Genomic DNA, 144,179 nt, shown 5'->3' with positions numbered 1-144,179 from the left:
TTGCATGCTAATTGTTCAATCCACTCAGGTAATCAAGAATAATTACTCGAGTGGAATAGAATGTACATCCTCAGCCAAAACAAGCTAATTCATGCACTCTCCATTCACTGTGCCTTTAAAAACATGAATGCATCTGTAAACCATGTCCCTAATTGATCTCTGTTTGATCCATGCAATGTTTATATATGTGCTAGACAAGGATAAACTTTGGTGCACACCATCTATTCCTTCAATCTTCCTCTCACACTTTTGTGTCCCCACTGTTTTTCTCAATGCTTGCTGAGACACATCTTTTAGGTCTTTGAGAAGAATGGCCATCCAGCAGAGCTGATTGTGCAGTGATGGCCATCGGAGCAGATAAACACACAAACCCATGTTGTGTTCTGTATTCACTGTTTTTTGGGGCATCTCTGAGCTTGGAAATCTCTGCACAGCTGGAATGGATATATTCTAGAGAGGAATCTGAAGCATGAATCGATAATTACAGCGGTCTCAGTGTGAGGTAATTACACATGCCTCTAGGAGTGATAACGCTGAGCTGCTTTACAGTAAAGCTGTTTAGAAATTTAAAAAAGGCCTCATGGCGCCTGAGCAGTCACTGCTAGGGGCTTTTCTGAAAGTAGGTTAGTGATTCAATTATGAATATGAGTTTAATTCACATGTTATTAAGAAAGTTTTTTAAACTATTTATTTATTTATTTAATTTTATTTATTCATTTATATTTCGGCAGGAGTGGTTAAAAAGAACTGAAAAATTTCAAGTTGCATCCTTTGATTGTTATTTTCTGCCAGTCCAAAATTCAAGGGAAAAGTAAAGAAGAGGTTTTGGAACATTGACATTACAATGGATTGTAAATGAGACCACCCTTTATTTGATTTACAGTTAAAGCACAATTTAAGTTCAATTTAAGTTCTTCAAGGCTGTCACTATCAGATAAACATTACTTAATGCTTTCGTCTTCCAGAAGCAGAAGAAAATAAAGTTCCACTTTAGTTTTGGATCTAACAAAAATGTCAGGCACTGTGAGAAGACAACCCAACACTCTGGGTCTAAGAAGATGTGGATCTGTCATTCTGCAAAACGGCAGGCAAGAAAAAAATATTGCAAAACAAACAAAAAAGCTCTGGTGTTCTTAGAACAAGGGATTGACCACCACAGAGCCCACAACCCAGATCCCAACATCTTTTTGTTTGGGAGGCTCTTATGGTGCCCTGGTACATTTTCCATTAGCACAGCTCACCCCCAAAATGTAGCCAGTGACATAGCAAAACAGGAACAGTGGGCTTTGAAAACCATGACAGTAGTGATGGTACTGTTAAGCATTGTTTACTCATGCATTCATGTATTCGCATGTTGATGTAGTTTTCTGGGACTCTCTCTCTCTCTTTCTCTCTCTCTCTGTCTCTCTCTCACACACACGTGAAAATTCCGTTGATTTTGAGACTGATGTTTTTTTTCCGAGCAGCATGCGGTGCATGATGGGGTGGGGTGGGGGGTGGGGGCTCGGGAATGCATTAGGGAAAACAAGCACTGATTTTCAACATTGCGCGCTATGTAAACCAAACAAAGCTCATTTGGAAGTGCAGTGTGCTCCTTGGAGTATTAGTCAACACCCTGCATGTGCATTTGACTGTAAGATCTGGTTATTGTTGTAAATGTGATTTCATTTTGAAGCTTTTAGGCTTATACTTTCTGTTAAAACAAATAATAATATGTGACAGTGTGTATTGTCTGGTTGTAAATGTACAGTACTATTTTCTTTTACAAAAAGACAGTGATTGAGTTTGAAATGGAGCAGGTCAGCCCTGGGGTATCGGAGCAGGCTTAATGGACCTGTTTGAAGCCCTCAGGGGCCAGGGATAAGGGGATGGGTCAGGCTGGGGTCGTGTTTTCTCAGTGCGTTCCGGAGCATGCCGAATGCCAATCCATTTTTTCCCCTGACTGAACGTGTGCGGCCTTGCATCTGGATGCCATTGGGGTCTGACAGAGAGGGGAACAGTTCTGGCAGGATTTGGTGGGGGAGGGTTTGTGTTGGGGGGGGGGGGGGGGGGGGGTTAATATAAACAAAAATTTCAGACCTTGATCAAATTATACAAACACAATCTGGATATTTTTGCCTTATTCAGATTCTCAATATGCCACAGGCACAAAATTAGGCTTATTGCTGCACATTGTCAAAAGTGTATGACTTGCTATAATGTGGCATATTTATGTGGATATCAGTTTGGGATTATGGACCCAGGCAGAGCAAAATTTGTGGTTCTAGCAGCACCGTAAGGCCAGTCATATCTCATTAAAACCCAGCCTCGTGGTAGACGTGTGCTCCAGCAGCTAACAAGAAAGAATAAGAAATAGGCTGTTAAAGTGAAGCAGGGCTGTGGGGCAACAGTAACAAGAGCCACACTGAAGTAAAAGACCCACCATTTGACAAAAGGAGGTGAGAAGCCTGGCAGGGGTTTCTAACTAAGCCTCAGCACCAGCCTTCCTTCCAGCCCTGAGCATTTGGCACCATTAGCGACAGCAAAGGTCAGCCTAAAACCACTGGACTGTGACTCTGCAGCCATAATCAATTGTTGGAAGCAGACCTCACCTAGAAACCATAAAATTATGAACCGAGCCATTCACCCAACTGCCTTTTACACTGTCCCCAAGAGCGCAAAACTAGTAAGCTTGCTTTACGACATGTCATTATATTTTTACACTGGGTATGACGAAGCTGCATTGTGGAGTTATGAACTTGGAGGCAACACCAAAGAGATAGGAAGGAATTTGTTTCACCGCAAACATAAACAAATATGTCCTATGGCTTTTTTGCCTGTCATGTTTAATGAGCTGAAAAACTAGATGCAATTCTATACCGGAACAAATCACTGTGTTTAGAAAGGACTAGACTGGGAAATTTTGTGAATGGGGGAGTTTTTAGTTACTAACACAAAGTCCAGTTGCTGCGGGCCTTTTTCAACACAGCACAGATTCAGTGTCTTCAACAGCAAACTTGGAATGTCATGACAACGTGTGAAACTCATTTAAATGGCATACATAACAAATTTCAGCACATGGCATAAGCATGTGTAATCCCTTAAAATTATTTATAATAATAACAATAATGCATACACCTTTAGAAGTTAAAAATAAAATAGTAATAATAATATATGGTATACACTTAAGTTGGTGTAAGTACCAGTGGAGTGGCAATTCTTGAAATGTTATGCAGTCACCAGTAAGCAATACTCCTTCTGAACATATTAAAAGTCTAGGCAGTTATTTTTTGTAAAAATACAACATAATTATGCATTGGCGTTTTTGTCTATGCTGCGTTATTATATAAAGTAATTCTAAATAATCTAATAAATATGTAGTAATATGATATGTAGTAACAAGTAATTCATGGAATTTTTTCCTGAATAATATTTACCAAACTATTTTGCTCTTAGAAATGTATACCCCTGGTAAAAGAAGTAATTTTTCTTGTAGACCTTGAAAGAACCAGTTTATTCTCCATAGACAGGCTGCAATATAGGTTCTGCTATATTTAAAATCTCTGATATATCCAATCCAATGGTGTCATTATATTGGCTGTTTAACAACATGAAGAAGACTTACTGATTGTTTCTCAAAACCTTTTCACAATTTAATGAATTTGAACAAATTCCTTTCCCAGGCCCCACTGAACTCTAGTTGTTGTGTAAGAACTTGTTAGCGGATTATTCAGTGGATTATTAAGATGGCAGGTCACACTCACTTCCCCAAATCTTTGCTTCACAACATATTGCACCTCTCCCCACCTTCAGTCAGTATTAGCTCCATTTACACCAAAGAGTGTGACCTGCAGCCTCCTTCTGACTGTGACCCCAGCACAACCCGGTGGAAGGTTTAGTCTCAGGGGTTGAGGCTGTGATTTACATCAGCTGAATACAGTTAATGTCACCAGGAATGTGCTGAGACGATCTCACACACACACAGACACACACAGAAGCTGTTGATTTGTACCAAGTACAAGAGCAAAGTAATCTAACATTATAGAATTACAACTGAATTATGATATATGTATGAATAAAAGTCTAAAATAAAACTCACTGCAGTAGAAATAACTACAATACAATTAAAAATAACACAATATTATTAAATAACAATATCAAATCATAATAAAAATGAACTACAATAAAAAAATGCAGAAAAATAATGAAAGAACAGATTGTAAAATCTTCATAGTAAAATAATGAGGTTTTAAATTGTATTTGCATATTAAATGCTCCTAAATAATTTGTCCTTTATGAATGGGTTCATTGAGTGCTGCCATTTTCTTTCTCTCTTTCTCTCTCTTTATCTCTATCTCTCTCTCTCTCAGAAAGGTCAGAGGTGACAGTAGGTTCCATCCTGTCAAAGCTTCACAGTTATCAGCTCTGTCAGGTTCATGCATCTGTAGGAGTTAGGACCCACATGCCCTGACCCCTACCCCCTGTCCCTTGAGAATACCCTAATGAGCAGCTATAGAGAACAGATGCCTTGCACCGCCACACATAAAACAACAACCTGCCACAATGGCTTAGCCAACCCAGAAATATGGCTGTATTTACTCCTGTCCTGAGTCCAGCTCAGTTTCACCACAGAATACAAGCACACACTGAGGTTTATTCAGTTTTCATCTACTCCGATTTAGAAAATTATTTTCCTGTATGACCTCCATGCAGTTTCTTTGTTTGTCCAGGCAGTTGTAGTTGTTTTTAATGAGCCTCAGTTCTCTCTGATTTTAATGTAGTGGCAGCGTCTTTGGGCTGGCACAGTGTAGACTGGCACAGCAGCTACTCGTTTCCATTTCTCTGCTGCCAAGCCATTTCCTTTTTCATTACCTCTTCCATAGACCTTCAAGATCTGTGCAAAGTCTTGTGAGTTTGTGCAGCCTCTGGAGACATCTTTATTTGAGCGCGACTTCAAGAGTGGCACATGTGTAATGCGGCTCCATGTGCTCCTTTGCCCTGCCCTCCTGTTTGCTATAGGATTTCATTTTCATTTCTGGAGAGATGCCCTCAGCACAGCGGATGTAATTTCATGACTCTGTGCCTTTGGAATTCTCGATCCATCCTCAGCCGAGATGAAACGGGTTTATTATTACAACGGGGATGTAATATCAACCCATGTGTTTCCACTGGCCAAGAATAATGGCCAGAGCATGGTGTCAAGCACTAATACACCACCACAGAGGGGTGGAAAAACCACAGTGCTTCCGATTTCCCATGAGGCACAAGAATGCCCCAGCCTGTTTCCGCAAGTGCTAAGACTTGTTTGTGTGCACAGTTGGTTGGGTTTGGGACATGCCATAGATCAGCCATCAGTCTGGTCTGGCCAGGGGCAAGGATGGAAATCTGGCACCGCTTTGGACATTTCTGTTCGTCGGAGGCGGTGAAACTCTTCGTAATGACTTGTATTACACTCGCTCTTGTTGGGTCATAGCTCGGGATTGTTTTTCATGGTGACTCAGTCAGGTCAGACAAGAATGGAGTAATCGCCGGTAGGTGAAGTGGGTCAGTCATGGGAACGCGTCACCTACTGGATGGATGTTGATGTCTTATCTGATCCAGATGTGGCACAAAGACCTGGCAGGTATCTTGATCTCACACAGGGGTCCAGTAACTTGCTGCCCTTTTGCTCTGGCTTGAGAGGAAGAGAAGGCAAAGGAGGAGGATTTGTGAGCATTGACAGAGAAAGAGGATCTATGCACTGGGAAGAGAAGAGCAAATGTCCAGCTGTTGCAAAGCATCAGTTCACACTTACCTCACCCAGCAGCAAAGCGGGGCAAAATGCATGAAGCTTAACCTTCAACACGCGTCATCCTTCCTCAGTATATGTGTTTGGAGAAAGCAATTTTTGCAACTATGTGCGTGTGTGTGTGTGTGTGTGTATGTGTGTGCACCCTAATGGATATTCATTTTCTGTCAGTGCAACAATGAGTGACTAATTGAAAGCTGGGCATAGATAAAGCAAATTAATTCATTTTATCCTCTTGCTCTTGGCAGATGAGTGGATGGGGGGTAGCTTGATAAGCTTGATAAAAGGAAGCTTGATAAATGATTTTGTCTTTCCATTTTAATTGTTCCCTCTCCACCCAGTTGTGCTGCATAGCAGAGATTGTGTTCAGCACAAAGCTGAAAGGTAAAAGATAAAAACCTCTCCCTCCATCTCCCTGACACCTCAGCAGCTTTGTCCCAGCGCTATTCCTTACTCCCCTTTCAGTTTTATTTTAAAAAAAAATGCCAAAAGTCATACAAAAACCCATGCCACCCAAGTTCTCTGACCACATGTGTGTTGGATTTTAATTTACGGTGTGGTTATGAACCAACCTCAAACCTCTGCGGAAGCTCAGGCAGAAACAAGTGGCTAGACAATTGCACTTTATTGCAGCCTGATGTTTTGGGATTTGCCTGGTTGGCTTTGGCTGTCCCTTGACGCACATGCCCGCTGGTGGCTAATAAAACCTGCCCAAGCCTTGGCATGACATGCAGATGCTGGCATGGTGCGGTTTGTAGGAGATTGACCTGTGAGACAGCAAGACAGATCTGAAAACTATCGCTTCAGCGGTGGGACGGCCCAGAATAGGCTCTGTGATTGAATAATCGAAGATACTCTTGGAGGAAATTAGAAAATCGCTCTGCAGGAATTGGGTTATCTAAGTAGAAAATTACAGTATTGATTTTCATTAGGCCCGACCGGAGAGAGGGAATTCGTTTTAGATGCATTCTCCTGCCATCCGGATTGAATCGGCAAGTCTTCAGATTGCCTGAAACTCATTGAGCAGGACCCGAAGAACAACTCTCAGCTTGGGAGGAAAAACATATAAAGCTTCATCACAGCTAGCTTCCTAAGGTTTCCAAACTTCAAAAGCAAGCTGGCATTCCTTGGTATTGTCCTGATGTGTTGGCTGAACAGTGTTCCCACCTCGGTGTCCGGTATCATGTTCCTCCCTTTTATGAGGGCTCAGATGAGTCCATGATAAATGACAGTGCTGTATTTATTGTGTCAAGAGCTCTCTGCTGTGGTGAATAAAACCACCTCTGTGCTCAGCTCTCCATGGTGACAGCAATACCGGAGTAAGCCTGGATCTGTCACAAGAGATTACACCAAGGTGGAGAAATGCAGAAGGCAGAGTAAAGTTTAAGAGGATGTTCTTTAACCATCTTATTAAAAGGTATTGGGTTCAGAGGTAAAAAGGAAAGCTCAGAGACCTGGGAATGTGTATGTCAACCTCATGTGTCCAATTAAAGGTAGGAGACTGTCTGATGTGACGTTTACAAATGCAGTAGCTATAGATCACGTATAGATCAACCATGCTGCACTCAGTGACCTTCTGTGTGGAGAGTCTTAGGAAAGTTTAGTGAATTTCAACATAAAATATATGGTCAAAAGTTTGTGAACACCTGCTCATCCAACTATTCTTAAAAAAATGAAGATTATTAATAAGTATTAGTTGTAGATAAGTTTTAAGGGTTTATATATAAAAATCAAACATTCTGCTGCCCTTCACAGTGTGGTAAAACCAGATAAAATGACCATTAGAAATGCTCTAAAATGGAATTATTATGTGGAATATTTTTTTTTACCTTTTATTGACTTCCACTGAATGCTAAACAGGTTTTCCCCCATCTCCTACAAAGTTGCTATTTATAGAGATACATGTTTTTAATTGGACAGCGTTTATGTGCATTCATTTGTGCTGTTCTTGGGGATAATTTTATATCCAAAACTACATGTGACCTTTGATTTTAGATTGTTTAATGGTGAAAAAGGTTATATATATGTTAGTGATTGTGTATTAATACTTTCTTTTTTTTTTAATGTGATATTAGGTTGGATAATTAGTTCTGGATCATAAACAACACACCAACTTCAATATTCCAAAATGTATTAAATCTCCTCTATCTCTAAGGAAATTTCTCTCCACTTGCTGGGTGGCTTCCTATCTCTATATCTCATGCTTATCATTGAGTGTGGTGCTCTTAGGCTCATGTGCAGCTGCTTCAGAGCATTCCATTTCATTTCATGCTTGTAACTGATGAATATATACAAACTGTGCATACTTTACAATGGAGTACAATGTATAAGTACAATGGAGTTTTAGGGCCACAGCATTGAAAAAAAAGATTCTGAAAATAAAGTCAGAATTCTGAGAATGATCTCAGAATTATTCTGAGAAAAAAGTCAGTATAATTCCAAGAATAAAGAATATTTAGAGATTTATTTATATATTATTATTTATTATAATATGTAGACAGAGAGACTAACAGTCTGTGCGCCATAGAGTGAGTTGTGAAAGAAGCAGTCAGTGAAGTGAACAGAATTATTTATTAAATGCATCCACATGACATGACGACTAAACCCGTCAATGCAGCCCCTGACTGTGATGCATACGGCTTTAGTTTATTGCACATGTCCTAGCCGTAACATGATGGAGCTGGAATGCTGGAGTTCTACTCTCTGGATACATAATTTTTGTGATCATTAATTGTATCCTGTGAAACTACATGCCCTCTTCTGAATAAACGGGTTCCTGCACCGATTCAGGGTTTAAATACTAATGACTTTGTTATCGGAATCTTATTATTTATTTTTTTTTCAATGCCTTAAAACTGCAAAAAATGGCCCTAAAACTCTAAGTTTTTAGTGTTTGTCTGTGCTTTATTTTTTAAGATGGCTGAGCACAAAGATTTGTTGGATTGCTAAAATAATTGGCAAATGTATTTTAAAAAAAAAGATGTGTAAGTTTGGAAGAGTGGAGCACAGGAATGAGAAGAATGGGCAGAAAATGAGAAGGAAGGCAAAAGTGAAGTAAGAACGAGAGAAAGCATGGTGGTGGATTGCTCTGAGTTTTGGAGAAAATGGGGAGAATCAGGGAAAGTGGGAATTTGAGAGAGCACAACCATGTTGGAGAGAAGAAAGAGAATGAGAGCTGCATTTTTGTTGTTGTTTGCCTTTTTAAGTGCAAGGTTAGGTTTCAAGATCGATTTCATGGCAGACAGGAGGCCAATGCAATGTAATCAGTGTGGGGAATGAGACAGGGCCATGTTTGCTGAGGCAGCAATAGAGCATGGCCTTCATCTGGTCTCCATATCTGCCTCCTGTCCTCTGGGCCACTCTCACACTCACTCTAAGTCTTGCTTTTTTCCTTTTTTTTTACTTTTACAATGCACAATTTGCACCCTTATGGAATTCACAAGGCGGATTTTAGCAGACCATGATGGATGACACTTTCTGGTTACTGCCGATCCACAAAGAAAATACTGGAGGAATGTTGAGGCAAGGACCACCTTTGTGCCTCTACAGTAATCAGCTGTGTATTTTCTACCATGAAAAACTACACATAGAATGAGATATGCATTTCCTGGAGGAAATACCAGTGCTTGCAAAGCACAAAATGAAAAAAGTGATTGCTAGCAGAAAGTTGTTGTTAGGCAGTTGTTATGGTATCCCAAGTGGTTGTTAAGGTGTTCGTATATGGTTGCTATGGTGTCACAACGCTGTTTTCTAGTGTTTACTGTTTGGCAGTGTATTACTAAGCAGTTGCAAAGGTATCCCAAATAATTGCTGAAGTGTTGCTATGTGATTGCTTGACAGCTGCTGGGTTATCCTATGTGGTTGCTAAGTAGTTGCTATGGTATCTCAGGTGGTTGCTAAGGTTTTGCAAGACTGTTGCTAATATATTCAAGGTGGTTGCTTAGATGCTTTTAAGTGGTTGCTAAGCGGTTGTTGTAGTTTCTAAGCTGTGGCAAGGGAATTGCTATTGTATCACCAGTTGTTGCTGAGGTTTTACTTGTGTGGTTGATAAATGGTTGTTATGTTGTCACTTGGGAGTTGCTAGGGTGTCTCAAGTAGTTGTTAAGGTGTTGATAAGTGGTTGCAATGTGGTTGTTATGGTGTCACCAAGCTGTTACTATGGTATTCCAGGCAGTTGCTATATTAAAACTCATGGTAGCTAAGGCGTTAATAAGTGGTTGCTGTGGTGTTGGTATGTGGTTAAATCCTGTGAATTTGACATTTTCCATTTGCTTTGAGGTAGATTTATAAAATGGATGTTTCTTGTCCTAAAATCAGATTGGCTGATAGTTAAGCCTTGTTTGAAATCATTGAAGGATATTCAAGTAACACACATGGATTTCAGAATAAATTAACTTTTCAAATGCTCTTTAATCTCTATAACTTAAACATACATTCTCTTTTTTATCATACTTCGTGTACAAATTACCACAGATCAAATCATTGGTGTTAAAACAATTGCTTAAGTTTATGGCATGCAATTTTTATTACAATTAATAATAACAATTAAACAATCTACCCATTGAACACTGAACTATTATATTGTTATGTCTTCAGGTTTTATTTTACTTTGTGCCATGTATAAGAACCCCATATTTGAAGATAACGTATGCTTACTACATTTTTCTTGTTCTTTAGTGCTTTATCTAATGTCCTCACTATATCAAGGTGAAGTGGAACATTAGAAGATCTCGTCCCCAGAGATGCTCTTATGGATTTTAGCTCAGAGAGTTGTGAAGAAGGCTGGAGGCATAGAAGTTGACCTACAGCTTTAGGGGCTGCTGCCTGCAGTGTAATCCAAGATTATGCATCAAGAGCTACTTTTGCGAGAACGTGTGCTTATACATATTATTTTGAAAAGTGGTATGATTGTGCACTGTCAAAAAAAAGGGCTCCACATAGGTACATAATTGTTCATCAGGGTATAAAAAAGTGCTAACGGACCATCCAGGTTAGTCCAACTTTTCTAAAGTTACATGTATAAGGAGATCAAGTAGTTATGGCAATTCCAAAGTTTTACCATTTGAAGTATTGCCAATTTTTTTCCTTCAGCATAATTAGCATTTTCTTCTATTTTGTCTTTATGTGTAACAAATTCTCGCTTGGTTTTATTCCTATTTTACTCCAGTTATGCCCTTCTCGGTTTAGGATAATTTGGAATATATATTCAGAATTTCAAAAAAGACTGGGGTATCGTGTTCCCTACATGTAAAAATGTGAGGGACGCTCCAGCAACACTGCTGTGTCTGATCCACTCATACCAGCACAACAAACTCTATCACACACCACCACTGCATCAGTGTCACTGCAGCGCTGTGAATGATCCACCACCCAAATCATTCCTGCTCTGTGGGGGTCCTGCCCATTCAAGAGCAGGGTAAAATGAGGATAAGAAAGTATGCAGAGAAACAGGTGGACTACAGTCTGTAATTGTGAACTGCTAAATTCAATATATATAAATATATATATTTGAAATTAAAATAACCTTTCACATATTCCCAAAGTGAACTCTTTTTTTCCCTGAGTGTATTTTGAAATGCTAAAAGCCCAGGTTCCCAAACATGAAGTCAGATGCAATGACCCTCAACAGGAAGTACTATTGTTCACTGACATTTCTGCTGCCATTCAGCTTTAAAGAGCAAAAGCAAAGTGCAAGCATATCAGAAAAAGGGACCGTTCCGCCAATAACACCCTTACAATGCTAACATTAACCTTTCTACTAGCTTCCTGCTCCTGCGCTTGTGTGTTTGTTTGAGAAATGAAGCACACACACACACACAGGGCTGCCTGGGCTGCTACTGGGTGTCTCTCGGGGACTATGGATCGTGTCATTTCCAGTTAAATAGCCAAATGGTGTTTAATTTCACACATCCTTCTCAATTGGAGCAGTTGTTCCAAAAGCCACTTAGCACCTAACTTCCAACATGGAAAACTGTTGTCGGAAACCATTCACAACTACTTACCAGAGGCTAAAACACTGGATATGTTGGAAAATAAGAGGGATGCAGATACAACTGCGCATTGACTGTCCAAGTGACTTCAGGTCCAAATGGCATTTACATGTGAGCAGAAAGTGGGAGAGGGAATTCTATTAAAATTCTGAATAGTTTTGCCACTTCAACTAAAAGCAATGACCTGTTTAAACTGAGAAGTAACCTACTTTTTTCAACAAAGCACAACACTGCAGATATATGGCCAAGAGCAAGCGTCCTCTAGCCTGACATTTATTCTAAAGTCAAGGGTATGAATAGAGAGTTTGTTTTCTAGTTGGTAAACTACTGAGAACTATTTAAATTTGAACTGAGAGTTTATTTTAATTTGTGTAAATTTTCTAGCCATTACAGTAAAAATGTAGGCATCCAGGAAACTCACAAAATGATAAAAGTAGCAAAGTCAACTGCAAATTCAAGACACAAAAGCATTGTTTTATTTTATAATTTGACTTGAAATGATAAATGAACATTTTATGTATCATATTTGTTCTGATTCCTGTGAAAATTAACAAATATTTTTGAAATATGTTGAACTGCAACTTTAATTGTATTTTGATTTGAGACTCGGTTGTTGTTAGCTACATCATGTGTTGATATACTCCGGTACACACTATACTCCGATGTTCCATCGAGTTGGGCTGTCTTGTGGAAATATGCAGCCATAGTGTACTTTTATAAGTACAGCCGCCTAAATAAAAGGTAGGATATTTGGATAGGAAAAGACCTGTTTTCAAAAATGCTCCAACAGAAGTATAAGCAAGAGATATGGACAGTCTAAATCCCCTTTTGAAGGCAAAGTTAAGGTAATAAATGGTAATTACAGTGATAATACATTGATAATAAATTTATAATTTTTCTGAACATTTGATTCAGCATGTACAGTTTTGAAACACAGAAGCAAATAACAGTAAGCTAAGATTGTATAATACACCCTTTTCCCTTGAAAAACACATGAAAACATAAAAATGTAAGGGTCTGAGCATGCGCAGAGCTGCTGTAGGATAGTTATCAATAGCCTTGGGCACTGCCACTACAGCCAACACTCAGCTGTACATTAATGAAGTAAGTAAACAGTTTAATTTTATGTTATTGGAGGCAATGGGGACATACACAGCTTGGTTTTGCTAAAGTAGCATTTACGCTGGTAGATCTTTGATTGGTTCAGATTTTGGCGACCATTATACTATATCTATAAACAGGAAATGGCGCTGATTATAATGCAACTTAAATATTATGATGTTCTGGATATTGAGAACATTTTCTTTAACTGGACCTTAATTAATTTCAATTAAATACCCCTTTTCTAGGATGATGTTACACTAGTTAGTGGAATATTGCTGTGAGGATTTGATTGTGTTCACATAATAATTAGTGAGGTCAGTTACTGATGTTGGATAATTAGTTCTGGCATCCTAAACGTAGTGGATGTACTCCAGCTCATCCTAAAGATAATAAATGGTGCCCCAACCTTTCAGACAACACGTTTCAGTTCAGTTAAGTTCTACTGTTCCAAAGCCCAATGTTTGGGGGTTTATACCACTCTAGCTCATGTTTGGCATTGATGATGGCAGCCTTAATCTTGTGTAGCTGCTACAGAATGTCCCCTTCTCTTTCTGATGGTTTTCTACCTACTTTTACAGATAAATGCCTGTTAGCCATGGTACAGTTTATAGTGGATGTTACTCATTAAAAAAATATCTAGGAATACTAGGACATAAATCTCAGTAAAGTTCCATCACTTTTTTCACAATAACTTCCTGTTGTGTGTCCATTGTAGGTCATTTCATCACTGCATTGCTCTTATTTCCAGTTCCGCACCAGGGACTGGATGTTGAGTGGGCCAGTTCCAGAGCTTGGACACCATAATGACAATGTTGTTGGCAAAACCCATTTCTCGTAACATCAGGGGTGAAGGACACTTGTGTTTCATTTCCTCTTGCTCAGCAGCCATCAACATAACTTACAAAACCTCCCACTGAGAGGAAATTAAATATGCTTTTTTGCTACATTTATTTTTTATAAAGGAAAATTTTTTTTTTAATGGTTTCAAAAATGACCTTTTTTTTTGCTAATCCCTATATGGCTATACTTGGTACCATTTGAAGCCTGCTTAATAGTCACTACCCCTAGTGTCAAATAAAACTATATTAGTGGGAATGTTTATTTTATTTGAAATTAATAGCATTACAATCTTACACAAAGCAGGCTTGTTGGCCTTGAAACAAAGATCCAAACAGCCTCTTGATGGAAGGGTCTGATTTGGTTTTATGAGTTAAAACAGACCTTTTAACAAGCTGACTCCCCCCAAACTGATTCCCATTTAATGAATTACAGCTCCGTCATGCGAAAGTGAATAAAAGGAGTCTGATCTGAGCTTGTGCCCTGAGGCTAAATGATGCGAACAAGGGAAAGTGATGAAGTCTTCAGAGCCTGATTTGTTGGCTCAGCATTCGCTGTTCAATTGAGCGCCACCGGGTGTAATATGTCGCAAAGCAATCTTGTGGCCAATGGCTTGTTGCAAGCATTGTTTAATGGAGGTCGATACTGCCCGCTACTTACTGTAGGGTCTGTGGGAATCCACTGCCCTTGTGGCTGCTGTTGCCTCGAGATGGGCAATATATTCCAGTAGCCAATACAGTGACGTTTTCATTAATTAAAAGTAGACTGCTAAGCCTGAGGTTGGTGTTGTTGGTATATTTATTAGAGGAATCAGTGTCTGATTTAATTATTTAAACCTGTTCACTGTCACTGTAATACCTCACTCTGATATTTATTTTGCTGTTGAATGCTAATGACTAAATATTAAAATGTACAACTTGTGATTATTGTACAGGATTTACCATATACGGTATATCCATTGATTTGTAAACACTTCTAATTATTTTGATTGCACCCATTCACTACATTCTCAGAAAAACTCTCACTGTGGTGGTATCACTGTAGTAGTACCAGTGCATATTCTGTACTTTTAGTTAGGGAACATAATTGTACCGTATTCTATTATTTGTAGATTTACAAGTTGTACAGTTTTATGTTATGTTCTTTTATTTTATGATGTTCAGTAATAAAAAACTACAAATATTCACCTCTCCTTTTGGAAAAGAGAATGTAATGTACGTTTGGGGAACACAACTGGACCTTAATACCACTGCAGTACTTTTAAAGGTACATGTAAACTGTGTGTATTAGTGACCAATAATGTACCTGCACTGTACCTTTTTTTTCTGAGTGTATACAGGTGTGCACAGTCTGTATGTTCTCCATGGTAAAGCATTACCAGACCGGGACACTCTAGAACCTCTGCATGTGAGTCTAAGGTCACCAGGCTCAGAGCCAGAGGGGTTCAAAAGGAGCAGTGAAACTGTTTTCTGGTACATCATCCAATAGCTTTGGAATGAGTTGGAGATCTTGTTGTTCATGATCTAAAATTAATCCATTATCAATAACTCCAGTTCTTATGATCAAATATCTGAATCAGATCTTTCCTAGCAAATTAGAGGCTTTTAATGCTGTAAAGTAGGGACACTGTGCTTAGTGATAACTTTGAATCCAAGGAGTAATTCCAAGGTAGTGCTTCTATGAGTCCTTACTTCTAGAACTAAAACACACTCTGGAACACAAATTCTATGATATAAAAAACCTCAGTTAAGGTTCTGTAAATGAGATTTATAAAATGCTGAAAGGGTTTCATTATTGTTAAAAGTATTTATTAGAATATAATTGTTTCATTGTGTGAACTTTTCATGATTAACAGACTAATAGCGACAGTCCAAAATTTCTTGAAAATTGCATCCTCCATTAATTAAAAAAAAATAATCATTCTCTTTAAAAGGTTTAAAGAGGTTTGGGGATTCAAGGCTTGGTTCCAACAGCGATGATAGAAAGACTGAAGGCTTTTTTCCTTGTAAAGCACTGAAATCACTAATTTAGCACTTACGTAAATGCCTTGTATTCACTTATACGATCTGCTTTGTGTTTTTCTATTTTTAGGAAGCTTTCTTTGAGTGGACAACAAAGCACTTTTGTCAGTGGCTCTGAATAAGATTCTCTGCTAAATGCCATAAAGGCAAATGAAAAGTATAAAGTCTCTCTAGATTTTCACTCACAAATAGGTATGGAAAATATGATTGGAGTGAAGTCTGATAAAGTTAATGTAGGTTAAGGTTAAAAAAAAAACAAAAAACAACAACAAAAAAAAAACCATTAGAACACAGTGGAATGCCGTTTGCCGCATAAGGACCTACCTGCCCATGGTGACCCCTGTTACTCCTTCACCGATCAATGGGCCTATAGGGTGTCCGTGACACTGCTGTGGGTTCCCTGGTTGTCCCTGCTGGGGCCATTTTTGATTTTGGGCCACTATAATTTCTCCACTTATTTTTGCTTTTATCAGCTATGAATGAGAACAAAAGAAGGCATACACATTATGGGGCATACACATATACATTATATCTGAAATAACTCTTTGTACTATGACAAAAACACATGGCAGTTAGAAAAAACAGAGCTTGTCTAATATTATTAAGGACCAAATGTTGTTACATTAACTCAGAGTTCGTTTTTTTCTGTAGTTTTATTGTTTTTGGAGATATGAGGTTGTGTTCTGACAATGATATATGTTTTTCCCATTGACTCCTACGTAACTACTCCATAACTACTAAATGAATCGGACATTTGGACAGAGTTGAACTTCAGTCTGAGGAAATCTCAGAGTAAAACTCTGTAAGCCTCAGGCCGCAGGCAAAGGCCATTTGGACTTGGTTCTGATTCTGTGTGTACCTGTGATTATTACTGAAACATGTGGTCACCTCCTCTGGGTTTATGAAGCATATGTAAGAGTGATCAGCAGAACAGGCACCTGTCAATAAAACCTGAGAGGCAGTGGGGGAATGGGGGGCAGTGTTTTATGGAGGAGTCTTAAAGGGGTCATAAACCCTACACGCATTTACACCTTCCATTTACAACAGCCAATCAAGCGCTGAGTCCCCATACTGCCACCACCGCCTTTCACAGCTATTCACAGTCATTCACAACCTGCTGGCTACCCAGGAGCCCCATAGGTTCTGGAAATATCACTGTTATTCTTTTTAGTGCAATTACTCTTTATGAAACACAATTATGACTATATATATATATATATATATACTGAGAACTATTTCTCACTTGTGGTTCGTAGAAATAAATTCAGTCAAAATTGCAGTTAAAACTTTCAGTCAACATCACATTTATGTTTGAAAGTAGAAACAGATATTTAATTCATTCATTCATTATCTGTAACCCTTATCCAATTCAGGGTCACGGTGGGTCCAGAGCCTACCTGGAATCATTGGGCGCAAGGCGGGAATACACCCTGGAGGGGGCGCCAGTCCTTCACAGGGCAACACACACACACACACACACACACACATACCTACGGACAATTTTGAGTCGCCAATCCACCTACCAACGTATGTTTTTGGACTGTGGGAGGAAACCGGAGCACCCAGAGGAAACCCTCGCAGACACAGGGAGAACACACCACACTCCTCACAGACAGTCACCCGGAGGAAACCCACGCAGACACAGGGAGAACACACCACACTCCTCACAGACAGTCACCCGGAGGAAACCCACGCAGACACAGGGAGAACACACCGACCGTCACCCGGCGCGGGAATCGAACTTACAACCTCCAGGTCCCTGGAGCTGTGTGACTGCGACACCTACCTGCTGTGCCACCATGCCACCGAAACAGATATTTATCATTATTAAAATTAGATGTGTTATGTCAACAATAAGATTCTTTGCACTCTTTCTTCATTTATATTTTTACATTGACAAGTAAATTATTGTGCAACTTACTGTACAGATTGGCTCAAAATTCTTAATAAATTAAGGGTTTCATTTGAAAATGCTGATTTTTGGATAGAGCATTTTCTGAAATGCAAAATTATTGACATATTTATTTCTACAATAAAGGTGGTATCAATTATTATTTTTTATATGTGAAGACCAGTCTTGATTGTGGTGTATTACACATTTTGGAATAAACTGTTTAAACAGAGGATTAAATAAACTCATGAGCATATAGGAAGCAGAATTTGGAACCATCTGACCCTTACTTGTCAAATTGGATATCTGACTATCAGTTTAGATTTCAGTAAAGTCAGACTATTTCTCAATCTGTCTAAATTCCTAAGACGGGGTTTAATCTGACATATAAATAGAGAAAGTTTTGTTATATGGCCACAATGGAAAGGGGATGTTGGCGCTGGTGAAGGAGGGTGTTATTTTTTTGTTTGTGGAGAGGGGGGATGTTGGCTGTAGAGAAAGGGGAATGTTGTTTGGCTGAGGTGGATGTGGTCTGTCCCCACACCCCCCATCTCTCTCTTTCTCTCTCTCTCTCTATCTCTCTCTCTCTCTCTCTCTCTCTCTCTCTCTCTCTCTCTCTCTCTCTCGTTAAGGTGATGTGAAGTCAGGTTGTCACATTGTGACAGTCAGTATCTGTCCAGTGTTCTGCTGTGTCACAGCTTTGTGGTTATAAATATTCTCCTCCACCAGCCAGTTTCTCTCAGCCCTCCCCCAAAGCTTCCCTCTTTTCTTACAGTTCCCCCTCTCTTTCTTTCTATCTCTCTCTCTCTTTCTCTTTGTCTCGTTCACAACCTCAAAATCTCTTCTGCTTCCCTAATATGCTCATACTTTTCACAACCTATTCATTTAATTTTGTGTGTGTGTGTGTTTTATGTATATATACGAAATGTGTAATCACAAGTCTTTTTAAAGAACAATCTCAATCTGCCACATAAGCAGCATGCATGGAATTTCAATGAAAAATAAAGAAATATGGGTTCTGTAACCTGTGTGTTTGTGTCACATGATTGCCCATCACCTATCTACATATTTCCAGTCATCAGCCTTTTTCTTATTCTAGTTATTCTAGTTTCAACATCAGGCAAATGTAAGCTAAATGTAATATTATCAGATATGCCCATGATTAGTATGTAATATTACTTTTCTAACAAATCGGAAAATCTATTTCTTTGGCTTCTTCAGAGTTGACTTGTTTGAAATTTCTGCTTTGCATGCTCCAAGTATTTGCAAACAAATTCCTTGGCTCTGTGTTTTTTTTTTTAATTACAAATTATTTATTGTTGCTTTTATATCATAAGTACATGCGTATCTTCTTAACAACAGCACATCCATTCAAATCCACAGCACTGGGTTGTGAAAGGATGGACAAAAATTTGGTAGATACTTTCTGAAGCAAGATCATCTTTTATCATTTTCTTAAAAAATACAAACTAATGTAATCTCTCTCTCTCTCTCTCTCTCTCTCTCTCTCTCTCTCTCTCTCTCTCTCTCAAAAGGTGTAACAGTGTAAATGTACATTTAAAGTTAAAGCAGTGGTTTTAGAGTCCAGTTGTGTTCCCTAAAGATGAATTGCATTCTCTTCTCCAGACATAGAGGTGAATATTTGTAATCTTTATATCATTATATCCTTATATCCTTATATCCTTCTGTATTATATTCATTCATTCATTCATTCATTCATTATCTGTAACTGCTTATCCAGTTCAGGGTCGTGGTGGGTCCAGAGCCTACCTGGAGTCATTTGGCGCAAGGCGGGAACACACCCTGGAGGGGGCACCAGTCTTTCACAGGGCAACACACACACACACACACACACACACACACACACACACACACACACAATAATCCTGCTAAACCTCAGAACGTGTTGCTGCCTCCTGTGTTATTGTCCTTTACTGATTTCTTGAATGTGCCACATAGACTTGTTTAAAAAAAAAGCACATGCTGCTTAATAATTACCATCACCTAGTAGCGCTTTTTCTCTCTCTCCCCATCTCTCTCTTTCTCTCTCTCTCTCTCTCTTTCTCTCTCTCTGTTTCTCTCTCTCTCTTTTGCTCTGTTAACACACATCTGTTTTAAATTTCAAGCCACCTTTTTTATTTACCTTCATTTCAGTACACAATGGCCTTCTTTATGTCTGCCATTATTACAAACATAGGACTGCCGTTTGCTCATTAATTGTATTTATTTCATTCTTTTTTTTATTTATTATGGCAGAACATTTATCTGGGAAATGTGTAGACACTGAATAGTGAAGATGAATGCCACAAAATACACAAATATAAAACCTTATATGTCCAAATATTTGTATCGCTCCTTTATATTTAGTGACTTCTGTTACTAAGTCATACCAATGCTGTGCATGTGCAGAAAAGCATAACATGAAAAGGATGCTCTGCAGGAGCACATGAGTGTAAGGTAGCACGCTCAATGCCAAGGGTTGGTTAGAGCAGTATAAAGACCCAGCGTTGGGCTTTGGAGCAGTTGAGCTGCTCTGCAGTGACAGCGCACCAATGGGTACCACCAGAATGAGTGTTTATGTTGTGTGTGATCCAGAACTAATCATGCAACATTAGTACCTGACCACACTAATGTTCTCGTGGTTGATTGCTTTCAACATTTAGACTAAAGTCTTTTCAGAAATTTTGAGATGTTACTGCAGTGAACGGGAGAAAATCTCATTTCTAATTCCTATGATATCAAAAGAATCCTTGGAGTAGCACACTTCCATAAACGTTTAGCGATAGAAGTGAATGTGTTGCTGGAGGTGAGGTGACGAAAGACAGGTTCTCACAGATCTCAGATCTGCCGTTTAGAGTTCCACGCAATTACCATCAATCACTCAAAGCTAAGCGTCAAGGTGGTTGGAAGTTTATGTCTAGTTTCGAGACTGGGGGGAAACACAAGAGGAGATGGATGGCTCCAGTGGCTGGTGGGCAGGGTGTGTATGTTGAAGACCCTCATTGGGGCTAAGTGATGTTTATGATTGGCTGACACGGTGTCCTTGAAAAGCCAATAAATGCAAGAGTGCAGTACTTCATACTGACAGTATGTTTGTCAGAGAGAGAGAGAAAGAGAGAGTGTGTGTCCTTTGGGGCTGTTCAGCTCAAACGGCTGGAGCTGCTTTCCACATCAGGACAGCAGTGTTCCCCTTCACTGAGTCCACACACTCAGATCATTCATTTCTCTGTTTACAGTCAATACTTTCCAGGCTGTTGGTTACCCCCGGAGCCAAAGGCCAGTGACCCCCATTTTGCGAAACCCTGATTTTACCTAAAGGTTGTATTTCATTTTCTGTTTTTCTTTCTTTTTCACACGCAGTAGTCTGAGACCACTAAGGCAATCACAATGGCTATCAACTAAAGCTATGTCTGGGGAGACAGGACAGATATAAGGTAATCCAATTTGAATAATGATGGAGTAAATCAAAGAAGACAAAATCTGAAAAAAAAAAATCCACAGGTCTTCCTCTCCATCCTTCCACTGTGAGAAGATAGCTCAGTGTTCTGAGTCTGAAAGAGAGTGTGGATGTGCCTAGAAGGTATCAATGAGAAAAGAGAAAACTAAACATAAACAAATAAAACTGCAGGTGTTCACAGAAAATGTATCAATTTTATTGATTATTATTAGTAGTATTACCGTGTGATAAAATGTGATTTTTTTCTTTTATATTTCTTTTAGTAAAAAGACCTTAGACCTGAACACCAATTTAGGGTAAAATGCTAAATATGCTAAAGGTGAAAACACTAAATAAAGAACAATATTTGCATTGTATTTAGCTCTATTTCAATATGTTTTGTATTAAATTTATTCAATATCTTTACACTGTATGTATTAAGGTTTATAAGTAAGTTTTAAGTGTTTTTGTATAACAAATAATTACAATGCAAGATTTATTTTTTCCTTTTTTGGTCATTTTATGGTAAATGTTGTGTAGTGTTAAATATGCTTTAAATCTTTTACACCTACTATTTACAACCAATGAACATTGTGTTTTGATAAAATGTTAATTTAATTTCTTTAATATTAAAAAAAACTACACAAAATTTGCCGTTGTATTGAACTGCAATATTTTTTTATTTTTTTTTTTACATTTTCTGTAATTGCATATCCCGTTTCTGTATCTACATATATAATCATTTTGATGCCAAGCAACACTGCACAGTCTGAACACTAGACTGTACTTCCATATATTGTTTTTCAATATATATGTTTTTCAATATATTTATTTGGGAAAAACCTTATTGACAAGAATCCCTTACATTAACAAAATAAAGTAATTCTGATTCTGCTCATGAAGAGCTCTGGATGGAAAATTGAAAATTCAGTCGTTCAAAATTCAAATATATTTAGAGGTGCAGCGAGCAAAACAGATCTAATTAATCAGTTAGCTACACACTGTAGCAGCACGTACATCATAATTACCCTGAACCTTTGTTTCTATTTTAATAAACATGTGAAAAATGATCTGATTTATTCCCACAAGGCTGACACATTGCTTTGCTTCCAAACTTTTGGCTTGCAGTGACACACTCAATTCAGAATGAGTTACTGGAGCAAATTGGCAGCTCTTCCTTCAGGACTCTGGCCCTGGGCTTTAGAACATTCCAGAAGTGCAAGAGGTGTTGAGTAATTAGTCAGCAGCTCCCAGGGTTACAGGTCAAAGGTTCGGCCTACTGTGATGAACCCCAGGGCTATTTCAGTGGGGTATGACTTTGCCTGTTTCTTGGGTTCAACTATTTGTGTCAACTGTATAAAGAGAGAGCGTGGAACCCAAGCTTATCTACCAGTGCCTTTGTGCTATATGTCACAGTTGTTCTTTCCACTTTAAATTTAATGCTAAAAGAACAGGTTTGTGTGACAGTATGACAGTGTGTGTGTCTGCTTATGTTCTTGTCTCTGTGCCTCTGGGTTTTGTCTTTAACGTATACCTCTTAAAATGGTCCATTTAACTTCACATTAACTCTTGTTTTGTTGTTGTTGTTGTTTTGGATGTTGTTTTTTTTAAACTACCAAACAGTTATATTCTTTTACCTTACATTTTTTCAACCTATCCCTAAACATATGTGTTACTATGAATTTAAGACTGATATAAAAGTTTATGCATAAGCTTTAATTGGACTGCTTATTATGCCTCTATTGAAAATAATGTCAAGCTGAAACAATCCTTCAATATGAAAGGGCAGGGTCAAATACAAACTATGTCTAAAAAAAGGCAGCTTTTCCAGCTTCATTTCCACATACTGACATTGTGAATTGTGGTGGTCAGTTAGTCCATTAAAATGTAAGCTAGAATACTCCAATAATCTTTTATTTCACATGAGAATACACAGTCATTGATGCAATGCACTTAATTTGTGGAGCATTTTGTTAAATGTGAGTGAGTGAATTACAAGTCAGACAATTCAGTTTACGACAGGAAATGAATGACCTGGGCATGTTGTTGTATTATTTCAATAGTGAAAAATATTGAAAGAATCACATACTCTCTATAACATACCACACAGGTAGCTCTTTTCTCCTTTAGGCTTATACCTCTCACAAATTCACTTATTTCTTTCTATTTCCTATTCACATTCCTTTCATTCTTTAGGTGCTTAAGGGAGAACGAGTTGCCACTGTTAAAGTCTCTGAACATCAGGCTTTTGGCTGCTTTTGTGCTCTTTTCTGCAGGCATGGAATGAATTGTTTTAGTTGCATTGCCACTGTTGTGACATTGTAATGTGTGTGTGTGTGTGTGTGTGTGTGTGTGTGTGTGTGTGTGTGTGTGTGTCAAAACTACTGCCCTGCTCAGCCACTGTATTTGCTACAATGACATTGACAATATCCACTGACACTGCAGTTCTCTGTGTATGACTTCACATAATCCTATATCTGTATAATAACATGTTATATGCATTTAATGTAGCACTAATTACACACTACATGCACATCATATGTCTTTTACATTTTCAGTGTTTATTATAGGGGTGTTTTATTAAAGCGGCAAGTGATGTTAAATCAATAATAGGTCATGCATTACTATATTTATACAGTATTAAAACTATAGTTGCCAAGCAACATAACAATCAAAAATGATTCCTTACATGTGCAAAACTCAGCTGAAGGAAAGATTTTCCAAAAGGTCTGAAGGACATTATATTACCCTTCTAAGGTCCAAGAAAATACATTGTTGTGAAAATACATTTGAACATAGTAGATGTCTGTCACATTTTGTGAAACGTTCATTATGAATGAACAAATAGAAATGCTCCAAAATTACCTGGAATACATTTTGTTTACATTGATTTCCATTGAAAGTTAAGAAGGTTTTTCCCCCTTCTCCCATAAAGTTACTAATTTGGAGATACATGTTTTTTTTTGGACAGTGAAGACATTGATCAGTTACAGCAGGACAACTGTCACATTGTACTTAAAGCTTTTGCCTTTGAGACATAGGAGAAATGAAAAAGTGAAAGAAGATGAATCTATCCATCCTTCCACTGTGAGAAGACACTTGTATGGGTCCGAAAGGACGTGCTGCTGTCAAGAAGATATTTTTGAGAAACAAAACAATAAATAAAATAAGACTATTTGTACTAGAGCACTAAAACTGAATGTTTCTGAGCTCTGGATTTGCAAGTAATAAGTAGGTTTTTGAGAAGCAGAAACTGTAAAATGTAGAATTTTTCTGATTTGTGAATCTGAAACTGAGAACGGGAACTGTTCTCTAATTCTGTTTAATGGGAACAGTACAGATGAAAAATATTGTCTCTAATTTTGGCACAGCATTCTATGCTTGTACATTAATACAGAATTAAGTCACTTGAATGATTTTGGAACATCACTCACTCAGATTTTAGAATTGCAACATTCCTTATTATACTGCTTATATTTTAGCCAATAGAATTGGTTCATTATACTCCATTGTGAGTGTTTTTAAATGCATGAAGCCTTATTAGTCCCTGAGCATTATTAGGCATTAAATGGAAGGGTTTATGTTTTATGGAAGAGAAGCCCACACACACAGCGGGAGGGCAGGGTTGTGAGTGATTGGTGTACTTCATTAATGTGGATGGGCAGGAGAGGAGAAAAGGCCTCAGGAGACACATACCGCACTCTATGATGGATGGCTGTATCACTCGTAACACACCACTCACTTTTACTGCCACCGACTTCTGCTTTAATAACACTCACTCAAACAGAAGACACAGAGAGAGAGAGAGAGAGAGAGAGAGAGAGAGAGAGAGAGAGAGAGAGAAAGAGAGAGAGGAAAAAAGAGGTGTCAGGGAAAAAGCTCTTACCGAGCGACCTCTAGCCTTTGTGGAGATAAGAGAGAAGTGAAAAACAGAGCACCAGAGCGAAACAAAACAAAAACTCAACAGAGAGAGATTGGAGTATAGGGACTGATAGAGTACAGTGGAGGTTACAGAGGTGTGGAGAGATAGTGGGACACTGTTGTCTGTGCAAGACCACTATTCCTAATGAGCTGGAGGTAGCAACTGGAGAGTACTCTTTTGTGCCCAAAACGCAAAAGTACAGGCAAAAAGCTGAGCTTGTACAACTTGTATTTTAAATCACTCCAGGTTTAACAAGTCCTACAATCTCTGAGAAACTGGTGTAAGCAGTCATTTTTAAATTTTTGCAAGTTAACAATTACCTCCATGCAAATATACTCTCAGAAGAAAGGTACAATGAAGGTACATTATTCGTCACTAAAAGTGCACACAGTTTAAATGTACCTTTAAAGGTACAACAGTAATTATTTAATTATTTAATTAAGTAACTATTAAGTTGTGTTCCCTAAAGGTACATTATATTCTCTTCTCCAGGAGAAGAGGTAATTATGTGTAAACTTTCATTATAAGACTGTGTAAGACTGTTAAGACGGAATCACTGAGCGCAAGGAGGGAACACACCCTGGAGGGGGCACCAGTCCTTCACAGGGTGACATACACATATTCACTCACACACTCAAACCTACGGACAATTTTGAATCGCCAGTCCACCTACCAACGTGTGTTTTTTGGACCATGGGAGGAAACCAGAGCACCCGGAGGAAACCCACACAGACACAGAGAGAACACCATACTCCACACAGACAGTCACCCGGAGGAAACCCACGCAGATGTCACTGAAAGTTTCTGTAGCTTAGGCTTTTGTCCTGTCTCATCCATTCATACTGGGACCATTACAGCATCTACAATGTGAAATGTTAAGGGGAGAGTGGTGCAATGCCTTTATTTAGACACTTGGCTATTATTAGTCCCAAAGTAAACTCTCTTTTAGTGAATCATTTTAAGTGAAACAAGTAAAAAAAAACATTTTAACCAATGTTCCTCAGCCATGTACTTCAAGTTTATACATAAATGTATTTACACTACAGTAGTATTTGAGTTTACTGTAGAACTACTCACAGCAGCAACTAATACCTCACTACTACAGCCGCCAGATTATGATTTTTTTTTTTAGGTTCTTGTTCAGTTTTTCCCTTCCACCTTTAAACTGTACATACATTACATTGAGTTTGTATTAGATGTTAAGTTCCTGATGAGTTTTATACATTTCTGCTTATGTTGTGCATGTGTATGTCCACATAAAAATAAACCTGGCTTCTTATTTGAATGTTCTGTTCTACCTTAAAAGCTGACAAAGTTACATTCAAAGTGCCTAAAAATACATCATTAGCCTGAAACATGTGTGTCACCACTGCAGCATTTAAGTGGAATGGTAAAATTGAACAATCTAACATCTTCATGTGAGTGATTTACTGAAGGCAATAAAGTGTTTTTAAAAACCTAGATAGCTACTTAAACATAATGCTTTCTCTGGCTTGTGCAGGTGGTATCTAATGGTGGTGATACCAAAAATATGTAGAGGCAGGCAGAGGAGAGGTGTAGGGCTGTTTATAATTGTATTTCCAGATTCTTCCAGGCATGGATAACATTAACATTTTAGGTAAGAAGGATATATAAATGTTTCAAACCCATCTCAAACTATTGCTTTTACCCTCTTTTGGGTGGTGGTCCTGGTGGGTGTTCAATAGTCTTAATTAGGGGGGATCAGACCCCTTCAATCCCCCTGTAATTCAAACCCTGCTAATAGCCATACTTGAATGAACTTCACTTTTATGAAAGTTCCCATCTCTAGAATACCGCCCCCCCCCTCCATCTCTAGAATCCCAAATCCAGAGTATTTTAGGAGAGAAAACCCTATAGGTGTCCTGATTAAAACCATATTTGGTTAGGCAAGTGCCAATTATAGTTGTTTACTAAAACACTGCTGGAGTATCGCCAACAGTGGAAGAAATGAAGAATCAGTTACTTGGACACTAAATTATCACATTCTTTTGTTTACGATCCTCTCACTTTTGCCCAGAGGTTTATATGTTTACACACAGTTACTCAAGCGTCCCCATCCTGTTCCCAACACACTTTTGTGGATTCAGTAGAGCAGCTTAAAAATGTGTTTTGAAAGGGACAAGAGTGGAGCAAGAGAGAGAGATAGAGAGAGAGTGGTTGTGCCTGGACTCATTTACGTTTCACATTAACGGCATTTGGCAGATCCTTTTCTCCAGAGAAGTGTACCATTTTTATCATGTTAGGTGAAGTTAGTTTTAAGATTCTTGCCGATGAATATATGAATATTTTGGTTCACACTGGGCTCTTATCCTTGAATTTTCAGGGGTGGATTTCCATTTATATTAACAAAATCCTCTCCAGCTTTTCCACCAACATGGAACTGGTTTGGTTATCATTTGTGAACCTAATTCAGTGCGTTTCTTTTTTGGTGCATTTACACCAACATTAATTCGTTTGCGAACTGGAAAAATTACAATGAGATCCTAACTGAAAGCATCTTATAGGTCTAAGAGGTCTAAAAGACAGTCTCATCCACAATACATTACCAAATTTAACTTATATGCTCATATGTCACATTATTTTTGTTAACACACTGTTGTTTTAACGATGGTCCCAATACTCCCAATGTTTCAGCACTGACCTGCTGCTGTCAGGGTCACTGCAAAACACCCTGCTGTAGAAGGGACTGTGACTCCATTGGATGCAGCAGTAAATGATGGACAGCTAACTCTGGCTCCTGACTGGCTTAATAAAGGTGATGACCAGTGAGAAGTGCTTTCTCTGGTTAGGAGCCGTGGAGTAGCAGTGCTATAAAGAGTTCTTTGAGTGATGCCATAGAAGAACCACTTGGTTCCATAAGGAACCATCTTTGTTTCAGAGATGTGTGAGTGTCAAGTACTATTTAAATGTTTAAAACCTTCACTTGATGTAAAGTTGTGGTTATCAGTTTAAAAGTTATAAGCAAAGATGGTTCTTTATGGAACTATATTGGTTCTTCTATGGCAGCACTCAAAGAAGCGTTAGTAGCACCTTTATTGTTTAGCACTCTTTATTTAAGAGTGGGGCTCTCTATTTTGAAGAACAGTAGTGTTATACACTAGGCTATACTAACTAACCAAACGTTTTACTGCTCTCAAAGGGGAAGGCATATCAAAGTGGGGCTTTAGAGAATCTATAATATCTGCATTTATGTGTGTGTGTGTATATTCCAGGGATCGATAATAGAGCGAGGTCGTGTTACCAGGCCCTGGCAATTTGACAGGAAAAGGGAATTATTTAATCTCAGAAACCTGCTGCTGGCTGCTACATAAAGGAAAGGTCAAAGACTCGATTACTCTGCCTTGCATTCCTTTACAGCAGTGTAGCAACAGCAGCATTAGAAGGTATGTCTCAGCAAGATGGATGGACATGTCGGATCATAGGGGGACATGCTCATTGATTGGGCGGCTGATGAGTGGGTGTGGGGGCTGTGTCTGACTGACCAATATATGTCTGTGTTTGTGGGCTATAGGGCGATTGATCAGCTCGGAGATTCTGTGTTAAAACACGGTCGTATTGATCCAGGCTGGCCGAGATCCCAAATGAGCCATTTGGGAATGGATGGCCAAGTGTGAATGTCAGAGAAGGTCAGGCGAACGCATTTCTCAAAGAGGCACGAAAGTGATGCATTGAATTTGCTTAATGTTTTATGAATAAAACATACTTTATCAACACTGGTGACCTATCATTTCTCCGCCCACAAATGCATTTTTTCATAACATGTGTTGGGTGGTCTTACTAAATTAAAAAATATTTTTGAGATCTCTATTAATTCATTTTATTTCTTTTATGAATACTAAAGGCTTAATAAGATGATTACAATGGCCTCATGATGTCACGTATCATGAGGCGGACTGACGGAGGCGGACGCACTTGCTAAAACACTTACTTTTATTTACAACACAAAGAAACAACACGACTTGAACAGGAAACAAAACAACATGACTTGGAAAGATCACGACACGACATGACTTACGGAGTGAAACGAGAGCGAGAACGACACAAAACGACCTGACTTGGAAAAAGGGAGAAACAACACGACTGGGAAAGAGCAAAACAAAGGTGAAATGTCCGACAAGGGGAAGTGAAAGAAGGGGACTTAAATACCAAACACAGACGAGACGCACCTGAGACAGATAACGAGGGGGCAGGGTAACAAATGAGACTCAGACGAGGAGGCTGAACAAAGGCAGGACATGGGCGGAGACAAGGACAACAACAGACAGCGCCATGTGCAGAGAGAGCACATGGCGAGGAAAGCGGGCATGACAGGACGAGGGCGTGACACATGAATTATTAAATGTTCAGTTCTGATCTTTTTGCAAATTGGCATCTTTTTTAAATAATGCATTCCCTCAGTCAAGCAGAGATGCATTAATATTCATAAATTATATCAAAAATTATTATGGCACATAATACATTAAAATGTGTTATATATTAATGCATTTGTCATAGGCAACAGGCAGTTTATTAACTCCAGTCTCCAGTCTTAAAGCTTAGCAAACTGCTGGACACTTACAAGTTTTTGAAGTAATGATGATGATGATGATGATGATTTTGGTTATGTAATATACAAATAACAGCGCTGTAGAAAGTAGTTAAGCCACCTGGATTCATGTTCTCAAAAACACAACTTGGTAGATTTATGAGAAGCATCAAAAAATCCTTTAATACATTTTATGTTCATTATGTGCAAAGCGGTTTGCAACTCCTTTTGGATGGCAAACATAACCTGCAAAGAAGGACCAGCTGGCTGTGGGTTTTGGCAAGTGTAGAATTGTTTTATACCTGTATGTATATTAAAAGAGGACAGTAATAACTCCTGGCATTTGATGCCTTTGCTGTAATGAGCAGCCATTAAAATAGAAGTTACTGGTTTGATATTTGATATTTAATATTAATTGAAACATTAGAAGGACTTTAAATTGTTGTTAAAATGTTAGTGTTACTGTTGATTTAGTGCATTACTTTTAGTGTTTGTGTATATATTTGTGCTGTGGCGCTTGTTTATGCCCTAGTTGATGACACATCCCACACGATGGAATTTCACCCTCACATTGCTATTGTTGTATATGTAAAAAAGTGAAAGCACAAAAAGCCAACAGACTCATTGTTACTTCCCTCTCATTGGATGTGGTGCTCTTATTATTTGACCCAATCCCACAGTAAATATACTCAATATGGTGGGTTCTATGGATGTGGTCCAGGGGGAAAAGAGCACTGAGACACTCATTCAAACATCCCATTCAGTGTCATTAAAATAGAAGGGTCCACAAACAGCTAAATCCGTCAGAAAGCTGTGTTATTCTCTCCAAAACGTGTATAAACTGTCAAAGATGTGGTGAACCTCACACATTTCAAATAAACATACATTCCTGACATCTCTGCAACAAGACAGTGCACTGCTACAGCTCAGAAACAACAACTACACCAGACAGACCACAGAGAGAGAGAGAGAGAGAGAGAGAGAGGGAGAGAGAGAGAGAGAGAGAGAGAGAGAGAGAGTACAATATAGACACTAAGGTTTGGATCTCATATTATAAAATTGATGCCACTGAGTGCAGCATTTGTGACAAGGTGCTGTTATAGTATTATAACTATTCAAATTAACTATAACTTTTCAAATTAATTTCTTTGAAAATATGATATTCAGTAAAAATGACTTACCTCATTGGAAGATCATTTGGCTTAACCATTAATTCCTTAAATAAACAAATAAATAAATAAACAAGTCAAAGGTTTAAGACCATAATCTGTTAATTAAAATAAGTGTAGAAATTCAAATCAAAATAACATGGGAAAATACAAAAGTATGAATAGCAAATCATGAGGAAATTATAAACAGAGGGACAACAGTATCCAGATTCAGAATGATAAAAACTCTACCAGGGATAACACAATTTACTATGTTCTAATTTTATTGTGTAACATATTAAACTAAATTTTTACTAAAATAAACCTCTATTCAAAAAGATTTTAATAAGCTTAAATAACATTTAATTTGTCACAGATTGCCTGCATTGAGGTCTCCTGTGGTTCTTGTGGCTCAAGTGTAGAAACCACCGGGATATGGTGCAGATAAGCTTTAACTCTAATTAGCTTAATCCTCAACCAGAGCAGATTTATTATCCCCATTCTAACACACAAGACTAACTCTACAAATACAAATTACAATTTGATTATTTGATTTGTTCATTCTCTTAAACATTTATTGAACTTATAAAAGTACAAATCAATTACCTTGACTGTTTTTGCTGACCAACTTGACAGTATTTTGTTATTATAAACCAATTTAGAATTTGATGCCTTCAAAAACACTTATAAGAAGTTGGGACAGAAGCACAATAAGAGTGAAAACGTTATGCATGTATATATTTATATACAAGTTATATATGAGTTGGTAAGAGTTGAGGGTAACATTGGGAATAAAAGCTGCATTCACAAAAGGCTCAGTTTCTTGCAAACAAAGAGGACAGGTTTCAAATGCAGTTCAGAAAGAACATTTCTCAACATAAGATGGCAAAGAATTTGTCTTTAAACATTTAGAGTACAAACTGTTGTGAAAAGATTTAGGAAATCCTGAAAAAAATCAGCTCATATTGGGCTGCTGTTATACACAGAGCCACATGTGATTGAAAGTAATGTGGAAAACTATTTTCACTTATCACACTCTGCTGCTGCATCAAGAAATGCAACCTAAAATATATTGTACAAGGAGAAAACCGTCTTTTTTTGGGAGGTCCCCAGGTCTTTTAGCAAGACAATACTTGGGTTCATTGTACATGTGCTACAACAGCAAGGTTTTATAAACAGTTTGTGTGTGCTTCACTGACCTGCCTGCAGTCTAGATCTGTCTCCTATTGTGTATCATAAAGAGGAGAATCAGATAATGGTGACCACCATCTGTTGTGCAGCTGAAGTCTTGTATTGAGCAGGAAAAGGCATAAATGTCACTTGTAAATGTTAATTATTTATCCTTATTTGCCACACTATTCAAAGGTATAATTAACAGAAAATGTGATTTAACACAGTGATAAATTTGAGGGTAGGATGGAAATTTTGGTGTAATAATAATAACAATATGTTTAATAATAATAATACAAGTAACAAATAAAACAACTGTTCACAAGAAATATATTAATATATTTTAAAAGCTGGGCGGCATAGTGGCGCAGCAGGTAGTGTCACAGTCACACAGCTCCAGGGGCCTTGAGGTTGTGGGTTTGATTCCCGCTCCGGGTGACTGTCTGTGAGGAGTTGGTGTGTTCTCCCCGTGTCCGTATGGGTTTCCTCCAGGTGACTGTCTGTGAGGAGTTGGTGTGTTCTCCCCGTGTCCGTGTGGGTTTCCTCCGGGTGACTGTCTGTGAGGAGTTGGTGTGTTCTCCCCGTGTCCGTGTGGGTTTCCTCCGGGTGACTGTCTGTGAGGAGTTGGTGTGTTCTCCCCGTGTCCGTGTGGGTTTCCTCCGGGTGACTGTCTGTGAGGAGTTGGTGTGTTCTCCCCGTGTCCGTGTGGGTTTCCTCTGGGTGCTCCGGTTTCCTCCCACAGTCCAAAAACACACGTTGGTAGGTGGATTGGCGAATCAAAAGTGTTCGTAGGTGTGAGTGAATGTGTGTGTGTGTGTGTTGCCCTGTGAAAGACTGGCGCCCCCTCCAGGGTGTATTCCTGCCTTGCGCCCAATGATTCCAGGTAGGCTCTGGACCCACCGCGACCCTGAATTGGACAAGCGGTTACAGGTAATGAATGAATGAATTTTAAAAGCTTGTTAAAATAATTGCCATTTGTGATGTCATTAAGAATATTTACATCTATTCAGCCCATTTGAAATATTTTTCTCTTCAGTGATGTCGCAAATCTCTTTGATACATATTTTAGATAAAAAAACACAAGTTGAGAGTTGCTGTGTTATTATATAGAGTACTATGTAGCAGGAAGGGAAGTTTTTCATTCTTCCTTTCTTTATCTGGGAATCAGGAAGCTGTATGTTTCCCTAAAGAGGTCTGGGGTCATATCTAATAGTATAATCCTTTTAGAAATGTTATTATTTCCTATGGTGATTAACTCAGACTGTACGGGTCAGGAGCTGATAGCCATCACAAAGCGGTCATCTGATTCCGTATTTAGTCATTATAACTGGTGTTTGGTGACAACTGGATTAATACAGTATGATACAAAATATGTTCCTGGTCAGACATGTAGGGTTATCTGTTGATCTTTAAAATATTGTGACAGTTGATTTGAATCTGTCAAACGTACACCTCCAGGGGCTGGAAGAAAAATATGAAATCAATTGAATTAAGCAGACAGTTTTAGAAGCATATGATGAAAAAGCACATCAGGGGTCATTGGGGTGTGTATGTTCCCCAGTGCGTCTGCCCTCTGCTAGGGTTCATGTTGTATTTAAGTCGTATTAATGTCTAGAGGCCTGACCTCTTGCACCTGTGTGAATGTGGCGGATAGTGTTGTTTTTTTTTTTTTTTTTGCCTCTCTCTGTTACTCTCTGTCTGTCTCTCTCTCTATATATTTCTCTCTGCCTCACACCTGCAATACAGCCTCTATAGTGGCGGGAGGGTGGTGGATCACATGTCTGCATGACTGTGTGGCAGTAAATTAAAATGAGGAGCAATTTCCGGAGCCCCAATTAGCAGAAAATTGGTCCTGTCTGTTTTCAGCCGCTCCCTCGAGCCCTGCTGTGAGCTGCGTGCGTGTGTGTGTGTGTGTGTGTGTGTGTGTGTGTGTGTTTCTCCACTCCACTGCACAAAAACTGGTAAAATCTGGAGAAATCTTGTAAAAAAATTCACAGGTAGCATGGAAATATGAAATGAGAGTAAAAGGGAAGCACATTTAAAGGCAACATATGCAATTCTGCAAAACTAGTTCTGACAGTAAAAATATCCAACTGTGTTTTGTTTACATTCAGAACTCAGCAACGTTTGAGGTGGAACAGTATGCTTCAGTAAAAAAAATCGACTGTAGCTTGATAGTGGTTGAAATTTAATTTGTCTGTATGTTTTTATTCACAGTTTGAAAGACCACAAAAACTCGAGCTGTTTGGTAGCTTATTTTTATTTATTTACTTTTCCACCTTATATAATACACCTTTCATTCATTCATTCATTATCTGTAACCGCTTATCCAGTTCAGGGTTGCAGTGGATCTGAGGCCCACCCGGAATCACTGGATGCAAGGCAGGACTACACCCTGGAGAGGGTGCCAGTCTTTCGCAAGGCAACACACACTCACACCTTCACTCACATACCTACTGACACTTTTGAGTTGCCAATCCATCTAACAACATGTGTTTTTGGACTGTGGGAGAAAACCGGAGCACCTGGAGGAAACCCACGTGGACACGGGGAGAACACTCCTCACAGACAGTCACCCGGAGCAGGACTTGAACCCACAACCTCCAGGCAACCACTGTGCTTCCCCAATAGTACACCTAATACAGCAGAAATATGTCAGTGTTACTAACCTATGGAGCAAGAATAGGGCAACATCCTCATTTCTTTTCAGGCTTTTCATCATCATATGAAGTTCCTCAAAGGAGCGCCAACTAACACGACCAACCCCCCGTACAGGTCAGCTGAGGCTATTCTCATCTCTGGTACGACGCTGGTGGAACGAGCTTCCAAGCACCATCAGAGCAACAGAAACCCTCTCTGCATTCAAGAAATCCTTGAAAACCCAGCTCTTCTGAGAGTATCTTTTGCACTGAATGTCTTTCTTTAATGCACTTATTACTTCCTGCATATTGCACTCAATGTAAGGTATTTTGTATAAATTGTGCTGTAGTTTGAATGTTAGATCCTCTTTTGTAAGTCGCTTTGGATAAAAGCGTATGCCAAATGCATAAATGTAAATGTAAATTTTTTCACTGTCCAAATGTCTCCAGATGCTATTTCTCAGCCAGGGACGCACAGAGAAAGCCTGAGCCATTTCAGACTGAGACGTTTGTTTATATTTCATTTTTTTTCCAGAATGCAAACAGACAGGAGAGCAAATGATGAGGAAACATTATCTGAGTATTATTAAAAAAGTGTATTGGATTAAAATTAGAAACATTGCCTTTAAGTATAATCATCATGGGCAATAATAAATGGGCTACAAGTAATTTTTTTTAATCTTCTATGTGCCTTCTTTATGTCATTTTCCTGCTTACAATTATCTGCTGCTTATACATAAGCCAATATTTAGCTTTCTTATACGTTCCATTCTTATGCATGGCTGCTCATTAGCTGGATTTATTCCAACGTTCAGTTCAGGTGTCGTATGGCAGCTGTATTTAAAGCATTCAACTTAAACCTTAACACCAGAGGATTATAAGAACAGTAATGCAAGGCTCATGTGCAGCTGCTCCAGGGTGTCTCAGAGTGTATGTTTTATTTTTATTTATATATATTTTTTAAAAGAAAGTCCATTACTGAATTGTGGTTATTCAGTTTCTGCAGAATATCATTCACACAAAGCCTGTTGCAGTGCGTTATGAAATGACAAAAATGCACTGGATATTCTTTTCCATTGCACCTCAGTACAACCACACACACTGAAAGCAGTGCACTATGGATCACAGCGTTCAGTGTGTCCATATTGGTCAGTACTTGGACATATGGGTAATGTATTGCACGTGCAGTTTCCTTTGAAATCAATCTGAAGCGGTCTGAGTGGAAGTCGATGTGATCAGTGTATTGAATGCTGCCAACGCTAGAGTTCAGGTCAATGTCAGGTCAGTCCTGATCGATGTGCGAGTGCTGCCGGAATGTGTCGGGTTTTTAATGAAACAACTGAATCGTTTAAGTTCATTCATGCACAGAACCCTTCAATACACTGTTGTTAACACACAGAAACTCTGCAGAAGAGCCACAGTCAGCGGAAACTGGAAGCTAGTGACATTACAGGGAGTTCATACTGATGAACAGCCTGAGGTTTTTATACTGCTGTGCTCAGTCACTCAGCTTGCTGCAGGGCACAGTGGATAACACTGATACTCTCCAAACAGCAGATTGTGGTTCAGTTCCCTGATCTGGGTAATACGGTGGCCTACGACGGAGTTTTAGGGCCACAGCGGTAAAAAAAAAAAAAAAAAAAAAAGATTCCGAGATTAAAGTCAGAATTCTGAGAAAAAAAGTCGGAATAATTCTGAGAAAAAAGTCGGAATAATTCTGAGAAAAAAGTTGGAATAATTCTGAGAAAAAAAGTCGGTATAATTCTGAGAAAAAAACTCGGAATAATTCTGAGAAAAAAACTCGGAATAATTCTGAGAAAAAAACTCGGAATAATTCTGAGAAAAAAAGTCGGAATAATTCTGAGAAAAAAACTCGGAATAATTCTGAGAAAAAATCTCGGAATTATTCGCTGTGTGTAATGGAGCAGACACAGTGTAACTGTGGAACGCAATGTGTTGCTTAAGTTATGCTATGGTATAGATTTCAGGAATAAACACTCTTCTCTTCCACATCAGGGCCACAGTGTGATTAGTGTTTAAACCCTGAATCAGTGCACGAACCCAGGGCATGTAGTTTCACGATACAATTAATGATCACGAAAATGATGGATCCAGAACGAGTAGAACTCCGGCGCCCACGAAACTCCATCGCGTTACGGCTCGGACTCGTACAAAAAACTAAAGCCTTATGCATGAATTATTTATTAAACGCATTCACACGACATGACGCAGCCCCTGACTGAGATGCATAAAGGCTTTAGTTTTTTGTACGAGTCCGAACCGTAACTCGATGGAGCCTCGTGGGCGCCAGAGTTCTACTCTGTTACACTGTGTCTGCTCCATTATACACAGCGAATTATTCTGACTTTTTTTCTCAGAATTATTCTGACTTTTTTTCTCAGAATTATTCTGACTTTTTTTCTCAGAATTATTCCGACTTTTTTTCTCAGAATTATTCCGACTTTTTTTCTCAGAATTATTCTGACTTTTTTTCTCAGAATTATTCCGACTTTTTTTCTCAGAATTATTCCGACTTTTTTTCTCAGAATTATTCCGACTTTTTATCTCAGAATTCTGACTTTAATCTCGGAATCTTGTTTTTTTTTTTTTTTTACCACTGTGGCCCTAAAACTCCGTCGTAGTGGCCCCCTGAGTCACATCACAAAAACATTTACAAAGCGAACAAAAACTCAGAACACAACATTAGAGAGAACACACATACCTTTAAAAAACGCTGCATAAAAAAAAAACGCTGCATAAACTCAGAACACAACAGCATTAAGGAGAACACAAAAGTTTTCACCTTCTGTAAGTGTTTCATCCTATTTAGGGTTACATCGAGTCCAGAGCCTACCCAGAAGGCAGGAACACGCCCTGGACGGGGCACCAGTCCGTCACAAGGCATCACACACTCACATTTACACAGCCAATGTTTCACAGCATATTTCACACTGAAACATGAATGCGCTCTACTTAATGGGGCACTGCTCCAGTTAATCTTTTTTTTTTTACATCTCTAGGGAAAAATGTAAAAAAAATGTAAAAAAAAAATGGCTTCCTTTGTTTAACAGCGGCACATTGGAGATGTGCATTTCTTCATGAACTTGCAGCAGTTAGGTATTGATCTGTTTAAACTGCTGGCTGTTGTACTGTGCTGGGTAGTTTTTGAAAGCCCTGTAGGCATGGGTGTGGATCTGAAGGCTGTTATTCCATCAACTCAGCATCAGCACTTTAACTGATGGCCCTCAGTGATTGATAGAGGACACCAATCAGGACTGTCTGTCAGCAGCTTATTGTCTTCTACTCCTCTGCGCACGCACACACACACACACACACTGACAAGAAACAGCCAGCTCACATGCAGTCCTATCTTACATGTACACACCATTTATCTCTGCCTCTATTTTTTCTTTCTCTCTGACTTGTGTGTGTGTGTCTGTGTATTTGTCTCGTCCATTCCATCTCTTTCACTGTCCATGAGCTTCTTCTCAGCTTTGTATTCCTTTTTGCCATTCAATACCTCTCTCTCTCTCTCTCTCTCTCTCATGTTGGTAAGAGGTGACATTTCCAAAGGTTTTATCAGTGGACTTTCTTTGTCATTCTCTCTCTCTCTCTCTCTCTCTCTCTCTCTCTCTCTCTCTCTCTCTCTCTCTCTCTCTCTTTGTAATTCTCTCTCTCTCTCTCTCTCTCTCTCTCTCTCTTTGTCATTCTCTCTCTCTCTCTCTCTCTCTCTCTCTCTCTCTCTCTCTCTCTCTTTGTCATTCTCTCTCTCTCTCTCTCTCTCTCTCTCTCTCTCTTTGTCATTCTCTCTCTCTATCTCTCTCTCTCTCTCTCTTTGTCATTCTCTCTCTCTCTCTCTCTCTCTCTCTTTGTCATTCTCTCTCTCTCTCTCTCTCTCTCTCTCTCTCTCTCTCTCTCTCTCTCTCTCTCTTGTCATTCTCTCTCTCTCTCTAGCTCTTACTCATGTTGAGAAGATGAGGCTTGTCTAAATGTTGTCTCTCCATCACTCTGTACTGGTCTGGCATGTTGTGATTTGCCTGAGGCACAGCAAACATGACACTTTGACCCTCACTCTTTTGCCCTGCGTCCATTAAGGGGCTTTGGGCTGAACCGGTGACCCCTGTTCAAACACACTTTAAAGGAGAGTATGATCAGAGTTATCCCAGCAGCAGGAGCATCGCTCATTCCAAAAGCTCAAGGTGAGGAAGACCACCTGTCAAAGGTTTTCCAGGACAATGCTGAAAATTCAAATTTATTTGTTGCATCCTGAAACATCCAAACCTTCCATCTCTTTACAGAAATCATTGGCATTGTTTATTTATTATTTATTTATTTTTAATTTAAATGCATATATAATAACTATAAATAGGGGTTGTGAAGGAAATTACTGATGCTGATATTAAAATTACATTCCACATTAAAGTCATGTTTATTCATGAAAGAAAGCAATTAATTAAGTTATAATTTGCATATAATCCAGAGGTAGTTTCATTGTCTGTAACCGCTTATCCAGTTCAGGGTCGCAGCGGGTCCGGAGCCTACCTGGAATCACTGGGCGCAAGGAAGGAACACAACCTGGAGGGGCCCCCAGTCCTTCGCAGGGTGACACACACTTACACCTATGGACACTTCTGAGTCGCCAATCCACCTACTAACGTACCACACACGCACACAAAATCTACTACTAAATCTAGGTGATTGAACAAACAAAATATTTTTACAACAATATCCACATTGTCCTGAAAATCTGGCCGCTGAATATCTCTGATCTGGTCCCCCATGAGGTGCGCCAAAAAAGGAGAATTAGCAGTTATGCTGAAACAGGAGAGGATGTGCTTTAGACATTTCAAAGTGCAGTACAAAATGGCTTGGGTCAAACAAATGGGCCTTCTTTGGAAAACCAGATGGCTATGAATATATTTCCTGCATGAAATATTACTGAGCGCCGTTCCTAGCCAAACCCCAGCGTACAGAACTGGTCTTGCGCTCCGTTGGAAAATTCATAACTTGTGGCGCCTGCTGCCTAGAAATATCATCTATATCACTAAGGCCAACAGGATCACTTACTCCCTCCTCCAAACTGCTAACAATACTCTTGCTCTCTTTCCCTGCTAAGTCAGTATTAGACTTACATGCTCTATCTCGCTCGCTCTCTCTCTCTCTTTCTCTCTCTCTCTCTTCACTGCTCTGCACCTCCTGCACACCCCATGCAAGCACAGCCGGCCATTATTAACCCATGGCTTAATCTTCTGGAAAGGTGATTTGTTTTGGACTGCTGGAGAGTGGTATAAGGTTCTGTGGGTGCTCTGGGGGGTTACACTTGAGCCTTGGCCCCTGTGTGTGTGTGTGGGGCTGAGTGTGATGTATAGCTTGCTGTCTGTAAGCCCACCAACTCAACATCAAAGAACAATGGTGTGTTTATGTGAGTGAAGGCTGATTTGGACTTTATTAATGTCAGACCCTCCTCACTAGCTCTCTCCACACCCTCTCAGGACCACACGGATTTCCTTAGCTCACACACACACACACACACACACACACACACACACACACACACACACACACACACACATTAAGGTTTTTAGACAGTAGAAACGTGAGGTTGTACATATGACACATATTATACACTGATTAGCCACAAGATTAAAACCATTGACAGACAAAGTATACAGCATTTATTACATTCATTATTACATTCATTACAGTGGCTTCAGTTCTTGACGTTGATTTGTTGGAAGCAGGAAAATCAGGCAAGTTTTCAGGATCCGAATTTTGACAGTCAAAGCATCTGTAAAATGTCAGGTCTTGTTTCCAGATTGCAGTGTTTAGCACCTAAACTGGTTCAAGTAAGGAAAACTGGTGTCAACCAAAAGGACCATGTGTGCCCAAGGCTCATTAAAGGGTAAGGGTGGCTAAGGTTGATCCCACAGAAGATCTAACATGGAACAAGATGTTCAGGATACATCAATGAGCCCTAGGCACACATGAACCTGTCACTGGTTTGAGTATAAAATAATTCAAAGGAGGGCAATATCTTGCAAAGTATAACTGTAACCTGTATATAGTATTGATATTCAAAGCCCAATCCTGACAATGTCATTGACCAAAACTAAATGGTTTTGTTGTTTTAGTTTAAGAGTAATGTCAAAATACTTCTTACACATATGCAAAACATGTTCACGCACACATATGTCTGTCTATATGTTGTTGGACATATTTACCCGGGGCACCTTTCAATTTTCCTGTGGTGAAAAGGTTAATTGCTTAAGTCAGTGGTTCTTGTTATCCCAACTGATCCCATAAGCATTATGTTTGATATAAAACAGATCCTAGTCATTGGCTAATGCTGGAATAGGTGCCAAGAGACTTTTTGCTGCAACAAGAAGTGTGGACTTAACATTAGCTTCAAGAGGCTGTGAAGAGTAGAAGAATGCACTCAGCTGAGATAACATCAAGACTATGTTTAGTCTGCAAAACACAGACAAAAAAAAAATTCAACAAAGACTATCGAGTCATCTTGATGTTAATGTGTCTGCATTTATTAGAGTTAGTGCATGAAAGGTTACAGCTGAATAAAACCCAAATGGATTTAACTCTTTGTGTCACAGTAATCACCCACAAAAAAAAAGCAAGGTGTAATAGGATGTTATTTATTTCTAAGCAGGCAAATATGGAACTGAAGCGCAGATTCTATATTTCAAATTGCTACTAGCCACATGTTCAATAATCCATAGCAACTGAGCCTAAGTTCACCATGTTCAATGTCAAACATAGAAGAGTAGGGTGTAAAGCCCCCAGCCATTGGGCTGTGGAGCAGTGGGAGAATGTGCTCTGGACTATTCGAGTGTTGTTTGTGATCCAGAACTAATCTTCAAAATCACTGCCTGATTAATGTTCTCATGGCTGAGCGGCATTACGTTTCCAGCAGATACTTCTGTTACAAAGTGCAGACAAACTGTATATGTATGGGCTAGTGTTCGCAACGTTGTTTACTGCATTTTACCAATGTGTTATAGTATCGTTAGGTGTACAAATAATTATTAATGTATAATTATATACGTGTGTAATGTATGTTTGTTCAAATATTCTCCTGCTTTTCACGATTTTATGGTAACTGTCATTTAGTATTAAAAATGACCATTTTAATTTTATTCTAAAATGAAGAATAAAAATATCCTAAAATGAAGAGTTTGAATAAGAAATTATTTATACATCACTGCATTCATTGAGGGCCATCATGGAAAAAAGTGCTGTAAAAAATGTGCAATTATTTGTTCTGTTCTTGGGGAAAATATTGTATCCCAAAGTAAATGTGAGTTTTAGTTTAGACCATTTAAATACAGTGGTTTCGATCTTAGCAATTGTGAACCTAGCGGTGCCCCTGTAAGGGTTAAATAAGAAGAAATGCAAGCATTGATTAATGAAGAATCATGTCAAATACAAAAAGGACTTGTTGAACAATTTAGGGTAACTCAACAAACTGATTCCAATTATTTATATGCAATGGGAAATATTTAAAAGGAAGCAAAATGAAGGCCACATGAATAGAATCAGAAGAATAAGAATGACCGTGTTATGAAGTGTTTGAATTTTTAAAAACTATGTATTTCCCCTGTCTCCCTTTCCCCCAGTACCGTTTGAGTGTCCGTGCTAAAGTTAACAATTTACATGAAGCATTAGACAAGCGTGACTATAATTAATCACATTAAAGATTAAATATGCTGAATACAATCAAGTATAGTAATAATAGACCCTGCTTTCGCTAAAACATGGATTCATAGCGGCAATGTTTTAGGAGAATATGCTGCAGTTTGTGGTTACATGGAGTTCACTAAAAGAAATCTGCCTTTGCTGTTTACAATACACGCAAGTCCATTTTACATATAAATCTTTTGGACATGCATCCCAATAAAGATATTTTTAATTTCTGAGCTGTAATGGCTATAAATCACGTTATCTGTGGTTTATTTTTTACTGTTACTCTCAGAGAAATATAGTCTTTTCCTGCTCCTAAAAAGTTAGCTTTTTGGAGATAAGTGTTTTTGATTAGACAGCGATGATATATGTATATATAGAGTGAGTCAAAAGTTGCAAAACACACTTTTATCTGAATAGCAAGTAATGGGTGAGAGGGCCTATGTCTGGAACATGGCCGCCATCTTGAAAGCTGCCATATTGGACCAAGGGCAATTTTTTCCAATTTGAAGGTGCTCATGTAGCATATCAAATAAATAAAAGTGTGTTCTGTGACTCTTGACTCACCCTGTATATATAGTTTTTTTTTTCTCCATGGGTGATTTCTATAACTGCATTGGCTTTGTCTCTTTGGAGGTTAACAGCTACACGCTATTAACTGCAGGAACCTGGAACACAGCCACGGATCATTGTTCCTCCCGCAGCCACAAGCCAGAAAAACAGGAGAGTGAATGAATGTGTGTTTAACAGTTAAGAAGACTTTAAAAAAAGAGAAAGAGCGAAAGAGACAGACAGTGAGAGAGAGAGACTGACGGAGGTATGTTACACCCAAAAATAGATAGCAAGTGATAGGAGCAGTAATAAGAAATAAAGAAGGACTAGTGGAGTGGGATAAGAGCAAAAGGGAAAATATCTAGTAGAGTGAAAAGAAAATAAGATTGAGAGGAGCGAAGAAGTGGAAAATCTGATGATCCGCCTGAAAGGCCTCAGAGCAGTGGTGCAGACGGTCATTCAGCAGTGGGGTCACACAGCGAGGTTACATATTACACTGGATCTCAGAGGACATTCAAGTTCAGAGAGAATTAGAAGGAAAGCCCCAGCAAAGCATAGTTACTCTCTATTCACGTCTTATGTGTATTCACTTCTCTGGAGGTGAATTCTACTGGAGAAGAGAATATAATGTACTTTAAACTGGACTTTAAAACCCCTGGTGTATCTTTAAATGCACAGTACATTTACACTGTTTGCACCTTTAGTGAGCAATAATGTACTGGCAAAGTACCTTTTTTTTGTAGGTCTCTGAAACAACTGGGGATATATTTAATGTGGAACATTATATTTGCGTAAGAAGCCCACTGTAACATTTTTGTAGTTGAATTAAATGTCTGAATGTTAGATTTCCCACTGAAACGCCAATGTAACTCAAGCTATTTAGCTTTGTAGCACACATGATATGAGATTACTTTGATGCAAAGTTAACTAACATCTCCTGAATTTTCAGTAAGTTCCACCCTAAGTAACATGACTTTCTGTATCTTTTAAAGTGGACTGTATGTTTGAGTACAAAATCAACTAGCTTTTCATTTAAATTGTGTGTTATTCACTGTTTTAATTACAAGAGAAACTCATGTGTCCTGATTTTGGGGTCAGTCAAGGCTTAAGTAATGCATCACAAACAGCAGGAAAAAAAAATCAATGTTAGCCACCTACGGAGCTAAAATACAACAAAATTCGTATCCCTTTTCATGCTTTTCAACATTCTAAAGTCTCTCCACCGTCCAAATGTCTCCAGCTGCTGTTTTTCAGCCGTGCCTGAGCTAGAGACAAAGATAAATCCCTGAAGCCAGCGATAGGGAGCCTCCCCTTCCATCATCCCATGCACAAACATGAAGAGCAGCTGTTGCTGATTGGCTATAATAATGTTTTGTTATTCAGACTGAGACATTTTCTTTGTTTCCCATTTACTGAGCTAGGGTTGCATACAAACACTGGACCTTTTTCCAGTGCACTAACAGACCAGAGAGCTAGCAAATTTTGAGGTAATCTCTACCTTCTCTGAATATTAGGAAAAGTGTACTGCGTAAATGTGTACATATCTTTAAGTAAATATATCAGCTATAAACCAAAAGCACAGCAATAAGACTTGTGAGAGAAAGAAGGAGACAATGTTTGGGTTAGTATGCTGAGGTGGGACAGTGTTAGCATACTCAAACACATAACAGTGATTGAGTGGTGTTAGACAGTATGACAGTTTCACATACATTACGGTGAGAGGGAAGAGGACTAGCCCAGTCAAACACATTACTCTGATTGAGGGAGGTGGGGGGGCATGTGACATTTCTAAACACATTATTGCGGAAAGGAGATGGCGTACTTAAACACTTAGCGCTGATAGAGAGGAGAGAAGGATGGGGGGAGAGTGAGGTCAAGAGTGACTCTGTTTTACTTCAGTGAAGTTCTCCAGCTAACGACACCTCAGTAAAAGTCTTGGGTGCTGACTGAATTTTGACACTGACTCACCTTGAGCAAACAAACACATTCATGCACATTTGAGTCCCGTCTCCTTCGGCTGCTTTTACGAACTGTCAGAGACTAAACGCTTGTGTTGTCTTTGTGTGGAAAAGCTGTTGAAAACTAGATAGCTGAGATTAGATTGCTACAGAACTGATCATACAGTACTTATTTTACACATGTGCAATAGATTTCTAATGCTCTATGATACATTCAGTGGCATCTCTCACTGCCATACTATTATAAACTTGTTATTGTATCATCGTAGTTAGCTTGGTATCTGTTGATACGGCAAAACAAAGGAATAGCAAGATACTGAGGTCTAAGTATGTATATACTTGAATAGACATCATGCATTGCTGTGTTACTACAACATAAACTGCACAAAATTTTAGGGTCCTGGCATTTCACTTATCCTCAGGCCGCTTTTATTGTTTAACAATTACAGAAATCTCATTTAACAATTCAAAATATTTATCTGTCAAAAAACATTCAATTTTCCTAAAATAGGACAATTTTTACTAAATCAATATTAATATGTAATTTCATTTAAATGAAGTTATGAATAATGTGTACTGAGTATAATTAGTCTATATATTTTTCACCACTCCTCTAATACAATTTGAATAATATTTATCCAAGCTCACTAATCAAACCTTTAAAATACATTTATAAAATACATGTGTATAAATGATTAATACAATAATTTAAATAAAAATAACTCACTGAAACAAACATGAAACAAACATAAATGTCACTAATATAAAAGAATATATAACTGAATATAATTGAAATTACATATTAGTAATGATTTATTACAAAGTAGTAGTTCCAAAATATCAAGTACCACAGTACAATTTATGTATATATTAGGCATTTTTTTCACAAGTGTAACACTAAAAAATACTGAGCTGCCCTCTACAGTGTCTTGGTCGCTTGAATGAGATTTTTGCCAGTGTTCTTAAGCTTTTCCAATCTTGCGTTTGTGTGCAGGTTAATTCTTTGTTTACATCTCAGTCCAAGTGATTACAATCACACAAACCAGTACAGATAAAAAGAGGATTGGGATTTGTCACTCATGCCCTCGTCTTATTGCAGCACTTGAGAAGATCTATTCTTTTCAATTAGCCAGGTTGACTTTGCATGGTTAATTAAGTCCTCAGCCTGACAGGTTGTCGGACGTCTCCAAGCCTCTTACGCAGGACTTAGTGCTATGGGCCTGGCCCAGACGGATTGTGTGCAGCTGGGCCTGGATTAGCTGGAGGGCTGGAGGCCTGGAGCTGGTCTTTTTGTGGAACTCTGGAGTGTTTGGCCTGGGCAGCTTGAGCTAATCCCTCACCCTCTGAATCACCTCCCAGTGCGACACAAAGTGTTCCACATCCCCCCACCCCCCCCCAACCAGGCAAACGAAGAGCTTACAGGTGGCTAGAGAGCTGCAGTGTGTAACACTTGTGTGTGTGTGTGTGTGTGTGTGTGTGTGTGTGCAGACTTTTGTGTGGATGTGTCCAAATGGCCTGTGACCAACATTAATGTTTTACAAAGCCCTTAAATGAAATTTGTTGCATCTAGAGAATTTAAATATTTATTCTCCAAGCACCAATTTTGCCACAGCTTTTCACATTTACTGTTGTGGGAATTTCACTAATTTAATGGGCTTCTTGATCCTCCTTGGTTCAGTGAAATACTTGGGTCTCATCTTTGCAAGTTGCAGTAGACAGATATGTTGACTCAGGGAGGATCCCTAAACACACAGCACTAGACAAGCAGGTGCTCTATAGAAATCATAAAGCTGACACTGTATTAACATACGGCTTTTTATCTGATGTGGTGAGGAGTGTATTGGTACCAAACAAGCCTGGTCCATGTGTTGTCATTCATGAAACATATTTCTCTGACATATGTTGTTTTAATATAATCCACCAATGTACAAATCTGAAGTCTCGCTAATCATAAAGGAATTAGATGAAGTAGGAAAACTTGTCCTCAGCACAGCAAGAGCTGACAATGAGCAGTTTGTTTTGGGTTGCTAAAGCCTATTTTGGGGATTAGATTTGAAAGCGAGTGAAATGCAGAATTCTGCCATGGTGTTCCAAAACAGACTTTTCAAGTTGAAACTCGATCGTCTCATTTGGTCCCAGGAAAACAGCTTGTGGGAAAGAAAGTTGTAAATCTGTCTCAAAGGATTGCACCTTTTTTATTCTTTTGGCTTTTACCTTGGATCTAATATCAATCGCTGTTTTCCTAAGATTTTTCACTAAGTGTGAGCCTTTGTCTTGTCTATGTTTTGTCGCCAGAATACTCTACAGCCAAATTACATTACATTATTGGCATTTCTTCATAATCCCGCCAATGTATCCCACAGTCCACTCTGCGCCCAATACTAAAAAAAGAAAAAAAGGAAAAAAAATCTCTCATTGCAGCATGATAGTTCAGAAAGGTTTACTCCACAAAGTCCACTAAAACATCACTGGGAGATGGCCTAATCCAGCCTAAAACAGCCCAAGCCTTAGGCTAATCTAGTCCCAAACAACACAGATCCCCTTGATAATCTCATACAATATCAAAGTCTGGAGGAAGCTGGGCAAGGGCTTTGCAAACAGTGTGACCCAAAACCAAAATAAATAAATAAATAAATAAATAAATAAATAAATAATAAAAAAGAGGTGCCCTCTCAACAGCAGTTTCATCACCTTAGGCAATGACAGAACTACTGTCATCAAAGAGAGAGAGAGGGATATGCATATGTGATAAGCTTCATGCACAAAGTTTCTGTTTTAAAGAGGATTCAAATAAATCAGCTGTGTTTTCCTAAATGTTTAGATCGTGTATCCTGTACATGGAAAGACTGCAAGAATACATATGTCTCCTTTATACACATTTAGTTGCAGGAGGGTTGCACAAAATATGGGAGAATCACAATCAAGTAATTGTTGGAGATTTCGGGAAACTCTAAGGATCCAGTCTGTGTATGTAATTTTAGTTAATGTTTATTCTTATAGTATTCTTTATATCCTAGATGTTTTGTGGTAATAAACAAAAGGGGGTTAAGATTATTTCACTTTGTTACCTAAGTACATAAGCTGTCAGGATCAAGACAGGAGGGTTAATGTGTTAGATAATCCATCCGAATTTTGAATTAACATAAAAAAATGTAACCATACTGGTTAATATGAGTGGAAGAAACCGAAGATATGTCACTGACCTTATTTCAGTTGGTTGTTAATAATGGAAAACAGTGGTGACACAGCAGTGCTGAAGGAGTGACTGTAAAATTGCTACAAGCAAATAAATATATGTTCAATGTGGCATATTGCACTTAATGTAAGGTATTTTGTATAATTTGTGCTGTAGTTCGAATGTTAGATCCTCTTTTGTAAGTCGCTTTGGATAAAAGCATCTGCCAAATGCATAAATGTAAATGTAAATGTAAATGTAAATACATTGCAAATTTAAAATATTAGGTGTACAATTAAGTTTTAAAGTATATTTGTGTAGTGTATAATTGTAATTCAAAATTCAAACACTGTCCCTCTGTTTTGTCATTTTATGGTAACTGTTGCATATGTGTTATATGCATATGCTAATATATGTGTTATATGCATATGTTAAAATGCTATACTAATGCTAACAACGAAATCGCTAAAAATTTTGAATACACTATTATCCCCAAGAACAGAAAATGTTTATGCACCTGCTTTTGCATCTCTCACTTGCCACTTTACATTATACAGTTGCATAATGCTACAACATCATGTCATATTTTATGCTATGCTCAATTAAGTGTGGGAAAGAAACCTTAATTTCTGCCATTTGTAATAGTTTTACATTATTAAACAAGGCCAACTGAACATTAGGTTTTGTGAATATTTCATGATGAATGAACAATACAATGTTCCAGAATTGCTTGGAAAACATTCCTGATCCATTACCATTCATTCAGATTAATTAGTCCTACATTTTGTATATACAGTAATAGTATGTAGCACATTGTGTTGGCTACCTAGTGAACCTCCCTCTAAGATAAAGATACAACTGCTTTGCTAAAAGGCAAGATAAGCTGATGAAAAGGAGTCGAATTTCAAAAACATGGCTTTTTGCAGTGCTCAGTCTGAGTGGACAGAGGACATGGGTAATGCCTACTGTCGGTTGTGGTTAAGCTTCTCTCGTTACTCAGGGTCCAGGCACGCAGGTGACAAATGTGGTTTGGTGGCTGTGAGCACCTTCATCACATCATCTTATTTTACAATCAGCCACCAAGACTCACATCAAAGTGATGTCCCTCATGCAGACCTCCATTTGAAGACATGTTATCAGGAGGATTCAGCTTCTATGATGATGGAATCTCAGAACAAATGCTGGCATGTCATTGTTGACAGTGTTTGTGTTTTTATTGTGCTTTTAAGTCTGACGTAAGGGTAGAATCAGGCCCTTAGCGCTTTCTTTACTCTTCGCGTGTGTATGAGCTCCAGATGAAGCTGAAATCATGGTGTTTTAGGTGTTCTTACAAGAGATTGTTATTTTGAAGCTCTGGGGAGTGTCGGTTCTCTGAAAGCTCTGGCGTAAATGTAAGGAAGATTTTATTTATTTATTTGTTTATTTTACGATCCAGAAAGCAATGAGACTGATCCGATGCCAGGCAATCTCAGCTGGAGATAGCCATGTGTTTGACCACAGGGGTTGCTTTTGTAACAAAAGTCCCCATTCACAATTAACCATTGTTGTTCAACAGTTGTAACAGAATGCCTACTGAGTTCCTACATATCCGATGATAAAGATCTTGCATAAATCCCCATGCATGAGGGTTTATGAAACTGAATCAGCAGACTGTGGTCCGGAAAGACTATCCATGTGGTTGGGTATCTCGCCCATCAGATGCTGCAATACCAGTTATCAAAGAGAAATATGTCACATTAGCATGTACCAAAATGTCTAAGGAAGACCAAAACCTAAACTAAGACCCTAAACCAAAGGAAGACCACCAAAGCCAAAAGCCCACTTTGTGAGTAAAAAAATATTTGCTGCAATTTCCATGTGAGCGCTTGCCAGCTGTTGAATGGAGCCCTTCTGTGTTTGGCTAAGGCAACCACAGAATGCGCACAAGAGGTCCCAGATGGACTGCATGCCACAAAGGAATGAACAAAATACCCATCGCATTTATTTTACAAGCTAGTGTAATGCATACCGAAGATAGAGCACATCTCATTTCAATTAAGCCCATGGTTAACACCGCTATTCCCACAGCGTAAATCAATGCCTGGCCTTGCTCTCATCACTTGACCCCTTTCTTTTCACAATGAGATGCCTCGATTTATTGTTTTGCCATAAAAGATAATAGCATGTTTCATTTTTGGTAATAAATTGTAATCGCTGTGCGGAGAGCTTTGATTAAATCCGTCCACGATCATTTATAGACTGACATCAAAACTGTTATTGGTCTCCAGCTCTCGGCTCCAAAGCGAGGAATGAATTTTAGGCATTTAACAGAGAAAACAACAGATGCAGAGTAATTAAAGGCTTGGAGGCGAAGCAAATGGTGTTGTTCACTGCAAACTGAATGGGCTGATTATGACTTTTTTGGTCTTTGTCGGATTTAAGCAGGAGATTCATTCATCATTCATTCATCCCTGTGGCATACTGCTTCTCTGGATGTTACAAAAGTAACAGGCAATAGAAAATAATTTGGATGGAAGGGGATAGGTTAAGAGATTTTAAAAAATGTGGACCCCACCTCATCAAATGTTTGTTCTGTTCTTTACAACTAAAATCAAATAAAATCTAAATAAATTGTATTTGTACAGCACATTTAACAACTGATGTTGTCGCAGCTTTACAGAGATAAAAGGACAAAAGGACCAAATCTCCAGGTTAGCAAGCCAAATGCAACAGTTGGAAGGAAAAACTCTCTCCCTCACAGTAGAACCACATAAGTTTGTTGTTATGCTCAGCTGTACTGATATAATCACAGTAGTGGCTTGGTGGTTAGCACGTTAGCACGTGGGTTCTTGGGTTCAAGTCCTATCTGGGTGGAGTTTCCATGTTCTCCCTGTGTCTGCGTGGGTTTCCTCTTTGGCTTCCGGTTTCCTCCCACAGTCCAAAAACATGGAGGTTAGGTGAATTGGCTTCTCTAATAACTGTCCTGGTGTGAGTGTATGAGTGTGTAAGTGAACATATGTCTGTATGTGTGGAAGATATGGATTGATGTTCTATCCTGGAGGAAGACCAATACAGTTCCTGGTTGAGAATACACTGTGTGCGTTTGGCTGTTGCTTCTCACCAGTGTGTGTGTGAATCGAGTGTTGAATGGAATGGTGTTTTGGGCCGTGTTGATTGTAAAGCGTCTTTTGGTATCTAGAAAGGTGCTATATAATTGTAACTATAAATAAATAATATAATATAATATTTATATATAAAATGATATAAATAGCTCTAATATTAATAAAAGGAAGAAAATAAAAGCAAAGTTCACGATTTTCACCAAAAAGCACTTTTTATATAATTTTGAAGGTGATCCACCCTTTGTTAGCACTCTAATCTGTTTTCATGATTGAAACATATCTAATGCATTTACGAAGCTCCTTTGTCTGTAAATGGGTAAAACAATAAAATAAAATAAAATTAAAATAAAAAATAAAAAAACAACATAGCATCAGGTGCTACAAACAAGTTACAAATGAGTTTCTGTTGTAATTCGAACAGTGAATAAAAACGTTCAAGTAAAACTTCAACCACATTAAAAGTCCCAGATCTTCTGAACATGAACAAACCAGAGAGAACAGCATTTCCCCGCAATTGTAGACGTCTGTTTTAAAGCATAAATAATTTATATCCATGTAAACATCAATTTAGCTGGCAACAAGTCTGTTTCTGTCTGGGGGACAGGTGGGATTGGAAAAAAGTAAAGAGATTGATTGAGCTGTGCTTTGGGTTTATGGAGTGCACAGAATTTGAATGCTTTCAGAGTGTGGTGAGAAACTCAGGCAGATCTGACTACAATAGATTAACTAAAAGAAGAGAGCCAGACGGAATCACAGACCTTAACACACTGGCATCCATCTGTTCCACAGTCCACAAACCTGAGTGCTTGCACGCTAGCGGTGGAATGACAGCACCAGGATCTCAGTTTCCTACAATTCCCTATGTCCATGAATGCCTGGATCTACAACCTTAATCTAAAGGGAAATATCATTCAATAATTGTCTGTAACCGCTTATCCAGTTCAGGGTCGCAGTGGGTCCAGAGCCTACCTGGAATCACTGGACGCAAGGTTGGAACACACCCTGCTGCGGGCAAGGGATATATTAATTACTACATCTAAATTATACAAGTAAGATTTGACCCTAGAATTGAAGGTTTTGTCAAACATTACCTGAAAGATCATTCCAGAGTTTGGGACCTTTATAAGAAAAATCTCTTCAACCTGCTGAAGTCTTCTGAATTCTGGGATCTAGTAAAAACATGATGGTTTATGATAAGAAATGAGGTCTTGCAGGTATTCAGCAGCAATGATGATCTGCTCCATGAAAAAGAGAAACATACAGATAGTTCTGATATTTGTTTCCGGGGTGACTGAACAATATAAGTACTGTTTGAATTTGAGTTCTAGCTTCGGCAGGCCACGTTAGAACAGTGTAACTAAAAAGGGCGAGTCAGACAGGTAGCACAGACATGAGGGCTCCATGAGAGATCAGAGCCCCTCTATCTTAATGTCAACAATCCTGAGGGAACAAGTGAGAGCAGCAGGACAACACAGATTACCAAAATACTCTCCATGAACCCTTACACTCAAAAAAGGTATAGTGGAGGTACACTGTTGTTCCTAAAGGTACAAACCGGATTCCAAAAAAGTTGGGACACTAAACAAATTGTGAATAAAAACTGAATGCAATGATGTGCAGATGGCAAATATCAATATTTTATTCGGAATAGAACATAGATGACAGATCAAAAGTTTAATCTGAGTAAATGTAACATTTTAAAGGAAAAATATGTTGATTCAAAATTTCACAGTGTCAACAAATCCCAAAAACGTTGGGACAAGTAGCAATAAGTGGCTGGAAAAAGGAAATTGAGCATATAACGAACAGCTGGAAGACCAATTAACACTAATTAGATCAATTGACAACATGATTGGGTATAAAAAGAGCTTCTCAGAGTGTCAGTGTCTCTCTGAAGCCAAGATGGTAAGAGGATCACCAATTCCACCATTGTTGCGCAGAAAGATAGTGCAGCGATACCAGAATGGTGTTACCCAGCGTAAAAGAGCAAAGACTTTTAAGTTATCATCATCAACCGTGCATAACATCATCAAAAGATTCAGAGAATCTGGAACAGTTGCTGTGCGTAGGGGTCAAGGCCGTAAAACTCTACTGGATGCTCGTGATCTCCAGGCCCTTAAACGTCACTGCACCTCAAACAGGAACGCCACTGTCAAGGAAATAACAGAATGGGCTCAGGAATACTTCCAGAAAGCATTGTCAGTGAACACAATCCACCGTGCCGTCCGCCGTTGCCAGCTGAAACTCTACAGTGCAAAGAGGAAGCCATTTCTAAGCAAGCTCCACAAGCTCAGACGTTTGCGCTGGGCCAGGGGTCTTTTAAAATGGAGTGTGGCAAAATGGAAAACTGTTCTGTGGTCAGATGAGTCACGATTTGAAGTTCTTTATGGAACACTGGGACGCCATGTCATCCGGACCAGAGAGGACAAGGATAACCCAAGTTGTTATCAACGCTCCGTTCAGAAGCCTGCATCACTGATGGTATGGGGTTGCATGAGTGCTTGTGGCATGGGCAGCTTGCATGTCTGGAGAGGCACCATTAATGCAGAGAACTATGTTCAGGTTCTAGAACAACATTTGCTCCCATCTAGACACCATCTCTTTCAGGGAAGACTCTGCATTTTTCAACAAGATAATGCCAGACCACATTCTGCAGCAATCACAGCATCATGGCTACGTAGGAGAAGGATCCGGGTACTGAAATGGCAGCCTGCAGTCCAGATCTTTCACCTGTAGAGAACATTTGGCGCATCATAAAGAGGAAGGTGCGACAAAGAAGGCCCAAGACGATTGAACAGTTAGAGGCCTGTATTAGACACGAATGAGAGAGCATTGCTATTTCTAAACTTGAGAAACTGGTCTCCTCTGTCCCCAGACGTCTGTTGAGTGTTGTAAGAAGAAGGGGGGATGCCACACAGTGGTAAAAAATGGCCTTTTCCCAACTTTTTTGGGGATTTGTTGATGCCATGAAATTTTGAAACAACATATTTTTCCCTTAAAATGATACATTCTCTCAGTTTAAACTTTTGATCTGTGATTTGTGTTCTATTCTGAATAAAATATTAGATGTTGGCACCTCCACATCATTGCATTCAGTTTTTATTCACAATTTGTTTAGTGTCCCAACTTTTTTGGAATCCGGTTTGTAGAGTGTAAATTTATCTAAGGGTCCAATAATTGTTTTCAAGTCCAGTTTTGTTCCTTAAAGGTACATGACATTCTCCTCTCCAGAAGAAGAGATGAATATTTGTAATATTTCATTATAGAACTGCATAAAATAAAAATATCAAAATATAAGCCCTGTGGTTTAATTACCAAATGCTTGACTTAACATATAGATGGCGGCATGGTGGCGAGCAGATAGTGACACAGTCATACAGCTCCAGGGACCTGGAGGTTGTGGGTTCAAGTCCTGCTTCGGGTGACTGTTTGTTGGTAGGTAGATTGCCGACTCAAAAGTGTCTGTAGGTGTGAGTGTGTGTGCCCTGCGAAAGACTGGCACCCCCTCCAGGGTGTGTCCCTGCCTTGCGCCCAGTGATTCCGGGTAGGCTCCGGAACCCTAAACTGGACAAGCGGTTACAGACAATAAATTAATATATAGATGTTTAAATGTATTAACTTTGGTGCCCTCCCTCACTTTTGAGAAGGATTTACAACTGAGGAATTTTTTGTGTAAATTTGATTGTACTCAGGCATAACTCAGGTTACGTACTCAGGTTAGTTAGGTAAGCTGCTGTTGCTGGTTGATTAGTTTTGGATCAAGCACCATGCCAACTTCTTTTAAAAGTTATAGAATTGAGCTCCTTCGTTCAGGAGAATTCAGTTCCAGGGCTCCACAGCTGGATGCTGGGAGGTTTTTATACTCCTCTGGCTGACAACTGAGTATGGTGACCTTGTGTCTCATGTGCCAATGCCCCAGAGCACCCCATTTAATTTCATGCTTTCTGTGCAGATTATTCAAGCTGTTTTCTGAATTTCACTAATTTAAAGGGTTGTCTACAAATCTTTGGACGTCTGTGTAATTGTCCTTGTATGATATTGAAATGTAATGGTTAACTGGAGTCATTTTTCTGAGTGGCTGCATATATATCACTCAGACCTGTCAGTTAGACTTGATTTACAACATGGCTGAGTGTCCCCAAAGGCACAGCCCTGACTCATGGGAATGTGATTGTTTTGTGACAGAGTGGTTGAACGTGAGGGTCGGGTGGTTCTGTTGGTAAATGCATGCGGATATTCCTTTGCATGCAAAAAAAAAAAAAGAAAGAAAAGGGAAAGAAAAAGAAAAAAGAAACACCCATTTCACCAAAATGTCAATGACATGATTCACTCTGAAATATTTTCTTCTTCATAATTTTCCTATGAATTATACCAGTTGTAGGGACACAGTTAAAAAGTACCACATGTAAACCCTGTTTCTTTAAACAGGGATATTTGTAAAATGCGGTATACACAAAAACTTTGAACTTCTACACAACAGACAAAAGTGCAAAGAAAAAATCTTCAAAGTTTCCACTAAACAACTGGATATTATTTTGCAAGTATATAAAATCCTTTAGAATTGGATTACTGCACACACACAAAAAAAGAGTCATATTCAACATGGTGTTACATTTCATGTTAATTAGGTATTTAATCTTTTGGGAACTGGGGATACAAATTGGGACAGATGCCCCAAATGTCTTATTGTCCTCTTCATGATACACCACAGGAGACAGATCTGGACTGCAGCCAGGTCAGTGAAGCACATGCATTCTCCGATGCAGCCCCACATACCAATTAGTGATGTGGGGCTCAGTACTGAAATATTGATACCTCCAATACCAGACCTTTATTCTCTGAAATCGATTCTCAAATCAAAATATCGATACTTTTGATACTTTAGTCATTTGAGGTAATGTATGTCATTAACAGGAACACAGTGGAAAGTAACTAAACTATTGAGATCTTGACTAAATTATACATGGTTGGTGGGAACTACTTTTCCTTTCGCCTGGGTAAGTGTGTAATGCATAAACGCAGCAGCACTCTGCTCAGTCAGTCACTCACTCAGTCTGCAGACAGACACAATGGCAGAGGGTAAATGGAGTATGTGTGGAGTTCTCCGTTGCTGCAGATAAGCTCTATCCAGGTACAGAGGGAGAAAATGTGGAGCTTCAAGCAGCGCTAAGCACTGTTGCTTTTGGAGTTGTTTAAATTAATAAACATGGTTATGAAATAAGAAACGAAATAAATCTATGCTTCAACACAGCTGCTGTTCAGCTTGGAGTAACAATGTGTATCACTGAGATAATCTCACATAGGCAAAAAAAGCCTAGATTTCTTCTAAAGTAAGGGTAAAGATTACATCGACTAGGTGTCATTAAATTATACAGAGCAATTGCATAAAACAGCCATTGTGAACTGAAAAACACTACTTTTTTTAAGATTTACCAGACACACAAAGTTTATTTGCACAGTATCGGATTGAGTATCGGATCGGAAAGGAAATCGGTGGTATCGAACATCACTCCATACCAATGTAAATGTTGACTTTGCACCTTTTAGTTACATTCAGTTACAACATTATTTTCACTTAGACACAGAGAACTCAATGTCACAAAAACAAGGTGGAATTTGGACTCAAGTGACCACAGCATGTTTCCACTTTCTTTTGGAACAACTGAACTTGAACCCAGAGAACTCAAGAGTGTTTGTGTATAGAAATGGTATATGGCTTCCCCATTGCCTGAAGGAGTTTCAGGTTGCAATATCTTGATGCATTGGCACACTGACAATGCTTTTCCCATGTTAGCCATGGCTATCACAGTATTATAATGGAGCAATAATGATGTCTGAAAACATTGTATATCTTTTCTTTGTATCCCTGTCAGTTAAATTAAAGTTTAAACGATAAACAAATCATCTGATATTTTACACTGGATTTCATGAAATGTCACAACTTTTCTGTGTTTTCATTAAATTTCTAGACTAAAGTTAATATTTTACAAGAGAAGTCATATAGTTTGAGAATAAAATTTCAATGTATCAGAGTAAAATTAATAAATTCGGTTGTAGGTTTTCCTCTGTGATTAAGCTTAAAACAATGTTTTTCTTCGCATATTTATTAAATTAAACCTTGAAGAGAAATATTTGAATATCCATTGAATTCAGTTTAAAACCAAATTTACCACACTCACAAATAAATACATTTCTTCTGGCATATCAATAAAAAATATATAAATAAATCATTGAAACACTACAAATGTATTCTTTGAAAATTATGTATACTTAAAAACAGACTATATTCTTTATATATTTACTTTATTCTCTAAATATTATCCTCAAAATGTTATAATTTTTTAGCTTAATTTAATATTGTCTGTCAGTCATAGTAAATTGTTGTTGCTGTCAGTATTGTGTATAACTGTCATTCTCTAGTTCTCTAAGCTACACATGTGGCTGCTTATTTCCTGTAATGAATATTAATATGTTTCTGTGAAAAAGGCAAAGACTTTTCCATGACTTCCATGATGTTTCAGTAATGTGCAGGTGGGAACTGCAGTCTGTCACATCAGTAATAGCTCTGTTGATGAGATGCTGGGGAAAGGAGCATACAACATGCTGCTTTTTACACAACATGAGATGGAGTTGAAGGTGGAGGAGGAGAAGTGGAGACTGTGACAGATGCATGCAGACAGACTTGGAGGTTACATCACAGCTGTCTGTGTGCCAGGTGCCTTGACTGGACACAATGAGACGGGTCTTACCTCAAACCTTCCTCACCACTTTTGGACAAGCTTTGCATGAGCTGCAAAAATGATATTCAGCATTATGAAATTATGTTGGAGTAAATATATTTAAAAGATTCTATTTGGTTTGTGGACACTGGCTTAACTAAAATTTCTTGCAAAATCAAGAGTCTTCCATATTTTTTCTGGAGTAATAAGCTCTAGCCTTAAGGCTTTACACCATGTAACTAAACATTGCTATGAGTATCTGACTGCCACATAAACATTAGGAAGGTCAGGCAGGGGTGCTGGAAGAAATACATTTCATTGTACAAATAAGAACCACCTGCCGACATGTAAGCTACAGAGAAGTCTGCACAGGACTGATTACGTGCGTCGTGCTCACGCCTACATCTTAGACATTTTGGAGCAGTCCCTTCAGCAGTCCCAAATACAAACAAAATGCTTTATGCAACTAGCTACACTGATTAATACAGAAGGGAACTGCACACACAATGGTGCAACACTTCACATAGCACATTTACCACATCTGGTGTGAAATGGGCTTACAACATGAAAGCAGCCACACCTAACACTCCCTCATGCTCCAGCTTGGAGTATGACTTGTGGAACTGTGCACAGAACAATCAAGAAGGAGAGGAGCAAGTCTGTGTGCATAAGCTCTCAAGAATAAGCAGTGGCTGATAAGGCCTTGGTCCAGTTTGGAATCCACCACTGGCTGATGGACATAACTACAACTTTAATTTTATTATTAAGCAGGACTTTTTTAATAAACACTAAGCAAGACTTAAAAGTTTGTGGTTTAGTAGCCGTACATAGGGGTACAACAAGGAAAACTGAGTCATGAATATTGTTGTCACCAAACACCCAGGCTTTATTCTGGCACATAGTTAATATTTACAATAATATGTGAAGAATGAGGTGCTATGAGTCTCATTGAAAAAGCTAATGCTAAAAATGCACACTTACGTCGCACTTACAGTTACAGTTATTGATATAGCTGCGGTTCCAACATACCATCTGCCCTTCTCCAATACCACATTTTCTCACTTATACTCCTTTAAGTAACCACGCCACACAAGGATGCCCCTCTGTGGAGAATACCATCCCAACCCTACCTAAAGGGAGCAAAAAGTTCAAACAACTAGTGCACCCTTTTAAATACAATCATAATTATACAGCATATATATTTCTATAGGTGCTACCACCAATGGACAGGCAACTCAAAAGTGTCCGTAGGTGTGAGTGTGTGAGTGAATGTGTGAGTGTGTGTCACCCTGTGACGGACTGGCGCCCCCTCCAGGGTGTATTCCTGCCTTGCACAAATCCTTTCACTAAGGACAGAGAGTGATGAGTTCCCCATCTTATTCTCAGGAAAATAAATAAATAAAAATTCCAAGTGATACACTGTTGTCACAATTTTATTTTCAAGAATGGATGTTTTTTAAAAGTTAACCAAACCATTAAATGTACAAAAATGTACGCATAATGCCTACAGGAATGTTGAATAATTTGTTTTAGATCATTCTAGGATTATTTTTTCTTTAAATAGTTTACAAAATGTATGTGTAAATTTGAACCCCTTTATCAGCAAAGACTACATGGCTTAAGGTACACAAATCTGCTCGTCTGGTATCACAGAGTGTCAGTTAAAGCCAAGGAATAAGAAATAGGACACTATGTGAACAGGAAATCCATGCCAATGCCATAAATACTTTTAAAGGAATACAAAGCTAAGGAGGCACATTATTTCCCCAGCCATCCCTGTTCCCTCTGCGTTTCTAGGCCGGTGTTTAGGTATCTAAAAGGAGAGAGAAGGAGGTCTCGTTAAAAAAAAATAAATAAATAAAAATTGGTTGGTGTAACTGTGTTTTTCCAACAAGGCTCTGGGCTATATGTTGACGTATTCCTTTTCATCTACAGTAATGAAAAGTCAAGACAGATACCAAAGCCGGGGCAGAAGAACAGGACAGTGTAATTAAAGCAGGTTCAAGAATGGCACTCTGGTCTTTACTTGAGATGAAGCCCAGAGATGTTTTCACATCTGAGCCAATGTTGCCAGCCTGCGGCTACAGCTGGGGTTCATCACCATGGCAAATTATCCAGTGAGTCATCACAACGCCACTGCACATTAACGGCCTTCTCTCAGAAAATGTTCAATGTCCACGAAATGGCACTAGCCAAGAAAGCTTGATATTTCCCCCTGCATTTCTGTCCTCAGTGATCTGGCAGAAAATAAGGAGCCACAAATGTTTCCCTTCTTTGCTTCTTTATATTTAGATTAATATTCAGTTTAGGGTCTTCCTTGAGACTGAATGTAGATGTTATTTATAGTTTTTAAGTTTATTGCCAGTTTAAAGGAACAGTGTGTAAGATTTTTATTTTTCTGCTCCTGAGTGTAATTACTTTTTGCAGCACTGTACTTAAATCAATGGGGAAAGGGAGGGATGGGGTTGGTTTCCTACCCTCCTCCATACATAGTGCAGATTCTATAATGCTAAGTCCAGAGTACCAATGTCAGAAGCTCTGTTCTCTCTATTACAGGTCAGTGGAGCCCTATAATATTTTTGAAGCTGTAATTTTTAAATAAAAATATTATTCAGTGTTCCTTTTAAGCAGTTACGATTTCAGACATCATATAGCAGGGCTTTTCCACTGCATGGCACATACTGTACTCGAATCTACTTGCTAGGTAACTCATACCTAGTTCGTTTTTGACTACCACAGCACACTGCACTGAGATGTAGCTAGTGCCATTCCAAAACACTTTCTTTAATGGGAACATTGGGCTTTGGAAACCACAAGGGCTGAGTTAAAGTTAAAGTACCATGCAGTGGTAAATCTCCATAGGTTCTCTCTAGAGTATTAATATAATGTAAAGGCTTAATATAAGGGTTGATGTTGACAACATTGATGTTATGTGGAGATTCTAGATTTTTAAAATGATTTTTTCATACACATTTCTCACTTGAAAGGTTCTTTAGGGAACCAAAAAAAACCCTCTGTGTCATCTTCATTAGTGCAAAACCAAAAAACTCTAGTCACAGAATTAGTGAGCTAAAGTTATAGAATAACAGAGTGTAAACCATGAAGAGCAGGCTACACAGGTATTTATTAATGAGAAACAGATTAAGGATTAAGGATCTTTGAGTACCGCCAGTAAAAGGACTTAACCATGGGTCCCAGTGTTTCAAATACCCGTTCTTAACCACAGATTTAAGCCACTCTCCCTCCCTGTCTCTCTCTCTTTTTCTTTCTGGCAGTCCTTCAGCTTCATATTAAATATGACTCTTCTGCTTGGCTCTAACATGAGTTCTGGTGGTTAGTTTTATATGTTTCACAAGCATGTAAATGTTTAATAGTGACAGAGGATGGACTGCCGTGTCACTCTGTCAGCTTTCTGCACTCTGTACTCGACAGCAGAGACAGTCTATAAACCTTCAGCAGAGAATCATAATATCCGCAACAGATTCACAGCAGTGTTTCAGGCATATCGGTTCCATCTAAAAACCACAATACAGCTGACTTCCTCTACTTGATCCTTAAACTCTAGTGACCTAGAGGAGAGAACAAATGTGGTTGTGAGTCATCAATCTCATTGGCCACTCGAAAACAAAATTCAAGTATGACTATCAGAGATGAACCACAACTAATCACAGCTTAATCATGGATACAGAGCTTGCTGGAGTTTCAGAACTTCCCTGATTGTTGACGTGGAAGACATATTTCTGGAGCAACTTGGGCTAATATATGAAATTTTTCCACTGCATGGTACCTACACTACTTGATTTGTTTGCAATTCCAAAGAATGACCAAAGAATCCAGCGACAGCTGGATGGTGCAACAAGCCCTCTGTTCCTGTTAGTGAAGGTGGTTTGCAATGTTCCCAGCTACAGTTCAGGGTGGGGGAGCAGTGGTAGTGGAAACCAAAGGTAGCAGCCACCAAAAAGGAAGTAGGGTCAAATAGATTTGAGTAATAATTGTACCATGCAGTGGAAACGTACCAATATTTTGGTTAACCACTTACATTAAGTTGTGTTGATGTCATATGCCCCACTTCATATCCAGGAATTTTATTTATTTATTTATTTATTTATTTATTTATTTATTTATTTTATACACTGTTCTATAATGAAAGATTATAAATGTTCACCTTCAAATTTCTTCTGTAGAGGAGCACACCGCTGTACCTTTGAAGGTACATTTACAGTAAATTCAGGAGAGCGCTAACTGCATGAAGGTAAACACAAACCCAAAGTGCTACAAAAAACCTAAGGTTACAAATTAATTTTATATAAATTATAAAATATATATATATTTTCCTTTCAAACATACCATTCCACCTTAAAAAAACCAAGCCTTTGAATGTAAACAAACCAGAGAGAACTTCAGTTCCCCACAATCATATTTGCCTTTAATTTTTCCTGTTCTGAAAATAGTATGAAGGGAACACAGTTTTGTTAATCTGTGTGAGTAGGAGTCAAATCAGCTTTTTGATATGTATAATTAAATTGTGACTACAAGAGCAAGATTAACATACTTAAGTTTTAGGTTCCCAGCATGTCCTGGTCATTTAAGAGGGCAACCTGAGCTTACCTTAGAACCTACTCTGTGGTTCAAGACCATTTCCTGGTTGCCTCTTGCCAAGCCAGGATTACAGATATATTAATTACCTTGATTTAACTGATCAATTCTTTGAGGCACCAGTTTTTTTCCTTAAGTTTTTTTTTCCAATCCTTTCTGCTCAACCTTGTGGCCTCTTCTTGGATAATGGAATGGCATGCAGATTATGCCTTTTCAAGAGTCAGTGAAAAAATCCTTTCACTTATTTCTCAGCAGAGCCTCTCTAAATCTCATAACAAGCCCTCTGAAACGCCTTGAATGCCATCATTAACCCTGAAGCAAGTGCTGCACTCGATTTTATTAAGTTACATTTTAATTACAGCAGCTAAGCAAAGAACTTAATGCTCTTTGCGTGTCCCTCGGAGCTCCCATTCACCTTGATATGGGGGGGAGGCTGGGTTTCTGCAAGCCTAAGCTTCCTGATTGGGTTACACATAGGGAATAATGAGTGCTTTTCTGTTGTCTCAGCTGATCTGAAGTTAAGCTCTCCGGAGCGGGGCATTCACCGACGCCGTGCCACATTTACATATACATGAGATTTAAAAAGCCCTTTTGGCTTCTGGATTAGTTCAGCCTACTCACAAGCTCAGGCTACCTTTCCGCATCACCAGCGCTTTATAGGACGGCTCCATCGGACAATAAACCCCATGAGCCTTTGATCTGGAGTTGAGGGTCAAAACGTCCATTGAGATTTTAAGTGGCTTGGCTAAGTATTCACTGCACAACATATTTGCATTTGGCCATAGCCTACTTTTGATTGCAGATTAGTGAACAGACACTCTTAAAAATGCCACAATCTTTAGGAAAATTTCAGTGAATGGTTTCCTAATGTACCACTCTGCTAAATAAGGCATGCAAGTTTAAATGCAATGTTCATGATTTTAAAAAAATATGCTTTTTATAAAATTTTGAGGATGTTTCCTCACCAAATCATACCTGCAATGTGGGGGTTCTGACTATTGAAAAGCAGGGGGTAATGGGGATACGAATGTATGCAGAGCAACAGATGGACTACAGTCTGTAATTTTAGAAGTATAGAGTCCTCATGTATAGTGGTCAAAGGTAGGTGTTCCTAATCTTATATATATATATATATATATATATATATATATATATATATATATATATATATATATATATATATATATATATATATATAATAAATAACAATTTTTTCCACCATTCTGCCATTCAATTGGCACATGGGTACCTGTGCTAAACACCTGTGTTGTGTAAGTGACTCATTACTCATTAGTAGAGGTGTTTTGAACATACAATAATCCCATGTACCTATTATGTTGTGAACCTGGTGTCATTTACTTTCATTGTGAGTTGAATGTGTGTGGTTTATTTGGTTCCCTAGCAACCAAAAAATAAAAATCTCAAATAGTATCAGGTGTTCAGACGGAGTGATCTAAGTCTCATTTGCCCCAGCATTTCATGCTCACATACTGTACACAATGCTCGACAATATGTCCAGACAACTTGCATTACTACTGACATTACATCACCTGCCAGGCAAGTACAGACAGGGTCACTTTTGACTGATCTCTGTAACATCCTCTTCCTCTTATTGAGAAACACTTTAGAAACTGGAGTAAACCACTGAGGCGCTGTCAGATCAGATGTTTCTGCAGAAGAGGCTCTTGGGGAAAGTGATAGGCAGAAAAAGATCACACACAGATGAATGAATCTGCTCTGGAGGATATCTATCCTCACTCCCTGTTTACATGAAGACACATTTCCTCTTCCCACAGCTGAACATGCTCTTGTTTTGTTTGCTTGTTTATGTGCATGGTCCTTTGTTTTGTACTGATTCAGAGCGGAAAGATGTTGAGGTTGAGAACTTGAGTTGGGGGATTATTCGATGCTTTACAGACACAAGGCCATGACCTCTTTTTTAGAATGGACTGAAAAATGAAATGGTGGGGAACAAACATTTTCCACTGTGGAAGAGGGTGTGTGGTACACTGTGATCTTAAAGCACCCAGAAAAGCTCACTAGAACCTTATTTTGTGCTTCAGTGTGCAGTGAAACACATAATATGCTTTAAATTTCATTAATTCCTCTCTGAAGCTGATACACATTAACTTAATATCAGCAGTGCCAAGTGTCAGGAAGAGGGGTATTAAAGATGATGTTCATGGTTTTAAGCATGGTTTTAAGGCATGACTGTGTGGTACTCCAGCTGCACAGCTTCAGAGAGAACGCTTCTGAATTGAGTGGTCAGGGCAGCAGAAAAGGTCACTGGGTCTGACCTCCCCAGCCTGGAGAGTGTCTACACCAGCAGACTCAGCAAGGAAACAACATACCCCGACCACCACGTTTTCAAAGTCCTGCCATCTGGAATGTGCACTGTCACGGTAAAACCATTCATTCATTCATTCATTATCTGTAACCCTTATGCAGTTCAGGGTCGTGGTGGGTCCAGAGCCTACCTGGAATCATTGGGCGCAAGGTGGGGAATACACCCTGGAGGGGGCGCCAGTCCTTCACAGGGCAACACAGACACACACACACACATTCACTCACACACTCACACCTACGGACACTTTGGAGTCACCAATCCACCTACCAACGTGTGTTTTTGGACTGTGGGAGGAAACCGGAGCACCCGGAGGAAACCCACGCGGACACGTGGTGAACACACCATCTCCTCACAGACAGTCACCCTGAGCGGAAATCGAACCCACAACTGCGACACTACCTGCTGTGCCACTGTGCCGCCCACGTTAAAACAAGTCTTATACATAGCAATTGCACCTTTTTTTATACAGAGACCTTTAACATAATCTTGGGATTTGCTACATAAGCTTAGGATCACAACCTACTTTTCTTCTTGCACGTCCGATTATCACTGTAATTTCTATTGCAATATCTACCTCAAGACTGCTTATGTTTCATATTGCTGACTATTCTGCTGCCAGTAAAAATTTGCATACGCACGGTAAATTCACCAGTGTCAAATGAACACTATTAGCGTTAAATTAAAACTGTTAGTGTAATAATTTAACACTCTCAGTGTTAAGTTAACACTAATAACTGGAGAATTTGCTGTGTGTGTTGCTGCTTGGGTAAACTGTCAACAAAATTTTGTTATGCTCACATATAATGACTATACAGACTCTCTTATTTCTCATTTTATCTCATATCTCTTATAGAACTCAGAGAATGTTTCCTCATCGTTTGCTAGCTCACTGTTTGAATTAGATTCAGTGTATGTAAAGCAAAATAGTTGTCTAGGTCTGTGCTGGCATACGCTTTCTCTCATAAGTGACTGGCTCAGTTGAAAAGCATGAAAAGAGATGAGGATGTTGCTTTATTCCTGCTCCATAGGCGGTAAGATTGACTTATTTTTCCTGTTACAGATGCATTAATTAATCTCCAAATTTGGGAAACTGCTAACTGCATGAAAATAATCACATACCAAGAGAGTTACAAAACTAAACAACTCAAGTTACAAATGAGTTTCTGTGGTAATTCAAGCAGTGTAAAAAGACATAGACAAGTTCAACTTCAACCATAAACCAGCTACAGTTACTTGCTCAAACTTATTGTTACACTTCAAAAGATGCACAAGTTTCTGAATGAACACAAATGAAAGGGGAAGTTTGTTTTGCTGTGAGAACAGTTGTTCTCCAGGATGTTTTTAAGAATTTATTGTTTGTTCAGAAATGACATTTATACTCCACATTTAATCCATCCATGGCAGTGAACCAACACACACTAGTGGATATGGCAGTCAACCCTCACACACTTGGGTCCAAAGCTGGCCACATCAGTGCCTTGGGAGTAGTTGAGGCTTTATTCTTTATGACTCAGCTACACCCACAAAACTGCCACCTGATTTCAACTTCAACTGAACCATAGTGCCCCATTCTGCCAATCTGTACAGTGCTGTAAAAGTGATTTACACTGTAGATTGAATGGCACACACAGGTTTTGTTTGCGGAAAACCCCCCAGCAATATTAGAAATAAGGAGACATATTTCAACATTTTTAATATGAATGTGAGTTAGGAGTTCCACTTGCAGATAAAGTCCTGCCCTTCAGCAAAAAACATCCAATTGAATTGAAATTTTTAAGTTTTATTTTATTATTATTGTACATCATTGTAATAATTACTAGGCTCGGTCAACATACAGGATATTGCACTGATCACAGTGCAAGTTTGACAGGATGATGTTCCAGATCTTGGCTTCAGGAAGTTTTCTCTAACTGTACCTTAATGAATTTTAATAAAATACCCTGTTCTAGATACTCCACCCTCTTTCAAAGTTCTGTTATGTGATATGAAATTAAAACAGGTACACAGACATGTTTCAGATAGTTTTGGACCTGGTGTCACACAGTGCTTCTCACTCTAGATGGGTAGGTTGCTTCTGTTAATCCAACCTGAGTCTGTGTAATGTTAGCCAGTACAAGTGTCTGTAAAATAGGCTGCAGTTAATGCTCCTTCTAGTGTGTTGAGCTGTTAAATATCTTGGATCTTGCAACCAGCAAGAGGGACAGATCATAAGAAACAAATAATAAAGAAATGATGCATGTACCTAACAGAAGCTGTTATGTATGGTTCAGATGAATATGTCTCTACATTGTAATAAAACAATGATGATCCATGTGAAACAGAGATTAGCTGCTAAATTTACAAAGCCACACAGCTCCAAATATAAAAATTTCAAGCATGCTCCTGGAGCACGATAAATCACTTCCAGCCAATGTCTCTCATGGTTAAATCATCTGGAAAAGCTGTCCTTGTCTCCATGCTGTTGTAGTAGCAGACATCTCCTCTGTGCTGGGTCAGGGAGGACAGCTGTGTGGAGATGCTCTTCACTGCTTCCTCAGGGACCTTTACTAAATCTGAGTCTGAGGTTGTGGTCTGAGTTGCAGTTCTAGCCAAGCTTGTTTTCTGCATCATTTCCTGTGATATATCCTCCCTCACCATCTGACAGGTGGAAAAAGAAGAGTACAGCCCAGTCCGGCATTGATCTCTCTTTTAGACGTTGCCTGATTGCAAAGTCTTGTTAATATAATATTTTCTCACTAAGGGATTTTATTGTAAGAGTGTTATACAATTATCCACATTCTTTTTAATCATGATTATTCAAGTTAAAATGCTTGTTTTTCCTTTTTTTCCTTTATTCCCTTGTATTTATTTGGAAGGGTGACAAACACATATCAACTACATTATTATACTACATTATTTATACTTTATTATAACTTGGGAAAGAAATTGTGTTGGGATTTAAGGCAAAGATGTGCTTGAATTTTCATTGATTCATTTCCTTGTTTTTCTCGCTTCTGCTTTGCCCTTTTTTAATAATAAAGTTCAAATTGTTCACACACATGTTGGTAGGTGGCTTGGCGACTCAAAAAAAAGTGTTCGTAGGTGTGAGTGTGTGAGTGTGTGTGTTGCCCTGTGAAGGACTGGCGCCCCCTCCAGGGTGTATTCCCGCCTTGCGCTCAATGATTCCAGGTAGGCTCTGGACCCACTGCGGCCCTGAACTGGATAAGAGTTACAGATAATGAATGAATGAATTGTTATTAACAGATCTGTACTACAGGCAGGACTGTCCAGCTCAAATGTTCTGTTTGTGAAGCCACACTGTTGCAGAATGAGGCCTAGCATTGAAAAAACATGGACTTCCAAGGAAAAGAGCTTGCGTTGATCCAGTTCAGTTGGACCTTCACAAATTTGCAAAGCACTGATGCACTCGTCTGAGAAGTGTTTACTTTTGCATCACTGATAACACACTGCATGGTCCCTTTAGGTTTTTCTAACAGAGAAATCAACTGAAAACAAGCTGAAACAACACACATTTTCTTGTCTGGTCTTTCAGATCATATGAGATAAGCTTGCTCCCAGAGAACTCAGCAGCATTTCTACTTAGAAATAATGTGTGACTTTCTCCTTGTGTAAAAGGACAATGCTTTAATGACAATCCATTTTCTCATTCAGTACCATCTGAGGGCTCAATAAGGGCTCAGCAGTGAACAATAAGGACTCAGCACTGCATCCTCTGGACTGGTGGAGCACTCTCCAAACTAACTAGAGTGTTGCCTGTGTTCCAGAGCCAATCATTTGACGCTGGTACGTGACTTTACTAATGTTCTTAGGACTGAATACCATCAAATCGTCACCGATATGTTCCAGTATCAAGTGTAAAGCCTTTGCCAGAAGAGTAGAAACTCGATACACATGCTTGATAAGCAGGTGTTCAGAATTGTTTTGCATAACAGTATATTTTACATAGCACTTCAAAAGAATACAAATACCTTTATACAGAATTAAAAAAAAAATACAGAATAACAACTTTCTGGTCTTTTTATTACATTTCAAGAATATCCTTATAATTTAATAAAGGATTTATATTTATATAATGATTCAAGCGTGTAGCCTATTGGAGACTTGTACATGATAAATTTGAAGGTGGTTTTATTTTTGTTTTTTTTCTCTGAAATTACTTACACAACTACACACACACACACACACATGCACACATTGACATACACATTAAGCTAGAGCAGTTGTTGAGTAAGCAGACTGTAATGGTGGAGCTGTCAGCATGGTGAGTGGAGGGAGGATGTGGGTAAGGAGTTGGAGCCATGGTGCCAGCCAAACATCACACCTCACTCCCCTCCCTCTCTTTTTCCACTCGTCTTTCCTCTCTTCCACTGCCATCACTCCCCTATTGCCTAACCCCTATTCTTGTGCATGTACTTGTCTTGGGTTGTGTGTGTGTGTGAGTGTGGTCTAGATTTATATTACGTTCGGGGGACATAAATCTGTTTACACATTCACATTATGGGAACTTATGGAGACAAAAACAAGTCCATGCGACTAAATATTAGGGTTAAGCTAGTAGTAGTTATGTTTGAACTTAATATGAGCCTCCACAAAATGAGTAGTCTATGTAATGTATCCTGAATACATTTGTGTGTGTGTGTGTGTGTGTGTGTGTGTGTGTGTGTGTGTGTGTGTACCTGCTGATGTAGTGGGAGTGAACAGACGTCACTGAGACAGGAAGAGTGCCCCCCCAACACCACTTGAAACAGGAAGGGAATGACGGAGAAACAGAACCTTGACCAAAGTGACCATGATAGTGATGATGAAAAGGAAGGTGACATGTGACATCACACGCCTACACCCTCACATACTGACACATACACACACGTGCACACACATCACTATGTGAGGACTGTATCAGGGTGGCAGGAAGTGCTGCTCAGGAGTGCAATTTTGTCTGTTTTGAGAAGAATGGAAGGGTGGACCTCTCCTAGTTATCTGTTGTGACTTCCTGGGTTAGTGTCTGTGAGTGCGTGTGTGTATCTTTCCCAGTTATTGCTGTTCCACCAAGGATACTGATCCGGAATAATACTTAAATAATACATGAAATGTTTTTAAACAAGTAGCTCTTTGTTGTGTCCATCACACTGTAGGGAAGTTCATGTAAAATAGTAAAGGTGAGAAAAACTATGGGAAGATTGTGTCTTTTCAGCATGCAACAAATACATTATTTATTGGGACTTATGTTCAATTTCTGTTTTAACAAAATCTACAAAGGCAGTAATTTCTAATCATAGAAGGTAGGGATATATTTGAAAGGAGAAAAACAGAATGTCTCAGTAATGCTCTGAGGGCATATTTAAAATCACTGATAAAATTTGAGAAAAAATCCCATAAACAGAATATAGCATTTGGCACACGGGCTTTGTTCTGGTTACAGAGAATACATATATCTTCACGACAAGTGTCAGCTGTTCCCACTTGTGGATTCACTAGCAAACTGATGCCTATAAACAAATTTAGATGCATGGTGAACATTACAAGCTTTCCCGTTAATTTTTAGGTGTGAAGTATCTCATAGATGTCGTTTGTAACTCACTCACAGACCACCACTTACTCACTCAGGTTTAACAACATGCTTCACAAGTAGCAGTGAATCAATGAATCAATCAACCAAGCAATTAATTTTTCAATTTTTTAATTTTTTTTATAAGTGATTTATCTGACTCTGTCTATAGTCAGTCTAGGAGTCCTTAATATTTCCAGTGTCAATAACAATTTGTTCAGGAAGGCATTTTTATTTAAAAAACTAAATCTTAATTTGACAAGTTACTGACATTCACAAGTAGATTTACCTTCCAAAAAGTACCTAGTCATGAGATAAGCTTCTACTCTGGAGTAGGAACTAAAATTATTCTTAGAACTTTAGCCGAGGAAATAAAATCCACCATTGCTTCTTCAATGGAAGTACTTCTGAAAGACATTCTGGTTCTTGAGACGGCTCTTGCAGTGATAGCAGACTGTATCCATTTGTCCATACTTGTACAGTAAGGTTCAGCTGTATCTGTTAGCTATAACAGTTTATAGCTATGTAAAATGTGCCTTTTTGAGTGCTATATGGCATTTATGTGTGTTTGCGGGTACATGTGTGTATGCCTAGTATACATTTATGACATTCCAAGCTTACATGCTCTAACACACACTCACACACTTTCACCACATCAGAGCTGCCCTGACTGACAGGATCCGCTTACCCCTGTTCAAGGCAGTGGCTCCTGTGTGGATTTCGTTACGGGGGGCTATTTTTACAGTCCAGACGATGGAGGGCCTCTAGTTGTCAATGCACTTTCCCTTTTAGTCCCACACAGTGTCACCAGTTATTAAGCCATCATTATTCGATCCCAGACGAGCTTCCACAGATCATTTCAAAAGAAGAAACTGGTCTTTATCACTGTGTGTAAATAGCTGAAAGCTCTTGCTTCATGGAATTGCTGCAGGGAAGGACACCTGTAGGTTTACCCTCTGAAACTCCACCCACAGCCGTTTAGTCAAACATTCATTTTCCCCCAGATAATTTATACACAACAGCTGCTTTTTAAATTGTGTAAAAAACAGTTACGGACATCACTGCAGCAATGAGCAAAATATTGTCACTGGGATTTACTGTTGCTAAGATTACCAAAGACTTTTTCTGGTCTGTTTTTGTTGTAGCACCATTTTAACAATTATACTCCTCTATACATAATGCAAAAAATGGTCTGTGATTGGTCAGAATTCTTGTTCGGCTGCCCTTACTTTAATAATGTCCTTGGATGTTTAGCAGAGGACGAGATTGCTATGGTCTGTGAGGTGTGGAAATAGAGAGCCAATCTCTCATCTCACCAAGACGCCATTTGCCTTTGGTGTAAACAAGTAAAGAGCATGTTTGGAGCCGAAGGTGCTGAGATATAAGAGCTTGGGGTGTGTATGTGTGGTGGTGGAGCGGGTTTGGGGTGGGGGGGCAGGCTCATGAAAGCAGGAAGTTTTCACACACACACACACACACACACACAGAGCCAACATTTTTTTTTGTAGGTTTTATTTTAGATCGGATGTATATCTACACATCAGAGAGACTGGGAAGTAGCCATACTTTTTTTGGAGGAGCTGCTTTGTGTTTAGCCTTTGCTTGTGTATTTGTAAGTTGACAGTAACCCATTCACCTTATCAAAGGTATGATTGCGAGCTAACTGCTTTGACCACCACCCTCAGAAGTATGAGTATGCATGTGTTTGTGTTTGTTTTTGTTGTGTGTGCACCAAGATATTAAGAGATACAAAGAACAATAACATTTTTCAACTTATATGTTTGCACAAGATGTACTAGACAGAACACAGTGAGACTATGGGACAATGTACATGATTCAGTCTCCATCCACAAATGGCCTCCTGTCCACAGTGTGCCTGTCTCTGGCTGAAATGCAAACAGCTCCTCACTCCCTATATAGTGAAGTACATAAGTCATAGAACTACAATATACATGCAGCAAGCACCAGATTTCAGAATCCCATATATGAATAAATATAAACTGTCATTCATTCATTCATTATCTGTAACCGCTTATCCATTTCAGGGTCAAAGTGGGTCCAGAGCCTACCTGGAATCACTAGGCACAAGGCAGGAACACACCCTGGAGGGGGCGCCAGTCCTTCACACACTCACACATTCACTTACACACACAGACCTTATTGAGTCGCCAATCCACCTACTGACTTATGTTTTTTTGGACCGTGGCAGGAAACTGCAGCACCCGGAAGAAACCCACGCAGACACTGGGAGAACACACCAATCTCCTCACAGTCACCCAGAATGGGACTCGAACCCACAACCTCCAGGTCCCTGGAGCTGTGTGAACACACCCTGGAGGGGGCACCTGTCCTTCACAAGGTGAACCCACAACCCCAGCACTATCAGGACCTAGATTCAGTAATTTCATGACTTGCACAGTGCACTACATAGGGAGTATTGAGTGATTTTGGGATGTACAGCGCTTTCTTTCATGCTTCGTGTTGTTTTGATGTTTCCCTTTTAGAGGTACTGTGGTCCCCTATGGACTGACATGATAACACATCCTTTTTTGTTTTTGTCTGGACAGGGATATTTTCAAAAAACGAAAAATATCCGTTTTTTAAAAAACAAACAGATCTGTGTGTTCAGGGGCCTCAGTCCATCCGTCAAGTCATATTTGTGCAGATTTTTCTCAGCTGTGGTTTTACAATGGTCATCCTCCTCTACTACTGACAAGCAGCTGTGGCTTTGGACACTGTATATGTGTCTGTTGTGCTTGTTTTTCCTGTCAAAACTGCAACTGGATCACCCTCTTCTCTGTTATTTCTACAGAAACAGTATGAAACTGAAAGAAAAGACAGTAACAACAAATTGAAAAAATTAGGGAAACAAAAAAAACAAAAACAAAGGCCAAAGCTAGAGAAACTGTTTTTTTTTTTTTACTTTTTTTGTATGAAACATCTCATTGCCAGGGCCCATTGGCAGCCAGATTATGAAACACACATTAAAGCCATTAAATTAGACTTTTTTAAAATAAGACTTACTTGAAGACCAGTGCTAGATAATTATAAATGTATTTTTGTGGGCGGTGATTAGGAGGCTTTGACATTTGAGAAATGTCAACAGTGTGATGTGGCTCCTCTAGAGCCAGATAGAAATATATATCACCAGCAAGTGCATAATCTAAAACCACCTAGAACACAGACATACAGTGCTAGTGAAAAGTTTGGACACTTCTTCTCATTAGTCATTGGTGGAATAGGGCTATTCACTGTATAGAACTGTGTACCAGCCCCTACCTCTGCACAACACAAGTTATGGTCTCAAACACATTAAGAAGGTGAGCTGTTCTACAAATTAACTCTTGACGAGGCCACAGCTGTTCACTGAAAACCATTCCAGGTGATGACCTCATGAAGCTGATTAAGAGAACGCCAAGAGTGTGCAAAGCTGTCATCAAAGCAAAAGGTGACTACTTCAAAGAATCTAAAGTATAAAACATATTCTGGTTTCTTTAATACTTTTTTTTGTTTACTACATCATTCCATACGTGTTCCTTCATAGTTTTAAAGTCTTCCATATTCATTTACAATGCAGAAAATAATAAAAAACAAAGAAAAACACGGAATGAGAATATGTCCAATTTTTGACTGGTACTGTACATTCACTATATGTGTGGAAAATGGCCCAAAACAAAAGAAACAAAGTGGGTGAGTCCAAACATTTGATGTTTCTCTAAACCTCAAATACGGAGAATAGAGCCTCTGTCTTTTATACTTTGAGCTCAGCACCGCAGAAACTGCTCTATGTAACGTTTGGAGGCGGGCAGGAAACCATCATCCTAAAAGAGCACAGCTAGTCTCGTCCTTTTGGGTGGGTGAGTTAGGCCCCTCCTTTCCCTCCCTCCCCTCCCTTTATCACATGGATTTGTACCACCCAGTGTGGGCTGTCTGTCATACTTGGGCAGTCAGTGCTCTTCTTCAGTGCCTGGGGCACTCTCAGAGAATAAGGGGCAGTGCAGAAAGAATTGGTAGTTGACATCATGTGTCTAGGAGGAAGCACATGCTTGTCTTCAACATCCCAGTGTTGATTGCATGATGGTGGGATAGGAGAGTTAAGCTTGTGTGTTGAAATGGTGGGAAATTGGGTATAAATATATAGGAAGACTTAAAGTTATAGGTTGGATAATTATATATAGTGATGTCAAAAGCATTATCTTAGCCCCCCCCCCCCTCCTTTTTTCTCTCTCTCTTTCTCTTTCTCTCGCTCACTCTCTCTCTCTCAAATGCTTACGCTCTCTCTGAATATTTTCCTTAGCAAATTAAGCGATTCCAATTCAAAAATAATCAAAACTACACTATGACAAAATAAATTATTAAAAGGTTTGTTATACATATCACATTAGATATCACACGCATTTATCTCCCTCCCAAAACTACAAGGAAGTACTAATTAATTGATAATTAATTAACAATTAACAATTAATTGGTAGACATTAACTAATATAAATATAATTCCATTGTGATTGAGCTAACATTGATTCTTTATTTTATATTAAAATATCCATTATTTAAAAGCTTCAGTCTTATAAAGGGACAATGTATATCCATTAACTGTGCCCAAAAATTATGTTTATGTATTCTGAATCTTTTAATGTGCTTCGGCAAATTCAGTGCATTGATTTATTTCAGTGACTGTTAACAACACAGCCACTAATCAGACTCACACAATCAAACCTGTGCCGAGGACTGTCGGTCATGCCTCTCCTCCTTTCCTCGGGCTGCTCACTCGTTTACCCCCCTCCTCCGCCTTCAGCTGCTCTCCCTCCCTCCTCCCCTCTCCTCTCCTCCCCACGCCTCCCTTTCTCCGCTCTTGTGGATGGTGTAGAGCGCTCTCTCTCTCTTGCGCGCTCCCTTTTCCTCTCAGTCTGCCTGAGCTGTGGACAGGGCTGGAAGTGTGTGTCCTGAGCGTGTGTAAGAGAGAGAGAGAGAGAGAGAGAGTGTGAGAGAGAGTGTGTGGGTGTGTGTGTGTGAGCGCATGCACAGGAGAGTGGAGTAGTAGCTTTGTTGCGGGATCCCAGGCGAAAGTCTATCCATTCACTCTCAGCACCTTTAGAGGCTGACGAGAAACAAAGCCCAAGAGGAATACACCTGAACAACTATATTCCTAAGCTCCCCTCAAGGACCCGATGGAGCCATGTGAGCCCCCGTCCCTGCCTGCCTTGCCGGGGGGTCTTATTTAGGATTTGGTTGCTTTTGGAGAAGCTCCAAGGCTCTGGATCTCTCTGGGCTTGGGGAAGGACTGCAGAAGTGTGAGCTTCACCCCCAGAGGGAGGTGCTCTTTTCTGGCCACTCTGGGCAGTGAGCCCCACCTGGGCTGGAGAGCAGCGCTCCAGCACCATGGATTACCTGATAGGGATAGTACTGCTGCTGTGTGGGGCCACGCTGGCCCAGAGAGCAGACACCCAGCAGGCCAAGAGGAACGTGCCCCGGCTCAGGCTGTCCTACAATGGTAAGTTCAGCCAGTCCACCGCAGCCTGCTGAGACACTAATGCCTCCTAGAACTATTCTGCTCTAGTTGCTAGTTGCCTCCACTCGCTCAATCTCCAATCGCTCCATGTGCTTCATATTTTAAATTTACTACACAATCTGTACTAATTCTTCCTTTCTGTTCTCTATGACTCTTCTAATATATGTGCACAGTGAGCTTCATAAAAAGAGTGTAATTCTCCAGTTAATACCATTTTTAGATTAAAAATGAACACCTTATATTCTAAAAAACAAAATAAATAAAAAATACACATCTTAGAATGACTCTGCATTTATTACAGAGTCTAAGGCATTATAATGTGATGGAAAATAATACAAACTAATAAAGTAGGACAAATGAATGAGAAATGAACAAAGCAAGTACTTTGCAGCAATTTTAACTCGAAATTGAGACATTTTAACTGAAAATTTTTAAAAATATTTGAGCATTCCTTTCTCTCTTTTATGTACTTATTATATACATACCTACAGTTTACTCTCTGTTAAATTTAGGGTACATCAGACTTCTCATTTAATATGAACCTTGTCCATCTATCTAATATTTCAGCCTTTTCCATTAACTCGCCTTTGTGTTTGGTGTATTTATATCTGTCTATATTATTTTCTCCTGTTTTAGCTTCACTCTTTCATTTCTCTCTCTCTCTCTCTCTCTCTCTCTCTCTCTCTCTCTCTCTCTCTCTCTCTCTCCCGTGTATGATCGTCTATTCTCATTTTGCTCTGACAGATTGTTTCCATATGTTCAGGGAGGTCTGAGGGAAGTGTAGCTTTATGTGTGTGTGTGTGTGTGTGTGTGTGTGTGTGTGTGTGTGTGTGTGTGTGTGTGTTGGCGCTTGCTGGTTTTCTCCGCTGCACTGTCTGTCCCTCTGCTCTGAACCCTCTCTCTATGCCCTGTTTTACTGTTTTACCGACATCAAACCAATGGGCGTATCAAACTGTAATGGTGCTGAAGGGCCGACCAGGGGTCTGTGAGGGGTTGGCTTTTATCCCATTCCTCAAAAATCTATTTTACATCCATCTTTGGAGTTTATTAGTTCTGTCCCGGCTTCAAGGGAAGTCCACACACACACATTGATGAAGGTACATGCAGCTGTGTGCTTACGCTTATGGACATACCCTTAAGCACTTACAGTACCTTATTCTTTATGAGATCTGTAGCTTAACTGGTAGAGTTTGTTAGGGTCATAGGTTCAGTTCCCATGTCAGTAACATATCTGTGTGTTGTATCTCTGGTATAGGTTTAATCCAAGGGCATGTGGTTTATGTATTTAAGTATGTATAGTAGTTTTGATAGATTGGATTAATTATTAATTCTTTTTCATTTTTCTTACATTCGCACGATATAAATTGCAGCCGATGAAGAATTATAACTAGAAAATATTTCTGTTTGCCAATTGAAGCAAGTTTGGAATGGCTCACTCAAATAAAGTTACTGAAATCTAATGATAAGTCCTCCCAGCAGTATTAATGTCTCCCAGTGTAAGAGCGCTGCTGCTGCATGTGTGAATGGTGGTGGTGGTGGTAAACATGTTATTCTCTGGACAGAGTGTTATTTTGCATGGCGACAGTGGAGAACCCCAGTCTGAAGCAGCTTTTTTTTTTTTTTTTTTTTTTTTTTGTGAACCAGGGCTTTTTCATCTCCCACGGAAATAAGCACCAACATTTTTGGCATATTTTTGGCCGTTTTCACTTTTAATGTCAGCTCAGCGAGCCACTGCGGTTCTTCGTCCAGAAACATGACCGAAAGTATATGGCCCAATGTGTGGCGGTACTCTCTCTCTCTCTCTCTCTTTCTCTCTGTCTCTCTCTAACTCTCTTTCATAGTATAAATGCCGATGCTGGTGAGTATATGAGTTTCCGGTGTTTGTGCTGATTGTAAGGTTAGAGCAAGGCACAGATTTACTCCAACACCCTCTCATTTCTTTTATAGATGGAGGGAGTTATTTTGGTCCTTGAGTGTGTCGTCTAAAACACTCAGACGACACTAGACTAGAGAAATTGAGAGAGCGAGAGCGTGAGAATTCACACAAACTCGAGCAGCCAATGCCCAAAAAAAAAAGCATTTGATGTCAATGGGTTCTGAATGTGGCCTTTGTGGTTTATGAGATTTAGCATGTGCACGTTTTTAATATAAAAAAGGTGCAGGTCCACCTGTGGCCAATCACATGCTCCTCTAAACTAATTCCAATACACTGAGATGGCCCAAGGCATTATGGGAGAAATTACATACTGTGGATTATCAAAGCAGTCAGTACTAATTTACAGATTTAACACAGAGGATATTTGAATGCCTCTGAACACACCAGAAATATAGTATGGAGGGCAAAAATATGGGTAACACTGCTGACTTTGATGCCAAAGACTGGGATTAAATTCTCCGTTCTGTAAACACAACACACCCTTGGGCAAGACTCCTAAAACTAGATTCGCCACTATAAGTTTGCTCAGTATATGATCAGAGCATCTACCCACTGCCACTATAGCACACTTAACTGTACACTCTTAAAAATAAAGGTGCCATAGAAGAACCATTTTACATTCCATAAAGAGTCATGTTAGTTAAAGAGATGTGTGAGTGTGAAGAACCTTATAATGGAAAGGTTCTTTGCCAATGGGATCCACTTCTTTATGGGATCCAAAGTTGTTTTTCTATTGCATCGCTCAAATAACACTTTGTAGCACCTGCATATTTAAGAGCGTAACTAAGATCATACAGCAGCACATATCAGTTCTTACCATTACATGACAACACATGGCATTATGCAGAATTGCATTATAATGTAGTATAATATGGCAGAGTGAGGAGGAGTCGGACCAGGAGTTGGTTCTTATGTTTTGAGGGCTGAGCTCAGTTGGGGCTAGGAACCAGAATCCTGTAAAGTCGCTTTGTGTTAAAGCCAGTGGAAAAAGTTCACTCTATAAATAAAATTAGATAAAATAAGATAGAATTGAACAGGACAGAGTGGAGAGAGCATAGCTTTACCACAGGGAATATGTCACTGTTAACATCACCAATAAACATCAAGCTGATATTTATTGTGCAATCTGCTTGTCACGTTTGTTATCAGCTAAATCTACAGAAAGATACAAGGCCAAAATAGCAGAATAGTAATAATGGAGTAATAATAAAGTTAATAAAAAAGTAATAATAATAATAATAATAATAATAATAATGCTCCTGTCTGGTCATCTATTCAATGGATCTGGCCACTATACTGTGTATACAATTTTAGCCAAATCTATGTGGCTTTTTTCTCATTCTGGGTTTACATTAATTACATTACATTTACAATAATAGGAAATCAAGAGAATCTACCGCTGTGACTGCAGTAAGAGTGCTTAAGTGGAGCTGAGCTGTTCACAGTGTTCAGAGCGTCAAAACATGTCAAACCGTCTACCGGCAATGAAAAAAAAACACACTTTAGCACCATGTAGTGTACAAAAAGCTCTGTCACACACAGAGAGAGAGAGAGAGAGAGAGAGATGAGTGCCTGAACGAGAGAAAGTGTGTCTGAATGTGTTTTTGGCCGGCAAGGTGTGTGAGCATAGAGACAGGCTAAGATAATTAGACACCTGGCCATGGTGATAGAGCTGTTTGTGTGTGTGCGTATGTGTGTGTGTGTTATGGAGTGGTCCACAGGTGTTTGATGGCTCTTTTGATGCCTTGCAGAGTGACAGATCGGCGTTCTCACCCACACACTGTCTGAGCGTCAGAGAAAGAGAGAGGAGGAAGGATGAAGGGATCGAGAGAAAGAGAGAGAGGGAGAGCTTTAATGAAAGGAGCTGGCAGACAGTAGTTGGCCAGGCGAGGCTGGTCGTTAAGTGAAGTGTCATTCATTCTCACTCCCCCTGTGAATGCAGCATAGTAATTAAGCCAAATAAACACGAAGAGCTACTCTCAGGGGACACACTATCAAGCAAGCATGTGGAGAGCACTCGCTCCAGGGGATGCACACTCACACACACACACACACACATACACGTTCATGATGGGTCGAACCCTCACTTGGGACCGGCAAGTTCAAGAAACAATTCCGTCAACCAAGCTAATATCACCGAATGAATGAAAGCGAATGGCCAGCAATTAGCATAATGCAAATGCAAATTGGCAGGTACTAGCATCAATAGCCGAGCTATTCCTTTAAAGACCGTTCCCCAGAGGAAGACCTCAAAAGATCTCAGAGTCACAGATCCTCACTGATCCAGGGTGCAGTTGTTAAACGATTGCCGAGTGATAGATTCCCTTCTCAGTCTCCTGGCCCTGTAATTATACTGCCAGCCAACTCTTCACTTCGCCTTCCTGTCGGCTGAGGCTGAAAATTGCTCCTGTCAGCGCTATCACCACAATCTGCTTGTCTGAGACCTATGTCAGAGTGGATGAGGGGTGTAGATTCATCTCCATTTTGAATTTTAAAAATATAATAATGAACCCATTTTCATAGGTGTACAGTTCTGGTGAATTCACTTTTGCTTTTCAATAACAAAAGCTTTGACCAGCTCCAAAAATATCTGTTTTCAAATTGTTTCAATGACTTCACTCTGACTGCTTGAAATAAGTGCAAGACCCTATTCCACATTTGGATATTTCAGTCCTAATTTCTGTTGGAGTTCTAATTACTATGTTGTTACAAATTAATAACACATGAATAAATGCATAATCAATCAGTAACAGCAAACACATTAATAGTAGTCAGAAAATTTGATAGCTTTTGTAGTTATTAAGAGTTTACATAGGTATTTACATAAAGTCCCATATTTATCCATCTGACATCAGTATTTACACAGTGTAACTACACAATTATTAGCAACACATAGTGGTATTACAACACAGTAAATAGTAAACGTACAATATAGAAACTCTTGCCATGTGACATTTTTTGGCTCAAAACTTTTTAATCTCTGATTTAACAAAAATGCATGTTGGATGTGAAGTTCTTTATTATTTCATTGTAACAACCTCAGCAGTTAATATGTAATTACATAATGCCCTTTAAACAGTATAGCAAAGGGACAGTAACAAGCCTAGGTCTCAGAAAAACAATCCACCAGCTGTGTGAATGAGGAGGAACTGGTTGGAGAATATGAAAACAGTGCCCCCTGCAGGTGCCAGTCAGCATGTGCAGCCAGTGAATTAGGGTGATTCCTTCGCTGATTCCTGGCGAAACAACAGCGTGCATCGAGGAGTTTAAAGAGCTCGTGAAACAACCTGATAATTACTCGCTGCAGGGTAATTACCCGGGCCTCCCGTCTCATTACTCTGCCCCGCGGCCTCCTGGGATTGATTGGGATGGGCGGCACCGGGACAGGGGAGAGACTGGGAGTCGTCGGAATTCGTCCTAAATCTTCCGAAATAGACACTCTATGCCGAACCGCACTGGACGTGGTCAAAGGCAGGCCTGTAATAGCTAGTGAGAGCTTGCTGTCAAGGGAAGTGCTGGGTGGCACAGTGCCAACACTCTGGGGTGGATGGGAATGATTATACGAAGAGGCATGTCTGCTCTCTCTCTCTCTCTCTCTCTCTCTCTCTCTCTCTCTCTCTCTCTCTCTCTCTCTCTTTTACTTTCTTGCTCGCTCGCTCTCCCCGATCTGTTCACAACTCTGTCCCTGTCTCAACCACTAACCCACAGCAGTTAACTATAGTTGCACTCTCTCTCTCTCTCTCTCTCTCTCTCTCTCTCTCTCTCTCTCTCTCTCTCTCTCTCTGTGTGTGTGTGTGTTTCTGTATGTCTCTCATTCTCCCTGTTCCTCTACAAGCCTTGATTTTCTACTTTTCCTCACACACTCCCTCCCCTGTTTCATTTTTCCTCTTCATGCCTTCATCCAAATAGCCCCATATCAGATTGAAGGTCACTGCACAAGTCCAGCAACAGTTCTACACACATCCTGTGCAATGCTTTGGCCTTTACTGCAGTAGACAGTGCCAAAAATTATTTAATTAGGGAACATAATTGTACCATATTTAATCGTAATTTTAGATTTTAAAGTTGTGTTGATTTCATACGCCCCATTACATCTCCAGGACTTATATCATGTTTTTTAAATTATTATTTTACATAGTTTTATTATGAAAGTTTACAATTATTCACCTCTTTGAGAATGTAATGTACATCTAGGGAACACAACTGGACTCTTACACCTTTGTTGTACCTTTAAATGCACATTCACACTGTTTGTACCTTTACTGACAATAATGTACCCTTTTCTCTGAGAGTGTATAGAAAAGAATGTAAAGGGCAGCTGATGGGAAAGAAAAACAAAAGCCAATGGAGTCTCAGGGTTTTGATTTGACAGTCTCGATATATTTGCTTGTGTGTACTTATGTATTGTGTCTCCAGTTACAACATGGTCAGTGGGTTCAGTATGACAGGAAATGGCGCACCTGTCTCGGAATGTCAATATCCGAAGGAAAGCTCTTGTGGAAGCATTGGATTTCGTGTGGATGTGTTGCGGTGTGTGTCTCTGTATCTCCAAGTATGTTCAAAGAAAGAAAAAAAAGCAAAATACAAAACTGGGACGTCTCCCTGTGTAACTATGAGAAACCCTAGGGTCTGTCCTTCATTTTTCTCTAACAGCGCTCTAGTCAAAACCACATGTTCCACCACAGACTTTCTCCCTGTAGCATCCGACGATCTGAGAGTGATGCTAGCAATGTCCAATTCTGTGCTCACACAAGCTGCTCTGTCCTTCTCCATATTTTACTCTCTCTCTCTCTCTCTGGGAGTGGGTGTATAATCTAGGACAGTACGAGTGGAGAGCAGGGTTTTGTCTGTGGCTGTAGGGCTGCTTGAAACAGACTCTGTGGTTTGCCTGGCAGATCCAGAGCACATTCAGGAGTAATTAAACACTTCCACACACTCTTCCCTCACACTGTGCCAGAATGTGGTGCAGTAACAGGCAAGGAAAGTCTCAAAAAAGAAATAAAAAATAAAAAAAAATTCTTTGGATTGATGCCAGTGAAGAAAAACATCCCACTGGTCTCACAAACCACAGGTCAGAGTTTGGGGCAAGTGGACTGTAAAAGAAAGGTGACTCTGCTGAGTAAAGCACATTTTAGGTCAGAAGTGTTGTAATGATATGGCTGATCATACCAGAGGTTGCAATGACCGAATTAAAGTACATGGCCATAGCTTTGTAGTCATCTGCTAATTTAATACCTCTTGATGAATCAATGGTTATGGAAGGCAATTTGGCCCACTCCCACTTTACAGCAGTCTAAAGAGTGGATAAAGGTAGATTACATTTTCTTCTCCAAAAGGAGAGGCAAACATTTATAAGCTTTCGTTATAGAAATAACAGAACGTCCTGGAGATGAAATGGGGCATATGATTTCAACACAACTCTACAATTAACATAGAATATGATATAATTATGCTCCCTGACTACTAAATATTTACCCTTGAGGTAAATCAATGTGGACAAAAAATGCCTCATAAGCCCTCACTCCAGTTTTACTTCCTTAGGTCCACCTTTAGGGCAGTGATATCGCTTCTGTTGTCCTGTGTCATACCAGTTTATAACCCTTTGATCTATCTTCAATTCTTAAAAGTTGCAAAAACTGGCTGGTTGTCACTTATATCACTTAAAAGTAGTCCAGCAACTATAGTACTATCAATTTTGCTTGGAAATATGTCGTCTATTAATGTTGTAGTTTCAGCTGCTTGGTTGGTTTTATAGTCACAGAAAAAAGCTGTTGTTGTACATTGTATTAATAATATCTGTTGGTTTTTTATGTCTCTTTGGATTTAGAAAATCAATATTAACATCACCACATTCAATTTGTATCATTCTGTCATTCAAACTGTCAAAAACAGCAGCTAATTTATCATTGAATATATCTATACAGGTTCCCAAAGTTCTATATGCACTGTTGATAATGATGTTTGTCAATTTCCATAATTAAGCATTCCAAAATGTTTTCTACAGTATTGGACATAGATTTGTTACATCTTAAGGCTCTGTCTACATACAAAGCAACTCCTCCTCCTATTCTATGGATCCTGTTGATCGTGAACATGTTATATCCTTCCAGTTCTACATCATAAGCTTTTGCATTCTCAAGCCAAGTCACAGATACAGCGGCTTGTTAAATGTATTCAAATAATCCTTCATTTTGGTGAAGTTTCTGTAGAGGCTTCTGCTGTTAAAATGTATTATTGATAGAGAACCATTTTTACATTAACGCAGAACTGTTGTTCTGTGTAATATTCACAATCATTAACTATATTTTTTATAGAAGTTGGCTTCTGGGTCAATATCATTTCCAATCTTATGCTTTTCATGTTCAATTTGGTCAGAGATTTTGAAGTTCAATTTGTATAAATGATCACCCACACAAACTCTTCTTCATCAGTGATTGGTTTTTAAACTTTTAAAAGGTTTTTTACACTCACACATCTCATAAACAAACACCTTTTTTTGGCTGTTGCATACCTGAGGACATAAAAATGGATTTGGATTGTATTAAAAGTTCATTCATTTCATTTCATATCCTATTTGTTTATTCTCAGAGCAACATTGTGGATCCATAAAAATCAAATGTTTTGATTCCCTGAAGAACCTTTCAAAGCCCAGTTCTTTAGCCATATTTGGAAATGAGGTGTGAAAGTGAAGAACCTTTTCTTCAACGTTTATTGTCTCTACAAATCCAGCTGCATTGCTGGGAATTACTGTGGCACGTCCCTAAAAGTGGCATGGCCTCACTTACTGTTTACAGTGCTGACAAAGTCAGATCAACTTTATCAGTTAGTTTGACTTCCAAAAACCATATGCCCTATATTCCGAATCCTTTTCAGACTTATAATGAGTAAATTCAGCCTGTTAAAGTGCAGCCTTATGTGGACGCAGACATTCAACTGTGCACACAAAGCAGGTTAAGCCTCCACAGAAAAGCCTGAAATGAAAGAGGATGCCGTGGAGTACCTGCACATGGGGCTAAGGTCATCATGGTCAATACCAAGTATGGCCTTAAAGTGTAAGAAACCCCCAAGCAGGAGGCTGTGGAGTAATGTAATCTGGAGCTGTATCAAATATATTTTGAATGAGCTGGACTGGCATTTCTGACCCAAAAATCTAATCAAATGAATACTTACTCTGACTATTATTCTCATGCCTGAATGCCATCAGATTCTGGTGATTCAGATTCTGAGTGAATATAACCATTCCTCAAAGAGCGTATCATTGCTGTCCAATTGAAAATATTTATCTCTCACAGTAGTAACTTTACAGGAGATGGAAAAAACATTCCAACATTTAAACAGAAGTCAATGTAAAAAGCTTTAATTCCAAGTAATTTTGGAGCATTTATATTGGTTCATTCATCATGAAATTTTTACACAGTGTGAAGGACAGCTGCTGTGTTCAGGGTGAGTCAAATGTTCCAAGACTCCGTTTTATCTGAATACCCCGCAAATAATGGGTAACGGGGACTATCTTTTAGGCTATGTCAGGAATATGGCCTCCATCTTGAAAGCCGCCATATTGGTCAAGTGCAAGTTTTTCCATTGATAAAAGTGTGATATCTAGTAAACAAAAATCCACAAAAATACCTGCTTTTAATTAGACAGCATCAAAAACTTATGGTGCTTTTCCACTGCATTGGTCTGGCTCTACTCGACTCGACACGACTCAGCACACTTAAAGTTTGTCGGTTTTGCACTAGCACAACGGCGAAATGGAGCAAGTGGCGTCACAAAATCCCATCATTAAAAAGGAATTGCTGGCTTTGAAAACCACACCAGTATAGTTAGGCGCTGTTTACTCATTGTGTATTCATGTGCTGTTTTAGTTTTTGGACTGAACACGGCTCCGCTACCCACTTCTCACAGATCAGTTTAAATAGTTGCACATTCGGCTTTCACTGGAAATTTTCTTCGGCCCAAGGAACATATAAAACTCTTTAAAACCCCACGATGTAAAGTTATGAGCTGCCATTGTGAGGCCGATAAAAATAAATGTGAAAGCAGCTGTAAATTAAGAGATTTTAGAAGTGACAAGATTGTGCTGGATTTGAATGAGCTCTGCATTTCATGGTTATAGACATGTTTCTTTGGCCAATCAGCACTCTGCAGGGTTTACACATCCCCATTTAGTACCTACTTGGTACATTTGGAACCTGGAGCGAGCCGGGACTGAAAACTTACCCGGTTCCAGGGACCAGGTACCAGATTTGGCCAGTGGAAAAGCAAAAGAGCCAAGCCAAGTTGAGTAGAGCCATGTAGGTTCCATGCAGTGGGAAAGTGCCATTATTAATACCTTCATTTCAGAAGGAATGCCAGAAAGAGTAAGTACACACAAACCATTCTTGGCCTTTTAATGTATATTATCCACAAACATATGCAAACATTCTGCTGGTTCAAAGCTGCCATGATCCCATTGAAAACTTCAGTTGTTCAGTTATTTATTTCCTAGCAAAAAGACATGGGGTCTCCTCATTGATTGCACCATTGACTGGAGTCACTAAGCTGAGCCATAAATCACTGCTATTCATGGAAAAGGCGCCTTCTGGTTCCGACAAGTGAGCAGCCGTCTATCTGCCACTGATCCTGTTTCCTGTTGGTGTCACTAGACGTAGAATGACCTGGCGGGTGTCCACATTCCCTCAGCTGCCTGTCACGAGTTGTCCGTCAAAAGCACGCTCAGCAGAGCGTGCGCTCTCATAGGCCAGCAACCAGCTTCGTTACTGAGGCAACTGACGCAAATCTGCATGCAAGCTAAATACATGCATGAGCCAGAGAGAGAGAGAGGAAAAAATTTGGAACGAGGCAAAACTACAGCTTCAGCATTCAGAGCTTGAGAATGAGTGTGAAAAGAAAAGAACAATTTTTGACAAAATAGTTTTTAAAAAAACAAGCAAACAAACTGTCATCATAAAATATTTGGAATTATACCAAAATTACACAATTATTTCTCTATGAAATTTGAGATTATGCACCAGAGTGTTCATATTCATATTCTGTTACCACTTTATCCAGTTCAGGATCCCAGTGGTCCAGAGTCCACCCAGAATCATTGTGTTCAAGACAGAAACACACCCTAGACAGGGCATCAGTCACTCACAGACATTCACTCAATCACACATTTACTCACATATTCACAAAAAACCAAAACACCCAGAGGTCACCTACACAAACATTGGAAGAACACACCTCCAACTCCACACAGACTGAGCTGGGATTTGAAGCCACAACCTCAAGACCCTGGAGCTGTGTGACAGCGATATGACCTGTTGCAACATCCGAGATATCTGAGATTTTAAAATGCATCATTGCATATGATACATTTGCAAAAGTATCACAATTGAGTTCATTTAATATACAATTTCAGATTGAATTATCAATTATGCAAAGAGCCTGTTATCAGTTTGATTTTATATATTGTTCAGTAAAAGACCATTTCCAGAAATCAACCTTAACTCTGCCCCTAACCTCAACCTAACCCAAACATGACCATGAACTTAACTTTAAGCACATCACTAATCAGAAGTCTAAACTTAACCCTTTAACTCCAACAGGTTTGAAACAGCAGAACTGTCTCTTGTCTAACCTTATCCCCCAGGAGATTATATCAGTGTCTCTGTAATTCTACTATAGGTAGACAACAGACCCATGAGTGGACAGGACCACATTTACTGATCATAACATAACTACTAATTACATATATTTGCAATGTTCATTACAGCAATTGCAATTTTCAATAAAAATGGACTAATATTTGTAATCATTTTTCATTTTTAACACTCTTAAAAATAAAGCTGCTACAAAGGGTTCTTTGAGAGATGCCATAGAATAATTTCTTTAAGAGATGTGCAAGTGTGAAGTAGCTTTTAAAGATTTTAAAAACTCACCACTCTGTCTTAAGGTCATTTAGCCGTTTAAACATATTAGCACAAATGGTTCTGAATGGAACTACAAGTGGTTCTTCTATGGCATGGCTCAAAAAAACATGTCCTAACACCTTTGTTTTTAAGAGTGCATTTGCAATAATGAGATTTAGTGATAAACTGAAACATTCCCTAAAGGACGGCAATCACATGGAGGAATCCACAATGAGAGTCCACAGTATACTGAACCAGTTGCCAAAGGAGCATGATCACATCAGCTCTTTATCCCAGAGACTTACACCATTCTTCTTAAGGCTTAGAAAAACATTCCAAACAGTGTGCTGAAGAAAGCTCCAAGTTTCCAAAAGGCTGGCAGCCTCCAGCACCTGGAGTGTGGTGATCTGCTGGCGTGGCAGGACTGAACAAAACCGCAACACACTCTCTACAGTGTGGGATAGAGGAAGCAGGGGGAGATGGGGTCCAAAACTGTGTCAGACAGAGACACGTGGTCTGAAGTGGGCCGTTGTTCAGGCTTAAATAAACAGGTAGCACCCAAAACCATGTCAAACACTCCTTTACATTTCTATTCTTTTTATTTTTTTTCCAGCCTTAGTACATGGCCTGGAGTAGACACACAGGAGCCCTAACACATAAAAGTGGAAAGGGGCTGTTTTGATTAATTGAGAATAAAATACAACAGTCTTCAGGGCCGTGCTTACACAGGTTCACACCTGTTTTGCTCATTTTGGTCTGGTGTGCTGGACTTGACAAACGCAAGATGTGTTTTTGATGGCTTATTCAACACATTAACACATTAGCCAAGATTATTAATAGGTAGTTTATGCCCATTTGCTGCAGTACCAGCTTCTGGGAATTATTTAAACTAGATGTTGAAATATTTCTGCGGGACTTTGATGGCTTTCAGACATGAGATCATTAGTGAAGCCAGATGATGAGGTTTAGTTAAGGTTCACAAACACCACTGCAACACATCCCAGAGGTACTGAATGGTCCTCAAACATTCCAGAAAACACAGCTCCTTTGCTCCACATACACACAGAAGGATTTAAAGACATTGTTCACAATTAAAGACAAAAAACACTTTTTATAAAATTCTGAGGATGTTTCCTCAAAATGTTCTAGCTCTTCTCTCTGCTAGGAACTCTTACCCTGCTCATGGCAAAAAAAAAAAGGCATCTGGACCTTTTTAGACAAACAGCAAGGAGGATATTGCTCTATTTCTGCTCCAAATGTGGGAAAAATGTGGGTAGATAGGTCTCCAAATTCAAGAGGCAGCTAAATGCATTACTGCAAAAGTGCTACTAAACTAAACAATTGAGTTTCTGTAGGAATTCAAAGAGTGAATAAAAACTTAGACAAATTAAACTTCAGCCACATAAAAAAACATTTTTTCCCCTCAAACATAACATTCAAACTTAAAAGATGCTAAACAGCATTTCCCCACAATCGTAGACATCCTATTTAATACTCTGCAATTGTTCCATGAGCTTCCCATTTTATCTCATCTTTTTCTTGAATATTACCCAAGCCATATATACACAACGGAGCATCTGTGTCTACAATATGTGCTCTTTAAAGTAGCCTAACTCATAAATAATAAGGAATGTCTATATACTTTTATAAATGTTGAAGTTTTTTTTCATTTATGTTAATGAGAATGTGTGAAGAACTTTAACAACCCCCAGCTTATAATTTCTCAGCCTAATTACATGCTTATTACTTAGTCATTATATAGAAAACAATACAAGGGAGTTATTTTAAGTCATATGCCAGACAAGGCAGATCCTAACAGCATAAGAGAGAATATGAATACTATAAATATATTTTACTACATAAAGGTTTATGCAAAAAGATATTTTAAGCCCTGGGCAATATATACCCCTTTAGTTCTGAATAGTGTATCCAAGATTAGAATGGTTCTTGGCATAGTTGTAGAGTTCCAAGGTAAAACAATTATTAGCAGAGAACCTTTCCATTCTGTGGCAATGTTTTGAACTTTAGAAAGGTTCTTAACCATCACACATTTATTTAGACAAGAGGTTGTTTGTTGACATTCTTCCAGAACCTAATATGGCACGTTCAGTTTTAAGAGGGTAACTACATTAGGGTTATGCTTACATCCAGAGTCATCCACACACACGTTCATACTCTCTCTCTTTCTGCAAACTTCACTCAGAGAAAACTACAGCTTCCACAGCTCTGACACATTTAACACCAGTATGGCAGAGAAAATATGGTGTAAAGAAAAGGTGCTGGAAACAACGCAACAAGTAACAACTGCATCTGTGACTGCTTCTAATCACAGTATTGGTATCTACAGGGTTTATACACCTAGACTTACAAAAAACCTTCACTTATTCACATAAACACACTGTACAAAATGTATTTGACCAGGAATACCAAACTAACAACCGTGGGTAATAGAGCTGACAAAAGAATTCCTCAAATGAAGGCACAGAAATATATCAAATATATTTGACAGCTTGACTTGTGTTGAGAATTTCTTAAAAAAAAAAAAACATTGTGGTCACCAATGCTCGTTCAGGAGAGCTGTTTTTCTGCAGGTCCCAACTCCTACTCAGTATTCACAACCATGTGTACTTTAGAAGCAAATAATTAGTTGGTGACAACTGCTATAGAATAACTATTTAAGGATTCCTAAATAACCTTTACTGAAAGTGATGAGTGTGAGGAACCATACTTCCACATTATGGAAAGGATGTATGAAACAGGAGCTGTGCTTCTCAAATTTCCAACAATATAAATCCCCTTTCCAAGGCAGAATGTTTAAGGTCTAGTTGTATCTTGACGTTTTGGCAGAGTCCAATTTTTATATTTGTACAAAGGTATGTACACTTGCAGAAAAAATAAAATAAAAAGCCTGGACCCATGAGCAATGGAGTATGGAGTCAATAAAACTTGAAAAATTAATAACTACTGTAGAATGCAGTACAATTATTAGGTGTACATGTTTTTAAGTGTTTTTATGTAAAGTAAAATTGTAATTCAAAATTCAAACATTCTCCCACTCTTGTCATTTTATGGTAAATGATGCATAATATTATACATGGCAATTATGATTTTATATGTTTAAAATAAAAAGAAAAAATATATATGTAACATTAAAATCACCATATTTAAACTGTCTAAACCAGAGGTTCTCAAACTTTTTAGACCAAGTACCACCCATTATCAAACAAAAACCTCCAAGTACCACCTATGGTTTTTACCACAGAAACATGTGCACCCCTGGTTCTTCCTCTGTTCCCGGGTCTTAAGGCAAACTTGCTTGAATTTTTGTATGTTTTTGTTGTTTTTTATTTACATGAAATGTGTTTAACACACAATTATTTAAAATAATTACTAAAAATTATAGAGAGAATCATGGAAATAACTAGGCTAAAAACTGAATGTTTTAAACACTTTTATTCATTTATGAGAACATAAAAAATTGATGGGCAACAAGCATTTTGAAATATATAAAAAATGAGAAGAGGTCAATTTAATTTGAGCTATGTGCTTTAATGAGCTACAGGTGAATACAGCACAGCGCTAGTACATTAATGTAGCAGTAGGTGAAGGAAGGGCAGCACTGTGTTAAACCTTGTTTTAGGGCTGTAACGATGCAAAGAATGGCCACGTTTTCCTTCAGCCGAGTGTTTTTTCTATTTTGTCTTCACGTGTACTGAATTCTCGTTTAGTTTTTTCTCTATTTTTGCCTCTGGATTTAGTCCTTCTGGCTTCAAAGTATTTCTTGGGCTTTGTCTCTGCTTGCTTTTCTCGATTTTGCTTTGCCCTTTTTATAATAAAATCCAAATTGCTCGCATCTGTCTCTAGCCTTTGCTTACGTCCCGTAAGCAACAGAAACTGGGCTTTCTTTACACAGAGTTCTCAAAAAACTGGGGGATTGTGTTCCCACCCTGACAAAAAAACACTACCACCTGCCGTTCCCTTACAGACGTAATCAACTATGATGTATGTGTAGCATGTTGTATTTTTCTACAACACAAATTAATTTCATTAGGGCATAATTATGAAGACCGTGAAACATTATGTAATTTACAGATAAAAACTTTAGATTTTCAGTTATGAATAAATTCCTTAATTAAGTAGTACATTTTTCTAGGTTATTTGGCATGCCAACTCTTGCTGCTTCCTTTGCTGCTAAAAGTCACATGTACTTTTGGATACAATATTATCCCCGCGAACAGAACAAACCCATGCACAAGCTTTTGCAGCATTTTTCCCTTGAAAACAAATAATGAATGCATCGATGAAACAGGCCTCTACTGAAACCATTTTCTGCTTTTTTTAGGTTATTTTTGGTTGAATAAAATGATAAATGTCATATTTAATACTACACAATAGTTACCAAATGACAAAAGAGCGAGAGAATTTTTTTTTTGAATTACAATTATATTTTACACCAAAAAACATATAAATAAATAAAAATAGAAATGCTTTATTTGCACACCTAATACATTTCCTAATTAGAGATACTGAATATCCTTTAAGTGATGGTATTCCAATAAAACGAGGGGTACCAAACACAAGTGTAGTTTAGTTCTGTTGTTCTGAGAGTTGTTCTGTGAATACCACACACTGTAGCTCAATTTAATCTCTTTAGATCCAATTCTTCATATAATTGTTTATAAATTCTTGTCTGCTTTGATTTGTCTGCTAACACTTACAAAGATATCGAAGGTTATTTAACGTTTCTGTGGATGAGTTTGCTTACTGGCTGTTCTGATTAAAGGCTGATGTAACCTATCACTCTCTGATGACAGGCCTATTAAACAACCCATACGCCCTTTCACTGTCTTTCATCAGCTCTTTCGATGTGAACACTGGGGTGAGTTTAAATTGGGAGATTACTGGTAATCTGTTTGTTCAGAAAACATTTGAACTTGTTTCATTCTGTGGATGTTTTGGGGGGGTGTTTGCTCATTCATTAGCCATTGCCAATTCACGGCCGCTCCAAAGCTCTGCAAACCCTTGAAGATTTATTTGAAATTCATTATCATCAGAGAAGTCAGGTGCAATGCATCATGGGTGCCTGGTTTTCCTTGGGAGTGAGGAAATAAAGTTTTTGGTGGTCACATTTGGGGGGTTTTGAGGGTTTGAGGCTTTTGTACTAATGCTCACGTAGCCCTAAAAGGCCAGGAGCTATGGCATTGCATATTATTTTCTCTGTTTTATCATGATAACGTGTTAATATAACACAGCCCACTGCTCCAGAAATGCAACCTGAAACTCTATTACACAAGCTGAAACCTATAAAACAATTCTATACAGAAACGCTGCAGAGTTCTCTGGGTCACAATTTATCTCAGATGTCTTGGCCAGATGAGTTCAAGTTTTTTAATGAAAAACAGGTATAGAGTTATCCACGCCACAGACTAAAAAGATCATCCAGACAGTTTTCCACAAGAAGTGACAAAGCCTACATCTCTCATGGTATGTGTCCCTCAGTGTCCACAGCATTGGTGACAGAGTGCATGTGCTTGATGTCTGCCTGCAGCCGTTACCTGTCTCCTATGGCACATCATGAATACGAAAAAAGACAATACCAAATAATGCAAAAAAGAGCCTTAGGCAAAATTACTCTTGCAAAACAATTAGTATCCTCAGTTCCCAAGTAATGAAACAGTGTAATTAAAAGGAAAGTCAAAGTAACACAGTGTTAACCATTCCTCTGTTCCAAAAAATTTGGAGTGTGTTGCGGGTATCAAATTATAAATGTGTTTATATTTACCAAATGCAAGATGTTCAGTTTTGAAAATATGTTATTTGTATTTTTGTCATTTAAATAACAATAAGAGTATTAACACATAGTCAAATTCCTGTTTATTGGATTTTACACAATATCCTATGTTTGGAAAATAATTCTTTAACATAAAAAAACATGTGAAAGCAAGTCATCTAAGGTCTCATTGTAAATACATGCTTCAATAAGCTCTGACATGCAATATATATCCAAAGCTTGTAAATAATTCTTCTAATTTATTCTTTTAACAACACTAAGTTGTACCAATTTCTGACACTGGGCTCAGTTGTGCTCCTACAGCTTGCATAATCTCCTTAGAAGAGCATTGCCAATGAAATGGGCCACTGCAAATGAGCTTAAGCCAAGCATTTGTTAAAGAGTTATAAAGCCCTTTAACATGGAGCTCTGGAGCAGTGGCACTGTTTTTATTTGAAGATCTCTAATACAGATATTCGTTGTCTTACTTCTCATCTAAATTGCAAGACAAAGCAGCTTCATGGCTTCCCTTTTCAAGGGAGGGTTTTGTTTTAGGAAACTGATACCTGCCATTTGTGGGCAGTTTGCCTAGAAATCATAAGTCATGAAAGGGTTAACATACAGACGTGAGCAATCAGCAGGATGTAATATATATTTAGGTCATTTTATCCAGAGCAAAATGTCATTTTTAATCATGAGACCTGGGTCATGTCCAGTTGGGCTCATATTTGGAAACAGACCCCAAGCTAACAGTATTTATAATTAAATTATCATTTAACTGTAATCAACTTAAAGACATTCAGTAAAAGTATGATTAAATAAATATGGCTGAGAGCGATCATGTTTCATATTGTATCTTAATATAATATCTCTGTCAAGTATTAACATGTCTAAAATGTATTCATGTATACATATATTTAACATTATTACAATTTGTATATAAAATATTGACAAATCTGAGTAGTCTGGATCTGAAAATCAAAACAGATGGCCTGTCTCATGTTAACACTCTGTCAATTTAACTGCAACTTACCAAAATAGCCTTGGGTTCCCTGTGTTAAAAATATGATGATGGATGTTATATTATTAAACCCATGCATGTTCACACTTTTATCTTCACCGCAAGTGCATTTTTCGTTTACTTTACCACTTGCTCCCTTGTTCTGATTCCTGTGTGAGGTGAGTGTACATGATTATTGATTACAGCCGTGTGCAGGAGTCAGAACGACACTCGAAAGGCAGAAGCAGCGGAAATGCTGCTATAGATTATAGTCTCTGTGGAGTGATGCACTCATTATTGTCCCTCAGTTCTCATGGGAGCATTTAATATGCAGTGATAGATGCTCTCTCTCTCTCTCTTTTTCACTCCTTCCCTTCCTCCAAGTGCACAGATGTCCAGAATCTTCACAGAATCATATGCAGATGGCTACTACAGCAGCACATCAAATAGAGCTTAAGAGACTAGTTTCTACATGTCACCGCTCATTATGATTCATTTCCAATCGGCTGTAGCGTATTTCCAAACAATGCAGATACGCTGGCTTTACCTGTCGAGAGCTCAGAGGTGCACAGTCTGGCAGTGATTACATAGCTTGTTTTGCTTTTTTTCTCCTTCAATCTTTCTTTGTTTTTCCTTCCTGGTTCTCCTTCAACTCTAATGTTCCTTTCCCTTTCATTTCTATAATGAGCAATAAATGCACTTTGGGTATGAACTGTGGTGTATAAATAAACACGCCTTGCATTGCTTTACTTCATTTAAAATGATGCCACTCCATATTCATATTTCCCCTCTGTCCTTTACCATCTACACCCTGCGTTCAGATGTTTGTAGACACCTGTTGTCTTTTTAAAACAAGGTGTTTATATATCATCCCTGTCCAATAAAAAAACATTTCATTTTTTGTCCATTTTTAATTTACTACATCACTTTAACACACTAGCTGTCCTTCACATTGTGTATAAATGGCATGACAAATGTACCAACATAAATCTATTTACACTGAATGTTATGGAAAGTTAAGAAAGATTTTTTTTCCTTCTGCTGTAAAGTTACTATATTGGAGATTATGGATTTTTACTTGGACAGCAACTATATACAATTATATTGCTGTGAGAATAGTTTAAATCAGATTTTATCACCAAGAGCTTTAGCAGGGTCAAGTTCTCAAGTAAAATCAAGTGGATTCAACTACAAGTCATTTCAGCTAGGGTGCACAGTACACAGTGAGACAAAACAACATTCTTTCAAGACCAAGGCGCTACATAGGACAGCTCACACATCACTAACGTGCACGAGTGCAAGCATATGCAACAACACTTAACAACGAACTATAAATATTAAGGAAGGGAGACCTTAATGCAGGAGACCTTAGTGCAGTTGACCAGTCACTGTCCACATTGTGGTTGATGTAAGTGAGGTAGAGTTCAGTATGATATAATTCTATACTTGGGGAGGAGCAGAGATGTAAACATCCAATGTCCAATGTCCCACAGGGGTAGGGTGTGTGGCGTGTGTTTGTTTTGTTCAGTTAAGTCACTGGTTGTTGAGGACTCTGATGGCTTGCAGGGTAGAGGATGTTGTACAGTCTGGATGTGAGGGCTTGAATGCTTTGGTATCATTTTCCAGGAGTGCGTGTGAGGAGTGTGCAAGTGTGTGATCATTCACAATGCAGCATGAGTTGTAAATGTCAGTGATGGAGGTGGGGAGACAGATGATCATCTCAGCCGTGTTAACTTGTGGAAAATGTATAATGGCTGATTAGATTTGAGCTAAAAAATGCCACTGTACCATATTAACATAGGTACTGAAAGTAGAAACATCACTCTAGAGGAAATTACACCCATGCACAAGTTAACACAGTTCTCTAGGATCTTAATGACATGTTTTGGTCAAAACATCACTAAGGTGATGTAATACAGCTCTGTTCAGAATGGCTGGTTTGAGAATGAGAATGAAACACACACATCTCACCCAGAGATGACGGTATAATACCAACTGTAGAGTTCCTACACTCTATGTAAGGAGCAGCAAAAAATCAGAATGGCTCATCTTATCCCATGTTTACTGACTTAGACAAAGCAAGGAAAACCCACTGGGTTACCTTGTTTCACAGTTTGTTGGTTGGAATGAGCTGTGAACATGTGATTTTTCATAACATGTCCCCTTTTATTTTTCGACATAAAGAGATCACTTGGGGTCTGGTTTCATTGAATCACGACATTTCCTCACCATTTGCTAGCTCTCGAATCTGCTTGTGGTCCAGAAACCAGTCTTATGTCTTTACAAAGCCCTAGTGTCAGTTAATGGTTTAAAGAACAAATAAATAAATACATAAAAACAAAGGATCTCAGCTCAGTGTGCTGGGCTTTCCCCCTCTCTCTCTGAAACAGCATCTGGAAGTGCTTAGACAGTGAACAAACCTCCAAATATTGACAATGATGAAAATAGATTCATTCATAGGCATTGCTTTATTCCTGCTTGATGGGTGCTTAATGTTTACTTATTTTTGCAGTTTCAGATTACTAAAGGTTGAACAGGCTCTAAATTGGCCACAGTTCCAAAGTGCTACAAACTGAAACAACTTGACTTACTGTGGAAATTCAAAGAATGGAAAAAAAAAACAATTTTCAAGTATACTGTTCCACATTAAAAACCTAGGTGCTTCTGAGCATAAAAATCATAAATGTTCAGAAAACCAATGTGCATTATACGGTTTATTGTCTCTTGCAAAAATTGATAATGTATATGTTGATATATGCCTTGTATGTTTATAATACTCATTTGTGCATGTACAGATTTAAACAGATACAGTTAACTTCATCAAGTAAAAGTGGCTCTTTACACCTTTTTGCACTTTTTGCAAATAACAATATATTTATGTTTATGCAAAGTCTGTAGCAACGCATTCTTTCCATTTTACTATGTGCTTGAAAAATCACATGCAAATGTGACATTCATAACAATGAAGTGGTTCCATTTAGTAGCTTTCAATGTGTCTCTAGGCAGTGTGTGGCTGCGGCTCCCACAGAAATTTCACTGTGGATCAAGAATTCAGCCAACTGAGGCTTGTAACTGATTGGTTCTTAGGTCATCATTCCTAGATAGAACTGCTATATTCTATATAATTCTCTACGTGAGCTACACCTATGGAGCTAAGTCACAGACAAGTATTTGTATCTGAATTTTATTTATCTGCACTTTGTATTATTTGAATTATGCACCACTTTTAAAAGCAGCACAACAGTCAAATGCTTGAACACTTTTGTTGTGAATGAAAATACTCTTGAAAGGACCAAACTGCATGTTTTAAGTCATTAGTGCCATTTTGTTGTTTAATTAATTTAATTAAATAAAAATAACATTAACATTGCATCTAATAAGTAAAACCTATAGCTTTGTGCTGAAGGTTTATTCAAGGCTAAGACTACAATAAAGTTATTAATGTGATGTATGACTATAGCTATGATTTTAAACTTATTTTCTAATAGACACAATCATTTTGCATGTTGTGCTTCAAGATGCACCAATCCCCTTGACAACTGCTCTAGACATGCCAATGTTTTTAAGGTGATTAAACATTGACAGTATGTGTTTCAGGGCCAAGACAGTCTGTGTGAATAAAGCATCAGCGTGTGTTCCAAAGTCCATGCCTATGCTTTGCTAAGTTCTAAGCAGATGCATAATGCCCAGTCAAGCCTTTATTTTATGTAAATGATTAAACACCTGCTTAGACATTATGAGAGCTCTGCTGTGTCTGTTTATCCTACAACATGTAAATGGACGTTGTGACATTTCAAGAAGGTGACCTAAATGTTTTTGTTTGGCTGTTTTTTTGTTTTTGTTTTTATTTCTTTGTAATTTTTTTTCCAGTCATATGGCTGGAAATGTAGAAGTGTCACGGGTTGATATTCCTTATTGTCTTGCTCCTGGCCTTGAAGATTTGCTTATTTTTTCCTTTAAAAAATATGCCAGACCAGTCAAATTGTTTACAAATTAAACATATCCACTAAGAACAAAACAACAGATTTTCACTAAGATTGGGTGATATCTGAAAAAGCTTTAAAGACTCTCTCCAGTAAAAATCAAGCTTTTTAGCTGAACATATCTCTGTGGTACTTTTATGTGCTATAAACTGTATCATGAGTGAAACAAGCAGTTGGTTCATGGCTGAGCCTTTCTACTGTGAAACCTGTTCCAAAGACAATCTCAATTGGGCAAATTCTGACCGTCAATTTGTCTTATGTCAAAATCCTAAGGAAGCAATTATATCAGCTGAGGCTTTGGGGTTGTGGGTTCAAGTCACTCTCTGGGTGACTGTAAGGAGTTGGTGTGTTTCCTCCCTGGTCAAAAACACATGTTGGTAGGTGGACTAGCTACTCAAAGGTATCCCTAGGAGTGTGTGTGCGTGAATGAATGTTTGAGTGTGTATTGCCCTGCAAAGGACTTTGAAGGACTAGGTTCCAGAACCACCATGACCCTGAACTTAAATAGAGGTTACAGACAATGAATGAATGAGCCCTTTTAAGGCTGTTTTTGTGTTTATATATCCCACATAAATGAGTAATTTGCATTAAAAGAGATTTGGACTCTGAACCTGTTCCTTTAATCTTTTCTTCATTCATTATCTGTAGAATTTTAAGATCATTCTGTTCTGGGTCCCAGTGGATCCATTTCCCACCTGAAATCACTGGGCATAAGATAGGAGCATGCACAGGACAGGGCACCAGTCCATCAGAGGGCATCACACACTCACACATTTACTCACTCACAGGTATGGACACTTGTACCTTGGTACAGAAACCGACATGTATTCCAGAAAAAATCCTTACAGAAACAGAGAGAACACACCAGATTTCTCACAGACAGTCACCCAATGCTGGGACTGAACATGCAACCTCTAGAGCCTGGAGCAGTGTGGAAGTGGCACGACTTGCTCTGCCACCCAACTTTGACTAGAGATTTTGGCTTGATATTTTCTGTCAAGCACATAAGTAATATATATTATTATTTTTATTAATATATATATGCCATCTTTAACCTAAGCATGAACTGCTTGTGTTCTCTTCCTCACGTGGTTTCTTGCTTGTTTCATCACTTTAAATGATGCACATGAAACAACATGCATGCTAATAGCTCCCCTGGTGGAGACATCAAGGAAGACAATGGCTGGTGGAAGCCCGCTAGGAAAATGGAAGGGATACATAATGCATGTCACTTGTAATAATGTCACTGTGAAGGTGATTTGTCACTTTATTTAGTTCAAAAACAACAGCAATAGCTTTTAGCACCCCAGTGTTAAGCAGCCTCACTCATGGTCTTTCTCTCTCTCTCTCTCTCTCTCTCTCTCTCTCTCTTTCTCTCTCTCACTCAGAGATGCTGGAGTCCAGTAATTTGGTGACATTCATTGGGCTGGCGAACAGTTCAGGTTATGACTCATTTCTAATGGATGAAGAGAGGGGACGGTTAATAGTAGGAGCAGAAGATCATGTATTCTCTTTTGATCTGGTCAACATCAACAGAGATGTCAAACAGGTAATAAACACTCACACACAAGATAAATATATATATATATATATATATATATATATATATATTACAATAATTACAATTACAATAACTGATATATATATATATATATATATATATATATATATATATATATATATATATATATATATATATATATATTACAATAATTACAATTACAATAACTGATATATTGCTGCAAGACTACATTTCATGGTACAAATTTTATATTTAATGTAATGTAAATACAATGTAAACATTTTCACCACCTCCTTGTTTTTACACTCACTGTCCATTCTCTCAGCTCCACTGACCATACAGGAGCACTTTGTAGTTCTATAATTACAGACTGTAGTCCATTTGTTTCTCTGTATACTTTATTTTTCTCCTTTCTCCCTAGACTCCCAGGACCACCACAGAGCAGGTATGATTGGTGGTGGATCATTCTCTTTTCTTGCTTCAGTTACACTGTTGCAATGATGGTGTGTTAGTGTGTGTTGTGCTGGTACAAGTGGATCAGACACAGCAGTGTTGCTGGGGTTTTTAAACACTGTGTCCACTCCCTGTCTACGCTATTAGACACACCTACCTTGTTGGTCCACCTTGTAGATGTCAAGTCAGATCTACAAGCACTGTAGTTTAAACTACAACTCCTGTAGTTTATATGTTGCTGCACAGTTTGTATTGGTCGTCCCTGAGTCCTTCATCAGTGAACAGAGGACCTTGTCAGCTGGATATTTTTGACTCGTGGAATATTCTCAGTCCAGCAGTGACACCGAAGGGTTTAAAAAATCCAGCAGCCTTGCTGTGTCTGATCCACTAGCACCAGCACAACATGCAATAACACACCACCACTTTGTCAGTGTCAGTGCAGTTTTGAGAATGATCCACCACCCAAATCATACCTGCTCTGTGGTGGTCCTGACCATAGAAGAACAGGGTGAAAGGGGGCAAACAATGTATAGAAAGTAACAGATGGACTTCGGTCTGTAATTGTAGAACTACAAAGTGCTCATGTGGGGTCTGTGTACGTTTAGTTTACTATTTAGTATAGTCTCAATATTTTCAACATATATTCATTCGTTTCAAGCAATGGTCTAACAAGACGATATAATGGAAATATATTTTCCTTCTGTCTTTCTATGAAATCCATAACTATAACACAGTAAAATAATTTTGATATTTCAAAGCTTGAAATTTACTTCTTTCCTCTGCTTGCTTCAGTGACCTGTGAATGAAAAATAATTTCAAAAAACATAGACAGAGGTAATTCACGACACACAAGCTGATATATGGTGTTGGGGAATGGGGGTAAAGCAACTGGAAATCAATGATTCAGCAAATGTATTGTATTCAAGCAAATGCCATTTGTCATTCTGTAACCTCCATTGTGTTTAATTATATTGTTGTTTTGTTTTGTTTTATTTCGGTGGAATGCATTCTTTCCTCAACAGTCATGTAAAGGCTTTGTGTGTATATTCCGTTTGGGCGTGTGAGGGCATAGTCACTATTTCCAAAGGGTTGAACTACACCACCAAACTGGCAGCTGTCCACGCCTTTGTAGAAGGCAATATGGGCCTTCAAACACAAGTCTGTCATTTCACTGTAGCAAATCACTTAAGTGTATATTGTCAGTGTGGTACGAAAACCTCATATCTCTAAAACAGACAACTTGCTCCTCACTTGTCATTTGCTGTATGTTAACCCTTTATTCCCAGAAGTTTTTTCAGAGATTTACAGTTATAAATAAACAGTTGTAAAAACATAAATTTATGAATTAATATATAATAATGAAATAATATAATGAATAGATCATTTTTATTGTTTGTTATATATTTTGTGGTGGCACGGTGGTGCATCAGGTAGTGTCGCAGTCACACAGCTCCAGAGACTTGGAGAATGTGGGTTTAAGCCCCGCTCTGGGTGACTGTTTTGAGGACTTTGGTCTGTTCTCCCGTGTCTGTGTGGGTTTCCTCCGGGTGCTCCGGTTTCCCCCCACAGACCAAAAACGCACACTGGTAGGTGGATTGGTGACTCAAAAGTGTCCGTAGGTTTGAATGTGTTAGTGTGTGTAACCCTGTGAAGGACTGGCACCCCCTCCAGAGTGTGATTCCGGATAGGCTCTGGACCCACCGCGACCCTGAACTGGATAAGCAGTTACAGAGGATGAGTGAATGAATTAATTAATATTTTGTCTGTGGTGGCCACAGGACTGCAAAAAACCTGCCCAAGCATTTTGATTTGTCCAAATAAATTAACTGGATGATGAATTGTCTACCTACCTACATCAGGCCCTTCACACTGCTCTATACACACTGCTGAAAGCTAGTGGGCTTGCTCTCAAAAATGGCAGAGAAATTTACACTGAAACCTATATTTTATAGTCATTTCTGGCAGTGTATAACTATAAAACAACTCATATGTAGACAGAAACTGGCACGTATTAATCTATTTCATGGTTAAAATCTACCTTTTATTTATTCTTAAAGCTATTACACTTGAAGTGGGTTACATAGTTTTTGGGTGACATCTTTTATATTTTATTTGAAACATTTATTATGTCATAATCTTTCTTATTCCTAACTCTGGAGATTTCAGAAAATTCTTGGATATTTACTTTTTACAGGAACCTGTTGTGAAAATGTAGGACGTCCAGAATTCACAGCAAAATTCAATATTGTACTTTAATTTAAGAAAACAATGTGTCATGAATGGATCACTCGTTAGGGTGATGGGGTTCATTCTACCACAGTATTAACCCATGGCTTTGTATTATTAACCAAGCTCTGCCAGACAATTTGTCCCACCTCTGAGTATCACAGTCCAATCAGCTTTAAGTTTTGGTCCAGTCCCACCTCTGAGTATCACAGTCCAATCATGTAAGGTTTTGTTCTGTAAAAGTCCTGTTTATCTTTTGGGCAATTTCAAGAAAGTGAAAAAACAAACCTGACACCTCTCCTGACTCCTTTCTTGTAGTTTCAGAGATTTCGGATATTTCTCCAGGGGTTCCAGGAGGGCTTGCCCCAATGTGCTTCCGTCATAGACAACCTGAGGCATGTTCAAAATGGCCCCCTATATTTGTGAGGACCATAAAAAATGTATTTGTTTATGACCACAATTGATTGGTCAGTCACTAGAGGCAAATTAACTTCATTAAAAAAGACCTTTATAATGAACTCCTGGGTATATGTATCAACATGAGGTGACCACAGAAATAAAACACTTCAGTGTTAGATGACACTGTTAGTTTCCTGATTCATTTGTATAAGGTTTGAACGAGGAACTCGGAAGAGTTTGAGAGAAGAATGTAGGGGGGATCTTAGGAGGCTTGTTTTCCTCTGAGAGGAAGTCTGGGTGTGATAGTGTTTCTGAAAGAGAAGCGACCCCAAGCCCTGGGTTATCGCTGCTGCCCATCTCCTTCTAATTTCCTTCTTATCACATCCCAATTCTCTCCTCGGCCTCCTTCACTTTCTCCATCTGTCCTTCGTCTCCCAGTGCTGTTTCTCAATGCCGGATCTGATCTGCTTTCTCCCTCTCTGGGCTCACTCCTCTATCTGTCCCTCTGGCTTTCTCTGGACTCTATACACCCCTCCCATCTCTCTCTCTCTCTCTCTCTCTCTCTCTCTCTCTCTCTCTCTCTCTCTCTCTCTCTCTCTCTCTCACCCCTCTTGCTTCTTTCTCACTTTTTTCTGCTTCTCCTTCTCTCTCTACCCCATTGCTTTCTGTTAGTCTTTCATTCTGTCCCTCTCTCTCTCTCTCTCTCTCTCTCTCTCTCTCTCTCTCTCTCTCTCTCTGCTGTTCACCTGTCTGGATTGCATTATTTTAATTTCCTCACATTCTTTCTGTCTGTTGTTCATTCCTTTTGTGTCCTGAGGGCTTCAGACAGTCTGAATTACAATTCCATTAGTTCACCTGGAGAAGGTTAAGTGTGCTTTTATCTTTTACACACACATACACACACACACACACACACACAGTCATGTTTCCATGCTTTGAGGGGACATTACATAGATTTTCTCTCAGTCCATGGACCTTAACCATAAAAACCACTACCCTTACCCAATCCTTAATACATATTCAACTTAAAATTCAATGATTTGTGTTATAGGGGCATTGTTTTTGTAACAACAAGTCCCCATAATATGACTGTGTAAACAGATATTTGTTGGCACAGTGTGATGAACATCTAAATCACACCTTTCCGTCCTGCAATAAAGCCCCACCCCAATAGGTCCATGTAACGTTTATCAGTTCAATTATCAGTTCCTGATCGCTAAATACAAATATAGAAAATGGGTATAAAACTTTTTTCATTTTTAAATCTGGTATAGTAAGAGAAAAAAAATTATTTTCTTTCTTTTTCCAATTTTCAAATTTCCCATTCCTGCTCCTCAAATCAGAATTTCAGAAACTTAAAAAACAACTCTTTGTTCCATATTCTCATTTTCACCTTTACTGCGCATTGTAATGATAAAAAAAAAAACAATTTTATATGTTGTATATATTGTATTTAGCCTCAAATGATCAGGAAATTGAACTGATAAACGTTACATGGACCCCAATACATTATATACATCATCTGAATTGGGGTGGCACGGTGGCACTGGAGGGACCTGGAGGCTGTGGGTTCAAGTCCCGCCGGGTGCTCTGGTTTCCTCCCACAGTCCAAAAACACACTTTGGTATGTGGATTAGTGACTCAAAAGTGTCCATAGGTGTGAATGTGTGAGTGTGTGTCGCCCTGTGAAGGACAGGCGCCCCCTCCAGGATGTGTTCCTGCCTTGCACCCAGAGATTCTGGGTAGGCTCCGGACCCACCGCAACCCTGAATTGGAAAAGTGGTTACAGATAATGAATGAATGAATGAATATATTGGTGGCCATTTAAACTATGGGCGTTTTATTATGAATGCACTGGAAGAAAAACTCTACAACTGCATGGAGCAAATGTGCATTCATTTTCACTGAATGTTCAGAATTTTTTAATACACTTTTTTAAAAGATAAACGTGCTACAAATGGTTATTTAAGTAATGCCATAGAAGAATCGCTTTTGGTTTCATAAAGTACCAGGTTTAATATAGATGTGTGAGTGTGAAGATCCTTAAAGAATCTTCACTTGATGTAAATGTACTTTACGGATTAAGGTATTAGCAAGAATTATTTTTTATGGAACCAACAGTGGTTCTTCTATGGCATTACTCAAAGAACCCTTTGTAGAACACTTATTTTTAAGAGCGTATGACTAAAACCTATCTGAACATGTAACAAGTACTGCCAAACAGACTGAATTCTGTTGATGCATTTGCTCTGCTGCAGTCTGAACAATTTGGTGATCTCTATATCTGAAAATGTACCATATTGATATACAATTAGTTCACTTTATTTACAGAAAGTAATGATGTTCCATGAGGACAAACCCTATATCGGATATTTCAGAACATTACATTTAGCTTCATTTTGCATGACACAAGCATTTGAGCGTTTGTAAGAGCGTGCGTTCTTCCAATATGAGTGGCGGTCTCGTTCATTCTTCCTTTATTTGCCACAGATGGCGGCAGCAGAAGGACGGCAGATACTGATCTTTAATTATTTTACAGTCTGCCTCATGTGGAGCTGCAGTCAGTCATTTGCAGTTCTTTGTGTTAGACCTTCACACATTAACACTCTCTCTCTCTCTCTCTCTCTCTCTCTCTCTCTCTCTCTCTCTCTCTCTCTCTCTCTCTCTCTCTCTCTCTCCCCCACAGATTGCCTGGCCTGCCACACCTTCAAAAAGGGATGAGTGCAAGTGGGCAGGAAAGGACTTTGTGGTAAGTGTTTAAACATGTTATTAATCTTAACACCATTTTTCCAGTTAATTCTATACATTTTAAACATAGACCACAGCATAAAGTGCATATTAATGATCAGATGGTCTATAACACAAACGTTTTGCCAAGTTAGTTAAATCAACTCCTATGCACCATGTGATTCAGTAATCTGAACTTCTAGTATTTTATTCATTAGCTATCATCAAACTAATACAGTGCATAAATTAAGTCATTGTGAGTCAGGAACTGACCTTTAATGCTCCACCCACAGAGGTCTTCTCTAGCCACTTTTGCTGTGTTAAAAAAGCTTGACAATATGTGGGGAAAATTCCATCCAAACTTTGATAAATTGTCAAATATGCCAAATAATAACCCTACCCCTTGGTGGAATGGTCAGAAACAGTTAATGGTCAATGGTCAGAAACAGCAGAAAATTTATTTCCAAGCAGAACTTAAATAACCTTCTGTAGTTTTTAGAAGTTTACAGCACTCTCATCCATCTTTGTGTAGATGACAGATATCTGTGTGGATTTAGTCAACTGAAATTGATTTGATAGTAAAGAATTATGAATCAGAAATGTCTGCATATAACTGCTAAGAGAACAAGTGAATAGGTTCTGGAAGCAGAAAATAAAATCCACTCTGTCATTAGGTTTTAAGACAAAGAGGGTCAGAGTCCTCTGATTAGAGTCCAGTATCTTGATTTTTGCAAATGATAGCTGTTACAGGCTTTTACACAGGACCGGGTGCACATAGTAACGGGTGTCAGTGCTGTCATTCTCTGCTGTCTGTGCGGTCATTTGCTCCGGCTGGACCTTTATTTACTCAGATTGTAAGGCCTGGCAGCAGAGCAGAACTCTGAGGCCTAGCCTAGATCGGAGATGCTTTATTTATCTAAGTGGGAAAACTAGCACACTCTCACTGTCCTTTCATTCTCATCTTTCACTCTCTCTCAATCACTTTCTTTAATCTCTTTCTCAGTCTCTCTTACATTTTCCATCTCTTTCTCTCTATCTACCTATCTGTTTCACAGAGGAAGATAGCATGATGTCTCATGCTATCATTCTGTTTATATATATATATATATATATATATATATATGAAGCTGTGTGTGTGTGTGTGTGCATACACATGTATTTGTGCATTACGCAGTATCTGATGTTAATTTCATGGTTGGCTTCTCTGTAGTTAGATGAGGGGCAAAGGGGAACAGGATCATCAGAGATAACACACACACCACCTGCTCCCCCCCAAACACACACACACACACACACACACACACACACACACACGTAGCCTGTTAATAATCTGCTTAATGAGAAAATGTCCTTACATGCATTCCTCCACACACAGATTGATTTAACTTACACACATAAATAAACACACACAGGCACACACACACATACACTGCTGCCCAAAAACACAAACCCACCCAGGCCACAATAAGACTATTGCATGCAGGGAAAGTGTTTGTTCTGGAGAGGGAGTTGTTGAAATGTGCTCATAAGCAAGTGAGTAAGTGAGTGAGAATGTTGCATTAGGACATTACCTAGGACTCCCCTCCTCTGCACTCGTTCATCTCTTCATTCTGCCATCTGGCTCAGGGATGAAGCTGAGAGGCGGCATGTTCAGCTTTCCAGCTGCCCTATCAATACACCCGCTCTGTTCTGACATTGTACAGGTCGCTGGAATAGTCACATTCATAACAATATACATGTGCTCTACTTTCAAACTGTTCATATAAAATATCTGGATTCATAAGATTATAACATTTTTAATTTAAACAGTTTTTCTGAAAAAAAAAGTGTGCACAATGCAACAAGAGGACATTCTTCGTGTATTAACATAAAAGATAATCATCTGTCGGGTTTGAAAACGTTTATTTTAAAACAATTGTTCTGTCACATCCAGTTGCAGCAGTGTACAGTTGTAAAGCTTTAACTTTAAATTAAATAAATGTAATCATAAATGTGATCAGTGCTAATAAATAATTGCTGTATCACCGAAAAGGCAGACTTGTTATACACTTCTAATTACATAGTAATTAAAGAGTATTTGCAGGCTGTAGTTTTGTTTTGGTGTGTGTGTGGTTACTGATCAGCCGTGGAGCTCTAAAAGAACCCTCACAGCAGCCGCTCCCAGCTCAAAACTCTGTCTGGCATGCACTGTGAGGCCAGAGCCTTTTAAACAATAACAGCGCTGGGAACGTTCAAACACGTCCATCGGCAACTGCCAGACATAAAGTTTTATAATTCGTGCAGAATGATTTGGTTAGGTGTGTACATTTGTTGGTGTTACTGAGATAAATTGGTCATGGTTTGTTATTATTGGCACAACGTACAAGTCTTTATGAAATGGCCAAACACAGGTGGAACTCTGAGAATGGAAATTTTAGTAAAATGCTCCAAAACACATAGAAATTTATGGTGAGATATATACATATGTGTGTGAAAGAGAAAAAAAAGGGGGAGAGAGAGAGAGGGAGAGAGAAAGAGAGAGAGAGAGAGAGAGAGAGGGGAGAGAGAGAGAGAGAGAGAGAGAGAGAGAGAGAGAGAAGGACAGAGAGAGGAGAGAGAGAGAGAGAGAGAGAGGGGAGAGAGAAAGAGAGAGAGAGAGAGAGAGAGAGAGAGAGGACAGAGAGAGGAGAGAGAGAGAGATAGAGAGAGAGAGAGGGGGAGAGAGAAAGAGAGAGAGAGAGAGAGAGGGGACAGAGAGAGGAGAGAGAGAGAGAGATAGAGGCCACTTTAAAGCTGTTTAACCTGGTTCTGAGTGTAGGTCACTTCCCTGAGATCTGGAACCGTGGACTGATAACACCCATCTTTAAATCTGGAGATAAATTCGACCCCAATAACTACAGAGGCATCTGTGTGAACAGTAACCTGGGGAAGTTACTGTGTAGTGTTTTAAACTCCAGATTATTACACTTCCTTATGAAGCACAGTGTCCTGAGTAAGAGTCAGATTGGATTCATACCAAATCACCGCACGTCTGATCACATTTACACCCTACACGCCCTGATTGATAAATTTATTGTCCAAAATAAATCCAAAATATTCGCATGTTTTATTGACTTTAAAAAGGCATTTGATTCCATTTGGCACCAAGGATTATTTTATAAACTTTTACAAAGTGGTGTAGGGGGTAAAGCCTATGATCTGATTAAATCAATGTACACATCAAACAAATGCGGTATAAAAATTGGCCACAAACAAACAAACTCCTTCTCTCAGGAGCGCGGAGTGAGACAGGGCTGCTGCTTAAGCCCAACACTATTTAACATTTATATAAACGAATTGGCCACGATTCTGGAGCGTTCTGCAGCACCCAGTCTCCCTCTGCACGACTCAGAGATTAAACTCCTGCTCTACGCAGACGACCTGGTTCTGCTGTCCCCCACAGAGCAGGGTCTACAGCAGAACCTGGACCTGCTGGAGCAGTACTGTCAGAACTGGGCCCTGACAGTCAACCTGAAAAAGACAAACACAATGATATTTCAGAAGAGATCCAGATCTCAGGGAGCAACACACACATTTCTATTAGGTACAAACCAAATTAGTCACTGCTCAAACTACAATTATTTAGGCCTCAACATTAGTTCCTCAGGGAACTTCCATCAAGCAGTGAATGAACTGAGAGGAAAAGCACGCAGGGCTTTCTACGCCATAAAACAACACATTCCTGCAGAAATCCCAATCAGAATCTGGCTAAAGCTGTTTGAATCTGTAATTGAACCCATCGCTCTTTATGGCAGTGAAGTGTGGGGTCCGCTCATAAACCAAGACTTCAGCAAATGGGACAAACATCCGATTGAGACCCTGCATGCAGAGTTCTGTAAAAGTATTCTAAAGGTGCACAGGAGCACCACCAACAACGCATGCAGGGCAGAATTAGGCCAATATCCATTAATTATAAAGATACAAACAAGGGCGATCAAATTCTGGACACACCTTAAACACAGCGACCCCCACTCGTACCGTTACAAAGCCCTGCAGCACCAAGAGTTGAGCAAAGAACACAGTCCCCTCTCTCAGCTGGTCCTGAGCTACAGTTCACCACCCTCCCTACCACACACTAACACACCCCCACTAACACACACTAACACACCCCCACTGACACACACTAACACACCCCCACTGACACACACTAACACACCCCCACTGACACACACTAACCCTCAATCAGCTCAGGACCAGAACTCAGCAGATCCGATCAGACCCGACCAAATTACTGCACGAATAAAAGAACAGTACAGACACTATTGGGAAACTCAAACTAAATCACAGAGTAAAATGCAATGTTATCTGGCCCTAAAGCGGCAGTACACTGTGGCACAGTACCTCAGCACAGTAACTGACCGAGACCTGAGAACCACCCTGACCAGGTACAGACTCAGTCAGCACGGTCTGGCCATAGAGACGGGCAGACACAGACAGACCTGGCTGCCTCAGGAGCAGAGACTCTGCCAGCAGTGCGGCTTCAGTCGACCCGAGACAGAGCTGCACTTCCTCACAGAATGCCCAAAGTACACTGAGATCCGCAAAGAGTTCTACATTAAATTTAGCGAAATACACCCGTCCTTCACAGCCCTGACCCCCACAGACAGACTCCCGTATCTGCTGGGAGAACAGAGAGAGAGCTGCACTCTCGCAGCTCGATATGTCCTCGCCTGCCATCGCAAAAGGGACAGTGAGTGACCCTGTCAAACACCCAAACACACACACACACACACACACACACACACACACACACATACACCATATATAACCTTTTCCCCCAGTTCCGGTCGCTGTGGTGAATGTTGCCGGGTGTTTCCAAGTTCTAAAAAGTTAACCCCTGTATTTATTTAATTCAATATTTTATTGTTTAATTCAATGTTTATGTTCTTCTTAAATTTTAAATTGTAACCCAGGCTTTGACAATACAAATGTAACTAATTTGTCATGTACATAGATAGAGAGAGAGAGAGAGAGAGAGAGGACAGAGAGAGAAGGACAGAGAGAGAGAGGGAGAGAGAGAGAGAGAGAGAGAGAGAGAGAAGGACAGAGAGAGAGAGGGGGGGACAAAGAGAGAAGAGAGAGAGAGAGAGAGAAGGACAGAGAGAGAGAGAGGGGGGGGACAGAGAGAGAAGAGAGAGAGAGAGAGAGAGAGAGAGAGAGAGAGGGAGAGAGAGGGGGGGGCAGAGAGAGAAGAGAGAGAAAGAGAGAGAGAGAGAGAGAGAGAGAGAGAGAGAGGGGGGAGAGAGGGGGGGACAGAAAGAGAGAGAAAGAGAGAGAGAGAGAGAGGGGGGGGGAGAGAGAGGGGGGGGGGACAGAGAGAGAGAGGGACAGAGAGAGAGAGAGAGGGAGAGATAGAGAGAGAAGAGAGAGAGAGTTCAATTATAAACAGCCCATATGAAGTTTGCAATTCTTTTAGAATTTTTATTACATTATACACGAACAATATGATGAAAAAAGACACAATAAAAATTTTAACAAGTATAATTAAATAAAGTAAAATAGAGATGTATATGTTCAAGGTGTACTGTATACTGCAGCTGAAGAAGTAAAAGTGGCCTTCCATGTACAGTATTGTGCAAAAGTTTTGGGCACCAGAGATTTAAAAAGCTATTTTTCTCAGCAGTAAGTGTTTATTTGCTAAAAACAAACAAGAAAACAACAATTAACACCCAACATTAGAATAAAACCAGATAACATTATTCCAATAAGTATGATATTCTGTGTGTGAATGTATTGGTCTTTGTTCTTTGAGGTTATCATCCAATACCTAGTTTTACTGGTTAATAATGATTTTAAATAATGCGTGCTCTTGATTTAACAAATTCATGCAATCAAGGAGAATCTGAACAAAACATTGCTCTTCAATTTCACTCACACCTACTACTTTATAGAAAAAAAATCTTATATTTCTAAATTGTCTTATATTCTAAAATTATTATTTATTTGTATTTACTGTGATTATATATGACTTTATACAAGCACAACAATTACTAAGAAGACATTAGTTTATATATATATAATTATCTTAGGTGCCTAAGACTTCTGCACAGTAGTGTGTCTGCATATATTGACTGTAACCTATATATATATAAAGGTGGTGCAGCAGGTAGTGTCGTAGTCACACATCTCCAGGGACCTGGAAGTTGTGGGTTCAAGTCCCACTCTGGGTGACTGTCTGTGAGGAGTTGGTGTGTTCTCCCTGTGTCCGCGTGGGTTTCCTCTGTGCGCTCCGGTTTCCTCCCACAGTCCAAAAACACATGTTGTTAGGTGGATTGGCGACTCAGAAGTGTCCATAGGTGTGAGTGTGTGTGTCGCCCTGTGAAGGACTGGCAGCCTCTCCAGGGACCCACCGCGACCCCGAATTGAATAAGCTGTTTCAGACAATGAATGAATGAATATAAATAAAGGTTTTGACACTACTTCTAATGGGTAAATTCTGAAGCTTTAAGGTGAAGCCTGACGTGCAGTGAACCAGAGCCATCAGAGATTATTGACTAGGGGGGCTAAGCTTTAACCACGGCGGTCTAGGCTTAATTGCCTCATAGCAGCAAATTTCTTTGACGAGGTACAGATAAAGCAAGGCCACAATGTTACTTACAGTAGCAGGTCCCAAATACACTCAAATGCAGAGAATATAGACCAGTACAATCAAAGGGCATTTGTTCTATAGTTGTAGTTCTGTTTAATAACCTGGGTGTCAGAAATTTCTGTTCATTTTCACATAAGGATATATTACAAATCAAATTCCATTACATTCCAAATATTAAAAAAATAATAATAATAACTAATTAGACTAATTATTAGTTTTCTTTAAACTGTAAAAAAATCCTCTCCAACCCGTCAGGGTTTTGAAGGAGCTTCTGCCGTTACAAAATTTATTTTTGAATATCCATCTACAAGTAGGAAAACAAAAGTTAGTTGTAAACTCATTAAATACCATTATCTGTAAAATATACAGTCATAACATCAGGAAAGAACAAAAGCATTACTTCAGTCTGCCCTAAATATTGCAAGGTTTAATGCATGAACAGTTTAACTGGCTTTTTCAGCAGGGTACTTTACATTCATCAATAATCAGGGTTCCTCTGCGGCACAATGCTACAAACCGGATTCCAAAAAAGTTGGGACACTAAACAAATTGTGAATAAAAACTGAATGCAATGATGTGGAGATGGCAAATGTCAATATTTTATTCGGAATAGAACATAGACGACAGATCAAAAGTTTAATCTGAGTAAATGTAACATTTTAAAGGAAAAATATGTTGATTCAAAATTTCACAGTGTCAACAAATCCCAAAAAGTTGGGACAAGTAGCAATAATTCCACCATTGTTGCGCAGAAAGATAGTGCAGCGAAACCAGAATGGTGTTACCCAGCATAAAATAGCAAAGACTTTTAAGTTATCATCATCAACCGTGCATAACATCATCAAAAGATTCAGAGAATCTGGAACAGTTGCTGTGTGTAAGGGTCAAGTCCGTAAAACTCTACTGGATGCTCGTGATCTCCGGGCCCTTAAACGTCACTGCACCTCAAACAGAAACGCCACTGTCAAGGAAATAACAGAATGGGCTCAGGAATCCTTCCAGAAAGCATTGTCAGTGAACACAATCCACCGTGCCATCCGCCGTCGCCAGCTGAAACTCTACAGTGCAAAGAGGAAGCCATTTCTAAGCAAGCTCCACAAGCTCAGACATTTGCACTGGGCCAGGGGTCTTTTAAAATGGAGTGTGGCAAAATGGAAGACTGTTCTGTGGTCAGATGAGTCACGATTTGAAGTTCTTTATGGAACACTGGGACGCCATGTCATCCGGACCAGAGAGGACAAGGATAACCCAAGTTGTTATCAACGCTCCGTTCAGAAGCCTGCATCACTGATGGTATGGGGTTGCATGAGTGCTTGTGGCATGGGCAGCTTGCATGTCTGGAGAGGCACCATTAATGCAGAGAACTATGTTCAGGTTCTAGAACAACATATGCTCCCACCTAGACATCATCTCTTTCAGGGAAGACTCTGCATTTTTCAACAAGATAATGCCAGACCACATTCTGCAGCAATCACAACATCATGGCTACGTAGGAGAAGGATCCAGGGACTGAAATGGCAGCCTGCAGTCCAGATCTTTCACCTATAGAGAACATTTGGCATATCATAAAGAGGAAGGTGCGACAAAGAAGGCCCAAGACGATTGAACAGTTAGAGGCCTGTATTAGACATGAATGGGAGAGCATTCCTATTTCTAAACTTGAGAAACTGGTCTCCTCTGTCCCCAGACGTCTGTTGAGTGTTGTAAGAAGAAGGGGGGATGCCACACAGTGGTAAAAAATGGCCTTGTCCCAACTTTTTTGGGATTTGTTGACGCCATGAAATTTTGAAACAACATATTTTTCCCTTAAAATGATACATTCTCTCAGTTTAAACTTTTGATCTGTGATTTGTGTTCTATTCTGAATAAAATATTAGATGTTGGCTCCTCCTCATCATTGCATTCAGTTTTTATTCACAATTTGTTTAGTGTCCCAACTTTTTTGGAATCCGGTTTGTATTTCAACTTGTGCATCAGTGGCTTTTCAATGTGATAAATTAAAGATTGTATCGGGCAATCAAATACGTCTTGAAATAACACTCACTGTCATACACTGTGCATATTCTGTCCGGAGAGCAATACAGACTGATGGACTCAAAAAGGCATGCAATAACAGCAGCAGCTCCCCCCAGGTCCTAGTGTGGCCAAGTTTTATTACATTGTTAATATGGAGAGAACTGTTGTTGAAAATGAAGGGTCTAAAGCTTTCTTCTAGAGCTTCCTCATAGCAGCAATGGAGGACAAACTATTAACTATTAACAACTGTTATTTCAGAAGGAATGTTGGCGGATTGGCTATTAAACAATGTCCATAGGTGTGAGTTTGTGAGGGAATGTGTGAGTGTGTGTCACCCTGCAATGCACTGGCAACCCTAACCCTAACCCTAAACTTCTCCAGGGTGATTTTCCACGTTGCGCCCAGTGATTCTGGGTAGGCTCCGGACCCACTGGGACCCTAAATTGGGAAGCGGTTACAGACAATGAATGAATGAATAAATTAATGAATGTCGTTGTTCAGAAACTTCTGGCCTTGAAATGTATTGCATGGTCAACTGGACTACACCTCTGTGTAGTGATCTATGTTCTCTGGTTCAAACCCACCAAACTTTTTTTAATTAATGACAAAATATGCAAATTAACAAAAATATTAATGTAGATGAAAATACAGAGGCAGGAAATTTGTATCATGTTTTTAAAATTGTATCACTTGTTTAAAAAAAGGAAACAATGAAATTTGCATGTAGCTAAAATACTTGTAAAGTTCAAATACAGTAAATGACAGGTTTATTTAAATAAATAAAAAATGTATTAATATTATTTATTTATTTATTTATTTATTTATTTATTTATTTATTTATTGGATCATAGTCATAAAAATGGATTCTCTGAAGGGCTTATATGCCTTCAAGGCTGCCCACTGCCCTATTAGGCCTAAGCCTATGAAGAATTTCTAAATAGAATGTCTAATGCTAATTCTCCGTTGATGCTAAAATTTACCCCAAGATTAGTTTTAATCCTTGTCCAGGATTAACAAGCAACTTTGGAAAGCTGGATCGATAGAGAAGATAGAGTTTAAGGCGGCACCATTTAAATCCCTAAAACAGGCCCCTTTATACAACCTGGGGCACTCTGAAAGAGGGAGTAACAGAGAGAGAAAGAGAGAGAGAGAGAGAGAAAGAGAGAGAGAGAGAGAGAGAGAGAGAGAGAGAGAGAGAGAGAGTGTCGCATCAACTTTACATCATATTTTTAAGTGATGTCTCTGTCCCTTCTTTCAACACTGCACACATCAAACTGAGCCATCACTGTTTATACAGATGGGCTAGGCTTGTTTTCTTATGGACTACGGAAAGGTGTGTGTGGGAGTATGTCAGTGTGTGTATGCACTTTTCTGTTTTTGTGTGTAAAGATGTGTGTATGGAGCACAATTCTGTAAAAGTACAAGGGTGTGCATTCTGTGCTAAATGGATGTTTGTAATGTGTAATTCATGTTTATTATTGTTGAATCTGTCCTCCATATATCTGCTAATGAAATGAACCTGGAGGCCATCCATGGCCTAAACAATCACACGCACCAGCATTTCCCTCTCCTACTTATATGTACCGCACTGGGACTATCCACATGTGTTACAGATTTAGCTCTCCTCAGAACCAGACACACACACACAGTGCTAATGAGAATGAGCTGAGAGACTAAGATGGATTCAACAGGTGGAATTGTAATCAGTTCTTCTGTGGGAACTCACAAGGCATTTTAATGGCACTTCACTCTTAAATTGTGGGGTTAGGAAACATTTTGAAGCCTGCACTTTGTATTGTGCGCCAACGTGTAAGTGCTCTCATAACGCACACTTAAAGCAGTCACTCAATAAGGATGAATAATAATGCATATCACAGCTGACCAACGCATTACCAGACTTTAAATGAAGTGTAAACAGACCACCACAATGTCTGTCAGTATTTTGACTACCATTTTTGATTCAGCCAGGCGTAGGTGTTTATTAGCTAACCCCGAGCTAACAAAATCACTGTGTAATCTGATATTATTTCTTAAACATACTGAGCTATTCAGCTATTGAAACCCAGCTGAAAGCTCTAGCACCATCCACATTTCATTAAATGCTGCTGACTGAGAGTTGTGAATCTGGGTTCTAGTGTGAGTGGATTCAACGTGTTTGTAATTAAAATTATAATAATAATCATAATAATAACAAATAAAGCAACACTAGGTAAGATTTGATATTTTTGCCCCTGTGTTGCACCTACAGTTTCAGAGTGTAATTCACATTTACAGCACTTTCCTGAAATCATGGGAGAGGTGGGAGCAAGGAGGTTGCTTTCTACCCTTCATCAATAGTTACATAGTGCAGTGTCTGCAGTGCTGAACCTGGAGTAGTAATGACAGAGGCTCTATTACTTGTCAGCGAAACACCACAATGATTTTAAAGCTGTCATTTTAAGGTAACAATAAAGTACAACTTTAGAATTAGACTACACTTATGAATAGTTTAAAATCTGTTTATTTATAGTTATTAATCTGTTAATATATTAATACTCATTAGTAATCAGTTATACCATAGAAAGGGCCACAGTGACCTGTCTTTTGCCAGATACTGAACTCATATCCATCTACACTGTTAAACCTCAGACTGATCTTGATTTGTCTTCTCCATCAGTCTGCATAATGCCTGTTGGCTTCATCACATATTTGTTATTACGTTTATCCATTTAATGAATTAACCACCAATGACAATATGGTGTGAACATTAACATGTGCAATGCCTAAACTCACATTCTCAGGTCCTGGCATATTCGTGATATTTTAAGTTCTCTTACACTTTTAGTATTCAACAAAAAAGAGGTCACTGTGGAACTTCCTATCTCTGTGTTACAAATGATTATTAATGACATTTAAAGTGTTTACAGCCTAATTAATAACTGTGTAATAAACAAGCTTTTAAACCATTTATGAACCTTTATAAGTGTAGTCTTATTTTAAAGTGATACCAAAAGTAAAAAACAAAAACAAAAAAACAAACAAACAAAAAAACATTACAGGGAGAATAAGGCAGGGTAAAACACAAAACAAAAGGTCAACTACAAGGTCATATTCAGAAACAGATATTAGATTTATGATCATTTTTGTGTGTGTCATTTTCAGAAAGAATGTTCCAACTTTGTGCGAGTGTTGCAGCCGTACAATCAGACACACCTCTACATATGCGGCACTGGAGCCTTCCACCCCATCTGTGCCTACCTGGAGATTGGCAAAAGAGCAGAGGTACACACACACACACTAAAATTACAACTCAAATATGATACTTTATATCCATCTCTTTATGAATGCAACCACACTCCGATAAAACACCTTCTGGACCGATTCACAATGATGCAGTAAGGAAGGGAGATTAATTAGGCAAAGGCCATTATCTCACACTAACGCTTCCTACTTATACAGTGTAAATGATTTCCAACCAACCAAGTGCAAAATGAGAGAGGGAGAAAAAATGAACTACACTGGACATGAAGGGGTCCTTCATCTGTGAAGAATGAGCCGACCTTTGTATAGTTAGAAACGTCAGTGCACTTTTTCCAGTGTAGTTCTGCAAATGATTTCTGGAGGTGGTTTTGGGGGATGTGGTTCAAGACTTGAGTCAGAATAAACTGTCAGGTTTCTGAAAGAAGAAATACTCTTCATTTCCAAAGTATTTTACGTAATAAAAATGTCTTTTATGTCTATTCTAGACATAATTTGATTTATTTAATAGTAATCTTAGGGAACCATGTTAGCTTATAAAGGTGCAAAATTACCTGAAGCCATTAGCCTTTTTGGTGTACTGTTTGATGGAAGGTTTAAAACATTTTTTTGCGTTTGTGTGTAATTACAATACCAATATTCAAAATTTTCCCACCGTTTTGTCATTTTCCAGTAACCATAGTGTAGTAATATATATGACAATTGTGATTTTAGTAAAAAAAAAAAAAAAGATAATTAAATAATAATAAATAAAATAAAAATAAAATAGTAGTTTAAAAATGGCATACGAGAAGAATATATTCATTACTGCTTACATTTAAATTTACATCAAGGAAAAAGTGTTGCATGTGCATGAAAATTGTTCTGTTCTTGGAGATAATATTGCATCCACAAGTACACGTGAGTGTAGGTGAGATGGTGATTTCAATATATATATATATATATAAAATCAACAAAAAGTGCCAATGACAATTGGAGAATGTTTGAATTATAAATGATACTGATATGTTACACATAAATACTTAGAAACTTATTTGTACACCTAATACAGGGTCGATTTAAACCTTTTCTGACTGCTGTTACCCTCTCCCACAGGACAACATCTTCAGGCTAGATCTCACCCACCTTGAGAACGGTCGTGGTAAAAGCCCCTACGACCCAAAGATGCTGTCATCCTCTCTGCTGATTGGTGAGTCACTCAAATCTTTTTTTTTTTTTTTTTCTTTTGCTAGGCAAATTTGTGTTTGTATTTTGCTCTGTCAACTAATTTATCTGCTCTGACTTGTAGATGGGGAACTGTATTCTGGAACGTCAGCAGACTTCATGGGCCGAGACTTTGCTATTTTCCGAACTCTAGGAGCTCAACATCCAATCAGGACAGAGCAGCATGATTCCAGATGGCTGAATGGTAGGCATTCTCTCTCTTGGAGTAAACTGTTTATAAGGGTGCTGACGATTGAGACGAGACATGCAGGTAGCTGAGAGTGTGAGAGTGTCTGAACGTGTGGGTCTTGGAGTGTCTGCAGCAGAGATTAACAGGGCAGGGTTTGTTGAGTGTTTCCTCTGACTGATTGTCTGCATTACCAGGGACTTAGGAGATACAAAAAGGTCAATTTCTGCTTTAAGGCCTGGCTTGGTTCTTTCCCATGAAGCTAATCCTCCAACTGATCTGGTTCTGTGATCAGGTCCTGTTTCACTCCTCGGAAGTCCGGGCCTTTGGTCGCATGTAAATACTGCCAAATAGTCACGAGAATAGATGCTTTTATGAAGGTTCCTTCACACCTTAATCCCCACTGTCTGTTGCCACGGATACATCAGATCTCACCTTCATTGTAACTCTCTGAATGCCGTCTGTCCTTTAACAAAAGAGTCAGTGTTGTTTGTAGGATTAGCTGCATGGCCATTCTATCAAGCCCTTATCAATAGGGACACAGTGCCTTCAGAACTTCACACGGTGCATTCAGGAGCTACTGAATAATGGCTATTCCTTTTTTGTCAAAGAGGCTTTAAAGCAAAACACTCAAGCAACTATTCAGGTCATTCACTGCTCCTTGAAACACATTAAATATATATGGGAAACTTGCTTAGGTGAAATTTGGGGCGGGTTAAGCCTCCCTAAATGAAGATGTCTTTAAATGACATTAAACGTATTGAATGTTCGAGGCCGAGACTGGAGGGCGTGGGTGGGTCTACACCCAGGGATTCCCTCCACTTTCACAGTCGGTTTCAAAAACATACACACCCTAATCCAGTGGTAAGTGGGGGCCTGGGCTGTCCATTCCGCTCTTTAAACTCCACTTCCTGCTGGTGTGGTGTAACACAGTCCTGCATGTAGCGGTGTGGGTACGTATGTGTGTTGCCAGCGTGGGAGAAGGGTCATGTTACGCTTCTGTTAAGACGTGTGGTCATGCTTGAGTGAGAGCTACCCCTGTATCTGCTGATATTCCAGCAGGCAGCGGGATTTTGGCCTGTTTAGTCAAAGTTGATATGGAGTTATTGAAGCGTTCAATAGCTCCCACATGGTTTAACTGTCAAAGTAGCTTAGGCCCGGATTTGTGTAGGGCTTTGGGTGGTGTATTCAATGTGGCATTTTATAGTGATTGTTGCTAAACTGTTCCTTATGTTGATCTGTCTTCATGTGCCAGATCCCAGGTTTGTTGGCATTCACCTCATCCCAGAAAGTGATAACCCAGAAGATGACAAGATCTTCCTGTTCTTCAAAGAGAACGCCATGGATGGAGAACACACGGGCAAAGCCACCATCTCTAGAATAGCACAACTGTGTAAGGTAACAATACAGACACCTCCACACCTTCACACCTTCAAACGTACAATTATATACATGTACATAAGGGTCGTATGATGAAACACGATCACAATACATATTTTGTGGAGTTTTAAATCAGAAAAGATGCATTTGCAAAGTGGACACATTTTCAAAGCAAGACTACATTTTAAAAGCAAGACTCCTTCAAAATCATTATGATGCCACATTCGTCCTGGATTTATGCAGATATCATCCCGCTAGCTTTCTAGAAGATAGGTAAATTCAGAGTCAAAGAATGTGAGAAAGGAGGCACTAATGTCCCGGAGCTTCTCCTGTACGAGCTACACAGGCTCTGCCCCACGTCTGACACAGAAAATCTCCCGCTGTGCACTTTATGTTTGAAAGGATCACACTGGGACATCTGCAGACCTGATACACTTGAGGATGAGAGTAGGAAAACCAGCCCTTCTCTCCCTCCTCCCCTTTGATTTCAGAACAGTGATGTAAACATGAACTACAGTCACGACCAGGCGGACTGACAGGCGAACGCAAATGCAATAACACAAACTTTATTTAAACAAAAAGACCTGGACAGAGAGACTTGGACAGATAGCGAGCTAAACAGACCTAGACAGGGAGAGCTAAACAGAGACCTAGACATAGAGAGCTAAACAGAGACCTAGACATGGAGAGCTAAACAGAGACCTAGACTAGAGAGACAGATACAGAGAAACCTAAACTAGAGACAGATACAGAGAAACCTAAAATAGAGAAAGATACAGACAGACTGAGTAGAGAAACAAACAGACAAACCAAACGAGCACACAAAGCACAAGGAAGGAAATGTCCAACAAAGAAGCAGTCACACAAAGGAACTTAAATACACAACACAGACAAGGAACACATGGGACAGATAACGAGAGGGCAGGACTACAAAGGAGGCACAACAAGAGGGTGGAGCTAAGGCGGGACTAGGGAGGAGATAGGAACAATAACAAACAGAGCCATGTGCTAGAGCTCATGGTGAGAAAAACAGACACATGACAGTGACAGGGTGTGACAACTACACACTGCAACACCACGGGGGAGCCCAGGAGCAAAAATCACAAACCTTAACTAGTGCTCCTTTACAAATTCTACAGGGAGAAAATAGTAATGGACTGGCTTTATGCCAGCAATATGCAGTAATGAAGTTAATACAATTACGAGACACTGTTCTTTTTCTAGTACATTCCGGTAGCAATACACTCACATTATTATATAACTTATTACGATAACTATAACATATTGTCATGTTACCCACAGACATACTTTAGCAGAAATAGACACATTTTCCTACAGAAAACAGTCCTTCTTTTATTTATAAATGCATATGTCTGTGTATGTGTGATTTATCCAGAATGACCAGGGAGGACACAGGAGTCTGGTGAATAAATGGACAACATTTCTAAAGGCTAAACTGACCTGTTCAGTGCCAGGGCTCAATGGCATAGACACGCATTTCGATGAGCTCCGTAAGTATAGGTCTTATTTTCACGTTCAGTGCTGTCAAAACACACTAACATTGGTACATGTAGCTGAAATAATGTCATTTGTTTTTTTCTTGTTATTTTTGAAAGAATATTATCTTACTGTTCAGATAAATAGCTTTTAAATCTTAGGTTTTCTCAGGTGCCTAAAATATTTACACAATATTGTACATCAGAAACTTACCTTACCCACCCTTCAGCTTTGACAGTAAATTAAATGCCCACCTGCAAGACATTTGCTGGATCTACATTAGACACCACTCTTGCTATCAAACTCTCCCAATTATTGGTGCTCCATAAGAAAGATGCTTTGCATTAGTGGCCCTATGTGTCCTTTTTAGGTAAATCTCACTGTACATTACAGACCTGTGATGTATTAAGGTAGATCTGAGGTTTTTAGGCTATATAGCTTCCAAGTGTATTATAGCTGTATGTGCATGGGGTTCCGAAGGGGCATGTAGCAGGAAGCTCAATGTCAGATTTGGTACTGTTCAAAGTTAGGGAACCATTGCTTTATATATGTGCATATATGTGCAAAAGAAATCAAAAGCATCAGTTTGCAATGTTCTGGCCTTGCAGAGGATGTGTTCTTAATGACTGCCAAAGACCCAAAGAACCCAATGATCTACGCTGTATTCACTACCTCCAGGTAATGCTCAGTTCATACACACATACACTGTACTCCTTCACTCCTTCCTTCTCTCCTTCAGTGAAAAAACATCTATGTGATTTGGAGGCTCATCTCCTCAGACACGTCCCTCGGCTGTAATCCAGTTAGACCTAGACAAGCGCTTTACCTCGCTGCACTCTGAATGGGAAATTCCTCTCCAGCCCACATTCAGACTCCCCTCTTACCTGCTGCTCCATCAGCAGTGGCTCAGCCAGGCTTAGAGGAAATTAGATTAACCCCCCAAGGTCTTCCATAGCGTACACTCTCTGAAAAGCGGCTTCTTGCTTTTGTTTGATTATTTGCCACTTGTATAACAGTTGTAAAAGACATGGAAGACCACTGAAAATGCCAGAGACAAGAGACAAATAAATGTCCACTCTTAATTCAGGTCTGAGAAAATCTGCAGGTGTCTATTGAGTAAAGGAAATAGACATAATAAGAGGATAATGTGTAAAACAGAATCCGCTGGTGTTTTGGGAAGAATGAAGTGCTCCAAAAACCTCAAACCTCAACATCACTGAATGTGTTAAATAGTATTTTTAACATAAAAATTACAGGTTCAAAATAATCGTGATGCTCCACTGAACCTGAAACTCCCTTTTCCACTGCATGTAACCTAAACGACTCGGCTCCGCTCAGCTCTTTTGCTTTTCCACTAGCCAAATCTGGCACCTGGTCCCTGGAACCAGGTCCTTCTTTTAGTCCATGCTCGCTCCTGGTATGACTTGAGCCAAGCAGGTACTAAATATGACTTGTAAACCTTGCAGAGTGCACTTCACCACGAAATGCAGAGTTCCAGCTTGTAAAATCTCTTAAGTTACAGCAGCAGTCACCTTTGCTTTTATTTGATTCACAATGGCAGCTCGTAACACTACCCCATGGTGTTTTGAAGAGGTTCAAACGCTCCTTGTGTCAGTGGCAGATGAAAATCTCCAGCGAAGGTCAAACGTGCATCAGGGAAAACTGATGTGTAAGAGCTGTGGTGCAGAGCTGTTTTCAGTCCAAGAAACAAAAACAACACACAAATACACAGCACCCAACTTTACTGCTACCATTGTTGTGGTACCATTGCTGCAGTTCTCATTATAGACATGGTTTTAAGACGTCACCTGCTCCATTCTGCATGGGGGAAGCTACCGGATAAAGAGAGCCTAGCCATGCAGAGTCAAACCGATCCCATGCTGTGGAAAAGCATTGGGAGAAAAGGGCCTCTGTTGTTGCTACTTTAGGCTCTGTATCGCAGAATCTGCACTATGTCCCTTGGAGTAGATTGAGAAACCACCTTTTCCTTCCGTCCCGTTTCTTCCCTCTCCCTCTTAATTTCAGGAGAGTACTGTAAAAGTGAATTTCACTCTACAACTGTTGGGGGAGCCCAGGATCTAAATATCAAATCTAAAAATGCAAACTGGTAAGACCTTGAAATCAACGTCAAAATGTATCTGCAGATTTCTCCCAAATAAGGGAATAGAACTTGTAAAAATGCCAAAGAATTGATGTTAAAATATTTTTAAAAATGATATTATATTTAATAGTGTGTGTGTATTTACACAGTATCATACATAATATGAATAACAATGTACACTCATAACTCCACATATTGTAAAGGTTGATGAAGTGAATTGCAGCCCCCATGTGCAGACAGACTGGTTTTGCGCTGGGCCGAGCAGGCTGAAGCAGGCAGGCGTAGGCGTGGGGCGGAACAAAAGCAGACAAACGAGTTACATGCAAGAGGGATGTCTTTTAAGATGATGGATGAGCATGCAGCGCTTTTACACACACGTTGTCTCAGTGCGTGTGTGTAAGTGAGAGATGAGGAAGAGGACAAACACATCACGATTAATCACCATCAAACTGCAAGGAAAAGCAGAATATGGCTCACAGCACTCGGCCAGTTCAGCATTCCTGCATGGCTGCGTCGCTAATGTATGCAGAGAACACGGCCCCTCGAAAATTCAATTACCGGCTTTGAAGAATTAGACTGCTTTAATTGCTTTTCTAAGTGCTCCGTTCCAGAGATGAATAGAAGTGCATTCTGGGGACTGGCTTTTAATATTAGCACTTAATGAGCCTCGAAGGCTACGGCACTGGATCAATGTTTTATCTGAGTGTGGGTGGGTATGGGTGTGTGGCTCTGAATGTGTGAGTGTGTGTGACTGAGTGGAAGAGAATTAGTGTGTTCATGTGCTCAGCGGTTAATTGAATTTTTTTGCTAATTAACAATTTACAAATGCTCCGCCATTCGTCTTCCGTGGACTGATTATTCTCACACCAGCTACTGCACACACACACACACACACACACACACACACACACACACACACATTCCAAGATTTTGAGTTTTTCTTCCTTTTCTCTTTTTCCACACAGTAACATTTTTCGTGGATCAGCAATCTGCATGTACAGCATGGCCGACATCAGGAGAGTGTTCCTGGGCCCCTACGCCCACAGAGACGGGCCCAACTATCAGTGGGTTCCTTTTCAAGGCAGAGTACCCTACCCTCGTCCTGGCACAGTGAGTTCTACACCTACTGTTAACAAACGGTTCCAAATTTTTGCGAGCATGTTGTAGCTGTCAAAAGCTTTTATTTCCAAAATAGCAACTTTATAGAGAAAAAACACACATACTCAACTTGTAATAGAAGCAGCAGGTATCCTTCACATTGTGTGAAAAGTTCATGAGAAATGGATCAATAGAAATGCTCTACAATAATAAATCTCTTTACGCTGTGTTCCTTTGAAATGTATACATTTTTTGCCTTCTCATATAAAATTACTATTTTGGAGATACATATTTTCCTTTGGACAGCAATAATGTCAAACTAAACATTCATATTTGAAGCCCCTCATGGAACTGCATTTGTAAACTCATTCACTAATGTTTAACAATATGCTCCACAAGGGGCACTATTGAGTGCTTTGAATACTTGTTGTCAATGGTGGGTGGCACAGTGGCACAGTAGGGTTGCAGTCACACAGCTCCAGGGACCTGGAGGTTGTGGGTTCGAGTCCCACTCCGTGTGACTGTCTGTGAGGAGTTTGGTGTGTTCTCCCCGTGTCCATGTGGGTTTCCTCCGGGTGCTCCGGTTTCCTCCCACAGTCGAAAAACACATGTTGGTAGGTGGGTTGGCGACTCAAAATGTGCCCATAGGAGTGAGTGTGTGTCACCCTGTGAAGGACTGGCGCCCCCTCCAGGGTGTGTTCCTGCCTTGCACCCAATGATTACGGGTTGGCTCTGGACCCACCACGACCCTGAACTTGAAAAGCGGTTATAGGCAATGAATATATATATAATACACAGGTTTATGGTTGTCACACCCTAGCCCTTTCTTGTTTGTTTTCACTTTCCATGTGGCTCTGTCTGTTTGTTGTTATTCATATCTCCGCCCTTGTTCCACTCTAGCTCCGCCTTGGTTCCACCTCCTTGTCAGTGTCCTTCATTATCTGTGTCAGGTGTTTCTTGTTAGTTCGTATATTTAAGTCCTCTTCCCTCACTTCCTGGGATCGGTCATTGTGTTAGGTCTTGTTGTCACTCCGTATTGTTTCCTTGCTTCTCCCTGTAAAAGTAATTTCGTTTCCCATTTGTATTGTTTGTTTCTCTAGCTCGTTTCTCGTTCGGTCTCCTGCCTGTTTCATGCCCCAGTCTTGTAGTGTTGTTTCGTGCTATTTCCTATGTTTATAAGTAGTGTTTTTGTGTTTCTCGTCAAGTTCGTTTGTTATGTTATCTATATATTAAAACTCTGTGTTGTAGCGAGTGTGTCCGCCTCCGTAAATCCACTCATCACGCCCTCGTGACAATGGTAACTGTTCCATAGTATTAAATATGACAATTTTCATTTTATCAAAGAATATACATATATATTAAATATATAAATAAAATGTAAGTATTTATATACTAATTTCAAAATTGCTAACATCAAAAGCAACATTTTAATAATCTAAACCAAAATCACATATAATTTTCCCCAAGAAAAAATCAATGCACTTGCTTTTGCAGCACTTTTTCCTTTATAGAACACATAACGAATGCAGTGAGCAATAAATACTTCTGCATTTTCAAACTACCACAACCCTGAAATGGATTAAGCGGCAAAGAAGTCGATGAAGATTTTCAAACTACTAAACTTTTTGTTTTTTTGTTGAATAAATTGAAATGACAATCCATTTTAATACAGTGCAATGCAGTGCAGTGTTGATATTTGAAATACAATAATATGGTACACAAACACAAATTCTTTAAACTCTTTAAAACAGATTTAAAATGATTTAAAATCTATTTGTACATCTAATAGATTGTAGAGTGTTTTTGCGTGGCAGCTAAATTTTCAAACTGATATAAATTAGTGGTCCCTAACGTAGACATGCCCTGGCAGGCCCCACTTTGTGTGATTGCAACATATTAATCACGGCAGCAATGTTTTAATTAATTGGAAGTAACTTACCTTGCTCTCCATTCTCAGTGTCCCAGTAAGACGTTTGGTGGCTTTGATTCCACCAAAGACCTCCCAGACGATGTGATCACGTTTGCACGTCTACATCCAGCCATGTATAACCCTGTGCAGCCAGTAGGTGGCCGACCCATCGTGGTGCGAACGGATGCAGAGTATCAGTTCACACAGCTGGTGGTAGACAGAGTGGAGGCAGAGGATGGCCAGTATGATGTCATGTTCATCGGCACAGGTCAGTATACTAGTATAATATACTGCCTTGAGGAATCTTTTTGCTTCTGCATATGAAGGCAAAAGTTGGCATAACATATAAATACACCCTAGCCAAGTTCAACTACTGGCCTTAGTACTAAACTGGATACTGGAAGGAATTAATAGATTAATTCTGATCAATTTTGTTACATAAATAGTCCACATTGTGTAATGTGTTATTGGCTGTGTACTGTTTCAGTTAGGATGAGTATTTTGAGCACTGTATCCCACTTTTACACATGGTTCACTTTTTCAAAGTTAATTTTAAAACCTAGTAGCGCTCCAAAGCACTGGAAAGGTGTGGGTTAGAGTGGCCATACATCTTTTTCTTCCCCTGACATGTCCTCTTTTTGGAACCTATAAAATATGTCTGGCCTGGATTTCTAAATCGCCAATAATGTCTGGGATTCAGGTCTTGCTCTCTGCAATCTTTCCCCTGTCCCAATTCTTGCCATAAGCCAGTAATATCATGCCAGTAATAATAAAAAATCAATTTCACTTGGTGCTTTTCCATCACCCAAATCGACAAAATTACAGAACACCAACACAAAGGGTACAAACCAACACAGAATATATAAGTCCAGGGAGAACAGTAGTAGTTGTACTCAGTGTATTCACTGTTTGGACGCAGTATGCTGCTATTTTCTGCCAGTGTGAGGAGAAACAGCGTAAGTGAGCACTCTCACCGGTAGGTAAAAAACCCCAAAAAGCAAAAGGCATTCTTCTTCAGCTGGGAGGGTAGAAAAGACCTACAGATCTAAAGCAAGGGACAAAAACAACACAACGGAATGAGACTTGTGAACTCAGACTCTCCCTTTTTGCAGTAGTTGGTGTCTCTTTTAAATTTGAAATTTGAGGTGAAACAGGAAATCCAAATAAGAAACTATAATTTCAGCCTCACTTTTAAAGTTGCATATAAATAAAAATTAGTAGATGCCCTGAATGGTAAATGAACAACACAGGGCAATGGTACAAGTTCAATTTAGAACACCTTTTAAGGTGAAAAAAGAAAATGAGTAACTTGAGCCTCGTGAGTTAACGGTGTGTAATCGCAGTATCATTTAAGGTGGAATGTGAAAAATCCACTATCCCAGTCGACCAGACAACCAGTAAAGCAGGAATTTATAGAGAAGTGTCAATGAAACTAAGCTTTCCCATTGCTCCTTCACACTATATTAGTGTGGAGAGCAGTCACTGACCCAGGAGAGCGCTTCTAGGAAAATAATTGTGCGTTGAGTGTCTGGAGGGAAACGTTAAGCAGAACTTAGTGTTGTTCATATCAGAAAAGTCATAAAATCCAGCATTGATTCTCATCTTGTCTCACTGTTAGTTAGGATCTGCTTTTGTGGAAGAATGCAATCTCAATGGATTTTTGTGTAGTCCTTAACATTTAGTAGTGGAATCCACCGTCTTGCTTAGAGAAAGCTTTGTGGCCAGGGTCGATCTTGTGAGGAGAGCCCAAGTTTCCAGAGGACGGGGCTAATTTTCATCCCGAGAATGAAAACAGGGCAGCTTCTTTCTCTGCTCAGGACGCCTTAACTCCACTGCGCCTTTACACTGAAAATATTAGATTGCTATAATAATGTTTTAAAATCTGGGATAGTTAACCTCTAACATTACACAGGCAAACAGGCAAAATGTCTGGATATTATTAAAGTCAGAACACACTAATATTGATATCAACTGATCTACAAATCAGGAAAAAACTGATCTTCAGCATCAGGAAAAACAAAAAACAAAAGCGTAATCTGACATTTAGCTGGACTTTATGACATAGGATCAGTGTTTTGGGGTATTGCAACCATTCCTTCCCAACAAATGTAATTCAGCTCATAAAGAGTCTGATTATTAGATGACCAGCTGGATCAGGCATGTTGGGTCAAGGAACATTTGAAACTGTGCAGGACAGTGTGTTCCCATGACTCTGAGTTGAAAACCCCTAATTTAGCTAATCAAGGCCTTCAGGAGCAGGTGTGTTAGATTAAGGTTGGAACTGAACTATACAAGTCAGCTATTCTTCACATATTGCTTTAGACACTTTTGATGGATAATATATGGAAAGCATTCAGATATGAATCATCATCAGTCTAAATTGTTTTCTGGCTTTTTCTGGACAGATTTGGGCACAGTTTTGAAAGTGGTGACCATTCCCAGAGAGAGCTGGCATGACCTGGAGGAGGTGGTACTGGAAGAGATGACCATCTTTAGGGTATGCTCCTCAGCACTGCTTGACCAACAAACACTGTAACTTCCCCAGAGACTCATTTAAGAGTGATTATTAAAGCAAGGGAAAAAATAGCAGTGAGTCAGAGCTCTGTGTGTTTTCTCTGTAGGAGCCAACACCCATCACCGCCATGGAACTCTCCACTAAACAAGTAAGTCTGCTGATGGCTGCTGGTGCATATGGCTTAGTGAGTAGCCATTAAATGTTAGAGCAGTTCTGGTGGGTCTGAGCTCACTGCTTTGTGTTTGTCTGCCTCAACAGCAACAGCTGTACCTGGGTTCAGCAGTGGGAATATCACAGATGCCTCTGCATCGCTGTGAGGTGTATGGAAAAGCCTGTGCCGAATGCTGTTTGGCCAGAGATCCATACTGCGCCTGGGATGGGACCGAGTGCTCCAGATACTTCCCCACAGCTAAGAGGTCAGTTAGCATTTACAGAAGCCAGACACAGTTTACACCTGGCCCTTTCATGTGACTAGAATGTAGATGGTGTCTTAATATGGTTTTAACTACATGCATTTACAAATGGTAACCAAGAATCTCTCTGGACAGTTGGAAAAAAAGAGTAGGTACAAACCGGATTCTGAAAACGTTGGGACACTAAACAAATTGTGAATAAAAACTGAATGCAATGATGTGGAGGTGGCAAATGTCAATATTTTATTCGTAATAGAACATTGATGACAGATCAAAAGTTTAATCTGAGTAAATGTAACATTTTAAAGGAAAAATATGTTGATTCACAATTTCACAGTGTCAACAAAAAGTTGGGACAAGTAGCAATAAGTGGCTGGAAAAAGGAAATTGAGCATATAACGAACAGCTGGAAGACCAATTAACACTAATTAGGTCAATTGACAACATGATTGGGTATAAAAAGAGCTTCTCAGAGTGTCAGAGTCTCTCTGAAGCCAAGATGGCAAGAGGATCACCAATTCCACCATTGTTGCGCAGAAAGAACCAGAATGGTGTTACCCAGCGTAAAATAGCAAAGACTATCATCATCAACCATGCATAACATCATCAAAAGATTCAGAGAATCTGGAACAATTGCTGTGCGTAAGGGTCAAGGCCGTAAAACTCTACTGGATGCTCGTGATGTCCGGGCCCTTAAACGTCACTGTACCTCAAACAGGAATGCCACTGTCAAGGAAATAACAGAATGGGCTCAGGAATACTTCCAGAAAGCATTGTCAGTGAACACAATCCATCATGCCATCCGCCGTTGCCAGCTGAAACTCTACAGTGCAAAGAGGAAGCCATTTCTAAGCAAGCTCCACAAGCTCAGACGTTTGCACTGGGCCAGGGGTCTTTTAAATGGAGTGTGGCAAAATGGAAGACTGTTCTGTGGTCAGATGAGTCACGATTTGAAGTTCTTTATGGAACACTGGGACGCCATGTCATCCGGACCAGAGAGGACAAGGATAACCCAAGTTGTTATCGACGCTCCGTTCAGAAGCCTGCATCACTGATGGTATGGGGTTGCATGAGTGCTTGTGGCATGGGCAGCTTGCATGTCTGGAGAGGCACCATTAATGCAGAGAACTATGTTCAGGTTCTAGAACAACATATGCTCCCATCTAGACGTCATCTCTTTCAGGGAAGACCCTGCATTTTTCAACAAGATAATGCCAGACCACATTCTGCAGCAATCACAACATCATGGCTACGTAGGAGAAGGATCCGGGTACTGAAATGGCAGCCTGCGGTCCAGATCTTTCACCTGTAGAGAACATTTGGAGCATCATAAAGAGGAAGGTGCGACAAAGAAGGCCCAAGACGATTGAACAGTTAGAGGCCTGTATTAGACATGAATGGGAGAGCATTCCTATTTCTAAACTTGAGAAACTGGTCTCCTCTGTCCCTAGACGTCTGTTGAGTGTTGTAAGAAGAAGGGGGGATGCCACACAGTGGTAAAAAATGGCCTTGTCCCAAATTTTTGGGGATTTGTTGACGCCATGAAATTTTGAAACAACATATTTTTCCCTTAAAATGATACATTCTCTCAGTTTAAACTTTTGATCTGTGATTTGTGTTCTATTCTGAATAAAATATTAGATGTTGGCACCTCCTCATCATTGCATTCAGTTTTTATTCACAATTTGTTTAGTATCCCAACTTTTTTGGAATCCGGTTTGTATTATTTTTACCTTTAAATATATTGTGATTTTTAAATCTCTGACCTGTAAAAGGAGATTAAAGACTCTGTCTAATTTTTCACATTATCGTATTCCTTCATTGTGCAACTCAATTGAGAAATACAGCAATACTCTGACTTACGAGTTTAATTTGTTCTGTTACTGACCTCATAAGGGGGCTTTCACATGACTAGTGTTCTGCGCATCGCTGCTTTGCACTCTGCTTGGCTTCGAGCTGTGTTCACATTTTCAGCGCACGGTGTTTAAGTAGTTTTTAAAGCAGGTTTGTTGCTAACAGGCTAACTGGCTAAATTCATATATGTAGTGGCTTCGTGAATGTGAAATTGTTATTTGAGTGCGAACCTGGTAAATCACCATTCTGTGTTTTTCTCTCACTATGTAATAATATACTTTTAAAGTGCTGTTATAGAGCTCTGGATACTAGGACACTGTGAGAATGAGTTTATTATCCATATATACAGTATCTGTCAACCCGCAGCTCTGCTTGTATTACAATATTCACTAGTCTATCTCATTGGCTGCGTCCGAAATGTACTTCCATACTAAGCAGTACGCGAGAATGACTAGGGTGTCCGAATACATAGTATTCGTCGAGCAGTACGCGAAAAGTCCCCGGATGACGTACTTCATTGGGAGAAATTTTGAATTATGCAACCCCAGCACACTGTCCTATCCCATGATTTCAATTAAGCTGCGGCGCTTAGAAAGAAAAATGTCGGAAAGGGGGAAGCCAGATTTTGAAGTATATGGTAGAACAATAAAAATGTTTTTAAAATATTATGATTAGAGACAACAATAAGTTACGTTATGAGTAACTCTGCAGAAAACAACAAATCGATTTTGCTTGTTGTTCAAAGTGTTATTAACGTAAAAATTTTAAAGCTGTTGTAAGTGAAGGCAGGTGATACTTACATTTCTCATGAGTTAAATAACCAAATACTTCACGATGGTGTCTCAGTGTGGAGTTAGAATCCATGGGCAAAAAATCCAATTTGGTACTTACCGTTCAAGTACGCGATTTCGGATGCAGCCATTGGCTGCGCTTCGGAAAGTTCCGCAGAAAGTAGGTCAAAGTTTGATATGGTCGAACTTTGAGTGCAGCAGCAAAGCGAGGCGCCAAAGAGGCAAAACCGTGTGGTGCAAAGCCGTTTAGCTATGTATTATATGAAAGCACCCTAATTCAATTTGCTCGTATATCTAATTAAATTTCGCCATTAAAATTATTTGAAATGCTATTAATCCGTTCCAGCCCCCCAAAACCACACCATATTATGTGATTTAAATAAGAAAAATGTACTTTAGAAAAAACAAATAATCTATAAAAAAATAATAATACATAATGAAATGCAAAGAAATAAACTAGTCCTCTTAAGTGTATTTAGCTTGAAGATCAGAAGATGTTGGCGGAGGAGGTTGAGGAATTTTTCTTGTGCTCTATCACTTAACTTACTCGCTACACACGTAATACTACAAAAAACAGTGAAAACCAAGTGAACTGAATGGTCGCTGGGCTAGTTGCATGTGGCATAAACTCACTCATAACTCAGATCTCAGCTCGCATCATAAAGCAAAAAATCAACTGGGCAACAGCTCGTTTCTCAGAAAATTCTTAAGTTGATTCACTTGTAAGTAAAGCTTTCACTGTACTATATTATCACTTTATTAACACAACAGCACACTTTAAAGCAACAATATGTAGCAATTTTCCTCTAAAATTTCATCTTCAAAAAGTATTGTATTACTTTACTCTTACATAGTTACTTACTCCGGGCTCAACACCGTCCCAGTGACAGACAGTGCTGTAAATATGAGTTACAACTCTAGGGGGGAGCTCAGGAGGAAAAATACCCAATCTTACCTATGGTGGCTTTAAGCTTGTACCCTGAGAACATGCACTTGCAATGAGTTGCCCAGATATTGTCATTTGTATACTGCTGTCTGCTAAGTTTCTGGACTTTTGCTTAAATTTTTGTTTTTATAGCATTTACTAGAAATTCTTATGAGATTTCCTTTGAAAAAAAAATGTATTTACTTGGCCTTGTGTACTCTGTTTATTCTCTATGAATGATTTGCGAGGGTAAATCCATACTGAAGTGTTCTTACATATTATGGAAATACTAGCCTTCAGCATTCCGACTACCACACATTTCTTCAAAAGCTTCCAGAAGCCAAGCAGTACAAACCCTACTTTTAAAAACACTTTCTGCCCTAGATCCCATACCACATTCACACATACCACCCTGCTGTCTTTAAATATAATCTACCACCTACATCACTCATACCACAGCACAGGAGCTTTACACACTTCATTACAACCAGTGGAGGCTAGCACTTTCATAAACATATTAACTTTCTTTCACACACACAAATGCTCAGAACATATACCCCACACAGTATATGAACAATAATTTATACCAATACAACAGGTCACAGCAGGAGCAAATATAACAAAATAATATTATTATATTCATTAATTATATCGCAGTAAGCGTTTCTGAGTATACAACACAATCCAACAATATATCTGAGGTTTTGGTTCTACTGTGTTGAAATTGTTTGATCTCTAAGAGCAGAATGCAGGACAGCAGATACTGCACCAATAATATTTCGACTAATATATTTTAAATGGCCCATAAACGTAAATATTCACACTGTACTGAAATAAAATAATTTGCTGTGGTATGTAAATATTGTCAAAGATTATTTGGCCATTCAGTGCTCTTTACAGTCCAAATATGAATACTAAACTGCAAAAGCAGACCATTTTAATCTCACTGTTTTCCTTATGTCAAGGAAAGCAGCTTAATTACATATATGTGCCTATTCAGCCCTTTTCAGCCCAATGTATACATGATGAAATTATAGAGTGTTTATGAATTCCATTTGAAACATGCCTGCCAATAAAGGGCAGCCAATCAGAGCGGAGATCAGTTTGATGTTTAACAAAATTATAGTATCAAAAACAGCTAGTTAAAGACTATATATCTCTATAAAGCTCTATAAAGAGAGGTTTGAAACTGGTTATGACATTGATCGTAAAACCTACCTCTCTGTGTACATTTTATCAGCTCTGACCATACAGGAGCACTTTGTAGTTCTACAATTACAGACTGTAGTTCCCCCGTTTCTCGGCATACTTTCTTATCCCCATGTGACCCTGTTCTTTAGTGGTCAGAACCTCAGTAGAAATCTCACAGAGCAGGTGTAATTTTCCATGCTGCAGAGACACTGACGTGGTTGTGGTGGTGTTAGAGAGTGTTTAGCTAGTACTAGTGGATTAGACACAGCAGTGCTTCTTGTGTTTTTAAACACTGTCCACTCACTGTCCAATCTGTTAGACACACCCACCTTATAGATATAAAGTCAGAGACAGCGGCTCTTTTTTTGTGCTGCGCAATTTGTGTTTGTCATCCTCTAGTTTTTATCCATAGATACGGGACGCATTTGGCTGGATAATTTTGGTTGGGGCACAATTCTTAGTCCAGCCGTGACACAGAGAGGGCTTTAAAACCTCTAGCAGCCTTGCTGTGTCTGATCCAATCATACCAGCACACCACCACTACATCAGTGTCACTGCAGCACTGACAATAATCCACCACACAAAAAAATAATTGTCTTTATGTTGGTTCTGAACAATGAAGAGAAGGTTGAAACTGGACTAGAGTCTGTAATTGTAGAACTACAAATTGCTCCTGTGTGGTCAGTGGAGCTGAAAAAATTGAGAATGAGTGTAGATACAAGGTAGGTGTTCCTAATAAAATTATACATTGGTGTATAATGACATATATATATATTTATTAAGCTCATTTTTTTAAAGGGACATATACTATTTATTCATAATTAACAAACTTTCCCCTGAATTTCTAAATGAAACATTTGTGACATGCTTTGTTCAAAATACCACAAGGATCAAACAAAACACCACAGTTCCCTGTTCAGAACCCGATTCAGTGCCTGTTTTTTTTTTCAAATGTGAAAGAGCCTCAGCTAATTTCAGCACAAGAGCCCAGGAGTGAGGAGCAGATGAACTGGTGTCCAGCCATTTTTGCTTTTTTTCTTTGTTTTTTCCTCACCTTTTTTCATTATATTTATTCAGGACTCTTATTTCTCTGGACTCATTGTGTTTGCTTTGTTCCATTTGGCTTTGTCTTTGCACGTCCATATAAACATGGGTCCAGCACTGTGACTGAAGGAAATCTGACTAGGTGGTGGGACAATTCTAAAGTGAAGAAGCAGCAGAAAATCAGAACACCTATGTTTTATTTGACAGCAATTGGCCCTGCTTAGTTGGACAGCTACATGATACCACGAATAGGGTAAAAAAAATTGACATGTATAGTTTGATAGATTTTTTTATGTAATACTGCTGTACTGCTAGCCAGCTGTGTCAGCTTCAACTTATCACACTTTGTGACATATATTTTAGTCATATAGCCCACCCATTGTGTGTCCCCTCAAGGCAAAAATGGGCAGAACTTGCTGGTCAGCACTTCTTGGGCACTCCTCTCCTCTCCAAATATTTTTACTCCAGCAGCAGCAATGAGAACCAGAACCTTCCCCTCACATGTGTTCTGATCTCACACACATAATGTATGGTGTGTGTGTGTGTGTGTGTGTGTGTGTGTGTGTGTGTGTGTGTGTGTGTGTGTGTGTGTGAAAGAATTATAGGGTGCAAGACACACAAACAGAGACAGGAAAGAGAGAGAGAGAGAGAGATTAAGCTGAGGACATGGAAGATTTATATATATGGTGTATATATATATATATATATATATATATATATATATATATATATATCTGCAACCGCTTCCCCAGTTCATGGTCGCGGTGTGTCCAGAGCCTACCTGGAATCATTGGGTGCTATATATATATATATATATATATATATATATATATATATATAAACCAGAAGGTGTTTTTAAGCTTGTGTTCATATCTCTTTTCCCCTAAAGAATCAGTCTAATCTAGAGTCTGATCTCCTGATTTTCCCTAAAAAACGCCTTCATATTTTCGTCTCTTTCCTTATTACCTGTTAAAACAAAGGCTCTGACTCCAGCAACCCCTGAAGTTTTGGATTTTCCGTTTAACACAGGAAAGCCTCGCATTTCTAAAATATGAAGGGATACGAGGCTTGGCCAAGTCCTAGTGCAGAGGAGCAAAGCTGTCATAAAAGCCCTGGCTTCAGCTCGGCCCAGAGAAAGACTGAAAGAGGCTTTCAGAACTGCAGGCTGAGCAGCCCCCCGTATTCTCTGGATATCAAAAAGCTGCAGTGTGGACTTCCATAACACGTCTATGGAAGGACTCCCAGCCATGAGTCATTTTGCTGTGAGCACCAACTGGTCCTCCAGCATTTGTTGTGTGTGCCAGGTTTCTTCCATCCTCCCCACTCACTCAAAGCTGAGGCTACAAAAAGTACTAAAGTTAACTGAAGCAACAGTGCCCTCTAGGGTTGGTACATGTTCAGTAGAATTGTTAACTGAAAACATATTTCTAGACTTTTAAATTTTACTGTTATTTTTTCATTAACCAAAATAATAATAATAAAAGATAAAATGTGGCCTGGGCATAGTTTATGTTTTATTCCCAGTGTATTACAGTCAGTAAACAAACCAAAACTATTAAATTCATTTTCATTTATGTGCTTTAACCACTTCAAACTGGTCAGGGTCATGGTGGGTCTAAAACCTAATCTGAAACATTGGATGCAAACCAGGGACACACCATGCTCTAAAATTGTTCCCTTTAAAGGATTTGTACATATTCTGACTTATGTTTTTATGGTTTCTTAAACCATTGCTCTGAGAATGAATGCTTATAAACGTTGGTATAAAGCTTAGTAAAAGATTGTTTGAATGACATGTACTTTTATATTTCTGCAGGAGAACAAGGCGGCAGGACATCAGAAATGGAGACCCTCTCTCCCAGTGCTCAGATCTGCACCATAATGGTAAACATAAACACACAGCAAATTAGAGCTGCATTGTATATTGTATTAAAATAATAACTGGTGCAATACTAATATTCCCAAAGGCTGCAATGTATATCAGCCCTTTAATATCATGTTAATAACCAGTAATAATTTATTTATTTACATTTCACTTCTGCTGGGTCTTATGAACAAATGAGACAACAGGCTGCATTAGTTCTATTATAATAGTTGTTTTACAGGCAATTTGTATAATGTAATTAAAGTGCCTTGCACAGTTCTGTATTTCTGTATCACATATTATTCATTTACAATTGCACAGGTTTTAGTCCATTTTTAGTCATAATGATTACAGTAGTAGTGTATCGTCTCTGTCCAATAAAATTACTTTCACACGTGTTTAGTGAAAATAGATTTATATAGTATGTGTGTGTGTGTGTGTGTGTGTGTGTGTGTGTGCACGCGCATGTATAATTATATATTTGTGTAGATGATCTGGAGGGCTACAGCAGTGTGGAGGAGCGGAGTGTGTATGGCGTAGAGAACAGCAGTATGTTCTTGGAGTGTAGCTCAAAGTCTCAGAGAGCTCTAATCTACTGGCAGATCCAGAGACCCAATGATGACCGAAAGCTTGAGGTAACAATCCCACTTTCCCACCCACTCACACACACATTTTCATAGTGGACATTAGGTACGTTATTTTTGTAGACACCTCTTATTATTGAACAGCTCAGGTCATCATGCTTGAAGCCAAAGGTGGACTAAAGGGGTATACAGCCCCATTCAGTACATTTAGGATGAAAGGGAAGTCCATCTTAAATAGTACAGCTTCATTCTGCCCAGGCATCAGATTTGAAGTGCTACCACCCCAAGGTAGATAATGAATATATATATTCATTCTAAGTAAAACTTAAAAATAAGTGGTGCTGTCCTTTTTGTAAAAGTCACTTGCCCCTTATTTACTGAAGATGAGGAATCTGAATGTTTGAATGACAATTAAATGAAATTATACAGAGACACACAGCTTTGTTGCTGTTACCAATCGTGATCTGAAACAGATCTGGACGTGCTGGACTAACCTCTGACCCTCCACCAGACATGACGATAATCTAACAGATCTCCAGTTACAGTCTGGGTCATTGTCTCTGCATTCTGCACAATGACCCAGAGCTCCTCAACCCACTACCGCAGCCACAAGCATATGTTAGGAGGAGGGGTGCAGCAAGGCAAAGGATGCATGTCACATGTTTCCAAGACATACATTCTCCGTACAGTGAGAATGACATGGATACAGTGAAGCCAGCTACAGACAGGAATGAGATGTACTTGAGCAATATTATAATATTTTTAAGAAATGCTGAAAAATTATTATTTAAACAAAGTGTTAGAAGGGGAGTAGCATATGTACAGTACGTCATGCACATCTCCATAAATAAAATAAATATATTACAAAATGATATAAATATAATACAAATAAATCTCGGCTCAAAAATATTAATTTAAAAGAAACATGAAAATATCCTAAACCTTTATTTTGTCTTTGAATAAAGTGAAGTGACTTTGTGATCAAATTTATTAGAACATGTTTGGTTCTATGTGTCTGTGGTATGTTGTGACATTGCATTGCGCTGCTTGTGCACACTGAGGGGTGATATGTCACAGGCTTTTAAACCATTCATTCATTCATTTATTCATTATCTGTACATTGCTGTAAAAAATAAATTATACTAGGAGGAGCCCCAGGGGCGAAAAAAAAAAAAAAACCTACCTAGTGTTCCTTTAAATTAGGCAGAAACATCTACAGATGTTGCTCTGCATTATTTTTATGATGCCACTGATTGTCAACACCCCTCTCTCTATCTATCTCTCTTTCTGACTCTCAGATAAAGCTGGATGAGAGGGTGAGTCACACTGATCGAGGCTTGCTGATCCGCAGTCTGACCCAGGCTGACTCCGGAGTGTACCACTGCCACGCAGTGGAGCATGGCTTCATTCAGCCACTGCTGCGCCTCACCCTGCAGGTCATTCCAGCTCAGCGTGTGGGAGAGCTGCTACTGCTGCGCTCAGGGGCCACTGACCGTGAGCCGGCCCAGAAACACAAGCTGTGGTACCGCGACTTCCTGAGCCTGCTGGAGCACCCAGACCTACACAGCGTAGATGAGTTCTGCGAGCACGTCTGGAAGAAGGAACGCAAGCAGCGTGGCAAAAAAGCCCCCAGAACTGGGCAAGGGCTCGCACAGGCTCAGAAGGCCCCCCAGCCTGCTGGACAAGGCCTACAGAAGAATCAGAATGAGCAGAAAGGACCGAGCGGCCCAAAGGCAACCAATGTTCCTGGTGGCTCCTACCTGGCCAAGATGGCCGGGACACAGAGAAGCCATATCCTACAGGGAACCACAAGCACAGAAGGTCAAGGGCCACAGCCCAGCCCCATCAGCCCCAAAGTCCAGAGCACTCAAGTGACCCAAAGTCAGGGGAAGAGAGGCAGCCCACCAGCCCGAAGAACGCCGCCCAACACGGCTAAGTGGAAGCAGCTCCAGGAGAACAAGAGGGGGCGCAACCGTCGCACACATGAGCAACAGAGACCACCTCGCAGTGTGTGAAGCTAAAGACGAGCTTATTAACTCAGACACACGTACAAACACACAAACTCGATCAGATCCATCTGTTCGCACCCCTAAACATGCAGACATCTATACAGAAGTCGTCGTATATGTGTACATTGCAAACATCCAAACAAAAGCACAATAACGGATAAACTGACTGACAAAACTGTAGTTAGAAAACTAGTTTTGAACTTTGTCACTGGTTTACCAGAGGAAGCACAATTATATTAATGAAATATCAAGAACTTCTCACAGTAGCGGACTAATACGCTTTCCTGTACATACACTCTTACACTAAAGGCAATGTGGGTGTGTGGTATCCCATGGGACTCTTTCATCTTGGAGTATGAGAAGGGATTACCATTTCTGAGACTGCTTCCTCTAAGCTGTTGGGGTAAAACAAAAAAATTAAAAAAAACTTCCATGAACATGGATATGTTGTATTCAAAAATAAAAGTGGAATGTTCACTATTTATTCTTCCTGTCGCTCAACAACACTTGTGCGTAATTCTAGATCAGACAACACCCTCTGATATGGACTAAAACACAATGGAAAGTTATAAGAACTGGAGTCTGGTCACTCTAATTCAGAAGAACTGCATTACTGTGGTCACTGTGTGGGGGGGAAAAAAAACAAAAAACATAACAGTAACCATGGATACAAGGCACCGTTTGCCAAACCAAGGCATGTGTTATTGACAGCCTATCCAAAGCGTTGACACTTGTAGCCATTTCAAAGTAATTCGTTGCTGTATACTCATAATTACCATGTTACCCAAAAGGGACTAATATGCTTATACCTGTGGAGACAATTCCCCCAAAGGACGGAACTCAAATATGTTGTGCATGTCGTTCAATTGAATACATATGTTTCTCAAGTCAGTGGCATAGCTAAAGTATTTTTAAAAATAATAATAATAATAATAATAAGTTTAAATAAGTCAGGGGTTCTTTACACTAGAGCTAAATTCTGGTTTCATTCAAAATAAATCATTCTATAACACGTCTCGTGCTGCATCTTCTGAAAGGTGCTGTGTTCGGTTATTGCCGTAACCTTGACTGTTTTTATTTTTTAACTTATTTTTATGCTCTTTTGCCTCATACAAAATGTGCTCTTACAGTCTATGTTGTAGGTCAGGCTGAGATATATAGAGTGTAAATATATACAGCCCGACTCCACTCGACTATTTATTGCTGACATTTTTTTTTAAGGGTTACAATTATTTTTGATATTATATTATGATGTTTTGAGGTCAAATGTAAACACAAGTGACTGAATGTGGTGATGCACATAGATGGACCAATATTTTTAGCTTTTTTTTTTTTTTTTTTTTACATTTTACACGAGCCTCGAACAGTGCAAGTTCAGTTGAAACTTTAAATATCTTAATTTTTTAACTAAGAAATTCTTCATTTTTTTCTAATGCCCCCAAATGAATCCGTCTGTACTTGTTTGTTTGTCTCTGTGTCGCACATTTATCAGAATGGAAAAATATGAATATTGGATAAGGCCTGGATAAATTTGGTATGAATAAGTTGTAATGGTGCTGAATGCCCATGCCATTAGCTGTGAATCTCCTGTAAGAATGTGTAGGGTAAATGTCTCCCTGAGAGCCCCTTTCAAGTACAAACTGCATGTGCATTCTAAGTGCATCTTCTTTCTTGTCTGTGTTTTTGTGTGAGGTCACTTTCTTGCCATGAGCAAAAGAGATGTGAATATTTTTATTTGGTTTTACTTCTAGGTAAAGATAGATATGTCCACCCCTTTCTCGTATTATAAATCTGTAATCTTTTGTACAAATATCCCCACCCCACCCTCCTCAAATGTATGACGTTTCAATGCAATACAAAGCTATGTCCACCAGATGGCACTCCCTCCACCTCTTGCTTCAGACTCGTTTTGTCTTGGGCTGAAGACTGAGGATCTGATCTGAAGTTGGGAGATGGGAGCTCTTATAACTGTCAATGGGTGTTTCTGGCATGCATTCGGTTGTCTAAATAAACATTTCCTCTATTATTTTAGGCTTGTCTTTGGAATTTGTATACGCTTTGTTGTTTTTCTGAGTATGTACACAGCACATCTGTCAGCGGTGATGGTTGCACACAAGGTCAGCAGCCTCTCCTAAATTAAAAAAAAATAAATCAGCATAAATTCCATATACGCCTTACATGATCGTGCTGGCTGACCAGAAAACCAGCACCCAAAACAAAGCAGATGTTGGTTTTTCGGGTGCCAAGCGTAACGTCCTCCATTGCTGCTGACAAGGACATAATTCAAAAAACAACATATTCAATGCATCACAAAACAACAAAAAAAATGTGGTAATTTCCATTCTTTAACTGTAATTGTTTCAAAATTTACTTACAAGCAGAACAAAAGAATGGGTCAAAAACCACTTAAAATAATTTGGCTACATTTACTGACATGTTTGTTCATTCTCCTATAAACAGGTTTTCTGGAAATATGAGGGGTTTAATTCCAAAAGTGTTGACAGATTCGTGACCAGGTTTTTCCACTGTTGGTGAAGCTGCCATCACCCACATTAAGTTCAGGTTCTGATACTTCTGTGAGACATAAGAACACATAAGAACACCCTTAACTTAACCCTACTTTGAAAACCAACTCTTTCCGTATGAATAAGGCCCAATACGCAGGAAGAGCCCTTACAAAAAATAAGTTTATTCAAGTGTGCTATTAGTATATATTTGAAAATAAAATCAGCGTGTATGCTTTAAGTTGACTTTTTTATGCATGGTTAAGTGATATGCTTGATCTATACTGACATTTCTGTGTGGTCATTAGTGGTTAGCACGTTTGCCTCTCAGCGCTGGGATCTTGGGTTCAAATCCCATCTGGGTGGAGTTTCCATGTTCTCCCCGTGTCTGCGTGGGTTTCCTCCGGGGTCTCTTGTTTCCTCCCACAGTCCAAAAACATGGAGGATAGGTGAATTGGCTTCTCTAATAACTGTCCTGGTGTGTGAGTGAATGTCTGTTTGTATGAGTGAATGTATGTGTGCCCAGACATAGATTAGTGCCCGATGCAGTCCTCCAGGTGGACGGTTGTTCCTGGTTGAGAGTACGCTGTGCGCGTTTGGCTGCTGCTTCTGGATTGAGTGTTATGAGCACTGTGGATTGTAAGAAAGGTGATATATAAGTGTAAAGATATCTAGATAGATAGATACTTGTAATTATAACAGGGTAATTTCTAGACTACTCGTTGTAATGTTGCACACACAATTTAGATGAACATCTAGTGAAAAGCATGCAAGCTAAGAGGCAGTTTCCCTTTCACAGATTAAGCCTTTTTTCACCACTTTTCACCAAAACTGCGTCCATTTCCTCCTCCAACAATAACATTGGGCGTTCACTGTACAATGTTAGAAACAATGTTAGGGGGAACAATGTCCATTACTCCTTGGAAATTTAAACTGGCTCTGACTAATAGCGGGGCTCAAGGTATTAGGAACACTGCATTATGGGAAATGTAGTTTCTGTGGTGAATGTAAGTGGCTTGTCGTATAGTTCTGCTCATCAATCTGGGATAAAAATGACTTTTTATCGCCCTGAGTTTAGTGGGGCACAGCAACATTTTACTGAGAAATATGGCCCAGTAAATTGGGTCTAATCAGGCCCTCGGTTAATATTTTGCTAAAGATATATTTAAGTAAACTATGTCATCCCAGACAGCGAGCATATATCGGTCCACTGGCATAAAAAGGCTGGCACAACCCTGCTGTAGACCACCATAGGACCACTCAGGTTACTGTCCTGTGTACAAGATGTAACTCATTTATAATCTCCTCACACAGATTTTAAATTCACACAGACTTTTATTCTGAAAACAAACTAATACAAATATTATCAACAACTATGAGAGATATAATGATATAAAATGATTAAATGCTGAAAATGTTAACACTGTGCTGATTAAAATGATTTACTAATCTTATTCATAAAGGATAATGAAGAACCTAATGAAGGAATAAATTGTAAATTGGACTGTGAATGGAAAAGTGCTAAAATGTGGCATTTTGTCTAAAGTTCTGTTTAATCACCAGCGGTCCGCCCAGAAAACGCTGTGCAAAACACTAGTGGACCTCCAACGTGCCCTCAGTGGGCCAACAGTGGTCTGCCATCTCCTTGCTATCAGGGATAATGTTTGAATATA

The 144,179-nt window shown here is 39.1% G+C and overlaps 1 protein-coding gene across 1 annotated transcript; it reads left to right on the top strand.

The window, feature by feature from the left end:
- Positions 1 to 75,112: 75,112 nt before the first annotated feature.
- On the top strand, positions 75,113 to 142,015 carry sema3aa (sema domain, immunoglobulin domain (Ig), short basic domain, secreted, (semaphorin) 3Aa). Its single transcript, XM_066666986.1, has 17 exons — positions 75,113 to 75,650; positions 99,639 to 99,799; positions 105,537 to 105,599; positions 117,342 to 117,461; positions 118,533 to 118,626; positions 118,726 to 118,845; positions 120,083 to 120,225; positions 121,604 to 121,718; positions 122,313 to 122,382; positions 124,771 to 124,915; positions 126,861 to 127,080; positions 129,218 to 129,309; positions 129,434 to 129,475; positions 129,586 to 129,743; positions 137,362 to 137,429; positions 137,899 to 138,044; positions 139,292 to 142,015. Exons 1-17 carry the CDS (start codon positions 75,539 to 75,541, stop codon positions 140,006 to 140,008), a joined length of 2,586 nt encoding a protein of 861 aa, XP_066523083.1. The 5' UTR covers positions 75,113 to 75,538; the 3' UTR covers positions 140,009 to 142,015.
- The last annotated feature ends 2,164 nt before the right edge of the window (positions 142,016 to 144,179 follow it).

Source organism: Hoplias malabaricus, chromosome 4, assembly GCF_029633855.1.
Source record: "Hoplias malabaricus isolate fHopMal1 chromosome 4, fHopMal1.hap1, whole genome shotgun sequence".
NCBI classification, from domain to species: Eukaryota; Metazoa; Chordata; class Actinopteri; order Characiformes; family Erythrinidae; genus Hoplias; species Hoplias malabaricus.
Note: the sequence above shows the minus strand (reverse complement) of the source record. Positions and strands in the feature narration are given on the sequence as shown.

Bases quoted from the DNA above. Each gene is read 5' to 3' on its own strand.
- sema3aa (XM_066666986.1), top strand. From the start codon at position 75,539: ATGGATTACCTGATAGGGATAGTACTGCTGCTGTGTGGGGCCACGCTG. The intron at 75,651-99,638 runs GTAAGTTCAGCC...TCTCTCACTCAG, and splicing joins GCTCAGGCTGTCCTACAATG to AGATGCTGGAGTCCAGTAAT. The intron at 118,846-120,082 runs GTAGGCATTCTC...TTCATGTGCCAG, and splicing joins TGATTCCAGATGGCTGAATG to ATCCCAGGTTTGTTGGCATT.